This window comes from Alligator mississippiensis, chromosome 3 (genome assembly GCF_030867095.1).
Source record: "Alligator mississippiensis isolate rAllMis1 chromosome 3, rAllMis1, whole genome shotgun sequence".
NCBI lineage: Eukaryota > Metazoa > Chordata > Crocodylia > Alligatoridae > Alligator > Alligator mississippiensis.
The window spans coordinates 31217659-31361837 of NC_081826.1; the positions used below are offsets into that span (position 1 = coordinate 31217659).

The following is a 144179-nucleotide window of genomic DNA, read 5'->3' on the forward strand; positions in this document are numbered from 1 at the left end:
AAAAGTTAAAGCTGGGATGGACTAGCAGTTAGTTCCCCAGAGTGGGGAGCAGCAGAGAGCAAAGACTTGTATGTCTGCATGGAGGTGAGGTGTTTAACTGTTTCAGCGAGAGATGACGGAGAACTTTAACAAAAACAGACTTACCTGAGACAAGGTACAGGGTGGGGGTGTCCTACAGAAGCCAGATGTGATCGGGGACAGAAAAGGCATGGGCTACACTCGGAGTACCTAGAGCAAGAAGAAAATAGAGATGGAGAGGGAGTGAGTTCTGGGGATATGAGGCACACTTCCATGTTATCCCTTCCCTAAGGGATCTGAAAGTCTTTGTATTTATGGCCTAGGGATGCAAGAAGGTTAATAAGAAATCCCAGGGTCATAGGACCTATTTCCTAGGACTTAAAAGATAGTGAACCACAGACCTATAATCCATCAGGAGGGAAGACTAATGAGCTGAAGAAATGCAAGAATAACATCGACACTGAGACAACTGGAATGGTAAGGGCAAGGTACGGGGTTGGTGGAGCCCTGAGAATAAGAGACAGCCAGCTAAGTTACAGAAGTGATCATCTGGTCTTCCTCCCAAGATTACATCTTTCTTTGGTTCTTTTTTCTTTTTCCATCCAAGGCATGGCAGGTGAGTTCCAAAGGGGCCACGGGTCTGGATAGAGAGACTGCATTTTTTTACAAAAAGATCTTTGGCATGGCGCAGTCTTCCACAGTCCATTTCAGCCTAAACAAGGAGAGCTCTCTCAGTCTCCTATATACAAAGTGTTCCAGGGGGATAATAAGAAAGGGGCGGGAGACCCCTCCCACAGCATGGGTCCTGGTGGGGACAGCCCACCACAACAACAAGAAGAAAAGCCCTGAGAATAGGAAGTTTCTGCAGTTGGTGTGTGCTCTTCCTGGATGGAATGAAAGTAAAGAAGCCAGCGGCTGGTCTGGTCTGCATACAAGACAGGCAGTCAGTGAAAGTGTAGATTGAGGAGTCAATGGGTGAGAGACAGGCTGGGGAGGGGGGGGGGAAGAGAGAGAAGGGGGATGAATAGTGGAGAGATACCTGGGGAGTCAGCTGTCAGGCAGGTTATAATGTGTCATAAATTCAATGTCTATATTTAGTCCATGATTTTTAGTATCCAGGAGGTTGATGAAGTGGTGTTCATAGGCTGGTCTCTGGGAAGTGTTTTGTAAGTTTCCTTTGAGGATCAGGACTGCGAGATTGGAGAGAGAGTGGTGTTCTTGTGAGAAATGTGCCCCCACAGGTAATTGGGTGTTCCTGTCTTTGACAGATTTCCGGTGCGCGTTCATTCTGGTGCGCAGTTGTTGTTTGGTCTCTCCTACGTATTTTCCATCAGGGCATTTGGTGCATTGGATGAGGTATATTACATTTCTGGAGGTGCAGCTGTAAGATCCAGGAATGCTGATGGCTCTGTTGTGGGGATCTTACAGCTGCACCTCCAGAAATGTAATATACCTCATCCAATGCACCAAATGCCCTGATGGAAAATACGTAGGAGAGACCAAACAACAACTGCGCACCAGAATGAACGCGCACCGGAAATCTGTCAAAGACAGGAACACCCAATTACCTGTGGGGGCACATTTCTCACAAGAACACCACTCTCTCTCCAATCTCGCAGTCCTGATCCTCAAAGGAAACTTACAAAACACTTCCCAGAGACCAGCCTATGAACACCACTTCATCAACCTCCTGGATACTAAAAATCATGGACTAAATATAGACATTGAATTTATGACACATTATAACCTGCCTGACAGCTGACTCCCCAGGTATCTCTCCACTATTCATCCCCCTTCTCTCTCTTCCCCCCCCCCCCTCCCCAGCCTGTCTCTCACCCATTGACTCCTCAATCTACACTTTCACTGACTGCCTGTCTTGTATGCAGACCAGACCAGCTGCTGGCTTCTTTACTTTCATTCCATCCAGGAAGAGCACACACCAACTGCAGAAACTTCCTTAGCCTGACGAAGGGTTTTTGAACCCGAAAGCTTGCTTAATAATTGTTTTTCCAACTATTTAAGTTGGTCTAATAAAAGATATCAGATTCACCCAAAGAACCTTGTCTACCTATGTCCTTAGACCAACATGGCTACAACCTACACCCCTGAGAATAGGACAAACTTACCTCCCCCAGCTACAGCTGGGCTGGATGAGCCACAGTGGGGTGAAGCATCCACACAGTTCATCAGCCACTTTTCTCTGAGGCTGGGGCTGGTGTGGCCCAATGATGTCATCAAGGAATGACCCAGCTAAGGTAAAAGCCAGTGGTGGGGAATCAGCTAGGAGGACACAGCAGAGAGATGGCTGTGGGACCATCCCCTGAGTCAAGCAGGGGCCTCCTGACACCTACAAGGTGGGGCTGAAGAGGAACCCAGCAGAAGGGTCCAGGGCATAATTAAAAGGGACACATCACCCCAGATGGTGAGGAAGTCTGTCCGGAGGAGAATGCCAAGAGATGGCAAAGCTGTTGGACGCAGGACGCATGAGTGGGGAGTGGGTTGAAACCCCTCCCTGGAGTTTTGATTATCTATTTATCTTTTGTTTTACACTGAAGCCCCAGAGTCAGGAGAAAGGCCACAGAACAGACATTGCGGGATGAGCAGGTTGGGGCCACTTAGGGGATCCTGACACTGATAGGCCAGAACCATCATCAGAGCTGGCTCACTGCTTCAAGTACATCCATGCGGTGAGGGAGGAAAACTGTTTTGACCACTGAAGGCCAGAAAGGCAGAGAGGGAGTGGGACACGACACCTAAGCGGAGTTGATCTGCCCATTGTTCAGCTGTCCCAATAGGCTAGGGCATGGCTTTGGTGTGGGGGAGGTGGAGCCCCAGGAACATCCGCTAGTGACTATGCCTGGTGCATTCCCCGCTGCGGAAGGGAATCCCACTACTGAACATAATATCCAAGACATGGCAGGAGAGAATTGTGGCATCTTTCAGGAAAAAGGTGACCATGCATTGCGGCAACAGGAGCAGCCTCCACAACAGACTCCTAGCACCCACTCCAGGGCCGCCTGAGAGGGGCTCCACAAAACCAGGCGAGTACACACAGTTAACCATGTTAGGCATAGGATTGATTTCTGCAGTTCACATTCATTCTTTTGTTATTGGTGCATTTCAAGCCATTACAGAATAAAAGTTGTATTATATCAGGCTACCTGTGCTTCCTGCCTTAGAGGAATTGTGGCTAGTGATGGGGGTTGCTACCCTGCATCTGGGAAGAATGGAGAGGAGGACCTATGCAAGTCCACCAAGCTTCTTCTTTACCCCAGAAAACCATAGCATCAATTCTGCAAATGCCTAATCACAAACAGTGTTCAATCACCTTGAATAAAAATAGTACTTTTACATTACATGGACATTGTCTTGCTAAATGGACCTGAACAAGAAGTTATGCCAAAGGGATGCTTTAACACCCCACAGACACCTGCTTTCCTTTGGATTTTCTCTGTCCTAATAGAATTATAATATTAGAAGGGACCTCTGAAGTCACATAGCCCAATCCCTGTGGAGATACAGGATTTCTTATTCCTAAACCATCCCAGAAAAATTCCTCCCCAACCTTCTCTTGAAAACCTGCAGAACTTCCCTGGGCAATTTATGTTGCTGTCCTGCCGTTCCTAATATTTAATCAAAATCTGATTTGCTGTAGTTTTAACTGATTGCCCTTTGTCTTGTCCTTTTTGTTAAGGGATAAACAATTTTTCTTCCTCTTCTTTATGGCAGCTTCTCAAATATCCAAAAACTACCTAACATGCCCCTATTTCCTTGTCTCCAAATCAATATTCCCAGTTATTTCAAACTTTCCTCCAATGGTTTGTATTCCAACACCTTTGTCACTTTGTTGCTCACCTCTGGTTTTTTCCTTCTCTACCTCTCTCTTAAAATATGGTACCAAACACAAGACATAGTGTTCTTGCTGAAGCTCAATCAGTGCTATCACCACCTTTGTTTTCTATACAGTGCTTGTGTAATGCAACCAAACGTTGCATTTAGTGGCAATAGCATCACATTACTGGCTCACGATGAGTGAGAAGTGTAACTAAGGGTGGGCAGAAGAGACCCCTGAAGCCTCTGTGCCCTGGCAGTATCACTATGCACAGAACTCTGACATAGTTCCTGGCTGCTTTTGCTTTAAGAGCAACAGAGTCAGGGTGAGCAGAGCATGTGTGTGCTGGCAGCAACTCAGCTGAGACTGTTTAAAAGTTCCCAGCTGCCCTACTCCGCCCCTCCCCACCCCAAATCCATGAACCCACTCTTACCCAGCTCTCAGAACTGAGTGGCCTTCCCCATCCCTGTTCTCCTGCAGAGATTGTCCTGAGTGTTAGGTTGGCTTGTTATGTCACTGTGTTGAGTTTGTCATCCACATATCCAACAGATTCCTCTTGGCAGTGCTTTAGCCAATGAATTATCTCCTATTTTGTACTATGCATATTTTTTCTTACTAATTTATAATGATTTATATTTGTCTTTATGGTCTGTAAGCCTGGCCAGCTCTCCCTTTGAGGTCCCTTTGAATATATGCTCCAAATTGTTTGCAATTCCTTCCTCTTCATTCTCAGTCTGAATTTCTGACTTTCTTGTTCAAACCACCTGAGCCTTCTTTCACCATTAACCTTCCAGCCAATGGAGGAGACATCTTCCATGATAGTAATGCCACTCTTTAGCTAACCACAAGAGGATGCTAGAGAACAAGTAGTCTGTGAAATATTTGCATAGACATTTTTTTTTAATTTCAAAATGAAAACCAAGCTAAACATTAAAATGTCAGCATTTTATATAATCTCTTTGCAGTATTCTATCATGACATCAATGAGTATTATTTTCTGTTTTGTCTCATAAAAAAAACTTCCTGCAAATATGAGCCAATAACACATGTGACCCCCTTTAAGGTTGTATATTTATCAAGTTATCCTGTGCAACTCTTTGTAAACTTAACATTCTCCCATATTAATATAAGTCTACACAGCTGTTTTACCTTATAGCTTATTTGAAAAAAACTTCATATAGTAGGAGCTTGACAAAAACTGTTAAAAATTAAGTTTAAAATTTTATTTCCTTGTTTTTAACTCTTTAAAATGATCCTCTTTCTCATAGAAGTGATCAGATCAAATCATTTATTCACAAAATAAGTATAAGAGACTATGCTCTGTAGGGCAATGAAAGTCTCTGTGTTGTCACCAAAGCATCACGAAGTCCTGACCCTAATTCAGTCTCTGCAGCTACCAAAAAAAAAAAAATTACAGAGAGAACAACACTGTAGCCTTCACTCATGATGCCAGTCAGTATGTCCTAATCTTTCCAATAAAACTGATCTTTTTCTATAGTTTTTTTTTCCCCATTCTCTACTATAGCTAACAGTTTTGGTAATTTTCAACAATACAATCACCTCTTCCTAGGGGACTAAAAGATCTTCCATGCACTTCAAAGCACCCCAAAGGACACATCTACACATGCTATTAATTTGACTGAATAAACTCTGGTGCTTATCGTGCCAACTTTTATTGCTCCTGAGTGCAGCATTTAAATGTGTGCCCAGGATCACAACATGCTGAGCCAGGTTGGAGCAGTCATACCTGGCATGCGGTCTGGGGCTCTCAGGACTTACTGGCTGATACTGGCAGTGCTCTAACCCAGCTCAGTGTGCTGCAGATGGGCTGAATGAGGCATAAGGATGCTTCAGTGCTGGGCTAACCAGAAGGCAACCCCTGCACTCAAGCACGCTTGTGTCCCAGCCAGGCCCATCAGCATCTACACATGCATTGCAGCAGAATAAATAATTCCGCTACAGGGTAGTATTTGTGTTGACAAGTACTATCCTGGGGTGGAATTGATTAATTTACTGCAACCTAATAGGGCCACACATGTAGACACTGACACTTTACTCTAGAACTAATTAGACATCTCCACAGTAAATGTCTCATGAAGATGCGCCCAAAAAGTAATTAAATAGCAATTATTTTAATTTCTCACTAACCTGACCTTGTTCTATCTGTATCCTATTACCACCCCTTATTCATCTGGAGTCCCATATATGAGCAGATATACACACTTAGTCTACCTTGGGAAAGAATTACTATATAGAACTCATAGATGGTAGGTCTACACGTCATATATCTATGTCTTCTAAAATACGGTTTAAAAAAATAGTGAAATGTTTTGTTCCAAACTGGAATATTACTGAAATAATTATTCAAATCTATTAAAAAAATTAATATTATTATGTTTTAGTATTTTAATAAACATTTATATGATTCCCTCACTTCAGAAAATCATATACAACAATAAGAATAATTAAAGGTAAGTATGGGAAGAATTGTGTAGCATTATCTACAGAGTATATAGGTAGACAATAATTTGTGTAAACAATATGAAGAGGTTTTTCAAAAGGAGGAAATGGCATCATCATTCAGTACTCAGGAGCTTCTTACTCTCTTACACTTTCCATGACCCATGGCTTTTACAAGCAACATCTGTGTGTATTCTCTCTCCTGTACAGAATCTCTGAGGTGTCTAAATTCACCTCACATTACTTCATACCCTCACACCTTCACTGCTTCATCATGGAGTCTTCCAGTGAGGTCAGTATTTGGAGAAAGCAGTTTGAAGCAAGCATGAAGGCACAGGGCCTTTCCACTGAAAGTCCTATGACTTCTGTCGATTCCTTCAGATCTGCAGGTTCTAGGAACTGAACTGCTCATTCATTTTATAAGGAGAAAGCAATCCCTCTTCCTGAACCATGATGCACAGTAAATCCTACTTCCTTTTTGTGCCTTTTCCAAGGATGACTTGCTGGGGCCCTGAACTATATATTTACCCATCTTGTGCTGACCAAAGTTTTCTGAAGTCAGTGAGATTCCATGGAATGAAAATCAGCTTGGAATTTTACTGAGATCCCCAATGTGGAATCATACTGTGACCTCAGAGAAGTCCAGGGAGGTTTTTGCCATTGATTCTCATGAGTCCAGGATATGGGTATTATCAATTTACCCATGAGCATTTTTTATGTTATTTTATGCTGATGCTAACTGTAACAGACACTCAGGAAAATGCAAACTTTGCCAAGGAGACATGGAGCTGTGGCAGAAAATATTATTTTTTTATTACTATTTAGAGGCGTGGACTGAATGAGCGAGTGTTCTTGAAACAGTTCGATGAAATAACTGACACAGGCACATGGTAAGCAGTGGTCAAAAGTTGGAAAATTAGTATCTCAAAAATAATAATTCTAGGTAAATCAAAACATATGTTATGTTTTGTTATGGATTTCATAGACATTAAGGACTCGAAGGGACCTCACGAGATTGAGTCCAGCCACCTGCCATAGGCAGGAAGTCTGCTGTGGTCAAATGATCTCAGCAAGATAAGCATCCAAACGCCTTTTGAATGAGCCCAGGGTAGGTGCTTGCACCACCTTTGGGGGAAGTCTGTTCTAGGCCCTGAACACTCAGACTGTAAAGGAGTTTTTCCTTATGTCTAATCTAAATCGGCCTGTGGTGGGGGGACTGCCGTGAAAACAAACTTACTACCAATGCAGGAGTGACAAGAGAAGCAGCAGCAGTGAAATGCCATGGCAGATCAAAAACAATTTCCGGTGCCAGCGTGGACATGCTTTATTAACACATACCATTGGCAATTTGTCAGCCAGCACTCAGGAAGGTGGTTAAATTCCCCACCAGCTGACGTCCAGGGAGGACTGGAAGTGGATCCTCCCAAGAGCTCAGAGCGGCATGAAGAGATTGTGTGCCCCAGCAGGCGCGAGTGGTGGCAACCCCGAGAGTTGGCTCCAAGGAGCCAGGATACTCACCTCTCCAGCCACCATAGATCCCAGACAACACCAACAGAGGCTGGGACAGTGGCAAGCCTGTAGGGAGAAGAGAGACATAGGAGTGGTAAAAGTTGTGAGTGACCCCTGGGGGAGAGATACCTGAAGTAGGGTATACCCCAGAGTACAAGAGTAGACAAGTCAGGCCAATTTGCAACCTCAAGAAGGACAGTAAACCTTCTGAACTTGGACTGAGAATAAACAGGAGCTAATGCCCAGCCATGGTTGATGACCAAAAGGTAACCTTGGCCAAGACTTAACATCTCATTCGATTGGCATAAGGTGGGGTATAGGGGAGGCGAAACCCCGAGACCAAAGACCTGTGTGTGAGATCAGAAAGGGAATCAGGGGAAGCAGGACCTAAGAACTCCCTTCCATTAATAATCATTACAGCCAAGTCATGGCAGAAAAGAACCTCTGGGGACCTTAGAGACTCACACCGGAGAGCAAGCTGCTGACCCACAAGGGGACAGGGGTGCCTGATCGGCCAGAGAGGGCAAAATACTTGAGTGAGTGCCATGGTAAATTACACAGCCTTCCAGAAGTTTGTGGCCATTAGACCTAGTTATCCCTTGGGGAGCCCTGGTGAACAACTGTTCTCCCAGATGTTATGGAGAAGACTGAAGTATTTAATGCCTTATTACTTCAGTCTTCACAAATAGGAGCAGCTACAGATGACAAGTACAGCTGGCAACAAAAATAGGGAAGGCAACAAAGAGCCTAGATTGGTGGAAGAACGGGAATCTCTAAGGATTCCTTTGAAAAGGATGGTTTTTAAGCCATCAGCTCTGGGTGGGATGTATCCTAAGATACTGAAGGAATCAACTAAGTTAACTTCAGAGCCATTTGCTGTCATTTTTGAGGACTTGTGGAGATTGGGTAAGGTTCCAGATGACTGGCAAATATGGTGCCCGTTTTTAAGGAGAAGCAAGAGGATCTGGGTAATTATAGACCAGTCAGTCTGACCACAATACCAGGAAAATGATTCTTCTACTCTATTCAGCATAAGTGAGGCCTCACCTGGAGTACTGTGTCCAGTTTTGGGCCCCACACATCAAGAAGGATGTGGACAGTTTAGAAAGAGCCTATTGGAGAGTAACAGAAATGATTAGAAGCATGGAAAACTTGTCTTGTGAATAAAGGCTGAAAGAATTGGAGTTATTTCATCTAGAGAAGAGAAGGCTGAGGGGGGATTCTTCGTAAACTACAATAGCTTTTCAACGAATACCTGAAGGGTGATTACAGACAGGATGGAGATGCGCTTTTTCTCTGTGGCTGTAGAAAATGGACTAGTAGGAGCATTGGGTTCAAATTACAGGAGAGGAAATGTAGGCTGGAGGTTAGGAGGAACTTTCCAACTGTGAGGGTGGGCAAGCAGTCACATTCAGAAGATATATTCCAATGTTTGAAATGACTGGACATAAATGTTTGGTCAGCCAATAAACAATCTCTGCAAGAATATTACATTAAAGAGTGCAAATTTTATTAACTATTTTGTAATATGGTTAAACAATGCTTATGGGTCCCAGATGGCCAAAGAATGGGATTTGCTCAAATGTTTCAGATTAAAAAGTCTAAGTCAGCTCCCAAGACAAAAACTTTAGCAATGTGTCCTGACAAACTACAAAGATAAATTTCCTAATCTTTATCATATACGTTGTTGGTTTTTTTCCAGTCATTTCCAGGTGTAGTTGCTAAACCAGAGGAAAGGTTTTATCTCTCTGGAAGATGAGATCAGGTTACAGAAACTGAATGTTTTAAAAAGTACTTCAGTATCTCACGAGGATTTCCACAGAGGGCCTTGACCCAGAAGTGTATAATTCCAGAGCAGGTGTCAAACTCTTTTTCTCTCAGATGAGCCAACCAAAATTATTACGTTTTAGTAAGACAACATCAGAAGTCATTGTTTCAGAAGCATAGCCATACATTCTGTCTAATTAAAAACATATGTGTGTATTATATAAAATCAGGTGACAAAAAAGTTATAGATAAATTATTTCAGCGATACAGGCAACCCCCACTTAACACGGTTTCACTTAGCATTATTTCTCTATAGCACTCACTTAAAATTCATACCTGATTCCACTTAGCTCTCAGGCAGTTTTGTTACAGTGTTCAGTGGAATCAGAAAGTTTTGGTGGACAGGCGGGGGGTGGGAGGACAAGCAGCGGCAGTGGCAAGAGTGGTGAGTGGAGCCCATGCCAGTGCCCTGGGTTAGGGCTGGTGGGAGCCCAGAGTGGGGCAGCAGCAGTGTGGGGCCTGGGCTGGCACATGGTGCTGGAGCAGTCGATGGGCGGGTAGGGAGGTGGGAGAAGCAACGGTGGCGGTGAGAAGTGGTGAGTGGCAGCGAGTGGGCAGGCAAGCAGGAATGCAGGGCCTGCGCCGGTGCCCTGGGACCAGGGCCAGCAGGAGCCCAGAGCGGGGGGGACGAATTATATTGATTTACATTAATTCCTATGTTGTATTGGGTTTCACTTAATGCTTTTCTGCTTAATGCTCGGTTTTCCCAGAACCAATTAAGAGCACTAAGTGGGGGTTGCCTGTATTTCATAGATAGTTTAAAGGTTTACCAATATTGTTGTAATATAATGAGCACGAAATAAAAAGTTGATCTTTTACTTGCTTTATTTTTCATTGTAGCTTCATTGTAAATAACAGAGAGAGCATACCATAGTATTTCTAAAACTAAAACTCAAAGAAGATGCATCATTGTACAATGTGAGAGGAGTTAATTCATGTTTATGCCACTGGAACAATTAAATTTTGACATAACATTTCATGTAAAAGTTCTTCTCTGCAGATATGCCAGTAAATGTGAAAGTAGCAGTATGCAAATCTGGCATTTCAGACTAAATTTTCCTATATGATAAAATTAAACCCCCAGAAATTTCTATAGCAAACATGGCATCTGTTTAAAGTATTTACTTGAATTAATTTCCACTGATTAGTAACTAGATTAACATCAGTTTTCTTCATGTATTTAACATTCAGAACCAGCAGTGATTAAAAAATAATATACTTTCTGTGTTATTTTGTGTTAACATTGTACAGAGAAACTACTATACTTGTTCTGGCACAGCTTACGGTATTTGCTTACAGTAGGTTTCAGCAAGTTATATTTCATTTTGTCACAAGTTCTCTCTTGCATCTAAGCAACAAATATACTTTATTTAACCCTACTGATACCTATCAAATAAAACTAGTTTATATTGCATTTTTAGCATTTGGGATTTTAAAATATACAGTTTTTGGCCTGTACTAATACATTCAAGTCATAATTTAACAGAGTTTGGGCCCAATCAGTCAGTTGTGCAATAAGAACTACTTCTGAGTGAGGCCCATGTATTTAGGTTCTGTTATTATGGGCCTAATCTGCATTTTTTGAACACCCAGCTGTTGGCTTGAAAATGGGAGCTTTAAGGTGAAATAAATGCAAAATCAGGACCAGAGTGAAAAGTAATGATACTGTTGTTCAGTATATACTTGCTAACAAAAAAAAAAAAAAAATCACATTTAAAAATATCTATTTTAAATATTTGCAAGAAATTAATTAAAAATTGGGAGGGATAGTGGAATAACAAAAAGAGGACATAAATTAATTTAATTTCATTTAAGATACTTTCATGAAAGAAAATATATTAGACATTAGAAGCCCACATCAGCATTACTTTTTGAGTGGGAACTTCAAGGGTACAATACTGAGTTTCAGTTCCACATAGACATACTAAATAGTGAGAAAATTAGACATGCTATAGAAAAGATATATTAAAAATGTTTTTATTACTAACATTTGCTTTGTAATTGAAGTGTTTTTTATTGTTTTAAAATTGTTGATATTCACACGGTCAAACAATGCAGGCAGAGTTTAATGTGTACAAATACTGTATCTACCCAAATCCAAGACATCTTTGAATTTAAGACAACCCCCAAATAGCTTCTATACATGGAAAATTATAAATTTGTTATTATTTTCCATATATAGATCTAAGTAGTGGAAGGTTGCCTTAACCCCCACCCCACGAAGCCAGACCCCTATCCCTTGCTCCTCTTCTCCTTACCCCCCTCATGCCTGTCCTGTACCAACTCTCCCTCCTGCTGCCTGCCCCCCCATCATGTGCTCCCCTGCTGCCTGCCACCCATTTCTGTGTCTGCTCAGGCAACCTCATGCATCCCTTTCCCATGCCTGTACTTTACCCCTGCTGCCTCTCTCTCCCCCACCCTGGCCTGCAACCCCTCCTGCCTACCATTTACTTTGTGCTGCAGCTCTGAGGCAGTCAGCAACAGCAGCAGCCCTGGCCTGGCCCAGCCCAGCCTGGGAGAAGGAGCGGCAGCACCCAGCTTGGGGCTAGAGGGACTAGAGCTGGATCAGAAGTGGGAGGGGACAGCTGGGAGGGGTGGGAAGGCTGCATGGTGTCCTACAAGCCACACAAGTGGGTCTTCTCTGTTCCCTCCCCCTCACCCCACCATCTTCCTCTGCTTCCCTGTCTGTAAGCCCCCTACCTTGTCAAATGTATTATCCTGAGCCAAGGCAGACAAAAGCTCAGCTCCAGCTTCGACCCCAAGCCTGGGCCCAAAGCAGGAACTGAGTTGCTGCCTACCCTGGGCCAGTACTCAAACCTAAGATGAGGTGTCCCCCCATGCTGACTGGGGAAAAATACTTTGTCTTGTATTCAAGTAAACATAGTAATTCTACTTATTCAAGTGATTCTTAATAAACTACGTTAGCTTTCTGATAACTGTTCCTACAGACCTTAACCTGCAGCAATACTCAACCTGAGTTCAATAGGAAATGAATGCAAACATCTTTAAGGAAGAATCTGATATGGTGGGTTTCATGAGTGTCATACCCAAAGAAGAAGAAAATGTAGGTTTACTGTTGACTTGTAGAGAAGCAAGACGGAGAACTGACATAATTCTTTTTAATGGGGGGCAATTGTCTAAGAATTAAAAAGGACTATGGCCTCCAAAATTCCTGCTCCAGTTCACCCCACATACTAGCAGGCATTTGGTCTGATTAGCTGTCAAACTGTGAGCGTACACTGAGGACTGGATCAAGTGTCAGGCATGTGTGGCTGTAGGCACACCAGTCAATTCCTGTTGGCTCTATGCCACAGACAAGCTTTGCAACAACATTGCTGGAGCCAGGATTTGTTTAATCAGTTTTGCCTTAGTACTGGTCTACAGCATACAGACCTTGTTCTGGGATAAATACATCACAGAAACGTAGTTGAGCATAACAACAGTTGCATTAAAGCAAATACCTTCCTTTGTTACTATATTCAAAATAAATTCATGGCTCAAACTCAGTCTGTCATTTTCAACAAAATAAATCTGAATATAAATGAATAATTGTAACATAACTGCCAACCCAAGATTAGTAGAAAATATTAATATTTTTGTGCCAATATTTCCATTGGCTTACTTTTGCACTGCTTGTAGGAGAGACATAAATAAAATGAAAGACTAATAATACAAAATTAGATAAATTACAATTAGTCAACAAAGAGTATTCTTTCCTTTCATGTTTGTTTTATAAAATATGACATAAAACGAAGACTAACAATTACATTTTCTCTTTGTAGATATTCCTAAACATACATAAAATCTGTATGCACTGCACAGAAATGATGCTGCTTTGCAATCTCTTAGTCTGACATCAGTCTATAAATATGTATCTTTCACTGGATATAGTGAACTAGATTTATGTCCTTTATGGTTTTCAACAACATTCTTAAAAGTTTTTCAAAACTATGCATCAAAGCATTTTCATTGTCCTAAAACTAGCCTGTACAAAAAACTTTGTGATACACTTAATTAACAATGTAGGTGCTAATATAATTTCAGATTTTATATATCATGTATATTAAAAGAACTGCTTGAATGTCATTTTTTCTGATACTTTAATTTAGTACTAGAAGGGTTAATTAACAGCTACCAAGAACTGTTACAGTCTAATTGATTACTGTGACAGTTTACATCCAAAATAGCATTAAAAATATCCTGCTTTTATTGAAGTCTTTAGAGTTTTGTTACTTACTTCCATTGGTATTATTTTTATTTATTTATTTATAGTAGCACTCCAGAGCCATGCTGTACCAGGCACCAAACAAATAGGCAAAAAGGCCTTGTCCTAGTTTTGCCCTGAGTCTGGACCTGCACTAAGTCTGCTTACACAGAGGGTGCATCTACAAGAGTCACTTTATTGTGCAATAGCACAGTTTACTGCGCAGTAAGCGTGTGCGTCTACATGTGCCCATGCTTACTGTGGAGTAAACTACACTACTCGTGAGTAAATTTGCTACTTGCAAATGCAAATAACAAATTTACTTGCAAGTAGTTACTGTGAAGTAATGCATGTGTAGACACCAACCAGAAGCAAATTTGCTCCTGGTCAGCCCTGCCACTAGGGGACCACCCTGAGCTTAGCCCAGGGTCCCAGGGCTGGGAGCCTCTCCTGCCCCAGGGCTGGCCCAGCTCTCTGGCAGCCCCAGCCTCAGGCTCTTAAAAGCTTACAGGCATTTTGAGCCCTGGAGCACAAGACCAGGGAGCCTGAGGTAACTGCTGGCCTCTCTTCCCCCTGCACAGGCCACAAACTACCTGTGGCAGCCTATATGCACCCTGGAGCTGCTGCCTGGCACCACAGTGCCATGCGGTTCCCAGGGCCACGCTGTCCCAGCCTGACAGCACCCAGGCCCAGCTGCAGGCAGATCCTGGCCACCAGGGCCAGCTCCAGCTGCACTCAACCAAACCCCAGCAAAGCCTGCCTGGAGTCTACAGGTGCTGCAGGGCATTGCTTCTCCATGCCGCTCCTAGTCCTGCTCTGTCCCCCTGTGCTGGGCACTGCAGGCAGCTGGGGGACAGCCCAACAGCACAGAGACAGCCGTGCAGAGGCCTGGAGAGCCAGCATGGGAGCCCCAATGGTCTTGTTGTCACCACTGCACCTCCACATCACCCCAGTTGATCCATGGTGGAGACTGGTGACCTTGTGGCACTGTAGAGTGAGGTGGAGGTGTGGTGGCAGTTTGCATGAGGCAGGTGCTCTAACATGCACATCTATGAGGAGCTGTCAGACCAGATGCAGGAGCATGAGTATGACAGGTTGGCATGGCAGTGTTGCATAAACATCAAGGCCTTGCGGTCACTGTGAGATTCCATCTCTGACCACAACCATTGGTTGGGAAGTGCCCGCAAGTCTATGAGCTTTATGCAGCAGCTGACTGAGAGCCTCATGCCCCAGGAGCTAGGCCACAACCATTTTGTGTACTGCAGCATGAGCGGCCTGCTTGAGCCCCTGCTCTGGCTTGGCACCCGTAGTTTCATAGCTTCTAGGGTCAGAATGGACCAGAACAGATCATCAAGTCTGACTCACAACCCTGGCCAGGAATGAGTGCTGGGGTCATAACACCCCAGCCAGATATCTATCCAGCCTCCTCTTGAAGACCCTTAAGGTAGGGGAGAGCACCACCTCCTTTGGGAGCCCATTCCAGAGCCTGGCAGCCCTAACCATAAAGTAATGCCTCCTAATATCTAGCCTGAACCTGCTCTCAATCAATTTGTGGCCGTTATTCCTTGTTATCCCAGGTGGTACCTGGGGAAACAGAGCCGCTATATATATCCCGCTTGTCCCCCCTGGTAAGTTTATAGTTGGCCACCAGATCCCCTCTCAGTCTTCTCTTGTGGAGGCTGAATAGATTTAGGCCCTTTAGTCTATCTTCGTAGGGCCTGGCCTGCTGCCCCCGACCATGAGTGGCCCTCCTCTGGACCCTCTCAAGATTGGGCACATCCCTCTTGAAGTGTGGCATGCAGAACTGGTCACAGTACTCCAACTGTGGCCTGACCAGTGCTGCAAAGTGGGGAAGGATCACCTTCCTGGACCTGCTTGTTATGCCTGGGTAGATGCACGACAAGGTGTGGTTAGCATTACTGACTGCTCCCTCGCATTGGCAGCTCATGTCCATCCTGGTGTCAACAATGACTCCAAGATCCCTTTCAGCCACTGTGTTGTTGAGAAAGCTGTTCCCCAACCTATAGGTATGCTGCGGGTTCCTTCTCCCTAGATGCAGCACCTTGCACTTGTCTGCATTGAATTCTATTCTATTCTCATCCGCTCACCTCTGTAATCTGTCTAGATCTAGTTGGATTCTGTCCCTCCCCTCCAGTGTGCCCACTTCTCCCCACATTTTCACATCTTAGTGACATGTCACTGGGGGAGGGCCTCTCAGGCTGCCCGCAGCCCATCCCGCTGAGTTCTCTGCCCCCAGCCTCCACCAGGAGCTTGAGGAGCCCAGGCCAGAGTCTACCTCGACAGCTCCAAGACCTCAGCCCCAGCCACAAGGTACAACCAGCCATGTCATCATCAGTGACCAGCAGCACCAGCTCCTCCTAGGGTGGGTGACTCTGCCTGGATGCCTGCACACCACGCCCCTCCAACTGAGGAGTCCTCCAGGATCTGCATGCCATCACTGCCAGCCGGGACTGATGGGAGCTGCTGGGCATACCAGCCCCACTCACATGGTAACCAGGGCCAGGGCTCTCCCCACCATATTCCGCCCCGGCCCCTGGCCCCAGCCCCAGGCCCAGCTCCTGCTCCCCTCCCCACCTGGCCTGGCCATGCTCCACTGCCCCTGCCAGTTCCCACCCCCCCACAACTCACAGGGAGGAGGGAGAAAGTGAAAAACTTAATTGAGCAGCCTATGCCCTTGCAGCTAGGCAGGCATGAGCCTCTCACATGCCAAGTAATTCATCAATGCCAGCCTCAATATCCTCGTCAGCTGTAGGAGGTTGGAGGCAGGGAGCAAAGACATGTAGTGAAGCCGTGGGTAGCCCTCCAGGCAGCAACACAGGCTGTGGGGCAGCCTGGACTAGCCCTCCATACTGTTGAACCTCAAGGTGCCATGCCAGGTGCGCAGGTATGCCCAGGGCACCATGGCCAACAGTAGCAACAGGGAAGTGGGTTGGGCACCCCTTGGTTCATGTAAACAACTCCTCGCACTGCACCCAGGACACGCACATCAAGGGCACCCTCAGGGTGCAGAGCAGCCACGATGGGAGGCTTGCCCTGGGGCACCTCCCTGGAGAGGCCCCCTGTGGGAAGGGCTGAGGTGTGGATAGCTCCACATCCCAATTGTCTGGGAGCCCCACACTCCCTGAGCCTGGGTACTGTGGGCTTGGTGGCAGCACAGGAAACAAGTTGGCTTGCAGGAGGATAAAGTGGGGAGCAGGGTCTGGAGCCACAGCAGCAGGTGCTGCCAGGAGCCTGACCTGTCCCAGCTTGGGATGGGGACAGGGGAGGCAGGCTGCCCAAAATGAGCACCCAGAAGTCTGCCGTCCCTAGGGAGCAATCAGGGGTAGAGGGGTCAGCTAGTGGCTGCCTGGGTCCAGGCCTGCCCAATGAACTTACCATGGTCCCTGGGCATCCAGGCATGCCTGACCCCCAATCTGAGGCCAGGCAGCACACAGGCCTTTGATACATAGCATCTTATCTAAAAAATGTTGCAAACTCTCATAAACAGCTTCTTTCTCATGATTCTGCAGGCCCTGCAACTGCACACAGGGGAGAGGCTGCAGTTGGCAGCCAGGATGCAGCCTTAGGGTCACCACTGCCCATACCCGGGGCCCTGTGGATGAGCCAACTCCACAGGAGTAGGACACAGGACCAGACTCTCCTCCTGGACTGGATCGTGATGGCTGCAGAGGAGCATCTGGAAGACACAGAGGCATGGTGGGTGGAATACGTTGCCCACAAGGATGTGCAGGACTGAGCGAACCATAAATTTAGGGCACATATCCTGGCCCTGGAGTGGAAGCGAATAGAGGCCCTGAGGGAGCAGAGTGCACTCATGGCCAGGGGAGCAAAGGCCATGGAGGATGACTGCTGGGTGCTAGACACTGTTCTGGACCTGGCAGTTGCCTTTGTACCACCCACGGCCATGCCCCTGATCATAACCACACCTAGACCCTAGCAGCCACCCACTGCCCAGCAGATGGCCCCCTTGTGGGCCTGGGTCCAGCATCACCTCCACAAGCCAGGAGCCCCTCCCCTGGCCCCCATGCTGGGTCCCCCACCAGCCTGCCCTGGTACTCACCCCAGCTCCATGCAGGTGTGGAGCAAGAGCTGCATGCAGTGGGCCCAGGACCACACACTGAGTCTGCTGGCCCTGGATACCAGCTGCTGGAGAGGGAGACATCCACACCAGAGGACCAGTGGGTGCCATTGCCCCTGGGCAAGCGTCCCACCTGCCAGGCTTGACATGACATGTGCACCCATGGGGAAATGGCCAGAGCCCAGGGTGCTGGTCACCTGTCCCCGGGCTCTGCCTCCTAGGTGTCCCCAGCCAATGGCCACCCACCCCTGGAGGGTACCCATACAAACCACCACATTGTAAATAGTTTGCCCAGGGAAGAGAGAGTTTTATTGTTGGTTGTTGGGGAGGGAGGGGGGGAGGGGGGTCTGTTTGTTGTGATGGAAATAAAGTGCCTTTCTGAGCGGTGTCTGCAGTGAGCATGGTGTTGAGGGTTGTGGGGGGTGGGGGGAGTGAGGGGTCTGTGGGCAGCTGTCGAGACAGGCTACAGGAGGGAGTGCAGGAGGAGGTGGTCAGCCAGCACCTCTCACACCTGGTGCCCTGGCCCTTGCTGGCAGATGTGTGGCTCACCCAGGGCCCTGGCAGGTGGGGCCCACTGCTGTTGCTGTTGCTGCTGCCACAGCTCATACTCCCACTGCCAGGTGTCCTCTGCCTGCCATACCTCCTCCATCCAGGCCTTGCAAAACAGTTCCCCGCAGGCCTCACAGACGTTATGCAACATGCAGGCTGTGATGATAACCCGGGAGATGTTCACCTTGGTGAATTTGAGGTTGGTGGTGAGGGTGTGCCAGCATCCCTTGAGGCCTCCAAAGATGCACTCCACCAGAGCACAGGTCTGGCCCAGCCTCTGGTTAAAGTGGGCCTGGAAGGGTCCGGCTGTTCAGTGTAGGGCCACGTGAAGATCTGGCACCCCTGGCATGAAGCATCCATTCTGCACCAGACCTAGCAGGGTGAAGTTACAAAACACACAGGCATCATGGGCACTGCCTGCCCAACCAGCATTCACATTGGTGAAAGTACTGAAGTGGTCGATGACAGCCTGGAGCACAATGAAATGAGACCCCTCTGGCTGTAGTAGGGACAGTTGCCATGGGGCAGCCAGGTGATGGGGATGTGGGTCCCATCCAGGGCACTGATGCACTGGGGAAATCCCATGGAACAGAACCCTGCCACCACTGCCAGGGGATCATGCACCTGGAGCACCATGTGCCTCAGTACATTCTAGAGGGCACCACACACTTCCAGGGCAGCCTCCCCAGCAGTGGCCTTGCCCACAATTAAGAGACATCCCACATAGCAGAAGATGGCAGATGTGGCCAGCTTGAGCAGGGTGAGGGCCAGCCAGTTGTCTGCAGGGAGGGGCTGCTGTATGGTGGTGTCCTGCCAGTCCAGGTGCAGGCAGAGCTGCTCCAGGAGGTCCAGGGAAGTGGCCTGGGTCATTTTGAATGCTTCTAGCCACTGATTGTCATGTCACATCTGCTGGACCACATGCAGCCACTAGTGCTGGCTGGCCCAGTGGGCCCAGTGGTAGCAAGGCTGGAGGCTCAGGAAGGTGTGGACGGCCCTGGCAGTGGCATCAAACAGCATGCTGTTGGAATCCTTGCTGGGGTCTGTCCAGCAGGATGGGGTCCAGGTGGCAGCTATGTGGTGGTAGCAGCCCTGGGATGGCATGCAGCAGCTGGGCAGGTGATCACTGCACACGGGGGAGCTGGAAGGGCCCAGATGGCCATGGTCAGCACAGTGGACCAGCAGAGCCAGCACAGTGGCCAGCAGGAAGCTAGGGTACTCGGTATCACTACCAGGGGCAGAGGCTAAAGCAGCCATGATATGGGGTGGCAGAAGCAGTGATGAGACAGCTGCCATCTGCTGCCCCTGTGTGTGCATGCTGCTCCTGGACAGGGAAGTGGCTGGCCAGGGAGCAGGGCTGGCTCTTCAAGATGGTCTCTGGCCATAGGCAGCAGTGGCTGGAGCCTTGAGCTCCCCCTGGTGGTGGTAGGGGCCCATTGGCGGCCCACAGGAAGTGGGAGCAGTTTGCTGCTAGAAGCAGCAAATCTGCTCCTATGTACCGCTTGTGTAGACACCTGCCTGGGAGCATTTGTCCATGAATAGTTACTTGCAAGTAAACTGGTTCCAGATCAAATGCATGTGTAGATGCCCCCACAGGCATTAGCAGGATCAAGAATTCACTAGAAAAATGACTAGGTGGGAAGTAGAACAGAAACATGATGGTAATTAGACTATCAGCCTTTACTTGTATATATAATTACTGTGCAACTTGATGGAAGCAGGCAGCATAAAGTTATGGCCAAAATATAAACATTGTACTACATAAAGAATCTATAAAATACAGTTTGCAAATGTTCCTGCTTGGTATAACAGCTTCAAAATTCAGAAGTTTGCACATTTTAAATGAAATAACTACAGAAGCTGATTTGTGCTTGAAAATCACAAGTTCAACTTTCCTGATTTACCAGGTGCCTATTTTTACTCCTGCAAGTAATCCTAGCGTGCCTAACTAATTATAATAGAACAAAATGCTGTCCACAAGATTGAAAAGAAAATCTCTTTCTACTTTTTTCCTGTCTCACTTTATTGTCAATATTTTTGTGATAAAAAAGATGCTGTATGCTACAACACTGTATTTGTGCATAAGAAAAAAAGATTATGACACTTTGCAAAAGTGTGTGTTAATTTTTTTCTTGCATGATTGTTTGCGTAGATTCCTTATTGGTTCATATATGTGCCCCTGTAACAGGACTGGCCCCTGATGGTGGTCATGGCACCCCATACTGGCCACCATAATCCTGCTTCGACTCTACCTTAATATACTCTCTCGCTATTGCATCTGCCACTTCTTGATGAATATACATTGGGAGGCTGCCTCTGAATTCTGCAGTAATCCTGGTTTAACCTAACTGGCCAAACTGGATGCTTGGTCTTATTCATCTCTCTCTGGCCCTGCAGTCTATACCACAATCATTCTTCACCCTGCTAGCACTTGTCCTGCCCTACTGGACCTAATTATATCTTAGGGCATTATATTGCCTAAGGCAGGGGTGATATATAGGGGGTGCACACAGGTGCACATGCACCCCCTGAGCATGGCAGCGCACTCCCTACCAAAATATGACACCGCCCAACACCCCTTCTCCCCCCACCACCGCCAGCACCAGCAGTGTCTGTGGGAACTCCCCCGCTTACTGCCACCATGGTCCCACCGCTGCCACTGCACTCCCACCACAGCCATGCCCCCCACCCAGCTGCCAGGGGCACTCATCATTCATGGCCTAAGGGGCACAAATCATGGCTGCCAGCCACCCCCATAGCCAGGATCATGTCTCTCAGGTCTCACTCAGTCATCCTTCATTAGAACCTCTGCTCCTATATGAACTTCCAGTCGCTCGACCCCCTGGCCCCTCTCAGTCAGCTTTGTCCCACTTGGGCCCCTTTCCAGGGTGGTTCACTCACTGCTCCTGCACAGCTTGGCTTTGACCTACACAACCCACAGGGTCACAGATCTTTGTGCAATTTTATCCTGATATCAGCCCTAGAGAATGGGGAGTCCCTCCCAGGCACTCCACCCATGGCCTCCATTACCCCTATAGACACAACCCAAAACCTCTGGTCTTTAACAGCCTACAACAGTAAAAAAAACAACCACTCTCAATTGCTGCTGAGTGCTTCTCTCCAAGCTCTTCCCAGACTCCTATATTATTTGGATGGCCTCTCCCCAGTTCTGGCCCTTTGGGGCCTACTCACAGTTCCCAGCACCTCTCAGCTCTGTGCCAGGAACATTTTTCACTAGCACAGCCTGGGCTAGACCACCTGCTCTGACTCTGGGATTGAGCCACACATCTCCCCCCCAACCTTTCCCCCACACACACCCAGCCTCCCACACCTCCCCATTGTCCCCACACACAACCCACACCCCCCACACCCCTCCCCCATCCCGTCCAACCCCACCCAATATACAAGAGTAAAACTTTATTTTGAGCTATTATGCAATTGCCTTTATATACAGTACTCAGTAAAACATAAATCAGGACAAAAAATATTTGAAATAAAATTAAAATATGCTAAAGTAGATGTTTTTTAGTATATGATTTGTTTTTGATCTAGTTTATTAAAATAATATCTTCTAAAACATTTTGTGTGTGCGGCCCTTGACAGCTCACCAAAACTCGTTAAGCAGCCTGTAACAGGTTGGCCTCCCCAGTGACATTGTTTTTCCGGTCTATGAGGGGCACCCTTGAAGTCCCTTAATGTTTCAATTCTATCTTATCCTGCCTTTACTCTCCTGCCACGTCTTGATGCAAATATTATTGAGATGGTTTTTACAAGCGGGAGATTGCCAATTGTACTTCTATGTTGGGGTGCTCAGCCACGATGGGCCTAACCCCCCTGTCTTTCTCTAGCTAGGCCTACCAGTCTAAACCAACCAGGTAGGGTTTTACTCTGAGGCTCTAGCTCCTTACTCCTCTCTGGGCCTGTGGCCCTCCTTTGTTTTTTTTACTATGGAGACAGGCCTTCTGGCCCCTTTTCACCCTGCGCCCCCTAGACACCAAGTTATTGGGTCTTCTGCCTCCTCTGGCTTGACCCTTTCTTATATTAGCCAAGATCCCTCCACTGGGACCTGGCTTCAAAGTCCTGCCACCAGCCCTGGGCTACTGGCCCTATATGGCTGCACCCATTAGTGCATTAGGCCTTTTACAACTGCACCTCTAGGTGCTAATGAGGTCTCCTCCTCCCCTACAGCCTCAGCCAGAAACCACTGGTATATCAATCAACAAAAATATATAAACAGTAAGTCAACGGGTTATAACCACACACAAAAAATAGAAATTAAAGAAGGCAGCATGCCAACTTACATTTTTTCGTGGCTTGGTGCTTCTGCTTCCCCACTGTCTGTGACATCCTCCCTATGGCGCTGCTGCCACTTCACTGACAATCATCAAGAGTTCCCTTCTCACAGCAGCCGGACTGGCAGCCAAACCTCTCTGTGGAGCTCTCATACACAACCTCCTTTCCCTTTGGCCACTGCCTCCAACTGCTGCCAAGCCCAGGTTTTTTATAGTTCTAGCCTACCCCTTTCTGGTCACCTGACTAGCCAGGCAGGCTCAGCTTTTAACCCCTACCCTGCCAGCAGGCTGTGCCCCAGAAAGTTCTGGTCTTAAAGGGACTGGCCTGCTTTCTGGTAACAGGGCTAGGGTTCCCTGTTACATGTCCCTTCAGCTTAAATAATTGCCCACCCCAATCTATTAGCTGCCTCCTAAGTTATTATAGGCACCCTTATTATAGCCCTTCTCTGGGAAGTCTTCTGACTGCTCACTCAAATGTAGCTGGTCCTAGCTCAACTGTCCCTAGGAAGACACAGCTCTAGCCTATTGCTTTCTTCTCTTAAAGTAACAGGCCTCTGTTAGAGCCCTACACATGCCCAATCAGATTCTTGTGACTGGCACTGTCCACTGGGGCCATCTTTGTACACCAGGTGTCCTGAACCCCCTCAGCCACTTTAGAACATAAAGGCTGAAATGGACCGACTGCCCATTTTATGCTCCCACAACAGTGAGATGGAATCCCTGTAGAGCCTAACTTCTCTGTGGCTATAAAAGTTTCATATCCTCATTTCAGATCATTATTTACATCAATAACAAAAATGGTAAGCAGTAGGGTGTGCGAAACAGCAGCATTCCGCTTCGACTTCCATTTTGACATTTGATGGAACAGTGTTTGGTTTTGAGTTTCATTTTGTTTCAAAAGTACTGTTCTGCTCCGTTTCATCGAAACGGTTTAGCTGTTTCAACGCTGTTTCAACGTTTTGCCCATAGGCTATAATAGGGAAGCATGAAACAGCCTATGACTGTCATTTCTTTCCTAATTCTGATGAAACTTGCAGGGGTGGTAGCCCCTTCTGCAGTCATGAAGCCTGCCAAGTTTCAAGGAGATAGGTGTAGGGGTTTCTAGGAAACTACACCTTAAGCTGTGGACAAGCAGGAGCCAGGGAGCAAGAGCAGCGTCCCGTGATCTGACAGGCAGATTGGGGGCCCGCACCCCTGGGAGGAGTCCGACAGAGCCCCCACAGCCCTTCTGGGGGTGCAGGCAGGCCCCCAATCTGCCTGCCGGATGACAGGAGGCTGGTCCTGCCGCCTAGGACCCAGCGCTGGGGAACTGAGCCTGGCTAGGGGAAGTGCCTCCCCTAGCCGGGCTCCATTCCCAGAGTATATTATGGATTCCTGAATCCCTGACATTCCCTTTTGCATTATTAGGAAGTCCTACCCCTCTGGAATTCTGTTTTGGTAAAGAAAATTAGAGTTGGTTGGGTCCAAGGATGTCTAGTGTTCAAGCACTACCCAAATGGATATTTCTGCTCCCCAAAATTGGATTTTATGCACATGTTCACCAGGAAGGCAAGGCAGGGTGACACCTTAGAGACTAACTGAATCAGAGCAACATACATTTTCATAGGCAACATTTTACTTCATCAGATGCTATGAATGATTGTTCACCAAGAGGAAAATGCAGGTGGGAAAACAACTGAACAACTACAATTCCTGTAAGATACGAGTCTGTTCTTTTACACATGTTGTAGAAAAAATATATTAGCATGATAAACACATCAATTCTAAACATGCAGTTTTTACCTAGATAAAACTTGCATTGACTTCAATGGGAGTTTTACCTCATCAAGGATTGCAGGAGTAAGCAACCTGATGTTAAGCATATTTTTAAACATGTGAATTAAGAAATATCTTGTGTGTCCATTTATTAAAAGAGTCCTAAATAAGGGAGATATCACTGACTATTCTACACATTATTCTACACATCTCTGAAAAAATATTGTTTTAAATAAAATGTGGTTTAACTTGATCATGTGAACATTTAAGGCTGAAGGTCTTATTAATGTGGGAAAACTACTTACAAGAAAGTCTCCAAGATCAGGCTTCATATACTAAACTTCCACTAGCTTCAAGCAGATGCATTGATTGATTTCTTGCTGAGAAATGGTTAAATGGGTTCTGTTGTCCAACTTGGATAAGAAGGAGGTGGGAGTTGTTCCTTTGGAAGACAGGATCCAGATTGTTAACTGAGCAATAATGATAGAGCAGTCAGACCTGGGAAAAAGTTTAAGTTGATATTTGTTATCTTACTGCAATTTTCTTTGTTCCAGAGCCAATTAAAAAGAAGCAGGAATTTGGATTTGATTTGATGCATCAAGAATATATACATAGCAGGGTATAAAAAGTGCCTAATCTCTATTTATCAGAATTAAGAAGTGCAAAAAAAAAAATTACATTTTGAATAAGAGAATGTATATTAAAACATAGGCTTTTAATGTTCTATTATTCTTGATTTATTAGTTTATTTTGTATTAATTTGCCATTGTCTTTATTTAAAAGATCCAAATTTAATAGAGGTGTCTATAGTTTGCTCATTCTCTCAATTTTAATAATTTTTAAAACAATCTGTCCCAAAATGTTTTTCATAATAGTAAATGAATGACCTTTCATGTTGCATTTCATGTATATTTTGCATTATGCCTTATCACCAATATATAATGATCTCCAAATTTACAGGTAAATGAATAGTAAGATTACAGGAATCAATTTATTCATGGAATGCTTTCCACACAATATTTTAAGATCACTTCTGTATTTTGTTTCTTTCACAATCCATCACATTTCTATCTCCTCCCAAGTTTTGAATTTCAGCATCATTTGAATAGATCCTTTTCATTTTAAGTTTATGTCATATTTGTGGATGGAAAAAATTAAATATCGTAGGCCTCAAGCTGGAAAAAGAAACATTCTTCATAAAACTTATAGAAAAGTAACATCAGCTGACTTCATGTACTGAATTATATGATTCACTGTCAGGATTACAAGGCCAAATGTATTTCTCTGACACACATCTCCTGTGATTCAGTATAGATGCACCTCTGAGAACAAAATTTGGCTCATAGCCCTTAAGAAGCATAAAAGGGTTTTTGCATTTTGCTGATTGCTGCAAGGCACACAGCTGACAGCTCATGGAGTTCAAGGGCAAGTAAATTAGATTCTGGATAGGTAAATATGAATGTTTGAAAAATAGCATTTGCAGGTGTATAGTATCAATGTCAAATTGGGTGGAATGAGAGGACTTACTCAACTGAATTTACAGGAAGCACCATAAAGGTTTTTTTTTCTGAATAACTCAGCTGCAGAGACAAGAGTGTACTACTTTTAAACTCTGAATTGGAAAATTGTGCAAATTTCTAGCTATGAGAATTCTACTGAATCAAGATTGTTCTTTCCCATCCACTTACATAGTAGAGGAGCAGACAAAATAAAATTCTGTAGAGGCCATTGCATTGAAGGGAAAGGTGAATGTATTTTATGACCCCTCATTACATAGTGACCTTTCTCCCCAGTGCAAATGTTATCTAAAAGTGTTCCTGCATGAGACGAAGGCTGGTTATGGCATAGGAGCTACACTGTTTATTCTACCATTGTAGATTAATGAACCCATTGCAGGGAGGCATGGTTTAAAATGCCAAAAGAATTTGGCCCAGTGCCCAATCTTTCCTGGCAACTTTCAGTTCAAAGACCATGGCTGAATTTGCAGGCCACATCTTTTTGAACATCTGTTAGTTCTTAGGAGAATGCACTTTATATCAGTGGTTCTCAAAATTGTTAGACTCAAGGTACCCCTTGGAAAGATTTTTTTTTTTACTACAGGAAAATATTAGAGCAATTCTTCTGTTGCAAAGAACTCACAAAATCCACAACAGGTCAGAATTTTTTTAACACTTTGGATACCTATTTGAAATTTCTGGGTTTCCCTTATGGATTATGTGTAGGTGTTTGCACACCAAACGGTGATAATATTGTATGTCACCCTTAAAAGGATCTGACAGCACCTTAGTTAAGAATAATTACTGTATACTATGGCCATATACAGGAGATATGTTCCTACCAGGAGAATCGGACAGGCAAGGTTCTTTGAGTAGATGTGATCTCTTTTATTAGATCAACTGAGTACTTGGAAAAAAGTTTTTAGCTTTTGGGCGCAGTCACCCTTCTTTAGTCATAGGAAGTCTCTGCTGTTCCTATGCCTGAAGAAGGGTGACTGCACCCAAAAGCTTGCTAAGAACTTTTTTCCAACTACTCAGTTGGTCTAACAAAAGATATTACATCTACTCAAAGAACCTTGCCTGTAGACCAGCATGGCTACAACCAAAACCCCAGTACCAGGAAAATCACTCTCCTGGTAGAAATTATGAGTGTACAAGCATTCATTCAATTTATTGTTGAAAAACAAGTGGGGCAAAGCCTCCCGCTCATTCCACAGACTGGAGACATCCATCTGAGTTGTGGACAGGGGGTTGCCCCACTGCTCTCTCCTCTTTGTTCCTAGAGAGCAGGAATGGAGGAGCAGGCAAATCTTGCTCCCTGCCTGCTCCTTACACTGGGGTCTCTGGTTAGAAACAGGCAAGGGGCTTTGCCCTATTGCTTCCCTCCCCTTCTGGATGGGAGAGGTGGAGGGGGAATGGCTGCTGCTCCTTCCTTCCTCTTCTCCAAGCTGGGCAAAAGGGCACTTTGTTCCCTGGGTACCTGGAGTGGAGTGGAGGAGGCTGTTCCTCACCCATTCCCCAGACCTGGATCTGAGGAAGGTGTGGGGAGTTTTCTCCTCTGTTCCATTCCCCTGGGGGATTGGGAAGAGTGGAGAAGCTGCTGCTCCCCATGCCTTTCCCAGACCAAGAGCATCCCAATCTGGTGAAGGCACAGAGAGCAGGGGAGGAGGAGAGGCTAGAAGGTCAACACCTGTCTGGTACTTCTCCTGAAAAGCTGTCTAGCAGGGGAAATTTTTCACAAATATCTACTGCTGGAAATGAATGCCTGCCCATGGCCTATGAGACCTGTGCTTGTCTTTTTTGAGGTTTCAGTGACCTTTAGTGTATTTATTACACATTTTCTAGATTGAGTCACAGTCTTTGGATCTCAAAAGCACTTACCTATTCCCATATCTAAATCCCAGATGCCTCAGATTGGGAGTGCAATTCAATTTGATCAGGTTTCAATGCACAGGCTCCATATACAGTCAGTAGGGACAAATAAGGATCCTGAAAAACAATCCAGTGTAACTGAACGTAGGCAACTAGGTGCTCTATACAGGGAGTGAGGAGAGGGACATCCAAAGTCTCTAACTGGTTATGGAAAACAAAAGCCAAGATTCTCCAGATACAGTCTATGTTTTGTTTTCTTATTGCCTCCCTACCTTCCCCCCCCCCCTTTTTTTTTTTTTGCATTTCTATAATACATGAGAGGAAAGGAAAGGTCATTTCAGTACTTGACATTTTCCTTCATTCCAAATCAGAAGAAAACTTTTTTCCCCATACACAAGATAACAAGAAAGGAAATATTTTGTTTTGTTTCAGGTACGCTTTATCCAAAGTGTTCTTTGTAGCAACATCAGGTGAAATATTTTCAGAGTGAGTTTTTAAATTCATATTCTTTGGCCGAGAAAACAAACTATATTTGTTAAAATTATTAAATGAAGGAGAAAAATGTTAATTTTTTTTTAAAAAAAGATCTGGGGGATGATTATTAACTCACATGAAGTAAAAATAACTTAAGCAAGCAAAAATATGATAACTCCTTGGGTTTATTCCAGATACTGGTACATTGGGGAAAATTTGCTTGAACACTGATAATTGTTTCATCATTTTAATGTTAAGTTGGAAATCCTTAATGTTAAGGTGAAAAAAACCCACAGTAGGAGACAAAGTGTTTTGATTTGAGGTAGTTAGAAATCTTAAGGCAACATGGAGGGTTTGTTTTGAACATCTTGTTTCTTAGTACATTAAGCAACAGGATTGTGCTCCAAACCCAAAGGGATGGAGACGGGTCTGACAGTACTGAATCATCAGCTCTGCCTTAGTTGAGTTACTATGGCAATGGCAGTGCTGCTGCGCAGCTTCTGTTGTTGCTACTGATGCAACAGCTTTGCTGGTGCATAAGGGAAATCTCAAATGTGCACATGCCATGAATGTCTCACCGGAGGAACACACACAAGAAGCCCAGGCCTAGTGGGATGGAGGAGCTAGTCTGCAAATTTGTAGGTTTGGTGTGCGATTTGCAACCCCACACTTTCCTTGGGGACTCTGCAGTGTCAGTGCAGGAGGTCGGTGTCCAGGACATGTCATGCTGTTTTCTGCCTGGCTGCTTCTAATAAATAGACTTGTGTAGTATTTCACAGCACTTTTCATTTAGGAATGCTAAGCTTTTTACAAATATAACAATGACCACCTGACTTGTGTGATGTAAGGTTGAAAGGGGTCTTGGTATTGCCAGGCAAGGACTGGTACACTTTTTGAGTAGAAGAGCACAGCTTGGAGCAATAGAGATAACACTCACACACCACACACACACAGATACACTCAAACACTACACTACACCACACCACACCACACCACACCGACCCTTTCACTGATAACTTGATGTTCCTCAAGCTACATGAAGAGACCCAAAGGCTCACTGTTTCATGTTCTGCCCCATCCTACGAGGCATTCAGAATCAGAGGGTTTGAAGGACCTCAAGGCTTATCTGGAAACAAATCCCTTCTCATCGACATTATGGATCCACCCCAAAACCGTCCTTGTGGCACCTTCAAGGGGAGGAGAGGGGCTCCAGATGGGCTCAGAAATCTCCTCCCCTTCCCCAGACTGAACCTGCAAGGCCTAAGTTCTAAGCCACATGTTTCACCAGTCCCGCCAGCTGTTGGCTGTGGCTCGACCGACAGTAACTGGCACATATGAAGGGCAGGAAAAGAGAAGCAGGGTAACAGCTACATGTCCCTTTAATCAGTAGATCAGACCGGCTGAGTGCTGGCCACTGGCCTGGGAAAGGCAGCTCAGGACTAAAGAGGGACAGGTGGCCTGAGCTAACAAGAGGAAGTTCTTTTTCACCCAGCACGTAATTCAAGTGTGCAACTCATTGCCACCCCGTGTTGTGGAAGCTTAGCCAGATTCAAAAAGGGACTGGACAGGTTCGTGGAGGAAAGGGACATCAGTAGCTATTAGGGAAACAGCCTCTACATCAAGTTCCTCTACCTTAAGTGCCAGAGGCTGCCAATGAGAGAGGAAGAGTGGGAAAAACCCCTGGTCATCCCCAGTTCACACTCCCTTTCATCATCGGCTCTCTGCCGCCACGTGACGTAGGGTTTTGGTACTGAGAGTTGAACCCATGCAAGGTGCGACCCTGGCGCTTCAGGGCAGAGCCCACACCCATGGCGGTCACAGTCCTGTGCTTGGTGTGCTTGGGGTTGGCATTGTGGATCACCTTCTCCAGGAAGACCTTCAGCACCTCCTGTGGGTGATATCCTGATAGATGAGGCAGAGACGCTTCATACCATCATGGCAAGCCAGGGAGTGGGTGGATTGTCGGCTTGCCAGTGCCCTGGATGTTGTTACGCAGCACTTTGCAGTGGTGCTTCCTAGCTCCAGCGCTTCCAGGGCTGCGGGAGCAGGGTCCATAGCAATAACCAGAGTGTGGTTGGGTACATGGGTAAGTGCGAGCCCCCGGAGCATCCTGATAACTAGCTCAAAAGACCATAAAAGCTGCCATTTACTGGGCCAGACCGTAGGTCCAGCCCGCCCGGTGCGCGCACACAGCCTGCGGCAAAGGGGGCAAGGGGCCGGGGAACGGAGGGGCCAAGCACCACCGCAAAGCACTTCGTGACAACCTCCTGCCTTATCAACAAGGAGACCCTGGGCGGTGGGGGCAGGCGGTCTTGCAGGAGAAGGTGACCGGTGACACCGAGCACCACCGGGACCCCCAGGGGCGCGGGCTCCACCCCGAAGCGCAGGCTGGCCCCCGGGGGCAGAGAGAGGTGCTGCGGGGGGGCACACCGAGCTGGTGCGACATGGGGACCGCCGTCACTCGCAGCCCCCGGCCTCGAGGGTGGAGGAAGGGGCGACTCCGAGCCCGTCCCGCTGCCTCCCCGCAGCGGCGGTGCCCCGGGCCGGCCCGCCGCAGCCGCAGGCGGAGCCGCAGAGCCGGGCGGCGGCGCCCAGCTGGCAGCGGCGGCACCACGTGTCCGGGCGGGCGGGCGGAGCGGAGCGGAGCGGCGGGTCCCTGCGGCAGCCGCGGCCCCTCCTCAGCCCGCGCCCGCTCTCTCATGCCAGGTGTCTGCCGGCGGCGGCGACGGAATGGGCCCCCTGCGCCACAGCGCCCAGGTGAGAGCGGCCGGCGGCGGGCCGGGGCGCAGGTGCGGGGAGCGGGGCTGGGGGCCCGGTCGTGGCGCCCGGGATGGGAGCGGGGCGGGCCGGGGTGCCGGCGGCCAGGGCAGGGCAGGGCTGGGCTGTGGCGGGCGGGTCCCTTCCCGCAGGCCGGGGAGGGGGGGCTGGACGGGACGGGACGGGACGGGGCGGGGCGGCCTCTCACCGCCCGCCGTGTGTCCGGGAGGAGCAGAAGGTGCAGGCGGAGAAGGAGAAGAAGGAGAAGGAGAAGGAGGTCTCCCGCAGCCGCATCCCCCGCCTGGTCCTGCGGCCGCCGCTGGCCCCGCCGCCGCTGCACAAGGTGTCGCCGGCCTCCGAGTCGCCCTTCTCGGAGGAGGAGAGCAGGGACTTCAACCCGCGCAGCTCCTCGGGGGGCTCCGCCAGGACCATCAGCAGCAACAGCTTCTGCTCAGGTAGGGGCGGCGCGGGGGGAGGCCGCGGGAGATGGATGCCCCCCGCACGCCGCAGCCCGGGTGGCCCATGGCTCGGCCTGGCGGGCACCACGGGGCTGGGGTGGGACTGTCCGTGCCCGCTGAGCCTCAGGCGCGCCCATAGGGGCTTGGTGCGCAGAGAGCCTGCTGCCCGCACAGACACCCCCCTGCGTTGGTTTGTCTGCAGCAGGTGGTAAGTGACCCTGTGTGTTTCCATTTCAGGCCGGAGTGGCTTTTCTATCCTATCCCCCACTTCTATCCTATCCCCGTTTTTTTCTCTCCTGTCCCCCACTTCAAAAGTTTTCTATCCTATCCCCCAGTGGAGCTGGCACCTCCACTGGCACAGAGCAGCCTGGTAGATCAGCATTCAGAGGGGGAAAGAGGCCCTGGGGAAAGGCGGCCTTGGCAGACTGCTGGAAAGCAGAGGATCCACACAGGGAAGCAGGCGGGCTAGGGGGCCCTGGGGATGGCAGGCTGAGGTCATGGGCTGGGAAATGTTTTTTATTTTTTTATACAAAACTCAACATTGATCCATCTGGGGAATGCTCCATGGAATCAATAGCCATATAGCAGCATGAGTGGAGAAGTGGTGGCTGCAGTCTTCGGTATCCAGAGGAAATGAACTTGGTTGGAAAAAAGCCTCGTTTCCAAAGATAATAGGTCAAGAGGCTGCTCTTACTTCTGGAGAGTGTTTAGCAAAACGTAGGGTGTACATAGGAGATGCTGGACCCACAGAAAGTGCAGGAGCTAAATGACTTACCAGAAATAAACCAGATGTGTTTGTCATTTCCTACCGCTGCCTCTTGAGGTTGTTTGAAATATCTTAATATAGCCCTTTCTAACATGGAAAATTTGAAACCAGGTCTCTGACTTATTGTTCGAGCCGTAGAATCGAGCGGACCTCAGAGTCCAGAACCGACAAGTCTGTGAATGTTCCTGTCAGTGCAGTGGGAGACGTACCTTGGGTCTAAAAAGGTTGAGAATCCTTGCAATATCCACATCTGTTTCAGCATGATGTATTTCAGACCTCAGACTCAGTGGAGTGACCCATTAGCTTACTTTTAATTTTTAAAAGTGTGGAAGTACATGGAAATCTTTTCCCCATTACTTTTGGATTGTCCTGTTGTATGCTCATATGATTTTCTGTTTACGTATGTCCTCATGAGACACTGTAAACGGAATATAGGGGTGGCTTCAGAGAATTTCCTACTGCAGTGCTTCATTTTGAATTGTTTTCTTGGAAGTACATTTGTATTATGCTATCTACAGAATTGTCCCTTGGGGTTAGAACTTTTGTTCATGCCCTAGTGCGCTCCCACCTGGATTTCATTTTTCGAGTCTATTCAACACGCTAGAGGAGGATCCTCCTCTTCTCCTTCTTGAGGCCAATTGGTAGATTTTATTGCCTTCAATATATGTCTATATATCTATATCTATAGATGTAGACACACACACACACACACACACACACACAGAGCGATCTCATATTTTGGCATTGCTAAGCCAACTCTCATAGTGATATTCAAAACTATAATTTTCAAACTCCTTGATTTCCTGTTAAGATTCTGCACATCTTTTGATGACCATACCTTATCTCTAGTAAGCTCTTGTTTCCTCTATACAGTCTATACTGGTTCATTTCAATGCTTTTTGTTGTTTCCCGCTGGCATCTCTACAGCTGTTTCATGCCATACCCCTAGAGCCCCTTCCTCTCCTCCTTACCATCAGACCTTGCTCTCCCTGAGTGGATGGAAATGAGGAGCAAATTGGAAATAACTGACTTTGAAAGACACGTAGCAGTAGCAACTTGCATATAATACCCATAGACTTAGCTCATCCAAAGTTGATGTATTTTTCCTGTTTTGAAATGGCTGTAAGTTTTAGCACAGGTACACCATAAACATATTTTAAGGAGCATGTTCACAACTACTTATACAGAATACAAACTATGCATAATATTAGTCCAAATATTGTGACTTACCACATACTTCATTGGACTGGGCCTCACCAGAGTCAACAGCATTTCCAGACATGGTGACCCCACAGCTCACCACTACTCAATATATGTGTTTTCTGGATACCCCCCACGAAGGATCCATGTGCTAATTAGCACCCACCCCCCTCATGACTGGAACTGAGATTTTCTTGTAATGGGATTTTCCAATAATTTATATGCAGACAAAGTATAGGGCAACCTGGTCTTGCTTCACTTCATGGAAGGTGGGACCACACTAATTATGTGACAGGCTGACAGAGGAGGCAGAAGAGGGATTCTGGGTGACCTGCTAGTCTTTCTTGGTAGTGTTTCCCAGATATTTAAGGCTGGTGAAGAAGCAGGAATCACTGGAAAAGAGCAAGAAAAGTGCAGTTCAGCTGTGGAAGTTGACATGTATGCAATGCAGTGGTTCACAATAACTTTAAAAAGAGTTGGTGCTGAACGTGATTGTGCTCAATAGGCGCTATCATATGTCTTATTCAAATGGGCTGTACTAATCTATCCTTGTGGTAGGTTCTCAGCCTTCATGGGCTAAGAACAAGTGTAATCATCACTGCAGTGGTGTGGCACCCAAGCCAAGCTGGATTTCAGTGACTTTGTGTAGTGGAGGGCGCACCCCTGTCCAAATGCTCTGTGAGTCTTGTAATTAGCTTCCCACTGGCCAGTTTCCAGCGGGAGGATCTCGGCTACACACCTACTTTATGAAAATGTGGGACTCCTTCCTAGCTTGCTCCTGAGGCCATTGGCTGAGGGCAAGTGAGACTCAGTGGCATCCGAACCCGAAGCCTCCAGACTTGGGTCTGCACATAGAATGCCTGCCAATGGGTTTGGAAGCATCTGACACTGCAAGCTGAAAAGTCTGGGGTGGAGGATACTTGCTGCTTCCAGCCCCACATACGGTGTTTGAATGATTGAGCTTTGCTTAATCAAAAGGATTCAGACATGATCTGGCTAATTTGACCCAGAACATAAAACAATCCCCCCTCCCCTCTCCCCCCCCCTACCCCCCCCCAAAAAAAGTGGTAGGTTCCCACCAGCATCTTGGCTTTTTGGCTAAGATCAAGCATTTTTGGCACCAAGGGAAGGGTGTTAGGACTGGCTCTGATCCTCCTGGTACTGACCTGATATTTCCTGGTGACTCCAGGCCTGATGCCAGTTCCCTGTGGAGTGAACGCCCACCTGTTTGTTTTTTTTTAAGCCAAAAACATGGTTCCTATCAGCATGTTTCTGCTTCATAGTTGGTTCCCATGACTGAGCACATGCTGTTTTTGGCAACAGTTTAATGATAGCCAGTGTATTTAATGAGGGTTCCTTGTATGCAAATGTAAGATGAGGAGCCTTTTTCTCCATGCTATTTAAAGGTTAAAGATATATTGAAACATACTTTCCTTTTCGCCAAATGCTTTTTGGACAATAAAAATAGATAAGGAAACGTACATGTCTTTATCAATAAGTACACATCTTGTGACGCTTATCTACCTCATCCTCCTTGTCTTTTGTTCATGGTATGACTCATTTGGATTGTCAGGAACTTTGGGTAGGGATCTGAAACATTCAAACTGTCAAGTGACCTGCACAGCCATGATGATAAAATGCAACATGATAACATCCAAAGAGGTGGGACAGATCATCAGGAAGATGACCTTATGGTGGCAAAAAAAACTTGTGAGCATTGAAGTAAAGATCAAGAACCCTCCCCTCTGTAATGCATACAAAAAAAAGAAAATTACCTAACTGTGTAAGCATAGCTGAGCATAAATCAACAGCTGGAATAATTCCTTTCCCCTCAGCCTTTACCTTGAAAAGTGTCTATCTACCTTAACTTTTCCCTTATTGACATGGGATTCATATATAGACTCCTCCTCTTTTCTTCCCCTAATAGAATTAATTGTTTTCCCCAGCCCACTCTGAATCTCAGATTTCCTGTGTTCTTCCCCAGAGCTTCTGAGTCTGTTAAAATTCCTTGTCTGTTTACATCAGCCCCGATGCATACCAGAAGGCTTCAAGGTCTTCCCTCCCTAATTGACAGCCGCGGTGCCTTTTGGGGCACGCTAATGTTGTTTCAGGCTGGCAGTGGACAGAAAATAAAAGGGATCAGAACCTTTGGGAACACTAATGGTGCTGCAAGCTTGAAGCAGGTGACAGGGAAAGAAATATCACTCAACAGGAGGATAAAAGCACTTAATTTTGTTTCTTACACTGTGCACTGAGAGAGAAGCATTTGTTCTGCTTGAACTCAGTTATAACGTGGGTGATGTTACCCCTCAGTTTTAATATAGACTAGAAAAGATGTTATCAAGGAACTTAATACATGTTCTTCAATTTACTGGAAATGTAATATAATTAGCATAAGTTACTGGTTGTATTGGTTTCTGTTTTGTTTTTGTGAGTACAAAGGTATGGTGTGACAGTACTCACTAATCTTATCAACTCGGTTTCAGGTTAAAGATGTATTAAAACATACTTTCCTTTTTGCCAAATGCTTTTTGGATACTAATAATAGATTAGAAAATGCACATGTCTTTATCAATATTTACAGTGCATACTCCCTATAGAAAAGTTTTATGGGCTTCAGTCAGTGCTGGTTGCCATTTGACATCAAAGTATTTCTTTTCCCTTAACCCTGCCCTCCTTGGTTTGGATGTCAGCCATAGGACTCAGATGTCAAGCTGTGAAAAACATTCTCCCAGCAACATCATCTGGCTAAGTTGCTACTGAGTATTTCCCCATGTCATGCATGTTTTCCTTATAAGTTGCACTGAGTTTGATTTTGAAACTGCTCCCCAGACTCACCTTGTCAAGCAGGAGGGAAATACACGTTTTAAACTTCACCAGCCATCCAATTTATAGTCCTGTTTCTGCAGCTTCCTCAAAAAAAGAGACTCATTTAAATTCTTCTTTGGCAATTCCAGTTACAGTATTTGTCTAATAGACGATAACATACTTAGGGTGGAATGCTCTCCTTTATTCTTGTGTGCAACACCTTCTGATATCAAGGGGATTTCTTTACAGATTGAAGGCACTGTTTTGCTGAGAGTAGCTAAATTTAGTAGTGTATGTAGACTTCCATTTGGCTAGCGGGTCAGTTTGGGACTTTAACTCCTCTTTAACTTACACTTTAACTCCTTGAAAACTTTATGAAAGCCTTTTTTAATTTTACATGTGTGGTGGTGCTAAATTTTTCTTCATCTTTGTATCTATTGTGGTATGCAATCACATTTATTAGGTAACTAGAAACAGTGCTGAAACAGCTAGCTAGCTGTGCTGAGGTGCTGTAGCCATAAAAGAATCACTTCTGTATTTAATAATCAGTTGTAGTAATGGACTGTGAGAGCCAGAGAAGCTGTTTTGTTTTGATAGTGAAGTATTCTTCTGGCTGTTAGTCTCACCTGCAGTTTCCTCTTCTAAATTAGGACAAATAGTATTCCTAGTCCTAAAGTCATATGACAAGCAGAGGTTATAATATGTGAATATTTGTTACTTAGAAAATTTTAGCCAAAAATTTAAAAAATTGGAGTTTGGAGCCTATCTTTAGGCTTCTCTTTTTGAAAATGTTGCTTCTGTTTTCAATATTTTCTTCTCCCTCACTTCATTCATGAACATAAAGCAAGCTTACTTTTCTTTCTCTTTCTTGTTTTGCATTCATAGGTCAAGAAATGTATTCAGAATGTGCATTTGCATTGTAAATTCACTCTCTTTGCAGCAGGAAGTTCTGTTACCATATATACCATGAATAACTTGAGCTTCACTTGAGTTTGGAGACTATTTTACTAATTGAGCTAGTTGTTGATAAAGGCTGGGGACAGACATTCAAAAAGCCTGAGCCTGAATTGCTTCAATCTTTGCAGGTTAGTCTAACCTGGCTAGGCTGAATCAGTTTGTAACTGCACAGACATCCCAGAAATTCAGGCACATGCCTGCAATGGCTCAGGTTAGAAGTTGGGGGGTGCTAGAACAGCCCTCCTTTCCCATCCACGGTGTTGAGCTGGGGGGGGCATGGCCAAGATGCTCTGATTAGGAAGGGGTCCTGTTCCCCCACCATCCAGCTCAGCCTAGAATTGAGAACACAGTGTTTATCCCTTCATTAAGAAAACAACAGAGAGACATTACTGGCTACTTGTTGATTCTGCCTTTGTCCTGTCTGTCACAACATGGACCGTAGCCAGCATATGGTCTGCTAGCTAGTGCTGAAAGGTGTCTGTGTAAGGCAGAAGGGACCAGGAAATCCCTGCTTAGTAGGGAATGGGGAGGGGAGAGGGAGAAGCTAGGCAGATGCCTTCAGTCTGTGCAGAGCTCCAGAGGGAGCAGAGAGGAGGGACCAGCCCTGCTGTGGAGCAGAGAGCCGTGCCCAGCCCAGAGAGCATGTCAGGATGCTCGGGGAGTCTGGTTTAACTTAAATAAGCAATGGGTCTGGGACAGACATTGCATAAACCAGTTTTACCCAAATCGGTTAAGTCTGATACTACATTCAATCAGGTTTATCTCCAACTGGTTTCAGCCATTTTCAAGCTGGTTTATGTGCACTGAACATCTGTTCGGTTACAGGTTTAAATGCGTTTCTGATCATTTAAACCAGTTTATGCATAATCTTTGTCCCTAGCCAGAGAGGTTAAGTTAAGGGAGTATTAAGTTGTGAGAAAACCAAACATGCTATGTATCTGTATTTATTAAAATCAATTTGAATATGCCTTGTTTATTGCTAGTTGCAGATCACTAAGTCTGGGGATCTGTCCATGTGCACAAAAGATATATCTTCAATAATCTGAAGCAGTTACTGTGCTGTACTTTCTATCATGGTTCAGTACATAATTTCGTGCTGGAAAAGGGAGGTAAATTTTATAATTAAGAAAGCTACCCAGAAAGGCCAATTGGTTATTATGCATGCTTTAAATACATGTTTCTGAGGTGGAAGAAGGCTAGAAAGAGAAAATTGCACTCACTGTATCAGTGAGTTTGTAATGCAGAGATTAAATGTAAGTGTCCTTAATTAGTTTGTTGTTGGGCAAATGGTAAGGTACCCTACTTCTAATATCACATTTTAAAAGAAGAACTGTTTTGTTAGAATGGTTTCTTATTGCTGGTTCATTCATATATTCTTTTATTGCCATTTATTGCATCAGAGAAACATGCTTGAAATTGCTGTCAAAGGCAAATTTCCCATTTTAATAATCATTCTTTATACCATTTGTTTGATCTCTAACATCTAAAGTAGAGTCCTTCTCAAGCTGTGCATATTTATTCCTGAAATATATTGCACTCTATGCCCCCATGCAATGTAGTGAATATCATAACCTTCATTTTTTCTGTATCTAGAACCAAATTTTGTTTTTATCTGTGCTTGTGGCTTTTATGCCAAGGCAGCACTTAGCCCCACATTTCTGTTTTTCAGTGCTGTTTGCTTGGAGATTTCCCTGCTAGGGCATTTTTGTATGCAGTTACTTGTAAACAACTGTCCTACTTTTTCTGTATTGTTTAATGAAGTGGTGTTTAAATGTGATGGTTAGAAAACTCCCTAAATATTAAGTGCAGTCTGCTGTTTACCTCTCATTTTTGGTGATTTCTTTTTAATTCCACGGTTCCATCATACTAAGTGAATGTCCTTGTACCCTGTACCATACTACAGCTTGGAAGCCAAGACATTTGACCTTTTTCATGTCTGTGTCACCTGTTATATTTATCACTCAGCACTGTGAGCCTTGAGAGCTTGATCCAGAGTTTACCAAAGTCAGTGGAAAGACTCCCATTGATGTTACTGGGCTTTGGATCATATCCTAAGAGAGGAGCAGCTGGCACCTTATCCATGGGAGAGCGCTGTTTGTCACCTCTAAATACATATGATGATAACAATAATGACTTAAACATTCAAATCTAAGTGCTATATTTGTATCTTTCCATAAAAATACCAAATCTAAGACATTTGGTTTTTGAAATCTTTAATTTGATTTTCTTATGGAGCTGAACCTTGGCAGGCCTCAGGACAAACATGGCAAGACTTAACAGAATGAGAAAAACCTCTTCCCTAATTAGAAGATCTCTGTGCTGCTGAATGAAGAGTGATGAAGAGAAGCATGGCAATACTGTGATATTTTAAAAGCAAATTCTGCTCTCAAGCCGAGTATCATGTCTTGATACTGATAAATTGACATCCGATGGAATTTCACACTCCTGGTGGCACAGCTGTGTTGTCCCATGTCTTAAAGTACAACTTTGTCTTTACTATCCACTTTCATAAGATGTTTCTGGGAGTGGAAGTATGCAGTGATTGGTAGTCTTGCATAGGGATGTTTAATGGGCCCCAAAGCGAGTATACAAATAGGCATAAAAACAATTTTGAAGCAGTATCATAGAAAAATAGGCCCAGAAGGCATCTCATGAGATCATCTATCCCAGTGGTTTTCAAATATTGTCACTGAGATTCTGCAAAGAGATTAAGGGTAATGGTGGAGCAGGCCAGGAGGTGGTGGGCTGCCATTGCCAGTCCAGGCTGCCTGGTTCCATGTCGGCTCACATGGCCCGCAGAGCCATGGGTAGGGCCTCTACAGCAACAGAAGTGATATGAAAGGGTTCCATGTCTAGCCAACTCCATGCTCAAGAAAGGATCAACCCTATCTGGACCAAAAGACTAGATGGGAAAGTACTAGATGGGGCACTACAGCCTTTTTGGGAGCTTTGTGCTCCACGTTAGGGGTGTGCGACGCGGGCCCTATTCGATTTGGATTTGGATTCAGCCCAAATCAAAGACAGTGATTCAATTTGTTGATTCAGATCACTGTCCCTGATTCGATTCGGGTCAATCCGAATCTGAAGATTCAATGCTGGTTCGGAGAATCAGTGATTTGGACATAGACACAGCTTTAACTGTTTTTTCTACATACCTCGAGGTACCAGTGCAGCCTGTGAATGCTGCGATGCTGGGGCAGATGGAGCTTCCCACAGGAGCATGGGGTGGAGGAGGGGGGGGACCCATGTGCTTGGTGGTGAACCTGGAAGTGGACCGGATGTACTTCTGGTCCACTAGGGAGCACACTGGGGGGCTCCCCTGCACCGTCCCAGCTCGGTGATCAACTACAGGGAGAACCCGGGTGTCCCCCGCAGACCCAGGGGGCACCAGTTGGTGAGCCAGGGGGGCACAAGGGAGCCCCCCAGCATGCTCTCCGGCAGACCCAGAAGTGGATTGGAAGTGCTTCTGGTCCACTTCTGGGTCTGCTGCTGAGTGTGCTGGGGAGCCCCCCGCGCTTCTGTGGGACACTCCATGTGCCCCAACATCGCAGCACTCACAAGCTGCCTGGTACCTTGAGGTATGTAGAAAAAACATTTAAAGCTGTGTCTATGTCCGAATTTTTCTGAATCTTTCCAAATCGATTCTTAGGGTTCCGATTCGATTCGGATTTGGAGATTTGGCCACTAAATCAGGGACTGAAGCTTCACGCAGCCCTAGTCCACATGGGTTCCTGAGCACTCTCCAGGTTTCAGTGTAGTCATGCTGCCAGGGAATCCACAAATGGCTGCCTCTTTGAAATCCTGCTTATGGGAACTTCCCCAGACAACCTTTTGTTGTATTTCTTGCAAGATTTGGAAGTAGAGAAGGTGTAGTGCAACCTTCTCATTCCAAGCCTTCAAGACACATCCATGTGCAGGCTGGATTGACTCAGTTTGGGTGGGGAGGTAGGCTCTAGGACCTAGCTGTTGTTGCCACTACTTTTCCTAGCAGTGGCACAGGAAAAATGCCCACTACCAATATTTTTCCCTGCAGCAGCAGGGGAAAGCAACTGCTGCTGAAGCCCTCCACTGCTGAATGCCACAAAAGCCCTATGTCCACAGGCCAGATTAAATGGTTTCATGGACCAGATGTGGCCCAGGTGCTGTAGGTTGTCAACTCCTGCCTTAGAGTAGTGGTTCTTAAGTACCTCTTGTGCTTCAAGATACATCTCAGATAATGCCAGCTCCTAACTTTCACTCATTTCTTGGCCATGGAAAAATAACAGAGCAATTGTCTGCTGCAAAGAATTCAGAAATACCACAGCAGATCAGAATTGTTGTGATACTACCAACTCCTTTTTTTAAATCTTGTGAACTGTGTGTAGGCATTTGCACACCTAATGGTGCTGCTGTTGTATAGCACCCTTAAAAGGATCTAAAGGCAGCTCAGGACATTAGTTTCATGTTCTTTTCCCCTTTTTGCAGATCATTGGAATTGTATATAATGTTTATAATTATATATATTTATAATTATATATAATGTTTCACCAGGATGTAAATATATGTGTATATATTTCATAACATTATATTGATACCTCTGGGATGTATGTTATTTCATATGCACCATTTCCTTATAGTATCACATTAGTATTTTTCATTGATATTTTTACTACTACTGCCTGGATCCTTTTCATGTTGCAATATTAATACTGTTACTTATGTTTTAAGTATAATGACAGAGCCGGTAGACCACAATTATACAGTCTTTATCCATATGGTTTCCCAGAACTACTTTAACCGTGCTTGCAGGGCAAACATTCAGATAGGATAAAGGAAGACTTCCTGCCAAACAGCATTAAATACTGCTACTTGAATAGAACTAAGTGGTAGCTAGGCTTTTATAATACAAATATCGGGAGCTGAGGTCCTACAGATATCATGCTGCATACTCCTTTTGATTTATTTTGGTGCAGCACCATGAATTACACATGCCCCCGGAGGCTGGTGGGGCACTGTGATCACCCGCAGGTGGCATCAGTGAGGCCAGCAGCCGGGGCATGGTGGTGGCAATCAGGGACCTCCCATAGGTGGCCGTGGTGGTGTCAGTGGCAAGGGGTGGGGTTGGCAAGTGGCGACTGCCCACAGGCACTGCTGGCAGTGTCAGCGGCACTTCTGTCAGGGGGTGCACCACCAACTTCAGGGGGTGCACGTGCACCTGCGTAGATCCCCGACATGTCGCCAGTGTGCAACACTTTCTATTATCATTTGTGTTTCTGAACTAGTTATGCTGAATGTTACCGGATACTATTAATGCATCTCAATCTTAATATAATTTTTTGTTGGAGAATGCTATTTTCAGTTAGCAGATGAACTGTTCACAGTCAATCAGTAATTTGTGCTGTGTTGTGGAGTGTGGGAATAGGTGTGGCTGGCTGCATTGCTTTGGAATTTTGGAGTTTTGTATAGGGGTTTTGAACCTTTTTGGGTCAGTGTACCCTCGGTGGCCAGACGAGTCTGCCAGCGGCCAGGCAACTGGGGCAAGGGGGAGATCCCCCCACAGTGGCTGATTGGCAACTGGGGGTGGGGGTCCCCAAGCAGCCAGCTGAGGAATGGGGGGTGGGAGACTGGTGGAAGTGCCTGCGGTGTGGCAGTGGTGGAAGTGCTGGCAGAGGCGCACACACTGCTGAGTCCCCCCTGAGGCCATCTCAAGGCCCAGGATAACATACTCATTTAATAAAAAAAATAAAAAAATATATAGTGTAAAGTAGCCATCAGCTGTTAGCCACTCTGTTGCCCTTCTTTCTTATGGAAATTACTATAATTGTATTGATAGCATCTTTGTCACTATCTTATGTCTTAGAAGTAATAGTCATATATATATATTGACTACAACCAGCACCTGATGCTTTAGAAGGCAGCTGTCCCCTTCCTTTCCTAATAAGCCTAATCTTAGTGTACAGTTAGGTTTGCAGTGCTGTAGACAGTGCATGTGTGTGGGAGAAAATTCCTTCCTGTACTCCACTGATCATTTTATAGTCTGAAGCAAGAAGGCTCTTTGTTAAAAAGAAGATGGGAAAGCTGTGATGGAATATTTAAAAAATCCATATAAAGGGAATGGAAAAAAGTAGAAGTTAATGGCAATGATTTTAAGTTACAAATTTAAAGATTTAGACAACTGAGTAGGGAGGCTAAATCAATCAATAAAATGCCAACAACAAAAAATGGTTAAAGACCGTAAAAAACCTTTAAAAATATTAGCAACAAAAAAGTCAGGCACAAGTCCATTGCTAAATGCAGATGGTAAAATTATAGCAGTACTGAAAAGGAAATAATGTTCAATGGATACATCTGTTCTGTTTTGCTTTGTTTTTTTAGATGAATGAATGAATGAAGCATGAGGGTATATAGATATAAAATGCTTCCACGTGATGTTGTGGCTCTCATCTGTTCCATAGGAGGATGTAAGGTAGCATCTGCGAAATCTAAACATTTTCAAAGCAACAGGTCTGGATAACTTGGGAGTTAGCTGAAGAGGTTTTTGAACCTTTGATACTGACTTTTAACAAATATTGGAAAACTGGGGAAGTCCAAAGGACTGGAAGACTGCCAGTGGAATTCCAAGATTTAAAACATGCTGAGGGGAAGAACTGGAAGCTATAGACCTGTTATTCTGATGTCAGTCTTAGGCAAAATAGTTAAATGGTCAGTTTGAGCTACACATATAATTCAGGCAGTGAAAATGATATTATGGAAAGCAAGTCTTGTCAAACTGGCCTGTCACCTCTTTGTGACAGCATTACAAATCTGGTTTATAATGGCTGTATTAATATTCTATTAATCATTTGTGGATGTTTGCAAGGTACTTGACACAGGCATCTCACTTCTTGATTAGAAGACTTAGATTATATATGTAATTAAGAGAGCACACATTTGACAGATCTCACTAAGAGAAAAACTAACTCACTGAGCGGTCTCGAACTGTTGTTATAATGGTGAAACATCAGTGAGTGGGACTGTTAACTGGGAGAATCCCTGAGGTCTTTGTCCAAAAGCTATAAAATAATTTTAATAAAGCTGTAGGTGGTGGCATAAAATATTTCCTGGTTAAGTTTGTAGATAACTGAAAAACTGATAGGATTGTAAATAGTAAGGAAGATAGGTTACTGTTACAGTATAGCCTGAATCATGTGGTTAAATGGTCAGGTTAAAAAATAATATTTTCATACAGCTAAATATGACTGGAAGGGGCCCTGGTTCAATTAATCCTGTCCCCTGCAGTTGCATCTTGCAGTCTTTCATAAATTTGCCAAACTCCATCTTGTAACCAACTGGATTTCTTGCCTTCACTGTTCATATTGGAAAGCTGTTCTGAGAACTCCTCTGATAGAAATTTTTTTCTAGTTGCCAGTCTAAATTTATTCATGCCCAGTTTATGCCCATTTGTTCTCTTACCAACATTATCTGTTAGCTTAAAGAGCTCTTCTCCCTCCCTGTTTCCCTTTTTATTTATGAAGAGCAAACATGCTCCTTTAGCTAGCTAAACAAACCAAGCTCCTGTAGTCTCATCTTGTAAGGTAGACTCTTCATTCCTTCAGTTATCCTAGCAAGAGGTCCCTTCCAACCCTAATGTCTATGAATCTATGAAACTGAACATAGTATTACAGTCGAGGTCTCACCAGTTCATTGTGCATTAGCATTAATGGAAATACCTTGCCTGATCTGTGGTATGATTGTATTTGGCTCTTTATGCCTGCATCACACTGGTGGATCACAGACCTCTTGTGACCAGCTGGCACCCAAATATTTGTTATCTTGATTCTCAACAGAAAAGCTTTCATATTACAGCAGAAATGTCTGTTATTAGTTTAAGTTGCATGACCTTGGACTTTATACTATTAAATTTCATCCTATTTCTTTTACCATATTTACTCAAACCGATGACAACCATGAATTTAAGATGACCCTCCAAAAATTAGATTCTGTACATGGAAAATTATAAGCAGAGTTCAGTTCTGGCCACTCATGTTCAAGAAACGTTAAAGGGGGGGACCTCATCTTAGAATTGCGTAAATATGGGCCTTCAGTTCTTCAGGTCATCCAATTCATCCAATATATTCTGATCTTCCTTAGTGTGAGACTTCCTCTCAAATTTGCATCATTAGCAAATTTCATTAGCATACACCTTTTTATGGCAGTGAAAATAAATGCAAACAATACACCAGTGAAAATGAGTGTAAAGCAGTAAATGTGACAACAGAAAATACATGCTATACATACATGAAGGGAGATTGTGCATTGGTAAACTCAGAAAAGGACTTGAGTATAATCATAGATAACTAGTTCAACATCTACTGTCAATATATTTATGTGGCTAAAAGGACTAATGTGATTTTTGGAAGTACAGATAGGAGAATATGATGTAGAAAAATAGGAATGTGATCTTGCCTGGAATTGATGAGGATTGATAAGAGCTATTGTAGAATACCATGTCCAAATCTAGTAGTCACATTTCCAGAAGGATGTGAAAATACTGGAGTTCAGAGTGTAAAGGAGATGTACAAAAATTAATCTAGGTTTGGAAAATACATCTGATAGTGTGATGCTTAAGGAGCTCAAACTATTTAGCTTATTGAAACACTGTGTATGGATACCTCCACCTGATAAAACATCTGATAGATGAAGTCTTTTTGAACTTTTAATGGTATAACAAGATCATATGGCTGGATGCTGAAGCTGGACAAATTCAACCTTGAAATAGGGCACAGTTTAGAAGCTGTGAGGGAATTTAAGCTTTGAAGTAGCTTTCTAATGTAGGAGTGTTGCAAAATGAGAATCACTTGAACTTTAAGACAAAATCAGATATCCAAGACTTGCTTTGATTCAGCTTCTGAGAGAATTCTTCACCTGTGGATATGGGATAGCCCCTTCTGGCCCTACAATCTGCGGTGTCTTTATACTCCCTTCAACCTATCTTCTCCTGCCTAGAAACAAAGCGATGAGGATGCTGTTGGGGTGCCCTAGACCATGCCTTTTGAGCACACAGGCCTGGGGTATGGTGCTAGGGGCATCACTAGGGTATCCTCAGGCCTCATTTCTGGGGTTAATGTGCAAAGCAGGCACAGGTGGATAGGGCTTATAGCCAGGGCAGAGAGCCCATTCTCTGCCCAAGGTGGGGGATACCTTGCAAATCTATTACCCATGACTTTTATCAGTTACTCTTTCCTCAACAGTCATATGATTATTCAAACTAAGTCTGTGCTTATACATAGATTTTTTTCAATATTTGAACTTGAGCCAAAACATTCTGAATAATTTTCTTGCCTCTCTCCCTTGTCATTGTATTGGATGTGACACTATCCCTGTAGGTGGCTTTGGAACGTGGAACTGGCAGGTGCCCCCGGTCAGAGGGGCAGTGGCTGGAGACAGGATTCCAGCAGAATGCAGCTGATGTTCAAAGTAAAGATTTATTTACAAAACATTCTTAGAAGAGGACTTTGAAAGCTGAGAATATAAGTCCAGCTAAGAAAGCCAGGAAAGCGATACATTATATTTATGATCTGTCTGTGCCTATGCAAAGTAAACATTAGCGCAAGGTCAGCAGTGGTGCGTTCCAAAGTGGGATTTTCAGGCTTTGTCTTTGCTGGAGCACATGCCTGAACAAGATTTGTGTATGGAATATGTCCTATGGTTCAAAACCTTTTATTTTTCCTTCTGCAGGCAAAATTCTCCCTGAGTTATAAGACCAGTTCTTATCTGACTAGATAACACACACACATTTTCTCTCCAGTAATTGAAGATAAATCCTCTCTTGGATGTATATACATCAGTTACCTGATTAAAACTCCCTAGAATGGGCCTCCTGTCCTCTCCTGTTTCTGGGTAGTTCAGATATTTCACTTCTCCTTGCCAATGAATGGCCAGGAAGGTTAAGAGAAACCTGTATACAAAGAAATACCCTGTCATGGTCAGATTTACCTTTAAAAAAAAAAAAGAAATGTTCTAAAGAAACACTGCATTGGCAGTGAGTACTTCCAAACCTTTTGAACAGCCTGGTCAGCTGAGCATATGTATGAGATGAAAGTTGGCTCTACCAGTGTGATGTGCAGCCAAGTTTCAGTCTTTCTAGTGCACCAAACATTCCGCTGAGGTTTCCTAGTGCTGTTTTGCAGGGAATTCAGCTTCATTTTAAAATGAAGACTTCAATTATACATGTGGAGGAGGCATGATTGCCTCCACAGGTGGTGGGTAGGTGATTTGGGAAGTGCAGTTGAGCAACACTTTTTCCAGTGTGTGTTGCTTTGCCTTTCATTCTTTTGATGGGATGATCAGCTGCAAGCCAATTGGCAGAAAGATACCGTAACACAGCTGAGGTTATCTAGCCCCTGATGATGGACAGTGTTGTTGCATGTACAGCTGCTCCTTTCGGTGATAGTGTACATTTTGATCCTTCAAAAGACAGCAGCCAAAGGTACATTTGATACTTGCATGCATGGAAAAGGATCTCTGGCAGCATGGAGTAGGTTCAGAAAATGCATAGAGGTAAATGTTTCCACACTAATGGGTAGACTGTAAATTAGCACACAAGTTTTAGGTGTATACCTAGTTAAATAGAACAAACAGTTGCAAGAAGAAAAAGTACAATAAAACCATTCACTTCCTGCAGCTGAGCTAAAACTCTGACTTGATTATTATTGGTATATCTAAAGTTCACAAATGATGAAACTAGAGAAGACTTATTGTTCTTACTGCCAAGTTCACTTTGTTCTCTTGATAAATGTCATGTCACAATGCAAACTGTAGTGCTTAAACAAATTAATTTAATAGGGATATGGATGTAAGAGTGATATCAGAGGCCTTTTTAGCTGTCTTTTTCTCCAGATTTTCCTATATTAATCTCTATTCTTATGTCTTAGGTTTGTTGTTGGTGTTACACATATAAGGGGTTTTTTTTAATGTTTTAATTCTTAAAGTTAAAATGTGTGTGTTTGAAACTAAAATCTTCACAAGTTTTCATCTTGAGATATTTAACAGTAGGTTTTCTTTATTCAAATATTTTTTGCATACACTTTGTTCTAAAAAATGGCAGGTTAAGGTTTACAGAACCTGTATAGTGAGTGAAATTTGGCACTGGGGGGGTGGGGGGCAGTAAATAGCATCTACCTTCTTAACACACCCAGAGGGAGAGAACATTTCTGGAAAGAGCTAAAGGAATTGCTGAAATAAGGATTATTTCTGCAGAACAGAGTCAGGGTCTGGTAGATAACTTCTGTATGGTCATTGGGTTTACACTTGGAAAAGAACACTGGTGAGACCTGCGGACTAATTAACAGATGAAACCGGTATTGATCTTGGAGGAAATTGCCTTCATTCACCTTGTATTAAATTATGAAGTTTATATGCATAAGGATAAAAAGCAAGAAAATGTACTGTAGGGCAGAATCTTGAATTCGCAGAGGGTTGACCTATAAGGCTGAATTAGGTCTTTTCCCTGTTTCTTTATCTTAGAATGAACTAACTCGAGGTGGGAAATGCAAGATTGTCAAAGGGAGACGCACATCCAAAATAAAACTTGTTCTCTGTAGCAGTCCAATATATTAGACTGGAATAGGCCATATGCAAACACTGTAGCCCTTGAAGCTAAATCCCAAGGTAGATTTGGCTCTGTTTCTGGCTCACTGCTGTTGCTAGAAGCTGGCAAAAGCCCCACAGAACTAAGCTGAGCTGTTGACTGTTACTTACAGGCTAGAATTAAGGTTCTTATTCAGCTGTCCAAGGAGTACTGCATTTTCCTAGTTTTAGATGTCGTCTTAGTTTCCTAAGTAAGGTGTCTTAGTCTCCTGTTCAACCAAGTAAGGCTGCTGAGGCTAGTTCTGCCTACAGTGGGGAGGGAATGGTGACTCTTGCAATACCCACTTATTTATGAGGTTGAGTAAAGACGCATTAGAGGATGTATCCACCAGCCAGGATAACTGGCTGGGTTTATAAGGAAAAGAAGTAGCTTTGCAAAAAAAGATAAAAATACCTTTCCTTTTAGGGAAGAAATTGTGACCAAAATTCTCTGATCTGCCTCTGGGGTGATACCTGTCACCCTTTGCTCAAGTAGATTGACCGTGCCCTTACTATCCCTTTTTATTTTCTTTCTGCCTTTCTTTTCTGGCCCATCCTTGCTACAGGATCAGACTAGACTGTAGAAAGAACAATAAATTGGATGCAGGTGGACAGCGGTTACATAAATTTAATTGTGCAGTTACTCAGTTGGGTACAAGCACATCTTTGTGTGCCATGTTATAGCAGGTGATAAGGAGTTTTATTCTAGAAGATAATGAAAAGGGAGCTCCTAGTGCAAATGAATGCTGAGCTTTTATTCACCCATGGGAAAGAACAAACAAATGACTCAGTTCTCTGGGACAGGTGGCTATTTCAGTGAGATAGTGGTTCAGGTCTTTTTATGTAATATAGTCTTCAAAAGTCACTTCTTATGGATATCACAGTATATGAGAGTATTCAAGATGGATTTAAATTACAATATATGAAGTTTGTCTTAGCTGTATCCCATTTTATTTTGCATTCTTTTGTTAGGAGGTTTATAGTGTTTGTATGGCTTGGAATATAATAAGATGTCTGAATCTCTGAGATTAATGTTAATGATAAATGACAAGAGTGAGCTAATGCAAGCTAATGTCCCCAGGCTGATGTGGTTTAAACACAAATACTGTTCAAATGAGGCAGAAGTTTTAGAGCCAGGTGCTACACAGCCACATGCTGGAAGTGAGTGACCACCTGTACAATATTGATCGCTTTAAAAGAACAATCATTTGTCTTGAAGCATCTTTATTAGCTTTCAGTAAAGAGGAAAAAAAAGCTGAATTTCATGCATAAGGGAGTGTGTGTAGTTTCAAAGAACCTAGTGAATCAATATTCTAGATCAGTTCTTGTCTCATGTTGCAGATATTTATAGAAAGAGAACAGACTGGAGGTACTCAGCAAAATAACAGGGAAAAATATAACACAGAGGATTTCAATCTTACCCTTCTCCATCACAGAGTCAAAAACACCCTGCCAAAATCCTTTGGCAACTATAGATCCAATATATAATGTAACAAATAGTTACATTTAACAATATTTGTAGTATTATTAAAAATGAATAATGTTTGTCTACATTGATGCTCTATTATTTAGATAAATGTAAGTACAACTCTCCAAATGACTCATTCTAACTATCTGGCATGTTCACTGAATTGCACAATTTCAAAGTGTACTCAGGCCATCCTCTAATAAAGAGAGTAAGTATTAGTTTGGAGAAAAAATGATGGCTGAAACAGGGACATATCAATCAAACATTCTCCTTCTGGTCAGCTGTGGCCAAAGAGTTCATGCTCTTTGTCTTGAAGGCTCATCCATCATTTTGGTATGGATAAGTTGCAATAACAGGATAGGGACCTGCCTACTAATTCCTACACTTAATCAGGATTATATTTATACAGACAGTAAATGAACAGACATAGTTTGTATAGATTGTGACTATCTATCTGTATATGATTATAGAATCATAGAATCAAATGGGTGTTTTTACATATGCTCCAGGGTGGAGGCAGAGCACTTTAATTCAAGCAGCTCACAGAGCTCTAATTAAAGTGCATGCAGTGCCTGCAGCATCATATGTATTCAGCATCCCACACTTCAAAATGGCAACAGAGGTGCTTTAGATAAAGCTTGTTTGACGTTTAAGTCTGCTCTGACACGTGCTAATTATTATGCATCAGAGCAGCTGTCTAGCACATATATAGATGCCCCAAAAATGAGGGTTGGAAGGGACCTCAGGAGGTCATATAGTCCAACCCCCTGCTCAAAGCAGAACCAGCCCCAGCTAGATCATTCCAGCCAGGTCTTTGTCAAGCTGGGCCTTAAAAATCTCCAAGGATGGAGATTCTACCACCTCTCTAGGTAACCCATTCCAGGGCTTCACCACCCTCCTAGCAAGAGGGTTTTTCCTAATATCCAATCTAAACTTCCCTTGCTGGAATGAACTTGAGACCGTTGCTCCTTGTTCTGTCATCTGCCACCACTGAGAACAGATAATAAGTTTGTAAGTTTATGATTATATAGATAAGTCTCTTCTTATTTTAATATAATTCACATTTTTTGTTACAATATTCCTTCACATTCCAAATAAAAGGGTTTTCAGCAGTTGTCTATAAACTACCAAAGAACTACAGAAACAGCTATCTGCAATGGCATTTTATAGCCCTAGGGTATCCAGTTACCTGTTTGTATCCACAAAATGGTGCTCTTGTTGGGTGTATGGGAGACCCTGTAGAGAACAAGAGCCTTGTCAAGTGTCAGTGGAAAGTCTGCATATTTCTGACAACACTGTTGATTGGGTTTAGTGGAATCCAAAGGCTGGGGTTTTCTGCTGTGTTCATTTTCCTTATTATCTAGCGAGTCTTGTGTTTCATTTTTTGTCTTGTTTTCAGATGACACTGGATGTCCTAGCAGCCAATCAGTATCCCCAGTTAAGACTCCTTCTGATGCTGGAAACAGTCCAGTTGGTTTTTGTACTGGCAGTGATGGAGACTATAACAGAAAGAAATTTAATGCTGGGACTATGAGTGAAGGAAACCCACAATTAGCTCGATATAAGAAAGAAACAAAGGCAAGCCTTGTAAAACCAGGTAAGTACATTTTCAACTATTTAATGTTGTTAACCTCTGTACTTAGTGTATAAAAGATCAAGAAAATTGTGTTTACCTGGGGTCACAGCTCAGTTAGTGAACAAGAATAACCTCACCCTTTCCATGTGATCATCTGTGGGATTTAAAGACTAGTGGCTTCCTGGTGCAGATACAATAATCTGAGATCTTTATATAAATTTTTAGCCTAAGTGTGATGTAAAGTATGAACTGAAGTGGATTTTTCCCTTGTTGTGGAAATCTCAACTAGTTTGTCATTTTTCCCTGTTACATATTCAATAAATGAGGGGTACATGCTGTTTTTGATAGATGAAGTCATTTGGAGTAGACTTTCTATGGCATTTATGTGCCTGTCTAGATTCCTGTTTTCATAACTCAGCCTTTTACTGTGTGGACCTGAGTGCATGGAACATTAGTGAGAACTTCAGGCATAAATCCAACAGGATAATTTGGCTATTTTTTTGTTTTTAGACACTAATGTAATAAAACCCAAAATGTGAGTTTCATTAAATGTGAACTGTTTGGACTACATGGTCCTTGGTGCAAAGATTACGTAAGGTACGTAAGTGAAATTGGGGTTGGGAAGTGTTCCAGCCTCCTTTCTTAATTGATTTTATGCAGTTGCTTTTTTAAAAGTTGTTTTTAATCTTCTCCAATTGTTCTAATCAGTATTGTATGAAATAGGCAGAGTTCAGTATAATTGCTGGTATGATCAACTGAAATGTTTTCTCAGTAATGTTACACAGTAATGAGTAGTACTGCTGAGTCAGTAGAGCGGGACTGTGCTTTCTGAATGACTAGCATAGTTTTAGAGATCACTGTGTTAACTAAGGGTATGTCACTCATATGAGGAGTAAAACTGAGGTCTCTGATCATTTGGTCATTAAATTTTTTTTCAAAGTTCCTGACCCTGTATGCTCAGAGCCAATTAGAGCTTTGACATTAATTTCTATAAGCATAGGATCAAGCCCTAGCATTGAGGTGTTTGCTGAACATACTACTCAAATGCCAGTTTAAATTCTACCCCCAAATTCCAATTCGAGTAGTCCAGGGGAAGTTTTCCTTCTTAAGCCATTGCACTGATGTGCTGTTAAATAGATAAAATGCTACAATCTGAAAGTGGATTTTAGTAGTAGTAGCGTGGGTTGAGTTTAATCACAGTTGTAATAATAGAGGCCACCACCCCAAAATATGTACCTGTAGAATTTGCCATGTAGATTGAATGGTTCCTGGGGGACTGACATCAAATAGAAGGGATAGCACAGGGGTGGTGAACATGTGTGTGTACGTGGTTTTGAGGGGAACAGAAGTAAACATCAGAACGCTGGACAGGAAAGCTAGGGACACAAGAGCTGGGACCTTGGCCCTCAGAAAAGCAAGTGTGTACTGGAAAAAGGACATGGCACTGTGAGCAGTGCTGTTGTCTTTTGTTGCCTCATTTTTGTTATGGTTATAGAAATAGCATTTTGAACTTTCTTTGCAAATGAAGAAAGATGTATCAAAATCTGTGATCAGATCCTGTAACAACCTGTAAGTTCCTAATTTTTTTACTAGGTGTTTCAGTTAAAAAGGGTAATAATATAATCAATATATGGCATAAGTGATTTGGAATAGTCATCTCAAACATAGGTCATTGAAGCCTAGTTAGGTCTTTTATTTTGTTTATGCACAATTATTAACATAAAATATTGTGGGAACGATTTCAATGAGTTGAAAGAAAAAGCTGTTTTGGGTGTTTTTTGTGTGTCAACCAGTGACCTTCAGATCTTGAGTTAAATAGTATATGCCTATGAAAGAGAGGAAATTTATACCTCTAAAACTGCTTTCCTGTGTTTTTAAGGTCCTCTGCCTTGTAATCTACTAGAGCTGGAGACAACTGCATATTCCTATTTTAAAAGGGAATGTCTGAGTTTGTAATGCTTTAAGGTTTCTGTTTTTAGGTCTTGGCTCAGGAAATATTGAACCTTAAACTATACATTTTTCCAAGACTAAACACCATCTGTACTGTATCTTCATGGACCAATGTACCTTTTGGAAAAGAATTTAAATACAAAACATATATTTGTTTGAGGCAGAGGCATAACAACACAACCAAGCACGTCGGGCAGCTACAACGCACAGGGGCAACAGCAACCTCCAACGCTGCCAGGTCATTAGCCCAAGTCATCCTGTCTTAGTTACATTATTGGTTTGAGAGGTGTTTCTATTTAAAGTGACTAAGTAGGATGGCTGAAGGAGTGAAGTCTAGTGAGTACAGCACAGAAGTCAATCAGAGCTGACTGATAAATGTGCTGTATAGCATGGATATCACCACCTATTTATATGCGGGTAGGGATGGACTGTGCAGTATTTGTAAAGCACTCTGGAATTCTTTTTTTGATAAAGAATCCTATGTACATGAAAGAGATTATTATCATTTTTGTCATGTTAACAGATGTCATTGTTTTAAATTATTCCATTTAAATTATTCTATGACAAGAAGATAGTAACCTCATATTAATGATTAGAAAGGGACTTCTTTTAGATTGCTGGTATTATGTCAAGTCTATGTGGATTGGTTTTCTTTGGATTTTTAAAAGAACCACACTTTCTTTTTAATAGAAGTATTATTTTGGATAACCGAAGCACAAGTTCTGTCGACATTCACATACTCACCCATTCATTCTAGGAAACACAATGATGCCATTGTTTATAAATGCCTCTTAACATTTCCTGTTCTGATTGCCAATATCAGCCATAGATCAGTCAGCAACAGATATTCTTTCATTAAAGTCAGTAAACTTTTTCTATTAAGCTCAGGCACATCAGCTGTTGTGATGTGTGAGAAGTACTTATGGACACATTTGATTCTTACCAAAAGTGCGTCAAAGATCCCCCTGCCAACCATCACACCCTTCCTGGTGGAATAATAAAAATCAGTTCCTGGTTGGCCAGGAAGGATAGTCTTGAAATGGAAAGAGCGATGGGGAATAGCTGGGTGTTATCCTCTTCCTTCTGGTAGTATGGTCTTACAGGATGCCTTTTTTAAAATTCATCTCTCCTGGTGAGATCCACTTATTTTTTTAAGACCTGTATGGGCAAGTGTTTCTGCTAACTCTCACACTCTAGATCCCTGTACAAAGATCTTTCAGCCTGATTTAACAAAACATATGTTAAAAAACAGTGGGAGGGAAGTGGGAGTAAGTACAGGAGTAACAGCTCTAAATCTATTCCAGTATTTAAGATATTTTATAAGTACAGTTTATACAACTTAACCTGTCATTTATTTTTATTTATTTATATAAAGCAATTAATGTGCCCCAATCCTAATAAAAACTACTGGTTTTATGTAGGATTTAATAGGATTTCTACAGAGGTAGCCTAAAACTGACTGCTTACCAGGGGCTACAAATAAAGAGCTAAAACTATCCTGCACACTGCCTCAGTTTACAGATCAAGCATGCAGTGCTTCTCTGTAATTATATATCAATGTATCCCTTCTGAATGCTACTTTATTGGCAATTTGTCCCTTTCAGCATTGTTTGCTTGGAACATGCTGTATCCCAGAAGCAACACTCACACAAATATTTAGATAATTTTGGAAATGTCAGTGTAGGATAGCTTTAGACTAAGCCTTTGGGACTTTGTCAGCTTGTTCCCAGGCTACTGTCCAATACTTTTTTGTTATGCTGCTATCTGTTCATCTCATCTGTATTTTCTCCCTTTTAAAGAATTAGCATTCCCTCCCCCTTACAGCATAAGATGTGAGCATGTTGTATTAAGCCATCTCTGGCTTTTGAAGTAATAAAAAATGCAAGCCGTAAGAGTCATTCATAATGTATGTTGTCTGCCTAGTGAACCACACTTAATTTTGCAGGACATTATTGCTGTCTCTTGATAAACCCATGACTGGAAGTTTTATAAACTTAGAAATGTTACTCGTTCATCATATTTTAATGTATTGATCATGCATTAAATTTGAAACACAGTTGTGTTTTTACAAATGTCTTTCAAAGCCAGTTTAAAAAGAGGCCATCAACAGCAGCTCATACACAAAAGAAATCAGACAATATGCAGGTAGCAACATGCAGCCCAGGGATGGACCTGGCATGCAACATTAGACTCGGCCTCCGGGAACTGCCCACAGGCCCCACGTGGCAGTGGGGCTGACAGCAGGCTTAGCTCCCTAGATGCTGCTACTTGGCTTCTGCAATTAATATTTTTTTCTTCATTCTGTCTCTTAAAAGCAAGGTGGATACTATATATGGGAGTGTGGTGTGTGTGACAGAACTTGCTAATTGTTCTTAGTAGTAAAAACAATAGAAAATGTGTTGCCGGGCAATGTTCTGGCAGAAGAATGGTGTACAAGGCACGTGATAACAGTGGTGTAACTAGTGTGGGGTGAAGGGGGCAGCAGCCCTGGACGCTGACTGGAGGCAGTGGGGCAGGGAAAAATAGCAACTGCTACCGCATCTGCACAATCATGCCAGCAGCATGGTGTCATTGCTGCCCCCGAGCATCCTGCTACCCCAGCTAACTTGTTACACCTCTTCCTAATAAGTTTCATCTCTGATTCCCTGAGTCCCATTTAGAAAAGTGGCACCTAGTCTGCTTCCTTTCAAGAATTGTTTCTTTGAGGTGCCTTCTGTGAGTTCTGTGGGAAGGGCCCTGTGAATAAGAATTTACCAGTCTGATGTTTACAGTTCAGCCAAAGTTTGAAATGTATAAGCAAATTTCTAGAGACATGAGATTGGGGGAAGAATCATGGGGATTTGTTATGCAGCTGAATTGCAGATGCCTTTTAAAGGACATCTAATATTTGCCCAATAAAGTTGCCCAAGCCTGTATTCACTTTTCATTGACTACATGCAACTATGGACTGCCTTCCTGTGCTGAGGACCCATCTACATGTTCTTGCTTTTACATTGTCATGGCCATCTTGCCCTGTGGGTGAGCTGAGGCTCTGGTTGGAATAGCTGTATTGGGGTACGTGAAAAATTTTAAAGAGTTTGTGTTGAGCAACATGAGGCATAGCTCCACATTTTCTCCCAATTGGCTTCTTCACTTCCTCCTCAGTAGTGCTCAGTAGTTACCTCATCAGCCAGGTGAGGGCTACAGTGGGAAATTCGTTCTATTCATTGGCTGTAGTTGAATCTGATTAAACTGGAGACATTTTGAGCACTGCCACTGTAACAGATTTAATTCCAGTAATAACAATCAGTTAGAATCAAGCTGTTAAAATGGTTTATTCCATTTTACTGGATACTATTGGAAATATTTGCAAAGCACTTTTACTGCATAAACCATCCAGCTTTGTAAGAGACAGGGAGGCCGGATGGGATTCTTTAAATAAGCATGGCTAGCATCACACTAGACCAACTGGTCTGTAGTTGCAGCTTGTGTTTGTCCTGCTCCTGTCCTGCTTCCAGTATCTAGGTTCTGTCATTTTAGTCCTGAGGCGTATGAGTGGATAAAAAAGTTTAATGGTTGCTAACCATTTTAAAATACAGTTCAATTTGTAATTGCACTAAATAATGTTACACTTGCTGTACAGTGTTATAATCATCCATTCTGGTTGTATTGGTATGAATATTTGTCAAGTAACAACTGGAATTAATAAGAAAGATATAAGCCTTCCAGGATGTGACTGATAAAGTCCATGGTGGCAGATTTGTGAAATCAAAGGGATATTAATTTTCTTTTTTTAGGCCAATTTTTAATGTGGTAAATTTCTCATGAGTTACTACTGTCCTGGTGTCCACTGGTCTGGGCACTCAGAAGCTGTGGGCATCTCTTTGCAGCTAGCACTGAAAGGAGCTAAGCGGCTGAGAAAGCTGCACAGTGTTTCCTGAGCTAGAGAACCAGACAGACAGTTTCCCTAGGGCATCTTCTTCTCCAGTTCCTGTTGTAACAGTCAAAAGGAGGCCAGACAGGAGACCAGGAAATGTAAGCCAGGTTATTAGTATTTAATTGCCCTGCCAATTTTGTCTGGTATCTCATCGTTGGGAGACCAGGACTGTGTTCCTGGATTTATGCTATTCAAAGCAAAGTTAGTAGTGGTAATAAGTTAATGAGAGTCCAAGATAAAATCATGGGTAAGCCCTCTGATTTAGCTTATACTATTGTGACACGGCTGGATAGCTCGACTGATCCTGTGTCAGCTCAGCTCCCTGTGCTCAGTATGATAAGGCAGAAATATGAACTCTGGCTCCAGATAGTGGGTGCTCCATTCCAAAACTAGGTGAGTGTACCTGTGAATTTTAGGAGTAGATTATGCTAGGAACAAGTGTGTTTTCCCACTCACCCTACAGAACTCACCCATTCAGAACTGAATGTTGCCCGCAGTTGCCGAGGGATAAAATGACAGGTTTGGGGCGGGGGGGAGGGGAAGGGGGGGCATGTTTTATTAAAGTCTTTATACAACGTTTGTCTCTTACATTTGGGTGGCTTTGGCTTGTGTTTTGTTTGTTCCGAATTGCTGCAGACAATAGAAAAAGTAATATAACTGTTTGATGTTCAGACAAAGATACTGAATGTACTAACTTCAATAGTTGCTATGTCATGGGAAGGGCTTCATTGTTCTTAAATAACAACAAGTTGTACTTTCACCTATCATGCTGAAATTCATTGTAAAATGGTGGTAGTGTAATTTTTATGTAACTGTATTCTAAAAGCAGAGTCATCTTGTTCTATTGTAAAAGAGCTGTACTTGGTTGTGGTCTGACAGTCCCTCCTGATACAGTCCCTAAAATAAATTATGATGCTTGATCTTTTTAATTTACAGGTACCTGAAGAGGAGGTGGGACTGAGGGGAGAGACTATGTTACTGTAATATAATTAGATATATCCCTTTCTGTTGTCCTTTTTTAGTGTTTCAGTTACCCAAGAGTCATGTCACCCAAAGGAGGTACAACTGGGAACAGTGGGATTGCAAAGAACATAGTATCTGGTCATAAATGTGGGCTTTAATAAGGGAATTGTGTCTTCCACCAGTGCTGCAATCCTTTCTGTATGCGCTTAAGTTTACTTGTAGAAAAGGCATAAGGATTAATGTTTAATTCTCGGAAGCATTCAAAGAAGTCGGATAACTGGATGGTGTTGAATAGGTATGTTCATTTCATGCTGATTTTGTTCACTGGAATTTCAGAACAGTGCATTAAAGCTAACTCCCAAGCTTACTTAAATATTGATGTTATAACATAAAAATATACATGAATAGTGAACTGAATGTCAGAAGAGATTGTTTATAGATTTTTGGAACCTCCTGCCTGCGCTCGCTGGTTTTATGTATTTCTCAACTATTTTAATTGATTAATATTTACTAGTTTATTGGTGTATTTGTTTGTACTGACAGTCAATTTTGAGAAGAGAATAATGTGCATGTGGTTCCCAGACTTTCTGGGCTGCAGACCGGATGATTGGTGTTGGATTGGTCCGTGGGTCAGTTCTGGTGCATGGGATTGGTCCGTGAGCCCGACCCAGCATGAGATAAACACAGTCACCATCCAGCACCTTGCTGCAGCCCCATGCACCAGATTGGGCCCTGGGCCCACTGCTCCAGCCCTGTGTGCAAACCTGGTCTGGCACACAAGGCCATATCATCTGGCCCGTAGAGCTTGGAAGTTTGGTGGTAGGGAAATGGTGCTAGTGTTAACTGCCACTGTTTCCTGCTGCCAATTTTCAGACCTTTGGGAAGCCCCATGGGCCAGATGACATAGTTCAGCTGGCTGGATCTGGCCTGCTGACCAGGGGTTAAACATCACTGCATTAGACAATAGGTCATGGTTTTCAAGGGCTTCCTTCCTACTTTTTAGAATGTCCCTTTTGCATAAAAAGAGAGGGCACGGCTGCATGTGCCACACTTGTTCAACATGAGCATGTGCTGTGCTTGTTAAATATACCAACTAATGCTGGGTGCAAACAGGACATAGGAAATGGCCCTTCATTCAAATGCAGTGGTACCCACAGTGTGCACCCTACAGACTGTCCTCTTGTTGATCTTCTTTTTGATTCATATGTGGATTTCAAAACCAGATCTGGTAAGCTGATGTTTGTCAGATCCTTTCTTATATAGTATCTAGCAAATTCCAGTTATTTTTGACAATACTTTTAATCTTGTTTGCTTTGCTTTACTATGTTTTTCCCTTTCCTATTGACCTTCTTCGAGTGGATGGTGCCTACAGATAAAGCCAATCAGTGTTTTCAGATAGCGTGCAGCCTGTGCAGAGTTCTGCTGCATATTTTACTGATAGGCTGCATTTTACTTCTACGTCTGTTGCTATGGAGCTGTGTAGATTTGCTTACTTGACCCACTAACACAAGGAGTTATTAAAGGCTCTGTCTCCATGGATACACTGGTATGAAAGTATACTTCACAGAGATTAAAATACACATAAAAGAAAAAGATGCACCATGTTGATATAAGTCTGCACTCATGACTGTTCCCAAAGCTTGCTTCCTAGAGATGATCATGGGTAATATCACAATTGAAGGGATTTGGGATACATAACTTTTTATACTGGAGTCACTGCTATAGTTATATCAAGATAAGTAGGGACCTGAACCCCAACACATCTGAAATGCTCTTGCCACCAGGGTATTAGGAATTGCAGGTTGGGCTCTCACCATTGCTCCTGCTCCATTTTGTGTAAATACTTAAATAAGTATCAAAGGAAGGACTGCCGTCTACGACTCACTTAGCTGAGGTGAGTACCCTAACCATAGTGCTGTAGAGTCAGCTCTGTCTCTTACCCTGCCCCCACTGAATATTTAATTATTTATACAAAGTGGGACAGATACAGCAAGGCAGGCTGAGAGAGCCTTTCCCAGCATACCCAGTTCCTGGTGATTAGAGCATACCCAAAAGGAATGGGAGATATGGATTCAAGTCAGGCAGAGCAGGGATGAAACCAGATCTCCTACCTGCCAGGCTCTCATTCTGCTTTTTAGAAGAGAGGAAAACCTGGCTTAGGCACCTGGCTTCAGGAGGGGTTCATGGCTGAGGGCCATATGGCTGAGTGAGATAGCTGCCTCTCCAGAGGCAGGTGCCTACATCTATTTAGGTCAGCTGTTGAGGTGCCTAAATTGCATACCTTCATCTGTATTTCATTCCTGTTTGGTTTAGGTAGCACCTTCTTAGGTGGTTTCTGAGGATCCTTTCCTTAGGTGTCTAACTGTCCCATACATTGTCTGGGGAGCCTGGGCATCTAACTTAGGGTTGGGAATAAATGCTTCAAACCGAGAACTATTATAAAATTGGGCAGGTCAGAAAATGATTAGATTTATCACAGTCCTTATTGTGTGTATATATATGCACACACACATACACAATACATATATACTTCATTCAACTTTGATTGTAGTTTATACATCAACACTAGGCAGTTTGTAGCAGCAAACTCACGTTGCTAGCTTATTGTTATCATAGAGAAGCATTCTCTTCAATCATGCAATTTGAAGTAATTCTAAAGATCATTACATGTTGAAGTTCTATATTTCTGGACCAAAGCCTGCAGATCTCTATTTCACTAGTTAAAGCAGAGAGAAACAAAAGTTTAATTCTGTACAACAGTTAGAAAACACTATATAGTACATTGTAAAGCAGATGAGAATATAATTATCCTGGATCAGAATAGAACTCATAACATGATTCATCTGCCATTGAGACAGTGATGTTCGAGTCATAGGTTTTAGCCTCTATCGCCTTCCAAAAAACGAGGATTTTATATATGGCTCTGTGTACAGTAGCAGAATGGGCTATAATCACAAAGGAACTTACTTAGTGTTCCAGTCCACAACACCTAAGCCATGTCCACGTGAGCACGGATGTTTGGTTCCCTGGGGACAATTAGCAGGAGGACACCTTGTGCCACCCCACCATAAGAAGCAGCCCTGCAGAGGCAGGCTGGGAAACCTTGTGCTGCCACTAGTTGCCCAACAGGGAACACCAGTCCCATGCAGCAGGTTACTCCAGGTGGAGTAGGGGAGGTTGGGGCCAGCACTGGACTGGCCCCAGCAACCTTACCTGGGTCCTGGGGGGCCTCCTGGGGGTGCAGGAGCAGCAATCCTGGATCCTGGCCAGCAGCCAGAACATGGCTTCAGCTGGCCAGGTGCTGGTTTTGAGCAATGCACACTGCCACCCAAAGAGCCACCTCTCCCCCACCTTTTTTTTATGCATGGGTTTTTTTGATCCTTGGATATCTAGGGGTCAAAAAAACCCATGCTGCTTCCTTGCAGTGCAGAGAACAGCTGAATGCAGTAAGTGGCACCACAGACATATCTACGATGCCACATAGCGCACAGCCGTGCTCATCTAGATATGGCCCTAGTGTCTGCATGTCTTGCTGTCCAGTGTAGTCCTTAGCTCCCTGTTAAGCTGCCAGTACTATGCATGGAGAGAATTAAGCATCAAACGAGAAGATTCTCAAAAGCCAGCAAGTAAGAAAGCAGGAAAAGCATAAGAGGGGGGAAAGGACTGAGTTCCATCACTAAAAGATAGCTAGGGCACCACACTCTGGGTTGGAGATGAGCAAATATCTGTGCTCAAGATTACACCCATGAACCCCCTCTTCAAATTATGCAGAGGCAGGGCAGAATGGCACGTTAGGGATTAACTGGTTCGGAGGCATATGCTTTCATTGGCGATGTTTGATGAAGTAGGCTGTTTCCTACAAAAGCTTATGCCTTTCCAGGTAGTCTCTAAGTTGCTACCCTGCCCTGCCTTCTGCTTAACTGCAGCCTAACACTGCTAACTACCTCTCTCTCTCTTCAAGTTAGCTACCTAAGCCAGGTCAGCCCTTTCTTTAAAAAAAAAACAAAAAAGAGAGAGGACCTGAACAGACAACACATTTATCCCAGTGTGATCAGCTTGATTGGGGTAAAATTACCCTTGCAAGAATCAGTGGTTGAGCCCATTCATAGAAGTGGCCCCAGTTGAGCACTTTTTTGCCTACACCAGTGGTTCTCGACTAACATGCTGCAGCAGCCCAGGCATCATGAGAGCCTGCAGGGGTGTTGGCGTCCAGGTGCTATCACCACTGCAGCCCATGTGCCTCATGCTGAGGAAGATCGGGAAGGAGCTGCAAAAGCTGTGGGTGCTCCTGCCTTCATTAGGTTTATCGCATCATCCTTATGCAAGTAGGGGCACCCATTTCTGCTGCAGCCCTTCTGGGTCTGACTCCAAACACTTCTCCTGGAAATCAAGGCACATGGGACAGTTCCACCGAGTGGTGACAGTGGTGCAGTATCCCAGGGAAACACTCAGGCTGCCACACCACCATTGGCACGAGGTGGAACTTTCTCCTGCCTATCTGTATCTGCATCAGATCCACTTCATGCAAGCAGGAGCACTGGTTCCTGTAACATCCTGATCTGGTGCTGCACAAGGCACATGAGGCAGTTCACCGAGCAGTAGTGGCAGCCCCGGTTGAAGATCACTAAGGTAAGCTGAGGCAATGCAACAGTGGTTCTCAATCAGGGTGCTGCTAAATTCAGACAATTTATGGGGGGTATCTTGAATCTAAACACACTGAGAGCCACTGGCTTATATACATCCTTTACCTACTATTGAGGTAGCCATTTACTCAATGCTAATAGTCCTTTACCTACTCCTTTTCTCTTACTTGTGAGGCACAGTAACAACAGTGACTGAATGTGGCTACCCTGGTTTAGTTACATATCTCTCTGTTTCTATTCCCAGATTAATTCACACATGTATACACAATCAGTGTAAACAACACCAGGCAGTATTATCCCAGAGGCCAGGGGTGCAGGGTGTGGGAGACGTTTCTTCAGTTCCCTGTCCTGCCTGATCAAGGGACTTTAGCCTAGTTCTCCTACATCTTAGAACGTCCCTATCACCAAGCTATTAGATAGTCTAGACTGGGGCTCTCTAGCTGTCTCCGAGACATTTCACATGAAGGTTTGTATCAGGGATTTAAAGCAGGTTCTGTGTAATCTAATTACCCCTTTTTTCTCTTTGACCCAAGGAATATTGATATAGTTATATGAAGTGGGACAGGGTTAAGAAGAACAGGCCAACCCTGGAATGTTTGGTAGTTTGGTGGTGAGGGTTCAATTTCCTATTTAAAATCTAGTCACGTGAAGACTCAGATCTGGGTGTTCTGTGGATGCATCTACACGTGTCCAGCTGCACAGTTGTTACTAGCAAGTATTAAATGACTGCGCAGTAACTGCCATTACAGTCCTGGTGGCACACATCATTTCCAACCCTATTGTGCAGTCGCAGTGAGCTCATTGCTCCAGCAGAGTAGCATCGGCACCACAGTTCATGCCTGCTGATGATATGTCACCATAGCAATGAGCTACGGCGACTTAGCATCTCATGTAGACACACTCTGTCTCAGGAAAGTACCCTGACCACACAGGACTTCTGAATATGAGACAGGCCCTTAGGCTGGCCAGCCCTGAAAGCTTGCATCTTTAACCATTATTGGTTGGGGGCCTGATCCAATAGTCATTGTCAAAATATGTCTACTGGATAAAATCACAGAGGTGAAATAAAGGGCAGAAAGTCGAATGTGAGAATCTCATCAGAACTTAATTATGAATGGGGGGAGGGGAGGCATGTGCCCCCCCAGATTTGTGCATGGGGTGGGGGTAGATATAGGCTGGCTGTTGCAGGCTCAGGGCTGCCTTCCCTGCTGCCTTTCCCACAGGAGCCTCCACAGCCCAGCAGGTGAGACCTGACAGAGCAAGACAGGAAGGCTTGGTGCCACCACTGGAAGCCCTGTGCTGCCATGGTGAGGTACTCCCTGCTTGCCTGGCAGCAGCAGGGTGGTGACATGGAGTTGTGCCCCCTGCTGCTGCCGGTTAGGAAGGGAGCACCTTGTCATGGTGAAGAGCTCCTGGCAGCAGCACCAAACCTTCCCATCCTTCTCTGTCCTGCTGTGCTAGGTCCCACCTACTGGGCTGTGGAGACCCCTGGGGGAAGGGCTGCAAGGCAGGGAGCCCCAAGCCCACAGCTGCCAGCCCACATCTGTCCCCCCCTCCCATGGGCTCCACTCCAGCTGTGCCAACCATAGGGGAGAGGGAGCTGGGCTCCACAGTCCATTTGGGCTACAGCAGTTGCTTCCTCCCATGGGTGGCAGTCAGGGCTTGGATGCTGCTGGAGGGGGCAAGGGGCTGCAGACCAGGTCTCTGACTCTGTAGTCCTGGCAGTTGAGGGCCCCCTCCAGCAGGGCTGGGGGAGGAGAGGGCTGCAAGTCGCAAGTGAGGGGCACTGGCAGGGGGCTGCAGGTTGGAAATATGGGGTACCAGTAAGGCTGGGGAGATGGGGAGGGGGGAGTGGGTGGGGAGTAAAGGGCACCAGCAGGGCCATGGGGTGTAGGTGGGGAGTAAGGGGCACTGGCAGGGCCAGGGGTCAGGCATGAAGGGCAATAACAGGGACCAAAGGGCTGTAGGCCTGGAGTTAGGGGTACTACCAGCAGGGCCAAGAGTGAGGGGCACCAGCAAGGATGGGGGTGCTGTGGCTTGGGAGTGAGGGGCAATGGCGTGGGCAGGGCACCAGCATATCATGCTTACTCAGTGCCAACCCAAAATCAAATGTCAAAATTTATAGGTATTTAGAATTTATTTTATTATAGTTATTGAGGCAGAGTTAGGCTTCCAAATTGCTTTGAAATTATAAATATATCAATATAACATTGTCTTCAACTGATGCCTATTTATTAGGGGTGCACCAATAGACATTTTGGGGGCCAATACTGATAGCTGATTTTTAAGGAAGCATATCAGCCAATACCATTTTGATTTCTGATACAAAAGCATCCAGCTGGTAAGTCTGTTGTGACAAAAGGGGAGGGGGGAGGGAAAGATTAAGGGCCCCCCCACCCGGTGAGGGAGGGAGTGGGGCTGGGGCAGGGGTAGGAACTGCCCAGCCGGGGCAGGACAGGTGGGACAGAGCCACGGCTCGTTGGAGAGGGTGCAGGAGGGGGAGCAGTTCCTACCACTGTGCACATCCCAGGAGGTCACAGGGGGTGTGTGCCCCTGGATCTGCGCAGGGTGGGCTGCAGCTGTGGGCTGGGGCTGGGGGCTGTGCTGGGCTCTTCCCAGAAGGGGAAGGGGTGGGGAAGGAGGCGGGGCTGTGCTGTGCTTGGTGCAGGTGGTGACAGTGCTGGAAGAGGGCTACTGGGGGGGTGGGGTGCAGCCACCCCAAATTTCACTGTAGCCTCTCCGTTAGCCCCCCTCCCAGTGCGATCACCACCCGCCCTGAGCACAGTGTGGCCTAGGCCTCCCGCCCATGCTGGGCAGAGCTCACAGCTGCAGCCTGCCACACCATACCCCGCCATGCTCTGCACAGATCTGGGGGCACACGCCTCCCCACTCCCCCATGCCCTTCCGGGGTGCACGCAGGAGCAAGAGCTGTTCCCCCTCCCCGTGCCCCCCAGACAAGCCGTGGCTCCCTCCTGTGCTATGCCTCACCCCAGCTGGGCAGTGCCTACTGTAGCCCCAGCCACACTCCCTCCCTCACTGTGAGGTTCATTGATCTACCCTCCCCACCCTCCCCTTGCACCACAACATACTTACCAGCTGCACGCAGCTCTCCAAGCTGCCAGGCTGTGCTCCTTGCTGCCTGCATGCTGAGCTGCAGCTGCATGCATGCAGGGGCATTTATTGGCCAAATTATCGGCCACGTCAGACTGATTTGTGCTATAGTCAATTTTCTTTGTCAGTGCTAATCTAGTATCGGACCGATGTATCGGTGGACCTCTACTGTATATTGGTGGTGTTTCATATTAATTGTGGAATTACACAGATTTAGGGGTTTTTAATCAGACAATTTACATTTTTATCAGAGAAGTTGTGATTTTTAAACAGAGAAAACCAGGAGCAAAGCCTGGAGTAGCTGGGAGGCACTGAATAGCCTTGAGGCATCCATGGTTTAGGCAGGTTTGTACATGCCCAACAGCAGGAACTGGTGAACTTCAGGCACCTTCAGGGTTAGGGTGCAGCTGAGCAGTAATTTGGAGGCGCCCAAATTTTGGGCTTAGACACCTAAAATGGCAGTTAGGCATTCATGTCCTCTTGTGGATTTAGTTTAATATATACTGCTGAGCTTTGGAAAGATAACCATTGCATAATACAAGCTTTGAAAAACTGGGGCAGGCGGAGGATGGGTAAAAGCTGTAATTTTTTGGCCAGATATACTGCTTTAATATACAGCAAAATCTTTTTTTTTTAATCCCCTGCACTAATCCAATATGATACCTAAGCCCAAGAAAATAAAACACTGATGCCATCCTCACTGCACACAGCCTCCATTAATTTTAAAATATGCAAAAGTTCAACCTGGAATGTGCTTTGCAGTTTGTGTATTTATTATATTGAATCTTTTTGTGATCAACTTCTGCTGGCAGTTTTCTGTGCTCTTAAGTTTACTTAGCCTTCACAGAAGAAATATTATGCATACGGAAGAGGCCATAATGAATCATCCCTTCAGGGGAATTTCTTTTTTCTTTTCTTTTTTTTTTTTTTTGCTAAATGTGCCATGCTTTTCAGGTACAATCTCAGTTTTTGATGTCAGTGTTTAAAGTAGCTTGCTGAATCCCTAATTATATTGAAAGCATTCTGGACCTGATCTAGCAAGTTTTTACCATTTGCAGTTCCTACTGACCTCAATTTTCCTTCTTTTGTCATTACTTGTGCAATAACATCTATAACATCTTGACTCCCTCACTAATTTTCTGTTTCTTTTCTGTGTTATCCCCACCACTAATGTTTCTTTTTATCTTAGAATGAACAAATTACATATCTGTAATCTCGCTTCATAAACTAATGAACTAATGCCCTCTAATCCTGTTGCAGTAATTGTTGACCTTTGGATGTTTTCCAGGTTACCAATGCCTTTTTAATGAACAGTGTGGGATTTGCACTGTATTCTGGGCAAAGCTTAAGCAACAGTTGATTTATGACTCCCCTTTGTGTTTACATGCAATACTAATTATTTATATTGCCTATTACTTAGCACCTGCACATCTTAGCTTTTTGCTCCTGATAATTCGGTTGCAAGCATGTGAAAGTCTCATTCTTCTCAGAGTTAGAAGGTAAAGCCAGCAGCATGGTGATCTTCCTTGGAAAAAATACTTGGATCCAAAGCATTTATATCTGTGATCCATCTGAAAGTATGTGTACCATCATCTACTTCAGTAGAAACAAATTTTCATATTTTACTAAATAACTAATTTATTTACTTTATTTACTTTTAAAAACTTTAAAAAAAACTAAAAAAAAGGTAAGGAGTAGAAAAAGTGAGGAAATGTGTCTCATGCTATAAAATGTTTAGTGCAAAAGTAGGTGAAAAAGGGCCAGATTCTGAATCAAATATTGAAGAACAGAGTGAAGTATAAAGGACATTGATTTTTCCTTGTTTACTTTTCAGAGGTTAAATATTATTTATGAATATAGTGAGCAGGCTTTCTTTCCTTTCAAGATTAAAATTTATATTTTAAAAATGTTCCTTCAGCTACTTTTCATTAAAAGTTGTATTTCACTTTTTAGTGCTTTGATTTGAGTGTGTGTAGAGTATGATATTAATCAGTAGTTAGTAAATCTGAGCATTAGTTCAATAAATGCCATTTTTTTAAACATAAGAGCTGGATTATTTTAATCATGCCTAGTATCTATAAAGGATTTTATCTCCTCTCGACAGTTTTTTGTTTTCTAAAATTTCCTACATAGACCTGATTGATCCACATGTCACAGTGTAGCTGGAATGTATGGAAACACATACATTTTCCTAAGTAGGCCCATGCTGGACAAAATATTTTTTAAACAAGCCAGAAAGCCAGTGGTCAAAACTTAATTACAGTCAGGATGGTTTAAACTAATTCTTAGATGCTCAATGGTTGAAGTTATCCAATCCTACTTATGTTGGCCACTTCCACACTTGGTAGCTGCGGCGTTTCAGAATCACACGTTTGGAATTAGGTGACTAAAGTTGGGTTAGGCAGGAATTAGGTGTTTAAATGCTTCTCTAGATCTAGCCCCTTGCCCTTAACTGATGTGCCATACTTTTTCAGATGCATGTTGTATAGTTACATGCGTCTCTTCTGTGATGTATCATAAAATCATGGGAGCTGTTTTTTAAATGCATCTTACAGTGTTGCAATAATTTTTATTGGGTTTTATTTTAAAAATATCAAAACTCTGAAGACTGGGAGCATGTCTACATGTTTTAGGAGAGCACCACTGAGACGCATAGCTCACCCAGCTGGTCTGTCTCAGTACACCAAACCCAGAGACAGGACAATGAAGCCACTTTGAATACATGCCTTGCTGCCACTTTCAAGCATGCCGGGGTGGACATCTTGAAAGCTGCAGCAGGAGCAGCCTCGGGGCACTTCATCACCTCATTTCTGGGTTTGATGCTGAGGGGCATGCTTCGCTGTTACTCTCTGGTAGGAAGTTAGATGCAGTATATAACTATGACCTTGTTTCATATTTTATGAAAATTTGAACTCTCATTCTTAGGAGTGAGTCATTTCTTTATAGTTCTTATTGGCCTTGCTTTTGGAACTCGGTCAATAAAAAGCTATTAACTCCCTGAATCTAGAAGAGAAATTGGCTTTCTGGAACTGACAAAAAGATATAATGTGACTATAAACCTTCAAGGATTAATAGGCTGAAAAGCATAGTCTCAGTGTCTTTGTAATTAGTGCTCATTAGTGCTATGCTACTGAGCAAAATTAAGAAGCAATAGCAGGAGCAGCCTACATTCTATTGGCCTTTACCTAGAAATTGCCTTGATTTCATTAGATTGAAAATAAAATGTAGTTAACTGATCACAGCTTTTTGTTTTTTTCCTTTCTGTAAATGACATTTGAATGAAGAACTAAATTAGCTTCCTTAATGGTTTCAGTATGTGCACTGATAGTCAGGAAATACTTGATTATGAAAAATGTTGTTTTTTTGTCCTTGGACCTTTTGATTTGTTTAGTTTAGTTGCTTTCTAAATATCTTTCTCATTCCAGTGTTTTCTGCTCATTGGAGAAAACTATGGCAAACTGATTTAACATGTTTTTTATATATTGTAATTAAAAACACATTACTCATATTAAAGGTGATTGTTTGAACACTTTTAACATAGCAAAGTTTGCATGTGTTTTTATATATTGTGTGTGTACTGGACAGTTGTCCTCTGTGCTTAATTGACATAAATTGGACCTTAGCCTCTCTGGTCTTTTCTTATCGGAAGTAGATGGAGGGATGTGACAGAAGAGCTCCTGGAAACACTCCACTAAAATTCTGCCCCCAAACTGAACAGAAAGTTGGGATGTTTTCCTAGTCTCTGAAAAAGAGTTAATTTCTCTTCTGTGTGTTGCTAAATCATCTGTGCCAGAGATAATACTGCTGAGATCCTAAAAATATTTCTGACAAGCCTATCAATTTCCTTTGAAATACTTTATAGTCACTAAATAACAGGTATATTCCCAAATGTTCTTAGGTTACACACCAACTTAGAAACGATCTAGGCATGTGTGTGCACATGCATGCTTTTACTCTCACATGTACTCTCTAAACTACAGCTTGAGTATTCGTTACATTATTATCAACACTGCCAATATATTTTCCAAACTGAGTCTCAGTATTTCTTCTGGAGAGCAGTTAAAATACTTGTTCGCCAAGTGACACTGCTTCCTATCTCCTTTATGCTGATGAGAACATTTTTGTTTAAATGAGACAACAAACAGATTTTTTAGATTCCGTCTTTCTGCTCTGTGAACATATTTCCCTAGGACAAGGAAGGGGTTATTACAGCGTGAGACAAAATTTCATGGGAGCCTCTTGTTAAACTATTGTGAGCACAGTTCAAGTTATATGTGGTAGTGCAAAATATTTAGGTCATGTAGACTTCTACAAAGGGAACCTGTTTAACCTGTATTAGAAAGAAGAGAAAAAATGATTGACTTTAAATCTTCTTTGTCTGGTCTTACATTGCTTGTAGGTTCTCGGGATTGGCCCAGTTAAAACTATGCTTGAAAAAAATCACAAACTCATACTATAACTCATTGTACAGAATATATCATACAGTGAAAATACCCAAATTAGGTTCTAGCAACCAATGATTGCAGGAAAGACTATGATTGGTTAATATTGCAGACCTTAATCATGTATACAGGTAGTATTTTGTATTCGGTCTGAGATCCTCAGGGTAGCAGATCATCCAGTGCTTCCATAAAGTGCACTCGTGTATTTCAGAGTATAATCACAGTATCAAAAAAAAGATGACAGCAAGATGGTCGTGTATAAGTCTGCTTAATGAAAGGGATTTTGGTTGCATTATAAGGAGATGACATACCTACTTTTTCCAAAACAAGGAAAGGAGATAAGCAGAATGAACAAAGATCAAAGCAAAACAAGGTTGAGCTTAGATCACACATCCCATAGTCAGGATTGAGGGGATCCTGTAAAATAGATGTTGATAAATTATGTAAGATAAATGAAGGATCTCAATGGGAAAAGCTGTTCTGTGGCATACTCCCAGAGCTCTGCTGCCTATTCCCAACACAGCCTTGTACTCCATGTCTTAGCTAAATTAGTGTTAGAACTTAAGTGGTGGCACTGAAGTCATGAAAATGGCCTCGATAAGAACAAACCAGTCTCTGAAGACAGTGGTTATATAAAGCAGCAACATGAAACTTTGTCTAAGTTAAGACGCAACAGAAACTTTGCATAAGTCCTATGTAGTCCCTAGGACAGTGTCTCCCTGCAGCCAGGCATTCAAAAGTTTTTCTGGGGTCTGCAGTTCTTCTTGGTAGGTGAGGGTTTGGAGACAGAGGTCCACAGTTCTCATTGTTGCTTGCTCTTTTATGGGTGGTCTGCACCCTTTCTCCCCACTTTGGTTGCCTCATCAATGGCAAGTCTTTTGCTCCTCTCGGGATGTTCATCTGTTGGTTCTATAGTGTCCCTGGTTTTCATAGTTTTTATCATGTTTATGGTATGGGTGGCACTGTTAGAAGAGTGCCTACTGTCCACTTTGAAGTCTAATCTGTATTTTTCTGCTTCCTTAGATCATATAGGTTATCTACTGCCCATCTAAACAGTCTGGTTCCCCTGCTTTCTCAGGTCACAGAGGTTATCTACTCAACATGTTTTCCATTGGCTACAGAATTAGTGAAGGGCCAGAAACTGTAGCAAGTATGCCATGCATTTGCCAACTCCCTCAGGTTTGAGAGCCACTCACCCCATAGTACTCAACAGCTTGGTGACTAGAGCACTCTGAGGAGACCTGTGTTTGAGTCCCTGCTCCAAATCAGGTGGAGTGGATGTTTGGAACACGTCTCCATCTCCCAGGAAAGTGCTGTGAAGACAGGACTATCAGCAGTACTTATCCTTCTTCCTCTGTGACAAAGGGCTGGCCTAGGTGCTTAACTGTAGAGGACAGACAAGGTTCTTTTGGTAAATCCAATATCTTTTATTATTAACTGTACAGGAGAGTTTCTGATTGAAAATCCTGGACAGAGGTGGCACTTGGGGCCAGATCCATTAAAGAACTGAGGCAGTGTTTAGGACCCCAAATCCAAAACTGCAATCCAAAAACCCTCCATTCAATACCCAGCTAGTCCTACAAGTACGTGCAGTTCTGCTTCTGGATATGCCCAGTGGTACCCTAATCTGAGCAGGAATGGGACCCATGCTGACAAGGGATCTGTGCTGAGCCTCACCGCACCTGACTCCTAGTTGCCTGGCTCTAGGATTGGATTTCATAAAACTGAAATGCACAGCCTAGAACCTCCTGGATTTTGACACCTACACCATCATATTGGATACAGGCATCTGACTCAGATTTGTCATTTAAACACAGCTGGCGGCAGTGAGGCCAATGCTGCCATCCTCCGTGTACATAATGGCATTGTGACTAGAGTGCTTGTCCAGGAAGGAGGACAGCAACATCAATGTCCTCCTTAGCCTAAGGAAATTCAAACCCACATTTCTTACATTCTGAAAAGGCGCCTTGACTACCAGGCTAGATGTTGGGGCAGAGTCTGCACTGCTCATCTTCAACTGGGCCTTTTTGCAGCTAAGAATTCAGGATTCATGGGGCCAGAAAGAGCAAGCTGATGGAGGAGAAGGCTTGTTGCCTAGCAGGCAGGGCACTGACCAGGAGGAGATAACCTTGGGTTCTTGTCCCTCTTTGTTTCATTTGTTTTATCCAGTGACTTTTATATTAAATGCAAAAGCAGTCTTGACAGCAGGGTGTGGAACCTCAGATGCCTCTCTCCTATTGGCAAGAGAATCCATTGGGGGGCATTATCTTACAAGCCAATATTTTGGGGCAGGCTATCTAAGATTGGGGGTGGGGTTCACCCAGCTGTTGTTCATCGCCTGTGTTAATGATGTAGCTCCTTCCTTTGTGAACTGCTTGATTTCTAAATAAATTCTGCAGCATTTTTAAAAAATTCTTTGACAGTAATTATACTCTCTCCACTGCTCCAGCTGCTTCTAATGGCTTCACTGGACCTTCATATATAATCAGGTCCTATCTCTTCCCTTGGGGGCTTTAAATAAAGCTATCTACAGAGACAGAGTTTCATTTAATTACTTTTTATTTGCTGTATGGGACTGGCTGAGAACCTGTGTACATTTGGAGTAATTTTATTGATACTGGAGCTGGGCAGTTTTTCAAGCCAGGTAAGCTCAAAGAATTTAAGTACATTCAGTCTTAAAGCTAACGTGCCTCTTGTATCAGTGCTGTTATTTATAGCACTTCACATATACACACACACCCCCACTGGATATAAAATATATAAAATGGACATAGGCCAAACCTAATATCAAAGGTGCTCTTTAGAATGGATTCACCACATAAGCAAGATCTCTGGCTTATGCAGTCACAGCTGCATGTCAGTTTTGAAAGAGCCCTAAGAATAACATACAAAAGATGGTTACATAATAATAGGGTCACAGGATAACACTGAGTCAGAGCAATTGTATCCCATAGCTCATCTGTCTGTGTTATTGAAAAACATTTTGGTTTTATTGTTTTCCTGTTAGAATCATAGAAACTAAGGGTTGGAAGGGATAGCAGGAGGTTGGTCATCTAGTCCAACCCCCTGCTCAAAGCAGGACCATCCCCAACTAGATTATCCCATCCAAGACTTTGTCTAGCCCGGTCTTAAAAACCTCCAAGGATCAAGATTCCACAACCTCTCTGTTCCAGTGTTTTACTACCCTCCTAGTGAGAAACCTTTTCCTAATATCTAACTTAAACTTCCTTTCCTGCAACTTGAGACCATTGCTCCATAAGATTCTTAATACTGGCATATAGATAAGGAAATAAAACATAAAACACCTCATGGAGCTTCAGGCTTTCCATCTAGATTTACAAAAGCAAAAAGATTAAAAGCTAAAGCTTCAATTACAGTTTTAACAACATGAATATGCTTAAGGTAATGAATACATATAAAATCATAGGGTGGGTGGATACCTAGGCTGAATAAATTTCTGTACCTTCTGTGTATGCATGTATATTTTTTTCTACATAATACCTACACATTATTTTTATTACTACAGGTATTATTTGCAATACATGTCTGTAATAATACACTGTATGGTAATACAGTGTTTATATATTTCTGTGGTTGGATGTGATAGTGATGAATCCTATAGGGAAACCTGTTACCACTGTAAGAAAGTTCCAAATACTACTTGCATGTTCTGTTGATAGCATGATGTGAGCTGGATTGGGCTCTCAGGATGGCACAGAACTCAATCCTGGCATGCATGGCCAGAGAGGGGGCTAGCCGAGGCTGAACGGGCCCTGTTCAGGCAAGTGGGGATGAGCAGAGGCACATGGGGCCCAATCCTGGTGTGTGGGACTAGATGTGGTCCATGGGGTCAAAAACTTGAGCACCACTGGTGTAGCTGACCTCACATGTTCTCATATGAGCATCTCATATATTCATTCAAAACATGAAGGTAGTATTGTTTCTTTGATTGGTTTAAAAGCAAGCTGGAAAAGTCAGAGTAACCTGTTGGCCATCACTAAGCAGAACCACTGCAGCATTCTACCTGTCCTGAGTCCTGTGCTGTTCCTGTGCACAGCTCTGTGCTTTTCCACATGCTGTGTGTCTGCACAGCTACGTGGGGGCCTGTTGCTAGGCAATCAGAATCCGGAGCAGTGCTCCTTCCAACATCAAATGATGTGCATGTGGCTCAAGCCTTTATATAGCAGCATGCTCAGCGTTGGGAGCCAGTATGCCTGCAGGTCATCAGATTCCCAAGTGTCTGATGCATGCAAAAAAGTGTGCAAATGCATTTCAGAGAAACATACAATGCTCACGTTTGCAGGCTTGAGTTTGTTTTATACTGTAGAACACGTGGTGTGATCCTGCCAGTTGAAATAAAGAAACCTCTATCAGGATGATTTGGTGCAAAAGGTGTATTGGAGTGATTTAGGGCAGCTTTTTAGGCTTTCTGTCATTTAGACTTGTGAGCATTTGGATTCAGGCTTTTGTGGCTGCTTCAACATATTGTAGGATCTCTTTGATGCATCTACGCTACTGGAGTCTGGAGAGCAGTCACTGACTGAATCAGGAACCCCCGGGTTTGAATGGTTGCTGTGTGCCAAGGAGCAAGCTGCTTCATCTTTCTGTTACCAAGTCTGTCAGACAGAGATAACGCTTGCCTACGGGAGCGAGTTAATGTCTGTACTGGAACATGTAATTGCCTTGTTGCCTTAGTCGGAGCTATCTTACATATGGAGGGGAGGGCTTTTTTAAAGTCTCATCATAACATTATACTGAAGCTTGCTTTACAGGCAGCACTAGCCTGCATGCTGAGCCTGCCTTTCTTAGTTATTTGGTGCCTTTGACACGTATGAAGCTCTTAAAGATAAAGGTGCACATGCTTAATATTAAGCATGAATCATCGTATGTGCTCAAAGTTAAGCGTGTGCATGCATTTGTGGAATTGGGCCCAGAAAGATTAACCCTTGCTCAGTGGAAACAGCTGCCAGCTCCAGAAGTACAAGTCTTTCAGAAATCTCAGAATTGGAGATGGTTGTATTTTCAAGCCCTTCTAAATCTAATCTGCAGCACCTACTTTGGCAGCCCTTCAAGGCCCTTCACTCCAAGTGAAATGGGTTAGGCAGGGGGTATTATTAAGACATGCTTCCTTGAAACACTCTCAATAACAAGTTCTGATTTTGATGTGGTCCACTTAATCAGAGACTACACTTGTCTAAAACTCTCACCATGAGTAGAAGCCAAGATTTTGCTCTTGAAAGCCTCTGACGTCTTGTGAGCACAGCAGTGGTTTGGGGGTGTGAGAGGTAGGCAATGTTCCTGATGTGTTTTCCTGCCCTATCCTGTTGGTAAAATAATTATATCCCTAATTATTTGCACACATAAGGGGTATCCTCTACAGTTACAAAATACCCATGTTGAGGACATTAGGAAATAGGAATGTGGAGGGTGTTTCATCACTAAGGGAGCTCTGTTGTGGCTTTCAGCATTCTGTCCTATTTCCATTTCTGTCCCATTTCCCGTTTCTGCTAGGATGGGATCAGTAACTCCTGCCTTTGTGTCCAGTGCAACAAACAGTTTTGTTTCCTCTCCCTTCTACCCTACCTTTGTTTCTGGCTGGCTGGGCATGTAGCCAAGTGGATTGCCAGGAGCCTCATTTGCTTGTTTGCAGAGGTGGCAGTCAGAGAGAATCCACTAACATGCAGACTGCATGTGTTTACTATGAAGTCAGTTGGAGACAATAAAACTGGAGCCTGCAATTCCATTTGCAGGAGTTGCTTTTCAAGAATTAGGCTGTACACTTCTCTTCCTTGAACTCAGCCAAGTGCTTTCACAGCACCGTTAAACGTGGAGGGGAAGGTTCTGTGCTATGCCTAATCAGAAGCCCAGCCCAGAGGGATGGGACCTGTAATAATTTTAAGTTTCCTTTGCCTCTTCCAAATCCTGGGCTGGGTGTGGGCAAGACACCTGATGGACATTTCTAAGCAGAAGCACTCTGGGGTGTGGTGTTGCCTATTTTGGCATCTCCTCCTCTTAGTCAGGCTATGGCACACGCTGCAGCAAGACTTGCAGAGAACAGCCTCTGCCTCCACACTTATAATATAGGATGTCTTCCCCAGGCTAGAACTGGGGCTTTCAGATCCCTTTTATGTCCCTCTGGCCTTTTTAGTTGGTAAGTTGGTACAGAAGAGCTGTACAGGGTGGAGGCACTCATGCTGACTGGTGGTTAGAGAAATGGCATCTGTCCATTATTTCCCTGGATTCAAGTTATTAGCTATTAGCAAGGGGCTAGTGGGAAAACAGAAAGGAGGCCAAGCACTAAAAGCCCATAAACAATCCCTCCCTCAATTCCCATAAAATGGGCCCCTCCCTGAATTGTCATCTTCACAAGCAGCAATGAAAACTGCTGGGGCTTGTGTATAAGGTTTTTGCTTTTCTGTGAATTCCTTTGTGTGGCAAACTGACCCCTGCCACAGTGTATAGATCTGTAACTTTAGAAAAAAAGGAAACAAAACACCACCCCTTTCTGCTGAACCCAGCAGTGTTAGAGCTTCCCAGGACAGGAAGTGAATAAGCCTGGTCAGTGTTCTTTGTGCCAACTGTCCTTTCATCTGGAGGATGGAGGGAAATCCTATCCAACTCTAGGAGCCTTGTGTACACTGGAAAATTACACCATGTCAGAGCATGCATGAAAGTTCATTTTAACCATACCCAGCTGAAATGCTATGAAACACAGCAGTCCTTGGCTAGCCAAGTGCTGCTTCATGTTTAATGTCACATCAGTTAACACATGTTCTAACAATGTAATTGTCCAGGATGGAGCACTTGGGAGCATAGGAAAATATCATGAAGATTTAACAAACTGAGAAACTCTGAAGTCTTTCTACACAATACTGACAATGCCCCTGCCCCAGGACCTCCCTCTCCCCTTGTGTGGAGATGCAGCCTGTAGCAGTAAGAGTTCTTCTGGTGGTATAAAGTAAGCCTGCGAGCTGATAAGGACATTTTGGTGGTATAATCATATCCACATTATGGATGTTACTGTGTCTGTCGGGGGTGTGATTTTTTTTCCCTCCTGCTCCTAACCTGTACATAATATCTAGCAAATCTTTTGCATGTCTATGAACCCTTGGACTTGGGGGGAGGCAAAGAAGTACCTTAAGTACCTTGAGAATGGACGCTTCAGCAAGCAGCGCAGTGTGCCCGTGACCCTCACACTGGGAGATGGGGCAGCAACCAACAGAGCTGGATGCTGCAATTAGAGCAGGGACCAGGGAGTAAACAATTCAGTGGGCTTTACCATTATGTTTCCTATGGTGTTTAGGCCTCAATGTAAAGCCCCACTTTCTACTGGGTGAACGTTGTGGAACAGTGCAAGGCACCTACCTGTTTTATCCTCCCCAGAGAGGTGAATTCCTCTACCAACAAAGAACTGGCATAGGCAGGTCTAAATTCATCCTTTCTACCTCTGCCAGTGCCTTGCTCCATGACACTAAATAAATCACCACTCCCAGCTCCAGTCTATCAGCATATAATTTGGGTGTTCCAGGGGTTAGGGAATAGCTATGAAGTGCTTTAGGATCTGTAGAAGAAAGATGCTCCACCTGTAGGAGTAGTTCCTCTGGATCATAAGCCATTATTAAAGCAAATTGGAAAATTATTTCCACCGCCTTCCATAGAACTAGAATGCTGATGACATCTTTTTTCAGCAAATGGCTTTCCTCAGTACTCTACATGGCTATGTCACTTGAGCGACATAGTCTCAAAACAATTTTTTTCAATATTTTCCCCCCAAATTTTAAAGCAACTTTCTACAATCAGTTTTCCTTTTGCTGAGCTAAGCAAAATGAGTACGGTTTTCTTTTAGAGAACAGGGGCTGGAAAATAAAAGCTATAAGCCATGGAAAGTCAGTAATCAGATACCATGGCTTAACACCAAAACAGTAAGCTAGAGACAAGCATCATTATTGGATTTCTTTAGAAGCAATTAGAATTGTTTTACTAGTCCTCTCTGCCAGATTAAGCCCTACACCCACACATGGTTTTATAGTTTACATATATCTCAAAATCCAGGAATAGAAGAGCTGATTTGTGTTTCTTCTTCTCACCATAAATGTATTTTTTATTGTGTCAAGTGAGAAAAGGAAAAAAAAACCCCAAAACACCCAGCTGTTTGAGTGACTTCACTTGAAAGTATGGTGACCCATTCAGATGTCCCTGTTCACAGGCAGATATGTTTCTATACTAAATAGTTGCAGCCTTGTTCTCAAACATCCTTTGCAGAATGGAAGTTGTGTCCCGTATCTTGCCATCATTGAGGAAATGTTGAAATTCTTGAATATGTCACAATTTCTCTTTGTGGGTGTATGAAAAACCAGGCTAACTCCAGGCTAACTTAACAACTTCACATGGGACCTGCAAAGGAAGGATGACTATGATTCACTGTGACTTTGAAAAACAGCACAACAATCTTTGAGTTATAATTTCCATCATGATTTTACTCTTTCCTTTTCATTTTCAGGGAGCGAAGCTGATTTTAGCTCTTCAAGCAGCACAGGCAGCATTTCAGCTCCTGAAGTCCATATGTCTGCTGCTGGGAGCAAAAGATCCTCATTCACTCGCAAGTAAGCAAGGCAGTTTATCCTATACATTGAGCGTTGCTTAGGATAGAGAGAGGCTTTACTTTTCTTTGTTTATTTTTTTAAAAAACTTGCCCTTTCTTTCCTGTATCTTTAAGAACAATTTGTAACAGAGGCCAGATTTTGGCAGCAGTGACACTGACTGTAACTTGTGATCGAGAGAACAAAAGAGAACAAAAATACTGTATTTAGAGAATATAGTAGGATCATCTGACCGACAGAAACATTTATTCATACCATCCCTTTTTGATCGTGACAAATGGATAAAAATGCTTAGATGGGAAAGACAGGGAAACAGCTGGATATTTGCTTAGTTAACTGAAGCCATTCTAGCCAATTAATCTTAACTTTCTGGTCGTATCACTCGTTTTCCTGCTGTGACACACTGTCAGCTCCATACACACCTTGAATAATCACAACATTATTTGTTGAAAGATAAAAGTTGATACTTGTGTCTTTAGGACTCATTTCTAACCATCTAGTTCCAGCTCTTTGCATAAATATTTATAAAACTGGAGATTGCATTAAAGGTGTATAATGAAACCTGCCTTTCAGGAACTACTGCTGGACGTTACCTCCGCATCATGTGTAAGATGCAAACCCCAACAGCTTGTGGGTGCTGAGTTCTTTTGAATAGCCGTGTGCACATTCTGTTCTGCCCACGCAGCGCCTGCTGGTTTCAGGCTTTGTAAGTGGGCAGGGAGGCCTGCACTTGACAGGGCTAGTTTCCTGCTTGTTATGGAATCACAAGGCTGGAGCTGACAAGCAGAGCAGAGGGACAGCACGATATCCATATGCTCAGGGCATGGGCGATCATCTGTGATTGGGGTGTATTCAGCGTACAGGAATTGGGAAAAAGAGAGGTTCTAATCTGTCTGAGGTTACAAATAAACAGCATCTTAGGTTTGTTCATACTTTATCTAAGGAGCAATTGAAACAGAAGAGTTTTACTATAAATCTAACACTGTAGTCCCAAAACTACTTTATTTCTTATTATTAGTATATCATTTTAAATATTGTTAGGAAAACAACTAGTCAAGTAATGGGAGTCAAGTAACTCCAGCGAGGTGACTATCCAGTTTCCTTTGGAAGATTTCCAGGGTAGGTGACTGCACCACAACTGGAGGGAGTTTATTCCAGTCTAGACACCCTGACTGGGAAGGAGTTTTTCCTGGAATTGAGCCTCAAGTGGCTTTCCAGGAGTTTGTATCCATTGCTCCTGGTCTTCCCCAGGGGTGCCCTGGTGAACAGCTGTTCACCGAGTTCTTGATGTACTCCCCTGACGTGTTTAACAGTAAGCCGCTACTAGGTCCCCTCCCAGCCTTCTCTTCTGTAGACTGAAGAGGCCCCAGTCCCCCAGCATCTCCTCGTATGGCTTGTCTTGCAAGTCCCCGATCATATAGGTGGCTCTTCTTTGGACCCTCTCAGGTTTTTCCACATTCTTGTTGAAGTGCGGTGCCCAGAACTGGATGCAGTACTCCAGCTGCAGTCTCACCAGTGCCAGCATTTTGTTTGCCCTGCTGGCCACAGCATTGCACTGCCAGTTCATGTTCATAGGATGGTTGATCACTACCCGTAGGTCCCTTTCAGCCATGGTGCAAGTTAAATTGTCACCACCAAGCCTGTAGGTACATTGGAGATTGTTTGCCCCCAGATGGAGCACCTTACACTTCTGAGTGTTGAGCTTCATCTGGGTCCGGTCCACCCAGCTCTCCAACTTGTCCAGGTCTGCCTGTATCTGCAACCTGCATGACCACACTCCCCCATAACTTGGTGTGGTCCACAAACTTGGCCAGCAAGCTTTTCACCCCCACATCCAAATCATTGATAAAGATGTTGAAAAGCACCGGTCCAAGCACAGACCCCCAAGGGACACCACTGGCCACTTCTCACCAGGACGACATAGGTCCCTTCATGAGAACTCTCTGGCTCCTACCATGCAGCTGTTTTCCACCCACTGAACTGTTGAGCAGTTAAGCCCACAATCTTCCAATTTTTCCACAGCTATATCATGGCATACTATATAAAAAGGTGACCAGAAGTCTTGTACAGTGTTCATACAGATGCATCTTTATTTAAAATGTTAGCATTTATTCTGTTTAATAATTTTTAAAAAGCCATTGGATGCAATTATGTCACTTTTAATTCTGTAACACTGCAGTGATATCATAACGCTCAATCAGGCACTTCAGTGTAAGCTCTGTATAAAGCCACCCAAACCACAGCACTGGGATGCTGGCTTGCAGTGCAGCAATTCAACCATCTGTTCCTTATAAAGTGTTCCATTTTCAGCAGAGGGAGGAAACCAGTTCAGACAATTTTCAGAAGAGATGTTGGCATTAGAATTTCTGTGATGTTTTCATTTATACATTACATATTACTCTACTGCTGCCTGATTTTGTTCTTTTTCCTTTAAAGAATAAAGTGATTTCACTTCTGATTACAGTTTAGAAGAACAACTTCCAGGAGCAAGAATGGGAATGTTGAGGATTTGTGAAAGTGAACAGAAAAGTATACAAATCAAAGAGCAACTTTAAAAGGTGTTTTTGGAGTGCCACATTTCCTTGAAAGTGAAGAGCAGTGACCAGAATTGTGCATGTGTTTTTTCTCTCTCTCTCTCATGCACACAGGCAGAAAAAATGAATTTGTAGGTTTGAAAGGGTCTGGGAGAAAGCAGCAGCACTGTCTTGAAGCTCTCCAAGTACTAAGCTCTTTTAAAATAAACAAAAAGTAATATAAATGCAGCATTCCTCAGGCACATTCAGACAACTTCTAAGTACGTGACAACTGGCAGTGGGTGCATCTACATGAGACATTTACTGTGCAGTTGACTAACTAGCTCCACAGTAAGTGTCTCAGCATCTACATGAGCAGGCCTATTAGGCTGCAGGAAACTAATAAACTCCACAGCAGGATAGTACTTATAAATACAAGTAACCTGTTGTAGAATGTTTTCATGCACAGCAATGCATGTGTAGATGCTGACCTGGCTGGCTGGGGCATGAGGGTGTTTCACTGCAGAAGTTGCCTGCCAGCTAGCCCCCTCACTGAAGCACCCTCGTGCCCCAGCCAGACCCTCTGCAGCACGTAGAGCCAGGCTGGAGTGGCAGGGTGACTCCCCCAGATCCACTGCCAGCTGCAGTCCCGGGCACATATGTAAATGCAGCACCTGGCAGCAAACTCCAGTGTGGTATGTGCCAGAGTTTATTGCAATACATTCATATGCATGTGTAGATGTGCCCATTGACAGCCAAACCATTCAGTTTGGCAGGAGACAAAGTAATTCAAGCAAAATCTCTCTTCACTGTGCGTTATGGTCTCTCATGACACCTGCTAAAAGCCATGACAAATCCTGTTACACACCTTCATCGCCTGGCCTTCAAGGACAGGCATCCTGCTACAAACCTGACTGGAGAAACTCAAATCTGAGTCTTTTAGACCTGGTAAATACCAAAATAGACTGCAGCTTCTAATCACCTAGATTGAATATATACTGGGTAACTGAAAAGTGTAGTTCACTAACATAGGAGTGCATTGGGATTGTGACAGCAGGGTAGAAGCAACAGACACAATAAGCAAAAAAGAATGAGAATGCTGTAGTTGTCCGTCTCAGTAGCATAAGGATACAACTGGGCACCCAGGGCACAGAGGCAGCAGCAATTTCAGTCTGTCAGACTGCCAGCAGCAGCCACTTTATGTCCCCACCACAACCAATTGGTGCCTCTTTTGCCTAGCCCTAGTTAAGCCATTGCTGCCTCACATGATTCTAGCGTCTTCAAGGGCAATGAAAGAGGTATGGTACCTGGAAACACTCGAGACTTCTTTCTCCCAACTGCTCTTGCATATTTAGTTTGGTAGAACATGGGATGACCTTATAACAAGAAATGCTTTGAGTTGTGCAAAGCAATGTAATCCAACAAATCTCATTCATTTCTGTTCCCCTTCAGTCGTGGCCCTTATGGACGGAACAATGGAACTTCATCCTACAAGACCGGAGGCAGCCTGCCCACTTCTCGTGAGAAGGACCTTTTGTCAATGCTGGGCAGAAATCAGTTGAGTCCTGTTAACATCCATCAGAACTGTGGGGCTTCTTCAGCCAGTAGCAGTAATTCAGGTTCCTACAAAGGAAGTGACAGCAGTCCTGTTATGAGGCAAGTGCTCATTCTGTCAATGCAGCTGTAGTTCTGTTAATTTATCCTCTCTATCCTGTACTGCATGACTGTTACCCAGATTACAGAACAAACCATTTTGTGCCTGTCTTGGGTGTAGACTGTGATATTGGCCAAAGGGCAATTGAAACCAATGTGCTCCATCCTATTTTTATGTTACCATGAAGCTTTGTCACTTCAGCACCACAAAAAAATACGGTTCTAGGAGCCTAGTGTCTATTTTAGTCAGACTTCATTTCCAAGCCAACAACTTTCAGGTGGCAGAATTGTAGTTCATCACAGTTTGTCATTGTTTTGATTGTATAGTGATGTCACATGCAGACCATTAACTGAAGGAGAAGGTGTGTGTAATTTTTAAACTCAGCATGCATGTATGCATGCACGTGCATCCACACAACCCTGTGGGACCCAAATAGGTTCCTCAATCACTCATAGGCTGTAGCCATCATATGCACCTCGGTCAGTGGCCATATGATATCCTTCTAGAAAACTCTACCCTATGAGATAGTGTCTATATATTTAGAAATTAGATATGTAATCTCTTATTATTGCACCAAAATCAAGTAAAGAACAAAATTATTAATGTACCCACAAACTGGCAGATACTCAATTTACCAGATTACATGACTAATGCCTACCATGAGCAACCCCCCAAACTGAGTCAAGTGTAAACTCAATTTTGTCTTAGTCAGCATTTGGGCAGAATGCTCCTTTTATTAGGAAGGAAGAGTTGCAAAATAACTTTTTTTTCTTCTTTTTTCAGACGATCACCAAGATACACATCTTGTGGTGAGAATCATGGTGTGAAGGCACCAAATCCTGAACAGTATTTGACTCCCCTGCAACAGAAAGAAGTTACAGTGCGACACCTAAAAACAAAACTGAAGGAATCAGAAAGCAAGCTTCAAGAAAGGTACATCTCCTTTCAGGAAAACACAGTATATATATATAAATAAAATCAGTACCTGCTAGATCAGGGGTGGGCAAAATGCAGCCTGCCAGGCCATTATATCTGGCCCACAGGGCCCCTAAAAAATTTAGAAAATTAATATTAATCTGTCCTGGGCTGCCTGTCACGCGACCCTCGATGGCTTGCCGAAACTCAGTAAGCAGCCCTCTGCCCAAAATAATGGCCCACCCCTGTGCTAGATGCTAGCCTTGAATAGAGCCTGACCCCCAGGGTCCCTTCTGGCCCTAAAAATCTATGAAATCTATGAATTTAATGAAGTAGGTTGCAACCTATGAGAGCTCATGCCCCTCTGAACCAGTTAGTCTCCAAGGTGCCACCATGCCCTATCTTCTGCCTAACATTAGACTAACACTGCTAACCACCTATGTGTTCTCAATTTCAGCATTTTTTTTAGTCAGGAACTCAGAGCTTGGTACAAGCTGATGTAAGTTGTTTACTACTGCTGCAGGCTCCATAAGCTATTCATTCAATGAACATACGCTATCCAGTTAAATTATGGAAAGGAGCCAGTGGTCTGCTTTCTGGAGTTAGTTTCTTAAAAAAAAAAAAAATCACAAAAAAAAAATAATCAAAAGGACAAATGTATGAGTCATTGTGATATTGTTCCAATGTCTCTTACACATGAAACTGTTTGTGCTAATGAATATGTGGCGTACTTACAGAGGTTGGCAGCTTTGTGAGCGTCTCAGGCTAGCCTTTCTGCACTCATGTCCCAAGGAGAAGACTTCTAGTAGCACAAGAAGTTGCAGCAAAACGGCCAATTCTAAATTAGCTTTTAAACAAGCAAACAAAATTTCATATTTTCCCATTGAACGAAAGTTCTTTTATGACACAGTGGGCCTGCCTGAATTTGTGTTTTGTGTGGATGTTCTCACAATAGTCCTTTGTCTCAATATTATGCAGAAGAGTGACATCCTACATCACACAACAATGCTTGCTGTTTCTTTAATTAAAAGGAGGCTTAAGATTTAGTACCAAAGCAGGTCCCTATAGATAACATGTACAGAAGCAAAGGGAAGGATACCTCACCCCCAGGGAAAGGGTGAGGCACAGATTATTGTACAGACCCGCAAGACTTCTTTGTAGTCCCCAGGCACATGGAGCAACATCAGTGAATGCACCTGCCACTGCTATCCTCCCAAAGCTACACCTGAGTGGTGTACAGGGGCCACTGCCCAGAGGGATAATAAGTTCGTTCAGTGTCTGGGGTGAAGGCACGTGCACAGTATAGCCGCACCAATTTGAGTGGCAGCAGCCCCCTGGTGCAGGCTCCACAGGAGCTGCTCCAGTGACACGTTGGCTCCCTACCTCCCCATATATGCTCTTGGACACAGGGCTGTGCCTGTTGTAGCAAAGACTCCCCAGTGGTTGTGGGTGAAGCACTATTCTGCTTGTCCCCAGATACACTTAGTGCAGGACTGCATCTGCCCAGCTCCCATGGCTAGGCGTGCAAGGCTGCCCCTGTAGTGGCAAAGACTTCTGGGGTGGAGGGGGTAGCCTTCTGGCATTCCCTCAGTAGTCAGTGCCCAGGGCTGGTACCCCACTTCCTTTCGCCTAGTTATGCTACTGTTTCTGCCCCAACCTCTTTCCTGCCTGCTACCATCTCTGTGCAATAGACTCCCCCTCTAAATGCTTCCATTGATCAAATAAAAACATGGAAAATTAGGGTTGGAAGGAAGGGACCTCAGGAGGTCATCAAGTCCAAACCCCTGCTCAAAGCAGGACCATCCCCAACTAGATTGTTCCAGCCAGGGCTTTGTCGAGCCAGGCCTTAAAAATCTCCAAGGTTGATTCCACCACTGCTCTAGGTAACCCGTTCCAGTGCTTTACCACCCTCCTAGTGTGAGAGTTTTTCCTAACATCCAACCTAAACCTCCTTTGCTGCAACTTGAGACCATTGCTCCTTGTTCTATCATCTGCCATCACCGAGAACAGTCTAGCTCCAGAATAGCAGAAGCATTACAGATACTGCCAATTTGATTATTTCCCTTTTATTTTTAATGAAGTATTTACACTGCTGCTATCTTGGAATTGGCTGAGATGTAATCATTCATTTTTTGGAACCTGAAAGACTAAATGAGCAGCAATGCTGCTATTTAAAGCCTTTCAGAAAATCTTCTTAAACAATTTCTAATCCTAAATTAGGATAGGCTCTGTGGTTTTAATGAAATCAAATGAGCAGTAAATCGTAAGAAGCAGTTCAGGACTTCGCAATGAACAGCTCATCAGGCAGTTCCAGGAGTGCTAAGAGTAGAAACCTATAGAGCCTCAGGACATACTTCAAGGATATCAGAGGATGCACTTCTATCCTTGTTACTTAAACCGTCACATAGATTCATAGGTGCTAGGGTCGGAAGGGACCTCAACAGATCATTGAGTCCGGCCCCCTGCCTAGGCAGGAAAGAGTGCTGGGGTCAGATGACCCCAGCCAGATGCCTATCACAAAGTTTGTGTCAAATATATTAAAAAGAGAAAAGAAATGGAAAAAACTAAAACACACTCCTTGTCCCTGGAGTTGAAAAAACTTTATGCTGAAGACACTTCAGCTGTAGTTTTGAGATTTATTATTCGTCAAGGACAACCCTAATTCTAAACTTTTCAGCATCTCAAAATCCTAATTCTTTTGCTTATACAATTCCAAGCCTAGCTTAGCTGTCATTTAAACTAACTCTTGAGCTCCACTAAAAGCTAGAAATCATTTAATTCTTCTTAAAACTTTCTTGGGCAACAAAATGATTTTGCTTTTGCTTCAGGGAAACAGAAATAGAGGAGCTTAAGTCTCAGCTGGCACGCATGCGGGAAGACTGGATTGAAGAAGAGTGCCATCGTGTGGAAGCACAGTTGGCTTTGAAGGAGGCAAGAAAAGAGATCAAACAACTCAAGCAGGTTATTGAGACTATGAAAAATAGCTTAGCTGAGAAGGACAAAGGGATTCAGAAATATTTCATAGATATAAATATCCAAAACAAGAAACTAGAATCCTTGCTTCATAGCATGGAGATGGCTCAGAATGGTTCTTTGAGGGATGAGCAGGGTCTAGAGTACGTGTGCGGGTCACCCAGTAAGTTTTTAACAGCATATTCCAAAATGGCAGACAGCCTAGTAATGGAGGACCAAGCCACAGAGGAGATGGCAGACAGTGGAGTGTTGCTCAATGATGACATGTCCACTGGGACTGATTTATTTGAAGAGATTATGACCACGACTGCACATGAATCTGGTGATCAGGACCTCTACAGCTACACTGCCAGACCTTCTACCATAAGCCAAAATGCATTTGAAAGTGTTCCTGATGAAGAAGTAGCTTTCTTCCAGGAAGAGGAAAGGGAGGAAAGTGATGACACTGTGGTGATGGAACAGGCCATTCAGACTGATGTGGTGCCATACAGCCCAGATGTGGAGCAGCTCATTCAAAACATACTCAGATCACAAGACATCAGTCCTGTGAGCCCATCTTCTGCTCTGAAGGACTGGGATGGATTTCCTGCTGCATGTTTCAGTGACTCCAGTCTGGTAGTGGACTTAACTCCAAGTGATCCAAATTCTGCCATCCTTTTGTCTCCCACAGAGTCTTTGTTCTGTAAAGTGGATTATGGAGTTAATGAAAATAATTTCATGAAGGAACTTGATTTTAGAGCTTCTCACGATGAGGCATTCAGATATGTCAGTACTGTCCCTCAGGCAGGCATTATGAAGAGGTACTGGAGCACCAGTTTCCTCATAGATCTTTTGGCTGTAGCAGCCCCTGTTGTACCAACTGTAATGTGGGTGTTCAGTACTCAGAGAGGAGGAACAGATCCCATGTACAATATTGGAGCTTTGCTTCGTGGCTGTTGCCTGATGGCACTACACACCCTTCGTCGTACGCCCTTCATTATCAAAACATAAACTTCACTGTCCATTATTGGGTGTCAATTAGTTGGATTGGTGGATGGAAGAGAATCGTAATATACCAGAAGAGATATTGTATGTAAAAGGCAAAGTCTGTCATTTTGCTCTTGCCTCCTTGATTTGCACTATAATTAGTTAAAAACATGTTCATAAAGGTTGTTTGAAAGTGAAGGATGACTAGATGGCATTGAGACTTGTTTCCACTAAGTGTATCACACACATATTTTACAAAGCATGCTAACGCTTTCCATATAGTCTGAAGCATCAATTCTTATAAAGAAAAACACAACCATACTTCCAAGGCAGCTTCTGGCATGTATTGTATTGCTTGTCTTGCACAGTGCTCTCTTAAAATACGTAACTGCCCAAGCATTCCACTGGTCTTGTGTACAAGGGACTGTAACCGAAAATGTGTTGTGTAAGTTGAGAGTCTCGGATCTTGTTACGTTTGATAAACATGGGTGTGGATACACTTTATGAATATTGTTGTTTTAAAGTCTTAAGCAAATCCTTCTTGAAACGTGCTAGTCATCAAGCCATGTGAAATACTGTTTATAATGTATTGTGTATTAACTTATTTTTTTGTTTATTTGTTTTATTGGAAATAACATTTATAATCACAATTACAGTAAAGCATGTTGAAAATATGAATCAGTGTTTTCTTTTAGCAATAGATATTTAAACAAAACTAAACTCAAGGATGAACTTTCACAAGGTAACTCTGGACTCTTATTGCTTAGAAAGCAGTGAACACTTAGATACACCTCCCACAGCAACCACTATCCCAGAGGTGACAGGCTCTGTAGTTGATGTATTACATGAGCAGGGACCTGCTTAAATTGCATTAAGACAAAGGGATTTTGCAGCTTGCAGAGCTTATTTAACAGGCATTTTGCAGCAGTCCCACCCGTTAGATTAACAGATGTTAGGGTCAGAAGGGACCTCAATAGATCATCGAGTCCGACCCCCTGCATTGGCAGGAAAGAGTGCTGGGTCTAGATGACCCCAGCTAGATGCCTATCCAACCTTCTCTTGAAGACCCCCAGGGTACGGGAGTGCACCACCTCCCTTGGGATCCCATTCCAGACCTTGGCCACTCTAACTGTGAAGAAGTTCTTCCTAATGTCCAGTCTAAATCTGCTCTCTGCTACCTTGTGGCCATTATTTCTTGTAACCCCTGGGGGCACCTTGGTGAATAAAACCTCACCAATTCCCTTCTGTGCCCCCGTGATGAACTTATAGGCAGCCACAAGGTTGCCTCTCAACCTTCTCTTGTGGAGGCTGAAAACGTCCAGGTTCTCTAGTCTCTCCTCATAGGGCTTGGTCTGCAAGCTCTTAACCATATGAGATAGGCCCTAGGGGGAGAGGGGTGAAGGGGGATGGGGATGGTTGCACATGTTCCTGCAGTGAGACCACAAGTCATTTAACATCATTGTTTTCCAGCTTTCCCCCCCTCCCAATGTAGAATGGGTAGAAAATATTTCCAAATTCCACTTGCTTCAAAGTGTTGTGAAGTCAGACTAATCACTGATCATAAACTGCTTAAGTATTAAATAACTGTGGGAAGAGGAATAATTGGTCAACACATAGGGAATATCCAAGGGTGTCAAATGACTGATCTAGACCAAGAGATGCTTGCATAGAAGTGTTATTGGACTATGATACCTGTCTGCAGAAACACCACTGTGGACATGCACTATGCTCCACTAGTTGGTTTGCATCTTTAATTAAACTCTTCGATAGTTCCCAAGTCATTAATTCTTATTGAGGACTGCAGGCCACATTCACTGATGATTTATGTAAATCTAAAGGAGGCAAGCTGTTTATTTAGTCAAAGTCCTGTCATACAGAAACTAAAGTCCATTTCTTCTCTTATTACAAATCCAGATGCTTTCTCTGGCACACCATTCCTGTAGCCCCTCCCTGTCCCTTAAGTAGAGTGCCTTACTCTAAGGGTGGCCAACCCGCAGCATGTCACAAGATGCACGGGCAGCTTTGGTGTGTGATAGCAGACTGGAGAAGGGAACACAGTCACAGATAGAGTTGAAGGAACTGAAAAGCAAAGCAATAGCTCAGGCAGGGGCCACAGGGCAAGGAGCTGAAAGCAGAGCAAGAGATTGGGCAGGGTAAAGGGATCAGAGTGGCACCTAGGAAAGCCACCTGCCAGAGTTTGGCCCTCACTGTCTTACTCCCACCAACTGTCCTGGTATTTGCCTTTACTTTAGATTTAGAGCCCAGGTTGGTTTTTAGAAACACAGTCTGAGATATGTAGGAACTGGGGCAAAAGTAGACCTCACACCCACACAAAAAAATGTAGGCTTCATGTTCAGCAAATCTCAGATAACGAGGAGATTCTTAACAAACCAAAACATTTCACCTCAAGGTTGAGAAGCAGCATGGGGAACTCACGGATGATCTCTTTAAAGCGGCTGGAAGTACCTCTTCAGGAGCCAAGTCAAAGATATTTTTTATCCTTCTTTTACCATTGCTAGTGCAATCTGCATGCCCTCTGGGCAGTGGTAAAGTAGAAAGCACCTTAAGAACAATATATTTCCCAGCAGAGCAGTCCAACATGTAAATTTGAGATGGGTGCAATGCAAAGCTGAGAGGAAAGCAACAATACCGACTCCAAGCACAGTTACAATTTAGGTAAGTTAATGCATTAAGCACAGCTTTGATTGGTATTTGCATTAGGTTCCATTTTGTGACATGAATACACCTGCCCAGGATACACAAGTAACAGACAGACACAGAACTAGACCTTTAACTGAATGCCTACCATATAACTCATAATGCAGGAGTTTCCCTTACTGCACACACTACCCATAACAGCTTCCTTCAGAGATTTCTAACTCTTCCCCCACCTATGAGATAGACCAAGGTCCCCTTATTACTACAATTTAAAACAACAGTCCTCTTCTTCCAGACACCAAGATCCCAGCTTGTTTACCTCTGGGACCAGTCTCTTCCAGCTTTCATCTGCACTGGGCAACAATTCCACCTGCCATTTGCTTCTAATAATAACTTCTGAATCCTGCTTTTACTTATTCAAATCATGTCTCCACGCTGCTGATGGGAAAGCAAAAAAACCTCACTGTCAGTTTGACTCAATAAGAAGAGTTCCTGTCAGTTCTTCAGAATAAAGAAATGGGTCAGAACCCATTTACAGAACACAGTTCCATGACTCGGGGATGGAAGCCAGGGGTACAAAATAGTGAGAAGGAAGATTCATATCATCAGAAAGTCAGGGGAGCCAGTTACCACTCTCTTGCCACCTCCTCCCCCCGCAGCTGGCCAATGGGACACAGCAAACCCAAAGGAAAGACCATCCTCTTGCAGTCTTAAACCCCTACCCATCATCTTTGCTAGATACAACATCTCTCCCCTTATTTTTGGCAGTCTACAATCAGATCTGCCTCACTGCTACTCCCCAGCCTTTGCTGTTTGATCCTTACTTAGAACAGAAGGGCCAAATGATGAGCTAACTGGATTGGGAAGTATTTTGATTTTTTACATACATAGGGAAATGGTTCATGGCAGAAGGAATCAGATGAAGTTTGGCAGCCTCAGCCTGTTTGACTAAAAAATAATACTGAGGAGGGCCAATACTGGGGGGTAGGGGAAGGAAGGAAGGAGGGCCTGTGCCTAAAAAATTTAAGCAATGTGAGACCAACCCCCAGCCAATGTTTAAAATGTTACTAAATAATGATCCACTAGAAGGAAGTAGAGCTCAGACTTGCCCCGCAGGATGGACTAGTACATGGCCTTGGTTGTCTTAAGTGACACACACAAATCCTTCATGGCATGCAAGAGCCAATTATCATCTCAAAAGGAAGAAAAACATGCATTATATTTGAAGTCTCAGTTCCATGCCACGTCCTGGGTTACAAAAGGTGACTCATGGGCAATGATGCACGTATGGAGTGATACCTTAATTTACTAAAAAGTTTCACATTAATAAGCAGTTCTAGGAACATTAAACATAAGGAAGGACAAATACAGTGTTCTCTCTCTCTAATCCCACTCTCAAAGCCAGTCAATTAATCCCTCATTGTTCTGTCAATTAGACGATGAACGTTTGCTCTCAACTGCTTTACTGTCTATAGAGTAGGTTCAGGTGTTGCACAGGTTCCAGACATTTCTCCAGTGGGATAATAAGGAGATTATCCAATGGGATAATCAGTCTGTTCAACACAAGCTTGGGTTAGGGTAGCTAGTTACAAACTGCCTGTTCTTGAGGCACATCTACCGTGCCTCTAGAAGCAGGCAAGAGTCACCCTCATCCTGATCTGTTGGCAGATGACAATAAGCCCCAAGGGGGAGCCCTCATCTATCTTGATATTTGAGACCTGTCAATCTACTGTTCAAGGCACCTGTCAAGTGTTGGTCCCAGATATAAAATAGATGAGCAAGCACAAAGGGGAGAATTACTCAATTTTTAGGCCAAAAGAAAACTCAATGAGTTTCTTAGCCTCTGAGGAGCAGCAGCAGAGGCTGGGTTAACAAATTAGAAGTGGAAGCTGTTTTTGTTTTCTTTTTCTTTTTAAAGATCCTCCCTGCCATCAGTACAGCATATTTTTGATCAGTGGGGGTTTGGGCTTTTCAGGAAATTGGAAAGGTTGCAGCCAGCCAAAAAGACCATCAACAGATTGTGCAGGACAGACAAAGATTTGGCAACTGTACATATGCCATCTTACATGCATCTTTTATAGAGCTCCTTTTCAGAAGAATGTCAGGGTACAATATAGAATGTAAAGTTTCTCCTCTTCCTGCTTGTGAAATTTGGCCACTGCAGGCAGGAAGCCAGCAACTTTCTGTAAAGATGAATTACTAACCCGCCCCCCCCGCCCTCCAAGAGACTTACTGGGGAAATCTTGGCATGCCCTGTTAATATCCCAGTATACTTAACAGTGAATCTGAAACACACCAAAGAAAAACGTAACTAAATTAAAACAATTAATTAAAAACAAATATATTACGTAACTAAGCCCATATACTCCTGTAATGGTGGACAACATCTACAACGAAAAGAGTTATTAGAAGTGTACAAGTTGGACTGATACAATTTTGACATCATTCTCAAGACCAGAAACATCACTGCCTACCATGGTTACATGGCATTTCAATCCCGGAATGCAAGTAAGGCAAACTTTCATTCCCTTAATTTCCAGCCTTCACTTGACCCCAACCACAGAAACCCCATTTGCAATTATTCTAAAACTGGATGTGTGGTAATGAATTCATCAGAAGCATCAATTTTTTCTCCTGTGAGAGGACAGTGACCTGCAGAAAAGACCATATATTTAATTTTTAAAGCAATAATAAAGAGAAGTGCTGGCATGAATTTTGTGAAACAAAGCACAGGGGGAAAAACAGATTCTTTAAAACTGTTTAATTACACGTGTTTCAGGTAAGCATAATAGACGATACAGACTTCCCACCACTGAATTATATACACCCTTTTCTCTTTAAGCTTGAGCTGAACTGTTTGTTAAAAGAGTTTGTATCTCCACCATCATACTGTTACTGCAGCAATCAGTGTTCTTGCATAAGGAGGGTGATGGATAGGGCTATTGCAGGAAACATTGTTCCATCAAAGTATGATTTGTTGGGTCGGTACTTTATTTTAGTTTTAAAGATCCATATACTAACATAGTTCAAGATAATTTATGGGAGAATTCTGGCTTCCAAGATGGCCCAAAGAATGCATTAAAATGAAGCAGTGTGTTGGAGTTCTAGAAATACTTAATATGAATGATGCATGTGTTGTAGGACTGGAATCCCCCTTCTCCTGCTGACACTGTCATCCACTGAACAGCTTGTGTTAGGATAGTTTGACACCAATTTTGTTCTGTTCTTTCTTCATAAGCCTTTGTGCTTCTTTCTCCATTTTCTTCCTTTGTTGTTCTGCTGCCCTCTTTTCCCTTTCTGCAATCTTCTGCTGTCTGCAATTGGAGAAGAGCACATGGGATTCCCACCATTAGAAAACAGTACAAGATTCTGAGAAAGAATAAAGCCTTTTGCATTAGCCAACCCAGATTCCATGTTTATTTTAATGTTTTACAGATAGTAGCAGCCTCTTAAATGAATGAAGTTTGGAACTTACTGAAATAACAGGTTTCTGCAACTATGAAAATGGTCTGAAATGCTGACTCTGTAAAGCAGCAGTCATTCTTGTGCTCCTAAAATGGCAGAACTTGCCTCCTGTTTGTGTGCGCATAACTGAAGCTTCAACAGGAAGGGCAGATTTCACATCTGTGCTAAGTGCGTTGCTAAGGTCAAACTCATTTGTGTTCAGTATTTTTGGCTGTGTCCTATGAATGTTTTTCACCCAGTGAAATCAAGTCAACTAATGGCAAGGTAAAATCCTCAGGAAAATGAAACTGTGGTTTTTGCACAAGGTAAGAGGCAGGTTATGAAACAGGCTTCCTACTGCTTGTAGCTCACCCTGCTAATGTGTGTGAAACCTGCCAGCTGTTTCATCTCCCCTAGGATTTTGCTGTGAATTTGCAAACATGACTTAAAAATATCCTCCCTCTTCCCAAGTGAGGACAAAGGGTATAGATCTTATCTGTTGGTATCACCATATAAGAATCTAGCAACTGCTGTGCTTTATATGTTAGCTGCATAATACTTTAACTTCTTAAACCTTTTAAAAAACAGTGCAATTTCTGCCAAGAAATACTAGTCATAGCCTCAACCCAAAAGGACTACTGCAGTCAGTAGTAAGGCTCTCACTGATTTTGCTGGTCTTCTAGCCCAATATGAATGTGTTTGTTTAATAAAATTATAGATTTCCATGACAGGTAGGAAGAATGATCCAGGAGAAGGTTAGAGGTATTTAAGAGTGCAGTGCAGCAGGCCAAATTATTTTTTAAATATAATTTTGTGTCATTTAAAGATAAAACACATGTATATATTTCTACCATAAGCAGAGCCAAGATTTGGAATGGGGTGAGGGAAGCAGCACATGCCACTAGCACTATCCTTCAAAACCATTTTGGGGGGTTGGGTGTTAAAGCACAGCCGAATCACCTGGTCCAGTGGGGGACACGAGGCAGAGCAGGAAGCAGGGTCTCGACCATGACCACTGCGCTGTTGCTGTCCCCAGTTGAGCTCAGCACTCACTCAGATATTTCCTGCAAGCCCAGGTCAGCAGGGTATAGCAGCAGGTAGGTTCCTCCTTCCTCCATCTGGTCCCTGGGGAGCTCTTGGTGTCCTGTGCTGGCCCAGGGGTAGGAAGTAGCTGCATGGGGTGCTGGCTCAACAGGTAACAGCAGCAACAGCAGAAGGCAGGTTCTTCTTTCTGCCCCTGCCAGCCCTCCTCCACATCTCCACCCAACAGCTGAGAGGAGGGGCAGAAAGAGGAAACCTGTCTGCTGTTGCCACTGATCCAGCTGAACTCAGCAACCTGCCCAGCTGCTGCCCATAGCTCCTGACTGGAGAGTTGCAGAAGCAGCCGTGGGGCTCCCCCCACTCCAGGTCAGCTTGCTACAGTAGCAGCAGCAAGTCAGTTCACCCTTCCTGTGCTTGTTCCCACCATTCATGCAGGTTCCTATCCTGTGTACAGGACCTCCACCTGACGCAGGAGATACACGATCCCACTAGGGGGAATGCCTTACTGGATCTGGTATTGGCAACAGGGGATGATATGGTAGGGGACCTACAGATCGGTGGTCACCTGGGGGACAGTGATCACCTATTAAAAGAATTCTTCATAAGACGTCGAGTGGTTAAGGTAACTAGTAGGGTGAAAGTGCTAGACTTTAGGAAAGCTGATTTCAATTAACTCAGGCGATTAGTCAAGGACACACTGCAGAGTAGGAGTTTTGAAGAGATGGGAGCCCAGGAAGGGTGGCTGTGCCTTAAGGAAATGATCCTTCGGGCACAGAGGGAGACGATCCCGATGCGAGGAAAAAGAGGGAAGAGGGGCCAGGAGGCTTCCTTGGCTGACCAGAGAAATCCACGGCAGCCTATGGGCCAAAAGGGGGGCACATAAAAAGTGGAAACAGGGAGAGATTACCAAAGAGGAGTATACCTCCTCTGTCTGCGCTTGTAGGGAGGCAGTTAGACGGACCAAAGCTACCATGGAGCTGAGGATGGCATCCCAAGTAAAGGATAACAAAAAATTGTTTTTTAGAAATATAGGGAGTAAAAGGAAGGCCCAGGGAGGAATAGGACCCCTGCTAAATGGGCAGAAACAATTGGTGACAGATAGAGGGGACAAGGCTGAACTCCTCAACGAGTTCTTTGCCTCAGTGTTCCTAAGAGAGGGGCAAGACAAGTCTCTCACTGGGGTTGTAGAGAGGCAGCAGCAAGGCGCCAGACTGCCATGCGTAGACCCTGAGATGGTGCAGATTCACTTGGAGGATCTGGATGCCTTTAAGTCGGCAGGCCCGGATGAGCTCCATCCGAGGGTGCTGAAGGCACTGGATGTCATAGCACAGCCACTGGTGGGAATATTTGAATGCTCGTGGCGCATGGGCCAAGTCCCGGAGGACTGGAAAAGGGCCAATGTGGTCCCCATTTTCAAGAAGGGGAGGAAGGAGGACCCGGGCAACTATAGGCCAGTCAGTCTCACCTCCGTCCTTGGCAAAGTCTTTGAAAAAATTATCAAGGCTCACATTTGCGAGAGCCCGGCAGGCTTAATTACGCTGAGGGGAAACCAGCATGGGTTCGTAGTAGGCAGATCATGCCTGACTAATCTAGTCTCTTTTTATGACCAGGTTACGAAACGCCTGGATGCAGGAGTAGGGGTTGATGTCGTATACTTAGACTTCAGGAAGGCCTTCGATATAGTATCTCACCCCATACTGGTGAACAAGTTAAGAGGCTGTAACTTGGATGACTACACAGTCCAGTGGGTGGCGAATTGGCTAGAGGGTCGCACCCAGCGAGTCATGGTGGATGGGTCGGTTTCGACCTGGAAGGGTGTGGACAGTGGGGTCCCGCAGGGCTCGGTCCTAGGACCAATACTCTTCACTGTCTTCATCAGCGATTTGGACGAGGGAGTGAAGTGTACTCTGTCCGAGTTTGCAGATGACACAAAACTGTGGGGAGAAGTGGACACGCGGGAGGGCAGGGAACAGCTGCAAGCAGACCTGGATAGATTGGACAAGCGGGCAGAAAACAACAGAATGCAATTCAACAAGGAGAAATGCAAAGTGCTGCACCTAGGGAGGAAAAATGTCCAGCATACCTACTGCCTAGGAAATGACCTGCTTGGTGGCACGGAAGCGGAAAGGGATCTTGGAGTCCTAGTGGACTCCACGATGAACATGAGCCAGCAGTGTGACGAAGCCATCAGAAAAGCTCATGGCACTTTATCGTGCATCAGCAGATGCATGACGAATAGATCCAAAGAGGTGATACTTTCCCTCTATCGGGAGCTGGTCAGACCGCAGTTGGAGTCCTGCGTGCAATTCTGGGCACTGCACTTCAAGAGGGATGCGGATAACCTGGAGAGGGTCCAGAGAAGGGCAACTCGTATGGTTAAGGGCTTGCAGGCCAAGCCCTACGAGGAGAGACTAGAGAACCTGGACCTTTTCAGCCTCCGCAAGAGAAGGTTGAGAGGCGACCTTGTGGCTGCCTATAAGTTAATCACGGGGGCACAGAAGGGAATTGGTGAGGTTTTATTCACCAAGGTGCCCCCAGGGGTTACAAGAAATAATGGCCACAAGGTAGCAGAGAGCAGATTTAGACTGGACTTTAGGAAGAACTTCTTCACAGTTAGAGTGGCCAAGGTCTGGAACGGGCTCCCAAGGGAGGTGGTACTCTCCCCTACCCTGGGGGTCTTCAAGAGGAGGTTGGATAGGCATCTAGCTGGGGTCATCTAGACCCAGCACTCTTTCCTGCCTATGCAGGGGGTCGGACTCGATGATCTATTGAGGTCCCTTCTGACCCTAACGTCTATGAATCTATGTTCCCTGCATGTCCCCCCTGCTCAGGGGCTCCCAGCAGTATCTTGATGGTCTGACCTCAGTAGCTGTATTGCTTGAGCTCCCTGCACTCAAGCTGCTATTGCTGTTGTGTGGGGGTGGGCTCCAGCTGCTGTGGCTGGGGCATAGGATTCTTGTACCCTGCTTGCAGAACCCTTCTACCCCCAGTCCATACAGGAGCTCTGGGCCTCTCAGGCTGGTGCCCCCTCCAAAATGGTTTCCCCAAGTTCATGCCCCATTCACCACCCCCGTTTCTACCCCCAATAAACTAGCATTCCCCAACAGGAACCCCTGCCTATGTCCAAGCCCTGGTAACTGGCATGCAGGGGGCCCAAGATGTGTTAGAGGTAATGCTGCAACCACAGCTCTCATGTGGTCTGAGCAATATTCCACCACAACCGTCATCCCAACCCTGTTATATCCAGAGAGCAGAAGTAGCTCTTTGCAAGCCTGTGCTGAGGCAGAGAGAGACGGGGGAATTGTTCTAGTTCCCTTACAGCCACCACCTTCACTGTGCCATAAGGAGCTGAAACCCTCCTTCCTACATCAGCAGGAGGAAGCAAATGGGGGTGTGACTGCACCATTGCATCCCCTGCGGATCTACCCCTGATATCTACTGAAATCTCCTACGGTAATGTCTCTTGAATGCATTTTTATGCTATAGCCATCACTATCTCAAGATTTCAGGACACCCATTATCCACGGATGGAATTACAGTTAATTAAAACAGTTATAAGAAAAGTGAAGCTACATAAAAATTTGTCAGAAACAGATCCCCCCAAAACCACCAGAGAGTTAGAGACCAAAGAATTCATCCTGCTGAAGTTCCCTTTCTCTTTTTCGCTCCAGCAAGTCTTGTTGCCTTTCCTACTCCTCACTGCAAAAGCTGGAGAGACTTTTCTTCTGATACCCACCCCAAGCAAACTGATTCTTCTGTGCCTCCCTCCCCTGCCCTTTCACTAATCAGTTAAGCTCTTGCACACTGCCTAAAATACTTTCAAACTCCAGCTGGTGATGCAACAACTAGTGTTGGAATCGGTCCTGCCTCCCCAAACCAGGAACTTTGATTCCCTTCCTCCCACTCCCTCAAATGTGTATATTAACCATCTTAATAATCTAAGGACTAATCTAATCTATCTTTTGAAATTCTATCTATTTCCTTAAATCTGAAAGGAAAAATAAGACAATACCTAATTGTTATTGATAAATGGGGTTGTGATTTGAACTCTACAAGGCTACTTCACATATGGCTCTAGCTTGACAAAAATATAAAATTGACAGAAATATTTATGGAACATCCATGGTTGTATAAAACTTTGCCATTTCAAATCTGTATGCATTAGTCTACAATTTGTTATTAAAAAAGAAACTAGATAGAAAGTATTTATACAGGCCAGTTTGATTCTCTACCTTTTCTTAGTTCTATTACACAGAATTTTAGTTAGCCATTTGTGTATACAACAAAAGTGTAGCTCAATAGTCCAGATTTCTAGGACATTTGGGGCCTGATTCTGCTAAGTGCTAAGCAGGTAGCTTCTTAGTGACGTCAGCGGTCAAACCATTACTCATTTAAAACAAGGTTTAAACACTAGAAACTGATCTAAAACAATATACAAGTACTGAGAACTCAAATTTTGGTTACTTTGTACGAGAACATCACTGCTCAGTCCATCTCTAATCTCAACAGTACAGAAGTACAGCATTTGGGGGCAAAAACTAAAGAAAAAGAAAAGGCACAGATTCCTCAATGTAGCCTTTTCCTGCTGATACTCTCAACATCCAGGCTGTCATTACTTAAGACATTCCAAGGACTTGCTCAGAGTCACCTCTCTGGTTGCCATGAGAACACAAATACATGTAGTTCATGAGAAAAAGACAAGATAGAATTTGTTCATTTTATTTTTCCCCAAGAGTGAAAGCTGAGTGGCACAAGGGCAACAACTGCATCCATGCACCAAGGAGGAACACATCAAAGCCATCTTCTGTAATTCTGCATTTGATAAGCAGTAAAACGCAGTAAAGCAAAGAGGTGACTGCAATCCTAGATCAAAGTATGCTAAACACTTGAGGCAGGAATTTTTAGGGCATTATTTTTATTGCACCAACTAGGTAGCTTCAAAAAGACATTAGAACACAGAGACCCAAGGAAGAATTAATGTCTTGTGCTTGAAAGCTGATCTAACCCTATGTAGTCCAATAAAATATATTGCCAGAAGAAATTTTCGCCTCTCACAGTTTTTGGATCATCACAGCTACAACCAGGGTGGATAAAAATCAACAATAAAAATCAGACTTGTATTTAAATTTGATGTTTTCATTTAATCGCATTTATTTATTTATTTATTTTTTGTTAAGATGCTTTTTTTAAAACAAGAAACCTAAAGATAGTTTTAATTTACGGTATGTTAAAAAACTCAACAATATCATCATGGAATAGGGTTTATAACGTTAAAGCATCTCTGTGATGCTTAGATTCAGTTATCAAACTGAGAATGCATCTCCAGAGGTCAATTAGGCTCTGTCACTGTTTCATATAACCATAACCCTGGAAAAATCTTTTTTTTCCCTCTTTATTCTGCCTTCCCAAAAAACAGGATGCATGTCTTACTTGGGGTTCTGTGGTATAATAAAATAAGGTTTCAGAGCATAACTAAGAGGATAAGGATAGAAATTCTTCTTCAGAGTGCCCTAACTCTTGCAAGATTGTCTAAGTCTCTACCAACCATGTTGGTCCAATAAAAGATATCACCCCCAAAAATCCTTGCCTCTCACATACTTCCTCTCCCATCACAGCTACAACATCACTCCAGTGTAACCAATAGGATAAAATGTCAAGGAAAACCAGAGATATTTATCAAACTTTTGCACTAGGACCCTGGGCACAAATGCCCAAACCTTTTGTGGGTCTCCGCCCACCCAACCAAGCCAGCTACCCTCAGCCCACATAAGAAAGGTTTTGTTTTGCAACCTGCATTTCCACCAACTTCACAAGCTAAAAGGCAGACATACTACTATGCACTTCACAGTAGCAGCCTAACAGTGGTTGCCAGTGATTTGGGTAGGGGAAATGGAAAGAACTGAGAGAGAAAATAGCACATTTATAAACAGCTTAAATACACAAAAAAATGGGGTTTCAAAAACACAGAGAGAAATACACAGCATTACCAGAAAGTAACAGCAGCCCTGAAATTGAGGAGTTAGAACCATCAGCATCAGATCATATACATACATATATATTTTAAAACTGAAAACTATGCAGAAAATTCTCATTTGCAGTAAAACTTCTAAGAAGCTTACTGCACCCTCTGCTGGCTATCCAAGAAATTTTTATTGTAGATAAACAATCTAAAAAGCAGGCATGTCTGATAAAAAGGAGATTTCAAAGGCAGTCACAAATAACATCTGTGATGTGAGAAATGCATCAACAGCAGGCCCAATGGCCAATGTTCATAGCAAACGGTCTTGATAAAAGTGTATCACTTCTTGCTGCCAGTTTGAACATTAATGGTCACTACCCAGACTTCTGAATATAGACAATGATATGGTGGGGAAAAAAATCAAGGTAATACAAAAATTGGAGAAGTTTAGCTTATGAAAGAACCAGTATTTTTTTTTATTTTTATTTTTTTACAGGCTAAAAGTGTTCCTTTTTCTCATTTGATACCAATCCTATAATGTGTTACTGCTATGTTTACTTGCCAATGGCTATGTGCCTAAACCAAAAGTCTGGCAACTAAAAAGAAGCCAGGATAGACTGATTTTAAAATTACCTATTTTAAACAATTGGTTAAACACTGTTTAATTATAGATTTCAGTTACTTTACTAGACAAATATTTATTTTCAGTGGTATGTAATCATTGGCAGCCACTACAATATTGCTTGCAACTAAGAAGAAATTCTATACTTAATTTGGTACTTTTTTTGCTAAGCATAAAGACGCATCATAACTATACTCAATGGTGCAATTATATAGCTCAACACACATTTATACACATTTTTATATTTCTATTAAATTAGAAATGATGAATAATTCATTATTTGTTTACTGCATAGTATTTTTCTTTTATTATTTTCATTAAGATGAATTTGAATGAAAGTTGGAATTCAATTAAAATGTGTGAAGATAACATTTTAAAATTATTATTAAATGAAAACTAACTTGAATGTATATGCAGCTACACGACTCTGAAGAAAACTATGAGGCATTAGATGTCTAATTTCCACTGGCTTCAATGGAAACTAGAGTCACCTAGATACAATCTACGTCAGTGCTTTTGAAAAATTTCAACTAGTCACCTGTCTGCATCTTTGTGTATCTAAACCAGCTGGCAAATCGGCCCAATGTTTGAGTTCTTAGAAGTAGTAGATCTCTCCCTTGTCACCTTTAACTAGAAAGCAAAACATAATTAAAGAAAAAGCTTTTCTGCACATCACAAATTTGAGATAGTTCATTTAGAAATCTGTCAATGTCAGCACTTACTCCATTGTAAAGGCTAGCTATATCGATACTAAGGCAGCACAGGATATTTAACTTCTCAGGTGAACTTGAGCTTCTTCAAGCCATACACAGAATCAGGGTGGAAACAAGTAAGAGACACAAATTCAAAATGAGTTAAGTTAAAGGGTACTGAGGACTTCCTAAACCACCATTTTTTATATAAATAATTAAAAGTATATTTGAAATTAGGATAATCTAAGGCCTGTATTACTATAAGCAGATTTTTTATTTTTCTTTCAATTAAAAAGAAAAGTAAAATTTGTAATCCTTAAAAAATAAAAGACAAAAACTGACTTCATCTGTACTGATAGATCGGAGATGCACAAAGAACAGCAGAGAACAGTCATCTTTTTAAAAGCCAAATTCGAAGCTGGGTGGCCAAAAGGCACCTACATTTGAACAATCAGATTGAGGTTTTCTTCAGACAAGGTTTCTGCACAGGAGGGGACTTCTTACCACAAAAAGAGAATGCAGAAACGAGGAAGGACAAAAGCGTAATGCAACAAAACTAGAAAGACTGACCACGCACTTCAGGCACGGCATGCTTGTAAAAGCTACCAGTTTTGAAGAAGGATCTTTTCTCCCCCTGCTACCCTGCCTCATTCCAAATTACCATATCTAAAGAGGAGGATTTGGGTGTGCAGGCTTATTGGAAAGAGCACATTTCCAGAAGGGACTTGAAGGAGGAGTAGGTAGCACATCAGCAGACGACCCCACAGGAAAAAATACAGAGAATGGGAAGACATGAAAGATTTGTGTGAGTTGAAAGAAACAAGGGAGGGAAATAAGATTCTGAAACAAACTCTAAAAAGCAATTGCACTGCTGAATGGTGACTTGTATTTGCAAATTCTGTATATAAACCTTATGGAGAAACTTTTTGGCTTCTAGTGCATTTTAGCTGTTCAAATAAACTAGGAGGGAACTAGATGTCCTTTCCTAGCTCCTACATCACACTTTGCAATCCTTGACACATGGACAGAAATGTTTAGAATGTGACTGGACTGCAATCCACTCTGGCCCTCTCTGGTTGACAGACTCCTGTCAGGTCACTGTACTGAACTGGGATACACAAAATTCAAGATACTATCAGTGCCTTTTGTAAACCCCCTCTCAAATGAATTCAGGGAAAGAGAAGTACAGGGAACCTGCATCCCCATCCCTATTTGCTTTGAATATCCTAGAAGATGTATAGCATTCAGAAGGAGTTATTTACAAGTAGTGTTCATTAGATTTTGCTTCCTTTTCCAGCCATGTCAGGGTGTAATTTGTAGAGGCTCATACTACCCAAATTTTCATTTCATGAAGCTGGATTATGCAGCAAGATTACACTGCTAACAGAGAGTTACACTGCTGTCTTGCAAGTGACCAGGTTGGGACAGAGGGTAAAACACCCACAATGAAGGATGGTAAAAATAACTTTAGGCCACTTGATCCTCTTCTTTCTCTACTCACATCCTTAATATCACTATAAGCAGGGTAATCATAAATCCTGGGAAAACTGGGACAGTCCTGGCTTCTCTAGTTTGGTCCCCACTGGCTGACACTACTGCTGCTATGTGGGAGGGAGGCGGGTGGACTGGAGCAGATCACCTTTTCCTTGAAAAAATTTCTAGTGCCACATGCTTTGAAACAACAGACAAATTTGAAATTTAGGCACAGGATCTGCTTTGCAATCCCCTTGAAAATGCACCTAGATTTGGCCTGTGAAAACCTCTGCAAAACAAAAGAAAACAAAACCCCACACAACTGCTGTCCAGACACACCCACACAATACAGACTTCAGCTTTAGTGATTAAAAACCCAGACTCGTCACTGCCAAGCATGAATTTGAGTACTTGACATCGCAACCTTAATCATGCTTTTAACATGGTTCCTCTGTGCGAGATGCCTGTATCTAGAGTGAGGGATCCTTCTGCAACTGTTACATCCCATAGAGAAATATGTTAAATCTGCAAAAGATGCGGGTAGTTGCAGCTTAATATTTTTTTAGTGAAAAGATATAAGAGAATGCATCATCTTCCCCCCTCAGTTTCCCTTTCTACCCTCAAATGGGCAATACATTATCTGCTATGTCATGCATCAGTCACGGATATTCTCTTACGGGCACACTGATTTTCCTAAAAGGGGTCACAGACACTTTAAGAACATAGGCGAACATGTATACTATGCTGACAAAACTTGGAGTTTAAGCCATATGGCTCATAGATATTTCAGGAGAGAAGATACATTAACAAGATACCTCAGAGAAAGGCAGGGCCTGAGAAATGACTAGTTCAATACTGAAGTCAAGAAGTCAAGAATGATATAATTTTAAGTTATTTTAATTGCATTTGAGTGGAACCTCGAAATAAAAAATGACCAAAAAAAAATCTTGTTTTTATATGCTTGGCTTTTAGAAGTGTGCCAGCGTTTCCAAACTTGGCCTCAAGCTAAATTAAGTTCCAAAACAGGCGAATAAAACAGGTTCAACTATTTGAGTTGCCACAGAGTAAGAATATAAATAAGCGTCTTTATCTTGACTCAATTAGGAACAAATTAAATATTTTTCACACAGGGTTACAGCAAAATGAAGCTGAGTTCACAGTAGCATTTTTTTTCAGTAAGCTTAAAACATTTTCAAAAAAAAGATTAATTTTCTAAAGATTTTCATATTAGAAATAAAAGCACTTTACTAAAAGCTCTATTTTTCCTGTAGTGTCAAAATATGGTGCCTCTTTGCTTGGCTTCTGCAGAAAGTTGGGACACAGAGACTACTGCTGGAAGTTTGTGTGAGTAGTATATTCAAGGTTTCACTGGTATAAACTGAAAGACAACTTTTCTATATTGTATTTAAAAAAACCCCAACCTAATTCTAGTATCTCTCACTGAACAGATCCTACAAATACTGTCATATGAAAGAGTCTTTTTCTTATGAGAGTTGTTGTTAAAATATAAACAGATGTGATGCTCCTTTTAAAGAAAGCAATCTTCTGCCAGTGAAGAAGCAAAAGGTGAGAATGCTCCTCTTATTCAACACAAGACAACACTGAAAACCTAATTATTACCTTCTTCCTCTGTTGCTCTCTCTTTCCTTAAAGCAAACGTATGAAACAGCAAAAGCAACCTTAACATACTGGCAAGATTCCTCAGTTTATAATTGTGGATAATCAGAAAATCTAAGAAACTGCCTGTTAACATAAAATGTTCTAATTGTGATAACAACTTTGATAAACTGCATATGCTTAACATTTCATAGGTTTCATAGATTTCTAGAGTTGGTAGATCATCGGGTCTGACCCCCCTGCTCCAGGCAGGAAAGAGTGCTGGGGTCAGGTAACCCCAGCCAGATGCCTGTTTAATCTCCTCTTGAACACCTCCAGGATAGGGGAAAGCACCACCTCCCTTGGAAGCCCATTCCATATTTTGGCAACCCTCACTGTAAAGAATTTCTTCTTTATGTCCAATCTAAATCTGTTCTCCTTTAGTTTGTGGCCATTATTCCTGGTAACCCAAGGGGCACCCTGGTAAACAGTGTTCCCTATTCCCTGCTGCTCCCCACGATGAGTTTGTAGGCAGCCACAAGGTTGTCTCTCAGCCTTCTTTTGCGGAGGCTGAAGAGATTCAGATCCCTCAGTCTGTCTTCACAGGATCTTACCTGCAGGCCCTCAACCATACGAGCAGTCCTCCTCTGAACCCTCTCAAGGTTATGCACATCCCTCTCGAAGTGCAGCGCCCAAAACTGGACACACTACTCCATCCACGGCCTCACCAATGCCGCATAGAGGGGAATTATCACTTCCCTAGACCTACTTGTGATACTCCTGCTGATGCAAGAAAGAGTGCAGTTAGCCTTACTTATTACCTAGTCACACTGGCGACTCACATTCATTTTTGCATCAATCAGGACTCCGTGATCTCTTTCCATTGTTGTGGTGCTCAGAATGGTACCCCCCAGTCTATAGGTGTGTTGGAGATTCTCTCTCCCCAGGTACAACACCTTGCATTTATCCTTGTTGAACTGCATCCTATTCTGATCTGTCCACTTCCCTAGTCTGTCCAAATCTGCCTGAATTCACTCCCTGCCCTCCAGTGTATTTACTATGCCCCATAGTTTAGTGTCATCTGCGAATGCGGACAAGGTGCTTTTAACACCTTTGTCCAAATCACCGATGAAGATATTAAACAGTACTGGTCCAAGGACAGAGCCTTGGGGCACTGCCACTGTCCTTTCTGACAAAGTGTTACTCAGCATTTCGCATTATAAAAAACACCATAAAAAACAAACAAATTGGTCTAAGTTACAGATGAGAGACTGTTACTTTTCCCCAGCTTTGACTAACTGCACAGCCATAATAATGCATTAAGCCAGGGGTTGTCAACCAGGGGTACACGTACTCCCAGGGGTACTTGAGAAGGCCCTAGGGGTATACAGAGGTGGGCGGAGATGGAGCACCGTCTGGCCGCTGGGGGTACACTAATCCGAAAAGGTTGAAAACCCCTACATTAAGTTGTATTTTTACATTTCATGTCTTACGGTACAGCATCTTAATTGCTATGCTAAGCCAGTATTGTGGAAAATACTTACATACTGAATTATGGGAGGGGAAAAAAAATTCCAAATTCAACACTAGTATTGTACAAAAAAAAAAAAGTCTGCTTAACCCTTTGTGCACTTGCTTAAACAAAAAGATTACAGAACAGATGGTATGCTTACCTCCACAGTATAAAAATCTAAACAGAATAGCTTTTCTGCAGTACTATACACTGACACCCTTTCAAGAAGTTTCCATTAGTTTAGGATATTTATATTATTCTGTAAAATTCTGACATCGGTAAAGAATAAATCTTAGGAGTAAAGTGCCTCAGCAACAGACAAACTGACAGTGTTTTAGATTGCAATTGTTATTTCTAGACTCTAGCTGTTTTCATAATTTCCCCACTTACGTACACAACTTAAATTTAGTTGTCATACCATCCTATGCATACTTCATTTTCATTTGATCCAAGATGTAAAGCAATACATGTTAATGCTCGAAATTCTTGGCACACACGACTAGTCTCTTAATAGCAAGAACTCATTGCATATAATACTATATTCAAGGAGCTATTAACCTGAATTATTTACAAGACAATTTACACAAAGTATACAGTTGTACAAATGGAAGAGGAAGGGGGGAATGAAAGTCCTATTTAACCATATATTGCAAATCATTTTACATTGTACACTTGGCTAAAATGATGTCGTCCCTAAAACATTGCTCAGTTACCTCCTGAGCCGGGTCAGGTATGAAATATTTCAAGTTACCTAAGAACTTCTTCTGCTTGCCAGGCAGCATCTTCCCCTTCTTCCCAGGCATTAGAGTTTTCCTGCCAGGTCTCCAAATCTCCCAATTCAGGCTGAAACAAACCATGGAAAAAATACTGTATTTACTACAACCTTAATAATAAGACAATCCCCCAGTAATCAGATTCTATAGATGGAAAATGTATAAAGTCCTTATAATTTTCCAGGTATAGAAGCTAATTATTGGAGGTTTGCCTTGAATTTAACTCCTTTCCCACTGCTACAGGTAGGGAAAACAAATCTGGGGGTTTCAGGCGGCCCTTTTCTTTCTGCTTCCCCCCAACTTTTTCCCCCTGACAGTCCTTTCCCCCTCCCCTTACTGTCAGACCTGAAGCGAGGAGCAAATTTGAAAACAATAAGCTTGAAATTAAACATGGCTTTAGCAATTTTCATATAGTACTTATAGACTTAGTTCATCCAGAAGCGATGTATTTTACCTTTTTTTTTTAAAATTGCTGCAAGTTTTTAGCACAGGTGTTTTATAAACACAATTTTGAGCCTCTTTTTGGCAATCCGGTATAAACTATATTTTTAATACATTTTGTTTCAAAGGCCAAATCAGTGTCAGATTCAATTGGACAAAGCCCAATAGTCAAGTTCCAAAATTCAACTGAGGAGAGCTCAGGTGTCAAGTTGTGTAGCTTTACCATCAGACAATCATCCTCCCTCCCAGACCCATCCGTCTGGGGCTTCAGATATTCCCCAAATCCAGGCAGGTATCCTATGTGCTAGCCCCAGGCTCGGACACCTTGGGGTTCAGATGCCCCCAGTCTTGTTTGATCTTAGCCAAAAGTTTGAGATCACATATCTCATATTTACTCAATTCTAAGATGAGTTCCCTCCCCCATATTGAACATGGGGAAAACCAAGCCTCAACTTAGAACTGAGTATCATACTGCTTCGTCTGGCTCAGCTGGGACAGCAGTAACAGCGCACAAATTCCTCCTTCCCTGGAAGCAGATGCTGGAAGGAGGAATCTGTATGCTGCTGATGCTACCCCCACCACCTGCTGCCTCCCCACTGCCTGCCCCCAATACTTAGATTCTAAACTTAGAAAATTATAACAAATTTATAATTTTCCATGTCTAGAATTTAATGGGGTAGATGGGGGAGGGGGAGATGGGAGGGAATGGCATCATATTAAATTCAAAGTAATCTTGGATACGGATAGATACAGTAATTAAGACACCTCTATCAACAAGTTTGCAAGAGAACTGAACACATGCAGAACTTGGATACTCATGTTATATACCCCTTGAGAGAACTTTAGTAGTTGAGACTGGGATGGTACTCCTGCCTTCAGCATTGTACAGTACAGGTGATGTTGTAATTGTTTAAAATAAACTTTTACCTGGCAAGAATCTATAGACTATAGTAGTTTTTAAATTTAATTACCAGGATAAAAAGCAGCAGAAGTTATAAAGATTTAAAATTAGAATATTTATAAGACCTCAAAGTACAGACGACTTAAAGTGCAACTAGTAGCTTTAGAGTGTTTGCAAAATCCAATTAACCCTAACTAAACATTGCAAATTAGACAAGCATCATCATATGTTATATGTATAGCCCACAAGGTCTTGTACTGCACACATTTCCTCTGTAGTCAAGGAAAACATTTCCCTTCATGTGTGCTGAATCATATATTTGGATGTACGTGCAGCTTCATGGACTGGTCACTACAAATACAGGTCATTCCTCTATTCCTTCACTGGCTTAACATGTAATATCCAGAAAAGTTACAGCCAATTGGTTTGGGAAATGGGTGAAGACCCAGGGTGTCTCTCATCCTTGCTGACTTGCAGTGCATTCCCTTCTAATTTCTTCTTTTCATTAGCTAAAAAGTTAGTGATTCACCTAAGTCCTCAATTTAAATTCAGCAACACTTGCTCAAACAGCTCTAATGCTTCTTCAGCAATTCCATTCTAGACAGAATTTGCCTTTTACCAATAAGCAGCACGTACCTGACAAATAAAGGATCACCATACACAGCATACTTACAGACTGATTAATAAAAGGAATATCTTGGGTAGCTGCTAATCTACTAGAGAATCCTGTACTTCCATCTGGGACCCCAAAATTTAAGGGTTCTCGTTTTTTAATAACTATCTGAAAAACAGCAAAAAACAGGAAGGGAAAAGTCAGACATTTGTATACCATTGAGAGATAAGCACAAGATTAGGACATTTACTTCAGTACTTCAATACTCTACATCTCTAAGATATAGCAACATGACAATGAAGTGCTGTATAAAGGAGGTCATGGAACTAGCTCAGGCACTATTAGCTTCACTGAGAAGCTGAATATATTTGCCTGGCCAGAGTCAGGCAATGCTGATTCTGCTCCCTGATTCGGCTTAGATACCTCTGCACAGCACTACCTCTTGCCAAGCTTTAATAGACAAAAATGTCAAAATGTTTTTTTGTTTTTTTTTACCAGCTAGTAATACCACTACATAGTCTGTTTCTACCTGTAGGGTAGATATAGTAGCTGCAATGTACCATGGTGACTAAGTTCACTATGTATCCCTTTAGCAATTTGGCCACACAGAACTTAAAAGTATAAAATCTCAAGCAGGGATCAACAGGCCAGTTTTGCAATAACCACCTGTGTTTGGCAGCTGGGATTGAATCCAGGGTGGGGAAATAAGCACCAGACAACAAGTCCCCATAATAGCAAGCAATTATTTTAGCATAAATGCTGGAGGTTTATGCTTTTGCCATGAAATTCCTAGGTTCAACCTATTTTGTTTTACTTTGAGTTTTATTGGGGTGGGGGGAAGGGAGGGGAAGAAGAGTTATTCTTAGTTAATAACTCCTTAGGGAGAAGAGTTAATTCATTTAGTTATTCCACAAAATGAAAATCTCCAATTTTACCCTGACAGTTTTCTCTCTGTCAGGGATGGGCAATTATTTAGGCTGGGAGTACACTTGGGGAGTTTTGGAGAGCTGTGTGGGCTGGGTCAGCATTCCCCTCCCCTCCCCAGGACCACAACAGCTCACCAATACTTCTTAAGCAGTAGATTACTAGATCAGTCTGGGGGCACTGGATGGAGTGAGCAGGAGGTGGTCTCCATGGAGACTGGCCCAGGACTCCTATGGGTAGGGAGTGCTCAGCCAGGTGGAGGGGATGGGGACAAGGATGGGTGTAAAGCAGAGTCCATGAGCAGGACAGACAAGCAGGGCTAGGACTGCAGGGCAGTGACAGTGTGGTGCTGGGGCCCAAGGCTGAGCTGCAATCTGCTTCTAGCACAGCTCTCTGCTTTCACCCCAATTTGATCCCACCCCACCCAGATACCGCTCCTCGCCCACTTGTGGCCCCATCCCATACACTCAGCCAGCCCACAGGAGTCCTGGATTGATCTCCATAGATATCCTTGCCTGATCTGTCTAGTGCCCCCAGCAGCGGGGGTGGGGCGGACAGGCCAGGGTACCAGGGCCAGGTCCAGCAGTGGTGGTGACAGTGTCAGCAGCAGCCAGAAGGAGCTGCTGCCATTGGGGCTGCCAGGAAGAGGAGTCCAGCTGCCACACACACCACAGCCTGGGCTGCACCCAGCACCTGGGATGAGCGGGGCCAAAAAATGCCACAGGCCAGAAAAAATCCTTTGGTTGGTTAGATCCAGCTGGCAGGCCATATTTTGTCTGCCTCTGCTATGTCCTTGCTGTTTCTTTATCCTGAAACTAAGCATAGTATTTAACAACTATGCTCACTTGGGCCACTCCATATTTGTTATTACCTCAACCACAAACTAGTTTGAGGACCCAAAGATAAAGAAGAGAGATTTCTCATTAGTAATTATTTCTGAATCCCTAGTTGCAAATGGGATCCAGAGACCTATGAGAGGAGAAGAGATAGCCAGGCTAGTTCAGATCCAAAGATATTGATTCCATCACCAAATAAAGTATCTGACAACGGAGGCTGCTGCATACAAAGCCTCATGCCTCTGAACCAGTCATTCTCCAAGGGTATCACAAATGTACATTTAGAGTAGTTTCAAAAGAGGAACTGCTGACAGGGAGCATGAAGCAGGTGTTACATTCCAGCAAATATGTGGACAAGCTAGGAACAATATAGATGACGCAGTGTCAACACTTGTATCACTCCCAGCTTGTCCACCTATAACTGTTAGAGCGTAACACCTGCTGCACAGTTTGGAGCAAGAGCTCCCCCATCCCCTTTTGGACAAATGTTCATTTGGAACTATTTCATCCTGCCCTACTTTTTGCCTGACTTTGGTTTAACATGGCCTACCATCCTCTGATTACCAAATAAAGAGAACTAAGAGCAAAAAAAGAGTGCTTTCAATGGTTCTTTGAGAAGCTGAAACAGAGGAAAGCTTACCAAGGTATGGTAAACTCCCCATATACCACTGAAAGCAAACTGAAACAGAAGTACTTTGAGAGCCAGTGTGAACATTAAGTGCAGCTCTGTGCAGTTAATCCATTGAAACACCTTCCTTAGCCAAAGAGACTGAAGAGGAATTAGTCATACAGGCTATTATGGTAACAAAGATAGGCCATACCAGCTGTTTCTATCCTCCAAATAAATTTAAATGCTTTTCACCCTGAAGGAGGTTTAATAAAGGTTTTAATTTAACTCAAGCAAACTAGTTTCAAGAGCACAGCTCCTCCTTTTCTGCTCTGTAATTACACTGGAGTGCTGGAAAAAGGCTCTCTCCCTATTGCAGCTAGTTTTGCAAAAGGAATCAAAATTTCTACAGCTCCCTATAATTTTCATTCACACTTTACTAGCTTCCCCTGTTATGCAGGAAGAACCACCTCCTTCTGCTTTGTCTCCTTCCTGCTTTCTCTCAGAGTGGTTTAGTTTGAAACACAGCAAGGAGCTGGATGGAGTCCGCCTGCTCTTCCTTGAAATACCAAGACTAGGGTCTTCCTGCCAGTCACTGAGATGCAGGGAAGCTAGGTTTTTCCCCCTACCAAGTGAATCAAAACAGTATACACTGGTCTCCCTTGCACCAGAGCTTGTTTCTCCAGACAGGGGGAAGATGCATATGAAGTTTACTTCACCCCTTGCCTTGCTCAGCCTCCCAAACTGGCCACCGATTAGCAGCAAATATGGGAGTTAATTCCTTTTTATCTTCAAAAAATTGTCCCTACCTTCTCTGTTTAAACTATGGTTTAAAAAGAGCTACTCAGGAAACCGGCCTTTCTTTGGAAACACATTCTTGAAAAATGACTATTTAGGAAAGATAGTAACTATAATAAAACATAATTTGATTCCTGAAGGGGAACTGTTAGAATGAGTTTTTAATAACAAAAGTTTATTTTGTTTCATTTCCTTTTAATTAAAAATATTATTTGCAGAGGTTATATTATGACTTTTTTTTAAAGGAAAAGCAGACATGCATTTATAAATAAAGCTGAAACAAAGATTGACCATCTCTCTCTGTACAAAGCGGTATGTGACGAAGAAAGAGATGCTATATCTCATATACCATCAAGCTAATATTTTATATTTAAAAAGGCCTCTGAAGATTTATGTGCCAGTGTTTAAATATGTAAACTAATTTATTATTCTGCAATCCTTTTCACCAGAATATATGCATTTTTTCTTTAAAAACAAAAAAGTTCCTGTGAGCTTTGTTAAAATCAAAGTAGGGCTGAAAGGCACCTTAGAAGGACATTTACTCTGACCCTCTCTGGCTACAGGCAGGATCACTCCTAGACAAGTGTTGTCCAACCTGTTCTTAAAAATCTGAGAAACAACTCTCATACACAATTACAAGACATAATTCCCCAAAACAGCAAACATTTTTTTAATCAGGGTGTTGAAAAAGTTCAATAAAGCAAGATTCCCTGGATTTCTGGTGCAAGTGTAAGCAAAATGGACTGCATACAAAGGTTGGCTTTTTACAGAATTATCAGTACGCATCCATAGCCACTTAAGATATTCTAATCAGCCTTTTTTAAACTTTATTCTGAAGAAACTTATACCTGGCTTTCCCTACTGTTTTCTCACCAAGCAATACCTTATCTTCCACGCACCTATGTTTTTATGGAACATACCCTGCCCATGCTCTCTTCCCGTGTCCACCAACACCCCAAAATAAGTCAATAAGGCTGCCTTAAAGTAGCCCCAAGAGTGCCCCAAGCACTGCTCTTAAGCACTGTGTTTTAGACATGCTTACTGGCACATGTTCAGGGATGCTATAGAGTGACTACATTGCCTTAAATGTCAGCAGGTGGCACATGCAGAGGAGCAGGGCATACTTCACAGCAGCATTCCTGGCAACTAATTTAGAAAACAGGGGGCCAATGTAGACATGCCGCTAGGGGTTACTGTGCTAGAAGCAGTCATTCTGGTATCAAAATAGCAGTTTAAACAAAAGAAGGTTATTAAGAACCTAAACTGAGCAAACCTTCGACTTTGCCTGAAAAGGACCGAGGGAATGACTTCACATAGAAAAAATGTGATGCGTTTTTCCTAGCTGGCTTTTAGCCTATGCTACCAGGTGGCAGCATATGAGCAAGTGAAGCAATCTGATTCTCATGGAAAGACCATGTTTTGCTTCCTTTAGATCACACCAACTGATGCAAAGTCTCTTGCATAATGAAGGTCTGCATTGTTTTACTAGAACTAGTAAACTTGTTTCTCTCCACCTTGAATAGTGGAGAAAAGCCTCTTTTACCCCTGCTATTTGTTTTGTAAGAACTTAGAAAAGCTCCACTGAAGCATCCAAAGCAACACCAGCTCATCCTCCTCCTTTCTCTTGTGGCTCAAGGAGATGTGATACAATCCAAATGACCAGAACTAGATTTTCTCCTTGGTGGTGTCTTGACAGACAAGATACCAAGGGATAGCTGCTCATTTGTCCTGTGCTGGTGGCACCCAGAACACGGAAAGCTTTGTCCTTAATACAATAAGTTGATTTATTCTGTGGCAGTCTTCCCAGAATACCCTCCTCTCAATCAGCTTTTATTCTAGTTAAAAAACAAACAACTATACACACAGAATTTGTATAGTCCTATATTCTAAGTAATATACTCCTATTGCAGCAATGTTTGCATATTTGCATACAAAAGAGTATTTATGAAATAGACTAAAGTAGATAGTGATAGTAGAGCCCTTTTCTCCTTTATATGATACACAATTCATTTCTGATACTGAGAAACAGTACTCCCCCCCCATCCCCTCCTACACGTCTCAGACAGAATACAGAAATAAATAAGAATGTTAAAGTCATTGCTTTAACTTAGAAAAAAGGGGAAGGTACACACCTGGATTTTTTGACAAGAACAAGATTAGCACATTTTCCTAATTGTCCTCAGTGCCACATGCAGAAAGAGAACAAAACAGATAAGGGGAGGCACAACAGAAACACATTAGTTGGCCAACAAAATCAGACATCAGAAGCAGGGCTGCTGATTTTTTGCCTGAAAACCCCTTACTTACTTTTTAAATCACTGTTACGGCTGATTAATATATAAGGCAAATTTCATACATACATTTGTATGCCTGAAACCTACTTTCTGCGCTTTCCTTATAGTGGGCATCATGTCTTTAAAATAGTCAGGCTCCATTTGTTCCAAAGCATTCTGTTGCATGGCTACGTTCCCATTGCCACCTTCAATCTTCACACTAGTAGGTGCATCTTCATCCCATGAAGTCCAGTCTTCTACTTCTGACTAAATACAATTGAATAGGAGTTTATCATTAGATTTGCAAGTGGAAGATCATCACATTTCTCTCTATTTTATTGTTAATGGGATTGGCAGAATGTATTTACTCAAAGTCACCCAACCCTTTAAAGCTATTACCTTAGGAACAGATGAATAATCCACTGTAGTTGGCAAAGTTATTTGGTCTCCACTTAACTTTCGTCCCCTTCCAGACCTGAAAGAAAAATGCAGGATTCCTCCAAGCTCTGAAAACATGAACACTACATTAAAAAGAAAGCTGAGGGCCAATCAAGATACTGAAAAGAAAGAAAGTGATGAGAATTATTGCCAAATCACTAATGAATTCTAATAAACAACCCCAATATTTACTTATTTATCAAATGACAGAGAACTAGAAAGGGGACTCAGGAAACACATACTGTGCATTAAAAACTACTCTGTTTTGTTTACAAGAATTAAAGGTTGTTAGAAAGTTTTAAAGTCTTGATATGTTTTTCATCATTTCTTTTCTTTGCACATTTTGCCTTTTGTTTGGACAATGATAATTAGCTTCAGTTTTGTTTATTGTCAATTTCATTTTGAAATTCTTACTGCTTTAATATTTAAGTTGCAAACACCGTAGTGTTGCGTTTGTTTTATCAGGTACTTCTTTAAAGTTCACTGAAAACTAGGGGTATAATGATAAAGATTTTCTTGGCTGATACTGATAGCCAATTATGAACCAAGCATATCAGCTGATAACAATCTGACAAATTATTTACAGGAATGCAGTCGGGCAGTGTGGAGAGTAGCTCCCTGCAAGTAAGTCTGTGGAGGGGAAGGAGATCAAGGCCCCCATGGTGAAGGAGGGAGGAGGGCAGGGGGTGCTGCCCAGCCAGGGCGGTAAATGGAATCTGAGGCTGGGGTGGGGAGCAGGACAGAGCCACAGGTGCCTCATCCAGGGGATCAGTGGCCCAGCGCTTAAAAATGGCAGTGAGGGTGCTTGAATTAAAACCTCATTTGTCGAGCTTTATTTCAAGCGGCCCTACTGCCATTTTTAAGTACGGGGACACTTAATTGGAGCAGAGACAAGCTGCTCACTGCAGGCTCAGGGCTCTCCGCCCTGCTGCCTTTGCCCCAGGGACTCCGTGCTGGCTGAGCATTCCCTACCTGCTTGGCAGCAGGAAACAACTCGCTGTCCCAACAGCTGCCAGGTAGGCATAGGATACGTCCCTCCCCCACACCCTTTCCCCTCCACAGACTTGCCTGCAAGGTGCTGTTCTCCATGCAGCCTGGCTGCATTCCTGGTGCACATGCACGTGGCATCCAGGGGCCCTCACCAGAAGGCATATTATATTTATCAGTTAACGTTATTGGTTACGCTGGCCAAAAAAGGCCAATTGCCAATAATGTTAATTTTCCTTTTATTGGTGCCGATCTGACATGGCACTGATATATTGGTATAACTCTACAGAAAACATTTCTATTACTTTTAGCTTGAAAAAAAGCAAACCTTATTATAATAAGTTAGATCAAAACATACACTTGTACTGAGATTCCCCATAATGATCCTTAATGATTACTTGAATTTTTTAGGACTGAGGTTTGCACAATATTCACAGCTTTTCTTCACTGTAGGCCACTATTTTCTTAGTAAGCATTAACATTTCCTTGTATGTACAGATAAAATTTTGAGACAAGAGGAGCTAGTAGTTTACAGGAACATAGTAGGAAACTAAACATATTTCAATTCCAATTCTGGATTCCAGAGTACATCACCAAGTATTGAGTAATGAGACCAATCAACATTAGGCTTCCTACAATATGATGCAACCACTGCTGCAATTCTATCAATGGAAGATGTGGTTTAGACAAAACCCTAGAAGTTTTATTGCCATTTAATATATCTAACTCAGTGGTAAAAAGCATTCATCATAGTGTATATTAAAGACTGTGGGGTAACAAGTAGAAAATTAAAGGATTACTAAAAACTTGATTTAGTTATTTATTCAGCCATTTATCCAGTAAAAATATTCAAGCTGGCAGTATCCCTTTAAGTATAACCATTAATAGAGCACGGAAGAAGTCTGAACTCTCAAACATTATAGCTAAAGTGAAAAGGCAAAATTTATGAAACATGCAAGGATCTATATGATTTAAAAATAAAGCATCTCTTTCAAAGCTTTTCCCTCTTTTAGAAAAACAGCATTATGGCTTTGCTCACCGATTCCCAGTTTAGTACACACCAAGTATCACTACAATCTAATTTAAACGCATGTAAGTCTGTGCAAGTGCATCTGCTGCAGTCCTGCCCACGTGCACTAGATTCCTGCAACTCTTTCTACAAGCCCATTTCCTGGGGTATTTCAGACTGAACTCCCAAACTTAGACTACACTACACTTGAACAGGCACTAAATTTTGTAGGGGTGAAACATTTTGAGAAACTTCCACTGCTAGAAGTCTTTCCTGGAAAGAAAGCAGTACAGGTGTTCAGTCTAAAGCAGCTCCTCCTCCCCTGTTCTCTGTGTCTTTCCAGACCAAGGCAACGCCAATCTATTGAAAGTATGTGGAGTAGTGACTGCTCTAGTCCCTGCCCAGACTGGGGGTTTACCTTGCTGCTCCAGTTCCCTGCATACTCCCTAGACTAGGGGCACCCAGTTACCTTGAGGAGCAGGAGGGGCTACAAGGAGCCTTCTCTGCTCCCAAGACTGGGAGAAGGCACACAGCAATTATTCCACATGCCCTCTCCAGACTAGGGTGACCCCACAGTCTGGGGAAGGCACCGGAAGCATTATCCCACTGCTCAACTCCCTGCAATCCTCTGGAGTTGAGTGGGGAAGGGTATAGTCATTCTTCACTGTGGGAGGAACTCTCCTACAGGAGGGATCTTCCATACTGAAAGAGGAAGATGTTTCTCCCACACTTTTTCTTTATTCTTTTGCAGGTATTTTTCCTGCAAGAGAACCTTAATGAACTCCTGTGCACTGTGGTTTAATCAGGAGAGCAGTAACTGTCCTAGTAGACAGCCTCTCTCTGCTGAGCAGATAACAGGGAACAAGAGCACTTCAAACGTATGCTTTTACCAACTTCTAAACTGACAAACTCTAAACTTCAGACACATGCATTCGATTTAAATTGTGTTAACATTTCTGTAGAAATTAATAGTTTAAGGATGTGGAGATTTTCTTAATACACACACTGGTCATCTCTGAAACTGTCTATTTATGGGATGACAATATTTTGGGGAAATGGTACAAGTGGCTAATCAGACACTTCATATAATTATACTTTGCTAGTACACACGTGTGCGCACACAAGAAAGTGCAGTATTTATGAAAAAAGTCCCTTAATCTCAACAATGCTATTTTAGGACCCATTCCTGTAAGGTAAAAGAAGAGGGCTCTGCAGAGATGCAGGGGTCTACCCAGGTTTCTCTTTGCAGAATCAAGGCCTTTCAGTTTAAACCATTTTCACTGGAACTTGTACAAGTAGTTGCTCCCTACCATTCACAGCAGATGGGTGCCTATGACATGGGAAAATCCAGTAGCTTTCACATTCTTTGGGAAAAGAACCCAACCCAATGGTGAAGATCAGTGTGCATGAACTGACAGAGAAAGCAACAGACGTTTCACCTGTGATAGAGATTTCAAAAAAGCCTAATACAGTTAAGGCTGTAAACAGACATCTCTCAATAGCAAACAGTAGAAAAGCTACTTTTTGTTAAATTAAGGTTTGGAACATTAAGAAATTGGGACAAAGGCTGGGATAAGAGTAAATAATTTCCATACGTTCTGATATTTAGGTGGTTTGAATCAGCAGTACCACCTTTAGTTCCACTATTTTTTAAAATAATTGATGGGCATCCTATGGTTTTAAAGTAGCCAGATATCTATTTACAGTCTTCAACAACTTATATATAGACATCACAGACTTCGGACTCCCACCTACAAAACACATACATATATGTGACTTTCAGTTCTGGGGGGGAAAAAAAATCACTGAAATGAAAAAGGAAAATATTGGTAAATAATAAAGTATGTTGTTTCAGCATCAGGGTGTTGAAAACAAAGCTTTTGTCTGGAAGTGGAGTACCCTACTGCTGTTACAATTAACATTCAATATTATAAACAGAAATAAATTAAAGATGATATTTTCCTTTACTTTTTCCAATGCAGTATTTGACAATTTATTTCAATAATTTCATTATATTTCACTTATAGAAGTCCTGGCTGTGGGATACTTTCAAAGCAACACATAGAACTACTTACCTCCTTTTTAAAAACTGACTAGATTTTAAGTTGAATGAAAGCTTTATGCTGGAAATTTCCTTACTTCAAATTGCATATATATTTATTTTCTTCTAAATCTTTTTAAAATTAAAGTTTATTTTCCTATACAAAATTAAGCCACATGTAATCTGGATACAAAAAGTGTGACTCAATGCAACTGACCTTGACTTAAAAACCAGAAGGAAGGAATTTTTTTTATTAAAACAATCAAATTTTATTTTGATTTGCATTCATGCTAACAGTGATTTTCCATAAAATCTTGGTTTTCATCAGTTGATAATCATTAAAACTACTAAAAAACAAAAAGTATCAAGTTAAACAGAAAGGCTACTAGGAAGTAACACTACACTCTCCACACATTTACTGAAGCAGTTGTATATAGTGCAAGATGCATTTATTCAGATTGATTTTTACTTTGTGTTAAAATAGGAACAACGCTTGCTTTTTAACTTGTGGTTTGGAATAAGTTTAACGGAAATGCAATTAAAAGGCATAACACAGAAACATCGATTTTACATATAATAAAGACAAAGCTGCCTTAATTTGGTGGATGAGTAATGAAATAAACATTTTAACTAAAATTGTCTGCATATGAAACTAACCAGTTTAATAAATCAAAATATTATCAATAGCCAATTAACTGAACTCACTGTTTTTGGTCCCCAGGTCCTTCAGAATTTTAGAACTCATCCTCACAACTTGTGATTAATCATGGATTGGAGGAGAAAAAATAATGGGAAAGCTAGTTTAACTCCCAAATCAATTTCTCTCTCTCTTTAAATCTATCCTGGATATCGTAACCATCCTTTTATTGAATGCTACTCAATCCTGCACTCAATGAAAAGACAAAGAAATGCTAGCTGTGTATGGTGTGAAAGCATTTCCCATATCAGTTTTAAATTTGCACCTAAACAATTCATTGGAATGCTTCCCTGTTTTTGTATGATTGGGGGGGGGGGGGCAGGGAGGGAGATAAAATATTTCCAATTTATCTTCTCTACACCATTTCTTGTTTTCACATCTTTATCTTGTCCTCTGATAGCAGTCATTGGGATAGCTATTCCAGTGGAACAGAAGAATAGGAAGCATCACAGAAGACTGGCCTGCCTAGAAAACAATCTCTTTGCTGAGTTGCAACTCAAAAATAAATACACAAGTGGAAACTTGGTCTGGTCAAAATACTGAGGAAGAATGCAAGAATGTCATAAAGGGCATGTGGGAAGAAAATCAGAAAAGCTAAGTCACAATTTGAGATGAAACAGCCAAGGTACCTAAAATGCAATAAAAGGGATTCTACAAGTATCCCATAAGAGAAAGACAAAGGAAAGTATGGGTCCTTTACTAAATGCACAGGGCAACCAAGTTACAAATGATACAGAAATAGCTATAGTTTCAAGAAGACTGAACTAAAAAGGCATTTAAGTTAGCCAGCAGGTGACATGTACAGCTGGCAACAACAAAAGGGAAGAAGACAAACTGCTTAGATTAGAACAGGTTAGGAATTGGTTAGAGAAGCTAGATGTTTTCAAGTTAGCAGGGCTGGGTGGGATACGCCATAGAGTACAGGTTTCCCTTGCCAACCGCAGTTTTGAGTATCCACGGTTTTGCTCTCCCAGCCCTGCCGGAGGAGGCCCCCAGCTGCCAGGGCAATGGGCCCAGGTCTGCAGCCCCCTGCCCCCGCTCCCCCCTGCGGGCTTGGGCAGGGCAGCTCCCTGCCACCACAAACACTCTTAGGGGGCAGGGGGGACCTACACCCCCCAGATCTGTATGCGGGGCAGGCGCAGGTTGTGGGTGCAGGCTCTCCTCTGCCACCTGGCAGGCACGACCCAGTGTAGCTAGGGACAGTGGGGTCGCACAGGGATCTCGCTGCTGCTTGCCCCCTGCTGCCCTGGAGATGTGCCCCCTGCACCTGCTGCTGCTTTGAGGGGTGCAGCCCTGTGCTGCTGCCCTCACTGCAGCCCCACGCGCAGGAGGTATGTTGCCAAGACAGTGCAGGGCAAGCAGTGGTGGACGAGGAGATCCCTGCGCAGCTCCTCTGCTCCCTGACGCGCCGGGGCAGGAAGCAAGGTGGATGGGAACAGTGGAGAGAAGCTTCTTTATTTACCCTATTAAAGGTAAATAAAAATTATTTTTATACACTGTATATTACTTTATTATTCATATTGAAGTCCCTAACCCCATTTTTCCCATAAGCCTTTTGTCTTACCAACCATAGTTTTGCCAACCATGGGAACTTTCAGAAACCTAACCCCCATGGTTGGTGAGGGAAACCTGTAATGAAAGAACTTGCAAATATAAATCTCAGTCGCTGGCTATCCTCTGAGGAATCATGGAAGTCAAGTGAGGTCCCAACTCATTGGAACAGGGCAAATATAGAAGATCCAGGGAATCACTAACCTAGAATACAAGGTGCAGGTCCTTGGGGAATTTATTGTGAAGCAAGGAGGAGAAGAGTACAAGGCGAAAGGAACTGCCAGCATGGATTCACCAAGAACAAGTAATGCCCGACCAACCTGATTTCCCTCCCTTCTTTGGCAAGGTAGACATGGTCATAAGTTCTATGGATAGGGCAGAGGAAGAGAAGGAGAGTAAAACAATGTATGTGATATATCTTTATCAAAGTTTTTGACTCTGGTCTGCTATGTAATTCTTGTTAGTAAGCTATGGAAGTGAAGATGAAATGAAAGTACTGTAAGCTGGATACATAACTAGTTGGATCATCATGCCCAACAAGAGTTATCAATGGCTCAATGACTAGTGGGAAGGAGCTATCCAGTGGGGCTCTCCAAATATCCATCCTATATCCAGTACTATTTTGTTATAACTCCACAAGTTACGTGGAGTTGCATACATTGTGAAGTGCAGGGCTAGGATTCAGAATGACCTGGATAGACTGAAAAATGTCCCCCCCCCCAAACAAAAAAATCAGCTAAGATTCAATAAGGACAAGTACAAAGTCATACAGCTGGAAAGCAATAATTGCAGGTACAAATATGGACTGGGTCATGACTGGCTAGCCTGCAGTACTGCAGAGAAGGACATGAGGCACTGGTTCTCAACCTTTTTACACCTAAGGCACCCCACTGAAAATGCCAGGTTCAATTTTTCACTGATTTTTTTACTACAGAAAAACAACAGAGTAACTCTTCTGTTCCAAAGAACTCAGAAAGAATACAACAGGTCAGAATGCTTTTAATACTATGGATTCCTATTTGAAATCTCGGGAGTTATTTTGTGAATCAAGTTTGCACACCTAACAGCGCTGACATTGTATGGCACCTTAAAGTACTTTGAAAGGATCTCTATATACCATAGGCTGCCCTGGCATCCTGGTTGAGAACCACCAACCTGAGGGTCACAGTGGATTGTAAACTGAATGGCCCAACAGTGTAGCCTTGTTGCAAAAGGAAAAGCAAAAAAAAGACAGCATTTTAAGTTTTATTAACAAAATAAAATTCTCTTGCAACTCTAGAGAAACGATTCCTCTGCTCTATTCAAACATAAGTGAGATCTCATCTGGAATACTGTGTCTAGTTTTTGGCCCATACTTCAAAAAGGATATGGACAGATGGGAAAAACTCCAGCAGAGAGCAACAAAAATGCTTACTAAAGGGCTGGGAAGCAAAACTTATGATGAAAGGTTGAGGAACAAGGATTATATAGTCTGGAGAAGAGAAGACGGAGGGGGAATTTGATAACAATCTTCAGACACCTCAAGAGTTGTTATAAAGAGGATGGAGATGAGTTTCTCTCTGTGGCTGTAGGCAGAGCCAACTCTAGGGCTGTGGGCGACGGGCAGATCAGCCTGTGTGCGGGGGGGGTGGCAGCAAGCAGCCATGTGGTGTGGTACCCTCAGCATGTGCCAATGGCGCCGTGCGCAGGGCCTGTACGGCACTGTCTGCGGGGCACCCCCAAAGTGTGGGGCCCAAGCCAGTTGCCCCGATTCACGCCCCCCAAGGAACAGCTTTGGCTGTAGGGGACAGGACTACAAGTAATGGCCCCAAGATGCAGCAGAGGAATTTTAGGCTGGAAATTAGGAAGACCTTTCTGATCATGATGGTGGTCATGTATTAGAATTAGCTTTCTAGGTAAATTGTGGAACCTCCATCTTTGGAAATTTTCTAGAGCAAGTTAAACTCTTGGCTGGGATGGTTTAGTCAGGAATGATCCTACCTTGAATAGGGGGCTGGACTTCATGAGCTTCGTTCCAGCCTTACTTTCCTATGATCCTCAGATTCATTTCTTATTTTAACAGGTTGAGTGTTCTCTCTCCAATTCAAATGAATTTTTTCCATGCTTCTAGTAATTTTTTTAGTCTCTGAACCCACTTTTTTTCCCCTTTTCAATGAGGTTAGTTAGATATTCCTAATGAAGGTTTACTTACTATTTTCAGTTTTATTTTTCATCCCACTGTTTAAGTAGTTCCAAAACTTCTTATGCTTAGAAAGTTGTTTTATTCTAAGCAGATGTCCTTCACTAAGCTGTTTGCAATAATGCACACACAAGCCTACATGGCACAAAATCACCAATATACACCAATATTTAAATTTCTACATGAAGATTTTTGTAATTACAGTGCACAAAGAAAAAAGCCTATAAAGAATCTTAATTTCTAATTAAAAATGTAGAGTCATCTTCTATGAGTTGCACATTCATCCCCATGATTTCAAGTCTTTCAGAAGTAGAAAGCCCCTTCAAGGTTAAGGCCAAATTGTGCCGTTTTGGCAAATAATAGGAGGAGGGGCACAATTAGGTCACATAATAGAAAGCTGGGGACTGACAAATGTGGAGTTGCTACTGTAATTTAAAAAACCAAGATCTGATAAGAGAAACACTTTACTTCTAGGTTTTTAGTTAAAGACCGACTTCTCAGGAGATAAATATGAGACTAGACTTTCACATGTTTTTCAGGGGCTTCCTTGACAAAAGAAGTTAAAGATAGCTATAAGAGCTGCTACTCTTTTGTAATATAAACTATACTGTGTACCACTGCAGAACCCATGAATTGTTTAACTTACACTGCTATATCATTTTGAATACCAAATGAATACTAAGATTAAAGATGAGCTTAGTAACTAAGATCTGCATAGGCTTTGGTCCATAATTAAATAAAGTCAAAACGTTGCAAGAAGCAGGAAAGATAAAGATAAAAGCAACCTGAGTTAAAAAAGAAGAAGAGAATACAGTCATAATAAACTAAATATGTTATTTACCTGCATATTAGCCTCTTAATGAAGGAAAGCACTGTCGCTAGGCAAGTACAAATTTTAAAGAGACGAAACTGCGTGATGGCCATGGTGAGAAACTCTTCCTGAGGGGAAAAAAAACAGTTTTAAAGACAGCTCAAACATATAGAACATCTTTACATACATTTCAGATTCAGTTACCTTTTCACCTACATGTAAAGTAAGTGAAAAACAGACAATAAAGGTACAATAGTATAAAAAGTGGGAAAGGAGACCCAACATAATGACATACACATAATATACATTACTGATCATCTGTAACTGACACAAGTCTACATAAATAGTAGAAGACAAACAAAAACAAAAGAATGCTATCAAGTAAGAGAGAATATGTGATGGCAACAGGACTTAATATAGCTCATTTATTTCTGATATTCTTATCAGTAATGAAGTAACAGTGATGAAGCTGCAAATAGAGTTCTAAACAGTAAAGACTATAAATTTGTTTAGATGTGCAGAAATTTGCTCAAAAAGGACTTGACTCATATTGAACAATTACCAGACAGGTAAAATAAACCACTGGTTGTTCTAAATGCCCATGGAAGTTAACAGGAATTGTTCAATTCAGATGACAATGTTACTTTAATGTATTGAAAGGATGGCCCCGTTAGCTCCATTTAACATTCACCCTCAACCACGATTGCTGAGATTTCTATTGTGCACACGACCAACTCATGTGTTAACTAAAGCTGTGGACAAACATTACATCTGTAATGCTTCAAATACCTCTGTAGCACTACTAAAGTTCTCTCAAGGGGTATATAACAGATGTGCATGTCCCTGTAGCACTGCAGAAACATTCCTGTTTGAAATGGGAACTTGTCTATGGTGCTATATTTTGAGGCACCACGTTAAGTTGCATGTAGTGCTACCTTGCTCTAGTTTCCCCCAGTCCCTCTAAGGGGAGGAGGGCGGGAATGTCGCTGGCGCCATGACAGTCTGCCAGAGACCAGAGCTTCAACCCAAGCTAGGACTAGGGGCTGCAGCTCTGCTCAGTGGTGAGCTGTCTGGGGTGGACAATTATTTCGGGCGGAGGGCCACTTATTGAGTTTTGGCAAGCCATTGAGGTCTGCCTGACAGGTAGCCAGGGGTAGATAAATATTAATTTTCTAAACTTTTGGGGGGCCCTGCCAGCTGGACAATATGATCTGGCACATGCAGCCCATGGGAAGCATTTTGCCCACCCCTGTGTTAGACAGTGTGCAGCTAGGCTGGTCTTGGGAGACCAGCAGGTCTTCTTGCTAGGGTAGTGGTGCTGTCATGGTAGTGGTAACAGCAGATACTGGTGCCTGCCAATCACTATCAGCGATTCCAGTGAATTGCTGATCATTGATAGGCTCTCATGGGGAGAGGGAGGGAAAAGCAAAGGAGCAACCTCTGGCTGGAGAGCATGCCTTTGTCCCAACTTTGTAGCTCTCCAGCCAAGGGGCTGTGAATGTACGTATGCTCTTCATAAAGCTGTATTTTGTAGTGTTACAAATGAACATCTGTCCAAAACAAAATTACACGGTAAGTGGGCCAAATACCAAATAAATACCAAACACGTTTTGAGACAGAAACATACTTGCTCTAAATGTATTCCTCAAACAGAAAATAGTGCACACATTTCTCTACAATAAAAAAAGTTTGCAATTCTGTGCAACAGTAACTGAGCCCCTGATCTACTAACCACTTAGGCCAAAACTTTCTAAAAGCAGGGAGCTCACTGAATATTTACTACATAGTAGAGATGTAAATATTGTTTTAAAAATGTTTAATTTAACCTCTAATTATATTGGTTAAATCAGGCTTGTCCAACATGCGGCCCGCCAAACCATTTTATCTGGCCCGCGGCGGCGGCAGTGGAGCAGAGCCGTGGCTGCAGCGGAGCGCAGGGCTGCAGCTGTGGAGCCGCCGTGGCGGTGGCAGGGCCACTGTGGAGGCAGAGTGCAGAGCCACAGTGGCGGCGGGGCCACCGCGGAGCACAGAACCACAGCGGAGCGCAGGGCCGTGGCAGCAGTGCGCGGAATCGTGGCTGCAGCACCGGTGGAGTGGCCGCGGCAGAGCGTGGAGCTGCGGCTGCAGCACCACAGCAGTGGAGCATGGAGCCAAGGCCGCGGCAAGACTGGCAGCGGCGGAGCGCGGAGCCGGGGCCGTGGCAAGGCAGCCAGCTAGAGGAGGGGAGCTGCTTACCCCTGCGGGGCCCTGGCTCATCAGTGAGCCGGGTCCTGCCACAGCTGCTCCAAGGGCTGTGGGGAGCGGGGCTGCCCCAGCCGCGCCTAATTGGACGAGCTGGGGATGGGCTCTGCCTCTTGCTCCCAGCGTGTGGCCGGGGGAGCTGCAGCATGACCCATGCCCTGCCCACGAGGTAAGTTCCCGCATGGAGCTGGGCGTGCCTCGGGGCTGGGCCGGGGCAGATGGAGGCATGGGGTAAGTTCCCGTGCGGAGCTGGGGGCGCCTTGGGGCCAGGCTGGACGGAGGCACGGGGTGAGTTCCTGTGCGGAGCTGGGGGCACCTCGGGGCTGGGCCAGAGCGGACGGAGGCATGGGGTAAGTTCCCATGCGGAGCTGGGGACACCTCGGGGCTGGGTTGAGGCTGTGTGTGTGCGCGCGTGCATGCATGCACGTGCGTGTGCGCTTCTCAGCACATCCCAATAGCTGCTTTGGCTCTGTCTGCTGCAACACACGTGCACATTTCCAGACCCATTTCATTGTCACTTCCTGCAACTTCATTGGTGTCAAAGGTCACATGACATCACTTCCTGGTGTGATGTCACTTCCTGTGAGGTCTTTGAATATGGCTCGCTGGCCTACTGGGTGATAAAAAGTTCGTGATATACCCCACATTCAAAAAGGTTGGACACCCCTGGGTCAAATAGTTAACCAATGATACAGCAGATCAGACACAGCTGTTGCTGGCAGCTGCTCCCTGGCCCTTTGACTGGAGTGGGAGGGGGCGGTAGCAAATCCAGCACTTGAAGCCCTGTGCTGGGAGAGAGCAAGCACCTTTGAACCAGCAAGTAATCACTTAACTGACAAGTTGTTAGGTTGTCTGCTGTTTTCCTTTTTAACCTCATACACTATGGGTACCAGTCCCCCTTGCCCCTTAGCCCCCCTTTCCCCTCCCCTCGCTCCTCCCTCCCTCCCTCCTGCTCCTTCTGCCTGCCTGCTGTCTTCTGATTCCTGCTAGGGCACTGAAGGGCTTCCCTTCCCCACACCTTCCCTGCCAGACTGTGCCTGCAGAGCTAAACGATAACCAGTAAACTAAATTGGGTATCACTGGGCTTATTGGCTAAATGAATAATTGTTTAGCCTTTGGCATCCCTACTCTGCAGTCAAGGAGCAGTAGAAAAGCCCCACTGCACCACTCATGGATCAGTCCCTGGCCATACAGACTATCTTTAATCTCTAACTGATGTTCCCTATAACACTTCCACTTTATTATTATATTCATCTTACTCTGCTATATTTAAAATCTCTGTACAGTCTTGGAGCTGGAGGGGTGGCTTTTGGGAGCCCAGGTCAACCCCGGTGATGCCTGTGGGAGGGAGAGGCCGGCAAGGAGCTCCCTGCATAAGAGCCTCGCCACCCGCCAGCCCCTCCGTGTGGCTGAGTCGCCTGCCGGAGGCCAGGTCAACCCGGGCGCAGGGGAGAGGTCTCTATTCTGCAGCAGTCCTAATGGTTCAAATCTAAATCAGTCTGGAATTTTGAAGGTGATTTTGCATGGGGGGAGAAAAGGCAACTGTTTTTGTTATGTTGAGTTCTTCCTTCCCCCTGCAAAATCTGTAACTGATCTCTCATTTCCTAGCTGTCAAAGACAGTTTGCTCCCAAATGAATGAATTTAATGAAGGCTAAAGTCAAGGCCACATTTAAATAAATGATTGTGGTGTCAAGAATGTCTTATTTCCAGAATTTAATCCAATATTCCACTCATCTATTTCAACAAAGTTCTACAAAAAAAGGAGCATTCAACCTTCAAATCCAAATAAATTAGTTTTCTGCAGTTTAAGATGAGCATAAATGCATGACATCACTGCCCTGCAATCCTTGGCAAAGTTTTAGTATGTTAAATTAGAAAAAGCTTTTTAAATATTAGTCTATCCGACTGTTTATTGCCTACTGCTCCTATCAATTTTAAGCATGGAGAATATAAAAGTTAGATGTGCATCATGAACATGCTTTAAATCTACACCTCAAGGGATAGAAGATACAATATATCACACTCATATCTTGGAAAGCTGCAAAAAAGGGAAGCTTTTGTTAGACAAAAGGATGGTTCTTCTCTGCAGCACTTCTAGTTATTCTACTGATCTGTACCTATACAGAATAGCCCTCTGCTAGGGATATTCACAGTAAAAGCAATCAGGACTACTTAAAGCAGTGTCATAGCTTAGGCACTAATACGCATTGGAATTTTCTTTTTGAAATCAGTGAAGTATGCCACTGACAATGACTGCAATACATTTTGCGTGAAAATAAACAAAAATGGGCATAAAATGTACTATGTGGCTTCTATAGTTAGATAAAGAAATGTTTTTGGTATATTCTTAAACTAGTCAGCCTCCTCTTACTGCTGGTGGACAACGGGAATCTACAGAAGCTAGAGTCATAAATTAAATTAATGAAATAGGCATATTGCTGAGGGGATGATCTGGAAAGTATAAATTGCTAAAACACAGGCATTGCAGCACGCACAAATACACAAACAAGTGCTTCCAAAATAATACAGTTTTGAGACAGAAGGAGCTGTGAAGGAAAGAGGTTCTTTAATAGTGGCCTACAAAACTTAGATTGCTGTGTGTCAACTAAATAGTTGAAAGCATCACCAACAATAGTTGTGTTCTACAAGCTCTCAAACATTTACAAATAATCCTTTGGGAAGTTTATTTTCTAAACAAACCAAAAGGAAAAAAGACAAAGAGAAAAAAGTGCAAAACCTCTGTCTCTCCACTTCAGTGATTCAAGATATTCATTTTGACTTTAAACTTATATATAGTCTCTGTTTCAAAACACACAAGTATAGTTATACCTCCAACAGGTTTTGCTGTAAATTAAATTACCCTACTTCTTGGTAAGAAAAAAAAATCTCCGATGGTTTAAAGAGAGTGAAGAACAGTTTAAATTCAATTATTTGTTGCAATAAGCAAGACATTTTTGCATTAGTCCAAAGAGAAAAGAATCTAAACCGAAAGTGAAAGTAAGATGTTTTATAAAATGGGAATCAAGAACTATGTATTTTGAGACTCTATGGACTTAGCACTTGTCCTTATTGAAGCTCATCTGACTGATTGTAGACTAGTCTATCTGGTTCATTTTGGATCCTAGCCCTACCCTCCACAATATCTGCAACTCCACCCAACTTGATGTCATCTTTGTGCGAATTAGCTAAATGTGCACTCAATCCCGTAGTCCAATTCATTAATGAAGATGCTAAACAATACCAAGACCAGACAGACCCCTGGGGAACTGCACTTGATACCTCCTTCCAATTAGACATGGAACCATTAATGACTACTCATTAAGTATGATCAGCAGCCAGTTAAGTATCCATCTGACAATACTTTCCTGTAGTCTGTATTCCCTTAGCTTTTTAATGAGAATGTCATGGGAAACAGTATCACAAGCTTGGGAAAGTCAAGGTTTACCACATTTATTTTTCCACTCCCATCTACAGAGCCTGTCATCTTATCATGGAAAGGAAGGAAAACAGGCTGGTCAGGCACGACTTGCTCTTGCTGTTCCTGATCACCTTGTTCTCCCCAAGGTGCTTCACTACAGATTCCTTGAGGACCTCTCCATAATCTTTCCAGGTATGGAAGTCAGGTTGCCTGGTCTATAGTTCCCCTAATTCTCCTCCTTCCCTTTCATAAAGACAGGCACTATATTTGCTTTTTTCCAGTCATCCAGGACCTCATCCAACTCTATGAGTTCTTTGTTTGTGGACAGTTACCTCCTCCTAACTTCTTCCATTTCAAAAACTCATTGTCCGTGTGTAGAGGCTAAAATTGGCTTTTATTTTATGTATTATATTTGTATGTCATCCTTCCCAAAAAAGGCTTGGGACAGCTTAAAATATAGAGAAAAAAAATGTAAAATAGAATAAAATATTACAATAAGACAGAATAAGAAAAAAACCCTAAACTCGTACTACTTGGCCCTGCTCCTCCCCGCCTCTATCTTACAGAGCACATCCCTCTATGCCCAACCCAACCACTCTTCCCAACTCATATTCATTACCTCCATACAAGACAAATCTCCCCCCAGCCCTATCCATTGTCACTTCTCTGCCTCATGTCAAGAGGGTACACCCCCATCTCTTACTATGCCTACCTTGCATAGAACATCCACAGCCCCCTCAAAAACCCACTCATCCTTCTCTTTCCTCCAAGGACATACTAGTCAATTAGAAGAATTGTAACAACAAAACTCCCCTTTCCCAGTATCTGTCCCCTCAGAAGGGCATCTCCAAAAGCATTCTAGCATTTCACCTTTTGGCAACCCCTGCCCCAGGTCAGCCACAAACTTTACAAAGCAGGGGCGGGCAATTACGTTGGCTGGAGGGCTGCTTACCAAGTTTTGGCAAGCCATTGAGGGTTGCATGGGTAGCCCCGCTCCTTAACAGGTGCCCCACCCCCTGGTTGCCATCTTGTGACTGAAAGTCCCGCCCCCTAACCCCTGATCTTTGCCACTAGAAGTCCCTTGGAAGTACTCCTTTCAGCAAGGGATTTTGCCATCTTGGAACCAGAAAAATACCAAATTATATTCTAAAAAGCGAACATCTACAACATTTGTTAATTTAATTTTTTTTAAAAGTTTGCCCTGATTTACATGCATTTGTTTAGTGTACACAGAGGTGATTGCACAATAGCTTAAAATGAAGTCTTACTTTTCTATACTGTGGGGGGGGAGGGAGGCTATGGGTGTGTGGGTATGGCAGAGGGTGTGAGTATATATGTCGGGGGGAATAGGTGTGGGGGATGTGGGTGTGTGGGGTGGGTGGCTGGGTTGTGTGAGCAGATGTGCATGTATGAGAGTGTGAGGCAGAGTGTGGGTGTATGTGTATGATAGGGTATGCATGTGGGACTCACCCAAGTCAGTCCCTCCCTCCCTCTGCTCTCCCCCAACACCCCGCTCTGGCCCCGGAGTATTGGCATGGGTCCCATGCTCCAGTGCTACCTGGTGCTGGAGCAGTGCACAGATAGAAAAGCACAGAAATGGCTGGGGATGAGGCAACAGCTGGGTTGCTGGGTCCTGCTGATGGCTCCCGCTGTGTCCTAGTGCATCTGGCGTCTGTTGTCTTCGACAGGCAGCCAGGAGCAGATAAATATTAATTTTCTAATTTTTTTTTTAGGGGCCCCGCAGGCTGGATAGAACAGCCTGGTGGGCTGGATCCGGCCTGCAGGTCGTATTTTGCCCACCTCTGTTATAAAGCCTGCAGGCTGGTTTAGTCCCATCTCCCTTCCAGTTCAAGTGGCCACGCAGTGCTAAGCAGTGTCCCAACCTCCTCCAGGCAGCACCTGGAATCTTGAATAGCTGCCCAATCCTGAAGCTATACAGCAGGGGCGATGTGTAGGGGGTTCACCCCCTACAAATAGGTGCTACCAACACTGCTGGCAGTGCCTGCGGGTGGTCGCCGCTCGCCACCAGCAGCATCTGCAGGCAATCCACAATCCCTGCTGGCTGCTGCCGCTGGCAGCACCTGCAGGTGGTCGCCAACCCCTGGTCAGCACTTGCCACCTGTCTCCCCCCCTCCCCCGATGGCGCTGGCGCTGGCGGTGTCTGCAGGAGCTCTGCGCTTACCACCACCAGCGCAGCCGTGTCCCCCCCCAGCTGCCAGGGGCACGTGTCATTCACGCTATACAGAACACTTTGACAATGGAAACAACTGTCATCTAATTCTGTCCTGCAAAATGATTGTTAACTTGTTAAAAATAAAAATGTAATTTAGAGAGCAATATGTGATCTTTAAACTATCAATCAGATCACTTGTAATCACCAGGAACTGACTTTAGAAATATACATTGTAAAGCTTTAAATAGGGCACCTTGACTTGTATTGGTTTACTAAAGGCTAGTGCATGAGTAAGGCAACCTACTCAGCTAGTTAGTCTGCAAGAGCATATATTACTGAAATGTTTGCTTTGTTATTCTTAGCAGGAAAATTGCATGCCAGTAAGGTTGTGTGGATGGTAAACTCTTCCATTTTAAAGCTAAGGGTTGCTTACAGCAACTCTTTTTACAGTTAATTATTTGATACATTTTCTTGCAATATAACAATGGAAATCCTCCCCCTTTGAAAGTGCTCCACGGATTTAAATGGACAAGTAACTTTAAGGTTGCGTGACTTTAGTGAAAACTGAATAGTATTCATCAGGTGCACTGGGGGAGAGAAATCGCATGTCCTTTTAACAGCTAGGGTACAGAGCCCAAGTAAATAGAGCACTTTATTTAAACAGGAGTTTTTGAAAAGCTAAAACAGGATAAAGGAGAAAGCATCCTAACGTACTGTAGGAACTATGGAGAAAAGTTATACATCCATCCCTCCTCAGTACTTGCATACTTAAGGACGTTGGTATCTGCTATAAAACAAGAAAAATAAACCGATTAGCCAAGAGGCTTCTAAACTGTGGACTGATTTTATGGCTAAAAATTAAAGAAATGTGGATCCAGTTTCCATTTGCCAGGTTTCTTGTCTGACTGTTGTGGCTAAATCACTCATCTTTTCTGTGCCTCAACCTGTATCTGTATAAAATGGTATAGTTTCCTTTTTTCCATACTTTGTCTTGTCTGCTTAGATTACAAGTTTTCTGGGAGAGGGGCTGTCTCTTGCTATATGCATATATGCCAACTAGCACAATAAAGCCCAATCTGTTGCAATGCCAATAATAGATCTCATCTGGACAATGGCTCTTACATATTTCATAATGGCTAACAGCTAGTGCAGGGATTCAAATACATTTTGAGAGGGTGGTTTAGATCTCCAACAAATATCAGCAATAACACATGCTGTTCTCTACATAAAGTAATATTTCCAGTATTTTAGGTTTTTCTAGAAATGAGAGACAGCACCATGGAACCAGCCATACCTTTAAGTACCATAGTTAAAAGCCACTCGGCTAGTAGGTTTAAAGTCTTCAGGTTTCATAGTAGATACCAGGGTGCACAAATGTGCAAGCGCTGAGAAAGGACTGATGCACTAAGCTAGAAAAGAACAGTAAGACTGAAAGAGATTACAGAGGAAAAGAAATAATAAAGAAAATGTTACATAGAAATGTTAATATATTACTCCAGCCCAGCCCCCTGCCTCCCGCCATTCTTGATGGGCAATTGGTTAGTATATTACATAAGAGTAGAGGGCAAGAGTAGCAGGAGAGAAAGAAACAAAAAGGAAATATACGGGAAAATATGTTACCATATATGATAAAGTTACATACATGAGGTAGAGATCATTCAGAGAGGCCCATTACACTAATTCAGACATAATTTTATCAGTTTGCTTTTTAAAAATAGTATGGAGACTTGGAATATTCCAGGTCTGATCTGGAGGTTTGTAAATGCTAGACAAATTCGGGTGGGTAATTGTTACATAGTTAGAATATGGAGACACTAGGAACTTCATGTCAGAAATCCCCGACTTCAGTACAGTATAAGGTGGCTCTACTTTGTTTTTAACCGAGATAACAGCAAGAGCTGTAGCCTTCAGTTGTCAATTTGCTAACCAAAGGAAATTTACTGAGTGTTTTCAAGGTACATAATGCTATCTTTGGGAAAGTTTGAAATATGCTGTCAATGAACATTTTGAATACGACAAACCCTCAACATCAAGTTAAAAAATAGCGAATAGAGCTAATTGAGAATGCTGCCATACCACTGTGGCTGGGACCATAAGCATAATTTGGCTTGCTCACTGCTGATGTGGCTCCCTAGAAGGATATTTTTGAGATGCAAACCATAAACATAGTTGAGTCTCTCAACCTCCCACACTGCTCACTGCAAGGACAGTTACAGACCCAACCTATGCTACATCAAGTCACAGGGAGAAAACCCTCTATCAGCTTTCTATATAGTTTGGCTATGTGGAAAATTTGTCAAAACCATGCAATCCTACTTCACATCATATTAAAGATCCTACCATCATCTAAAAAAATCAAGCTAGAACTACAGGAAAGCTAATTGCGAGAGTCACTGAAAAATATATATAGAAAGCATATTATACTATCCCCACAGATAAAGTCTCCGGGAGATTTTTCTAAAGCAGTGCTCAGAACTGGTACTATTATCTAGTGATTCGTATCTGTATAGAACATATAGTTGCTACAATAAATCGAAAAAAAACCTTTTAAAACAATTCTGCTAATTTAACAGCCAGTCTCCTTTAAATTAAGTTTAATATTCAATGGAGAGAACGGTGAGAGGAAGTCTTGTCAAATATGGCTATGGCAAAAACCAGATGGGTACCAATTGGGAAGTCTGGTGCTGCAAAGTGCATAGCACACATGCCCATCCTAAAAGAACATCGGTTAACCTAATATAGCAGATACAAACAGGTACAAGCCTTCTGATAAATCAACAAAGTGGTACCTCCATCAATTGTCACCTGCCTCAAAGCCAGCTAGACATTTTTAGGCCATTTTCTACAAAGAAATTAAGAAGAGTTTGGGTACATGAAAACTCAAAAGGCTTGTGAGATAAACAGATTCTCACTGGATTTGCTGATACATTTATGAATGGACCCCCCCCCCAATAAAAGAGGCCTCATATTTTATGTTCCATATTGTCCAAGAAAATCAGATACTAAAGATCTGACAGAAAGGAAAAAAAGAGATTGGAAGACCACTCTCAACCAGAAAGTTATTGCTCTAAAGCAGTGGTGCTGAACATTCTGGTGCCATAGGCAAGTGAACAGGCTGGACTGGGGTCCTGCTCCACCTTCATAGACATTAGGGCTGGAAGGGACCTCGGAAGATCATCGAGTCCAGCCCCCTGCCCAAAGGGCAGGAAGTCAGCTGGGGTCATAGGATCCCAGCAAGATAAGCATCCAGTTTGCTCTTGAAGGTGTTCAATGTAGGCACTTGAACCACCTCCGGTGGCAGGCTGTTCCAGACCTTGGGGGCTCGGACAGTAAAGAAATTCTTCCTTATGTCCAGCCTGAAATGGTCTTGTCGTAGTTTATGACCATTCGACCTAGTCGTCATCCCTTGGGGCGCTCTGGTGAACAAACGTTCCCCCAAATACTGGTGGTCACCCCTGATAAACTTATAGGTGGCCACCAGATCACCCCTGAGCCTGCGCTTTTCCAGGCTAAAGAGCCCCAGGGCTCTCAGCCAGTCATCATAGGGTCTGCTTCCCTGACCTCTGATCATGCGCGTGGCTCTTCTCTGGACTCTCTCAAGCTTCTCCACATCCTTTTTGAATTGTGGAGCCCAAAACTGGACGCAGTACTCCAGCTGCGGCCTCACCAAGGCTGAGTACAAGGGGAGAATGACGTCCTGGGATTTGCTAGAGAAGCATCTATGGATGCAAGCCAGCGTTTTGGTCGCTTTACTAGCCACAGCATCGCACTGCAGGCTCATGTTCATCTTGTTGTCAATGATGACCCCCAAGTCTCTTTCCTCCTTAGTGCTAGCCAACACAGCACTGCCGAGCCTATAAGGATGCTGCGGGTTTTTCTTCCCAAGGTGGAGAACCTTGCATTTATCGGCGTTGAATACCATTAGATTCTCGTCCGCCCACTTGCTGAGCCTGTCCAGGTCAGCCTGGATCATCCGCCTGTCTTCTGGTGTGGATGCTTTGCCCCAAAGTTTGGTGTCATTGGCAAACTTGGCCAGTCCGCTTCTGACTCCAGTGTCCACATCATTAATGAAGATGTTGAACAGTATGGGTCCAAGGACAGAGCCTTGGGGGACCCCACTGGTCACAGGACACCATGATCAGTGACTTCCATCAATTACTACCCTCTGGGTCTGACCACGGAGCCAATTTTCCAGCCAGTGGATTGTGGAGGACCCAAGGCGACAATTGGCCAGTTTCTCCAAGAGGTGATCATGGGAAACCAGATCGAAGGCTTTTTTGAAGTCAAGATATAATAAACTTTTCTAAGATCTTCCCCGGGACAGAAGTCAGGCTAATGGGCCTATAGTTAGCCGGATCCACTTTCCTCCCTTTCTTGAAGATAGGCACCACACTGGCCTTCTTCCAGGCTTCAGGCACTACACCAGAGCACCAAGAGTTTTCAAAGATCCGTGCTAGAGGCTGGGCTATGATGCTCGCCAGCTCCTTGAGTACCCTGGGGTGAAGATTGTCAGGGCCGGCTGACTTGAAGGTATCCAGCTTCTCAAGATGTTCCTTCACGAAGTCAGCATCAATGGAGGGCAGGGGATCAACCTCACCCGGACTTCCCTGTCCCGTAGCGGGCATGGGTGTCCCATGGGACTGATGAAAGACTGACTCAAAGTACCTATTTAATAGGTTGGCTTTTTCCTGGGCGTCAGTTGTCCCATCTGGTTCAGCAGGGGTCCAATGTTGCCCCTGCTTTTCCTCCGGCTCCCCACATATCTGAAAAAGGACTTTTTATTGTCCTTGATGCTCAAAGCTAGTTGGAGTTCATTTGCAGCCTTGGCTTTCCTGGTATGATCCCTACAGGACCGGACCAGTGCAGAATAATCCTCCTTGGAGGTGACTCCCATCCTCCATCCTTTGTAGGCCTTTCTTTTTAGCCTCAGGAGGTCTGCTAGGTCCCTGGAGAGCCAGGGGGGCTGCTGTGCCCTCTTGCTGCCTTTCCTCCGAGATGGAATAGACTTAGTTTGTGCATTGAGGATCGCTCCCTTGAGGAGCAACCACTCTTCTTGAACTCCCCTCTCCCCGTGGTCATGGTCCCTTAGGGCCTCACGGACGAGCCTCCTGAGCTTGTCAAAGTCAGCTTTCCTGAAGTCAAGGACTTCCGTGTTGCTGACTGACTTGCCAGCTTTTCGGCGGATGGTGAAGGTGATCAGCTTGTGGCCGCTGTCACCCAGCTTCCCATTGATCACTAGGTCGCCGACTAGGTCATCCCCAGTAGCCAGTACCAGGTCGAGCAGTGCTTTGCCTCTCATTGGCCCATAGACTTCTTGAGTCAGGTAGAGGTCATCCACGCACGAGAGGAAGCTCTGTGACTGCTCAGATTTAGCTGAGCGATCCTCCCACAAGATGTCTGGGTAATTGAAGTCACCTATGACAACCATGGTCCTAGAGCATGCTGCCTCAGCCAGTTCCCAGGCAAACTCCCGGTCAAGCTCAGGACTTTGGGTGGGAGGTCTGTAGTAGACTCCCACCATTGTGTCCCCTGTGCCGTGTTCCCCACGGATTTTAACCCAGAGGGTCTCCAGTCATCCACCCTGGTCGCCAATATTGGCTTGCAGGAACATGTAGCTTTCCTTAACAGAGAGCTACACCCCCACCCCTTTTATCTACACGATCCCTCCTGTACAGGGTATAGCTATCTATACCCGTGGTCCAGTCATGGGTGGAGTCCCACCAGGTCTCCATTATCCCTATGACATCATAATTATTTGCATTGAGCAAAAGGATGAGCTCCTCCTGCTTATTCCCCAAGCTCCTGGTATTTGTGTAGAGGCAGGCAAGTGTCCCCTGGGGGGCTCCTTCCTTAAGTGCCTTGAACTGCTGGCTTTGCAAGGATTGCTCAGCAGGCCAGCAGTGGCGGTAGTCCCCCCCCATCCCCCAGCGGGCTTAGTTTAAAGCCCGGTGGAGTAGGTCAGCCAGTCTGGCTGAAAAGAGCCTCCTCCCTAGGGGAGAGAGTTGGAGGCCATCTCTTCCCAGCAGCTCGCTGTCTCTCTCACCAAAGAGCGGGCTGTGGTCATGAAAGCCAAAGCCTTCCCGACGACACCAGCGCCGCAGTCTTTGGTTGACCACGTGGATCCTCCTCTCTCTCCTCAGCCCATAGCCTGAGACTGGGAGGATCGACGAGAACACCACCTGTGCCCCCAGACCCTTTAGCCCCGCTCCCAAATCCCTGCAGCACCTCATGACCTGGCTGGGAGCGCTCCAAGCCGTGTCATTGGTGCCCACGTGAATAAGGAGCATGGGATAGTGGTCTGTGGGTTGGAGGAGCTTTGGGATCCTCTCCGCAATGTCCCGTATGCAGGACCCCGGGAAGCAGCAGACTTCCTGGGCTAAGGGGTCAGGGTGGCAGATTGCCTCCTCAGTCCCTCTCAAGAGGGAGTCTCCCACAACAAACACCTTACGTTCTGTCTTGGGGAGAGCAGGGGCGGTAGCTGCAGTTGGGCCCAAGTTGCCTGTGGGAGCCGGCAACTCAGCAGGCTCCGCTGGAGCGGCAAGAGGTGCGTACCTGTTGCTCAGCTCTGGCGGGGCAGGGGCCTTGGTGCAGCGGGCCTTAGCGCCCTTGACCACCGTGGTCCATGCCCCTGGCTGGACAGAGCGGGAGGTCCCGGAGTCCTCCTTTGGCCTGGAGGGAGACTGTGGTCTACCCTCCGCCTCCCGGGGGAGAAGGGCCTGGCAGTAGGAGTCTATCTCCTGCTCGCAGTCCCTGATGGCACGCAGTCTCTGGACTGTGGCCTGGAGCTCCTCCAGCTGGCGCACCAGAGACCCCAAAAGGGAGCAGACCCCACAAGGGGAGGTCACCATGCTCCCAGACCCCAGAGCCTGAAAAAGGGACAGGCAGCCCCCGCAGCCGAGAGCCAGGGGCTCCGTCTGCGTGGAGCCCGGAACCAAGGGCTCCGTCTGGGTGGCTGTCTCCAAGGTGCCAGAGGGGGGGCCGCGGAGCCCGAGGGGACCCTCGGGGTGTGGCGCATGCCCATCTGTGTCATACCTTTGGTAGGCTGGCTACGGCTGGGACTGTCTACCCTGGGGGGGTGCGCAGGCAGGGTCCTGGGCCCTCCCGTGCGAACTCCGCACTAACTCACGCGCTGGCAGAGAAGCGCGCCTGTTTGCGCAGCCTGTTCGCATGGCTCCCTGGGGGGCTGGGCGAAGTAGGGGCCTGGGCAGAGCTTGACCCGGCCCGGCTCTGCTCAGCCACTGCCTCCCACTCACTAAGGGGTTAGCCCCCTCTCTCCACGGGCGCCGCTTACCTCGGCTTTCACCTGCGCGTCTCTCGCTGCTCCCGAGCCTAACTGGGGCTTTTCCCTGTTGGCGGGCCCTTTTAAACTGCGCACATGCTGGGCCTGCTGTCGAGGAAGCTGCTCTTTGGGCAAAAAGGGGGCCCTGCCCGGGATTTGGGGGACCCTACCCTACTGGAGGGGGACAGGTGAGTACCCCCCCATCTCTCTCTCTCCCTGGGGGGCTGGGCCAAGTAGGGGCCTGGGCGGGGCTTGACCCGGCCCGGCTCCACTCAGCCGCCGCCTCCCACTCACTAAGGGGTTAGCCCCCTCTCTCCACGGGTCCCACTTACCTCCGGCTGTGCTGAGGGTCGGCGGGGGGCTCCGCGGCTGCTGCAGGGTTTCTGGGGGGCTTCGGGGGAGCGGGGGCACAGCAGACTTTCACCTGCGCGTCTTTGGCACTCCCGAGCCTACCTTCACTCAGCCCCACACTGCCATGCCCAGATCAGGCCCCAGACCACCTCCATGTGCCACTCTAGCATGCCATCTGGCCCCTGAGGCTCCTCACAAATCTGGAAATTTGTCAGCAGTGGAGCAGAAATTGCTGCCACTGCTCTCCTGCTGCCAAATTTTTGGATCTGCGGGGACCAGATTTCCCCATGGGCCAGGAGTTAACCACCCCAGATCTAGTCTCCTATCCTAAAGTTACAAAGTTCCTTGAATATCACATCCCTCAGAGAACTGCATTCAGAGAGGACCAGCTGGAACCCGCGCACATAGCCCTGACCCCAGTCTCCTGCACACCTACTCCAGACTCGCTTTCCCAAGCTGAGCAGCAGCAGTGGCTGGGGAGAAGCTGCTGCCTGGCAAATGGGAAAAGCAGCCCTTCCCCCTCACTGCTGCCAAGTCCTTCTTGCTGCAGCCACCCATACCCAGGCTGTCCTGTGGCTCCTCTCCGCCACTGCTGTCTCTGGGAAGCTCAGTGGGACAGTGGTGGCAGTGCAGGTGAGCTGCTGGGCAGCCAGGTGCCTGCAGCAAGAAGGGCCCAGCAGCAGTGAAGGGGAGGGGCTGCTTTTCCCCTGCACCAAGCAGCAGCTGCCACTGCATGGGAAAGCGAACCTGGAGTAGTTATGGGGGAGGCTGGGGTTGGGACTGTGTGCGTGGGTTCAGAGATGCTCCCCTCCACTGGGCCATGTCCACAGCAGGGGCAGGGGGGCTGGAGTCAGGACTGTGCACGCATTCCGGCTAGTCTGGAGCTTGTCCGCTCCACTGAGCCAAGTCCGGAGCAGGTGGGTTGGGGTTGTATGTACGGGTCCCCACTAGTACCACGGGGCTGAGGCCAATGGAGGCGGCAACTGGAAGGTGCCACCACCATGTGGGCTGCCTAGAAAGGCAGTCCAGCTGTGGAGCCACCCAGCTGTGCCCAAGGGGCAGGCTGTGTCACAGGCTGGGATGCACCTGAGCCAGGTGGGACCAAGGGACCTGCTGCAGGCTGGACAAGTCCCTCTGCAGGCTGGACCGACTTGTGGACCGTATTTTGCCCACCCCTGTAACAGATTCATCTGTAATCAAGTGGCATCATCCATAATGGTTTAGAAAACAGTGAGAAAAATCAGGTCTGTATTTACCAAATTCACAGTAAGTTCTCGAACTATGCAGATAGTACCTGCTTAGTGACAAATCATAAAACTTTTAAACAGACCAAAGGGACTCTTTATGGCCACACACCAATATTGTAAAAACTGAATACTTAGGATGAACATGATTTAAAACAGTGAATCTGTGTTTCCAAATGAATCACGCTAAAGCCTTAAAGGGAATAACTTACTCTTTGCTTAAATAGAAGGAGACTAATGTTTAGGCTAAAGCAAGTCTACCACGGCAACACTGGATCAGATCCTCACCTACAAAGACTGCATCATGAAGACTGTTCAACTTCAAAAGAAGGAATAGCTGGGTAAGTAAACTTGCTAAAACCACTTGTGGTGCAGATGCCATCACACTACCAACTTCAACATAAGCCCTACTGTTCTGTTGACCATACCAGAGTGGTCAAAATCCTGCCACACTACATTAACTGATGTTCAGTTACATCAAATGATGAGATCCATATGAAGTTGTGTGCAGCTGCCAAATATTAACTGGCTACTAGTCTCATATAACACAATCTACTGTAGAGGAAAACCTGGAGAATATACTAAAACTGGGGCGGGCAATTATTTCAGGCAAAGGGCCGCTTACTGAGTTTTGGCAAGCCATTGAGGGCCGCATGACAGGCAGCCAGGGGCAGCTAAATATTAATTTTCTAAATTTTTTAGGGGCCCCGCAGGCCAGCTAGAATGGCCTGGTGGGCCGTATCCAGCCTGCAGGCCGCATTTTGCCCACCCTTGTACTAAAACATCCAAATAGTCCTGTTCAGTGACATCTAGACTGATCCCTACAACTGTCTGACCAAAGAGAGGCCCATTCAAACCATGCTAACCACCACACCTCATACAGATGATGTGAATATCATAAATAAGTCCCCAATCAGAGTTAAATGCTCCTGCCACAATGGGCCGAGCGAGCTGTTTTACACCCCCCCTTTTTTTGGGGGGCCACCCGATATGGGCGTACCCTGTGTCTCATTTCCGAGTACTTTGGTGGAAGGTTCTGGAAGTTAGCACCTAATGCTAGGTCTTTATAATAGTAAGGAAAAGTTCCGCCTTGTTATGTAAATATGTGCAACATTATTGGCCGGATGTAAATTATTTTGTAAAGATGGTTAGCTATTGGCCCGCTAGCCATATATAAGGTTACCCAGTTTCCGCCCAAGGCGGAGACCTCTGCGACAACCTCCGAGCTCGCTGCCCGGAGATCTGAGAGATCACCTTTAGAGGTTCGTTGAGAGACTGATCATCTTTCAGCGTCTCCCCGTCACCGAAAACATCTGATGTACCCTATACCGATTGCTAGCTCGTTGCGTTGCGAACTTGTCCATTCCTTGTTCGATTGTCGTTCCTGCTACCTCTTGAGTTATTTGTATTCTACGTTCGCCTCGTTTTCTGTAACAAGCAAGCTTCCTTCACCTATGCCAGAACCATCTAAGGGCGTAAGTAAAATCTCTTTGAAACCATTAAGCTGTCCTGCCTCTCCATCCACACGCCTGCCCAACCGATCCCATTTTGCTTAACAAACCCCGATTTCTGGCCCGGCTGGTCCGGCTCCCAGGACAGTAAAGTCATGGACAGGAGATTCGTAAAGCCTGCTTTTGCAGTAAAGAATTCATTCATAGATTGTAAAGCTGGAAGGGACCTTGGAAGATCATCGGGTCCAGCCCCCTGCACCAGGCAGGAAAGACAGGTGGCATCAGGTGACCCCAGCAAGATGACTATCCAGTCTCCTCTTGAAGATTTCCAGGGTAGGCAATCGCACCACCTCTGGAGGGAGCTTATTCCACAGTCTGGACACCCTAACTGTGAAGAAGTTTATCCTAATTCCTCATCTCAATGCATGATGAGGGACACCCTGCTTCTCATCTTGCAAACCTACTATGGGCCAAGTTGAATTGTTTTATATGTAATATGAGGAAATACAAATTAAACAACACAAGCACTCCTGGGAAC

The 144179-nt window shown here is 43.8% G+C and overlaps 2 protein-coding genes across 3 annotated transcripts in view; one reads left to right on the forward strand and one right to left on the reverse strand.

Moving 5' to 3' along the window:
- The first annotated feature begins 31011 nt into the window (after positions 1 to 31011).
- On the forward strand, positions 31012 to 89284 carry SYBU (syntabulin). 2 transcript variants are annotated; one of them, XM_014611612.3, is made up of 7 exons: positions 31012 to 31141; positions 31377 to 31596; positions 51784 to 51981; positions 79486 to 79588; positions 83551 to 83754; positions 84536 to 84685; positions 87496 to 89284. In XM_014611612.3, exons 1-7 carry the CDS (start codon positions 31115 to 31117, stop codon positions 88628 to 88630), a joined length of 2037 nt encoding a protein of 678 aa, XP_014467098.1. In that variant the 5' UTR covers positions 31012 to 31114; the 3' UTR covers positions 88631 to 89284. The 2 variants fall into 2 exon arrangements, with proteins under 2 accessions (XP_014467098.1, XP_059579788.1); XM_059723805.1 differs by lacking the exons at positions 31012 to 31141; positions 31377 to 31596; positions 51784 to 51981 and adding an exon at positions 58130 to 58219.
- A 4726-nt stretch (positions 89285 to 94010) lies between these two features.
- The window catches only part of EBAG9 (estrogen receptor binding site associated antigen 9), a 64010-nt gene continuing 13841 nt past the window's right edge, over positions 94011 to 144179 (reverse strand). Inside the window, exons 2-7 of the mRNA XM_006278627.4 lie at positions 125514 to 125611; positions 116170 to 116245; positions 115879 to 116037; positions 110393 to 110500; positions 108356 to 108447; positions 94011 to 94578 (exon numbers count right to left, since the gene is read on the reverse strand). Coding sequence (XP_006278689.1) covers positions 94458 to 94578; positions 108356 to 108447; positions 110393 to 110500; positions 115879 to 116037; positions 116170 to 116245; positions 125514 to 125596 — 639 coding nt within the window. The 5' untranslated portion in view covers positions 125597 to 125611 and the 3' untranslated portion in view covers positions 94011 to 94457. The remainder of the gene's footprint in view (positions 94579 to 108355; positions 108448 to 110392; positions 110501 to 115878; positions 116038 to 116169; positions 116246 to 125513; positions 125612 to 144179) is intronic.

Coding starts and splice junctions, on each gene's coding strand:
- SYBU (XM_014611612.3), top strand. CDS start 31,115: ATGGGCCCCCTGCGCCACAGCGCCCAG. Junction 31,597..51,783: donor CAGCAACAGCTTCTGCTCAG/GTAGGGGCGGCG, acceptor TCTTGTTTTCAG/ATGACACTGGATGTCCTAGC. Junction 51,982..79,485: donor GGCAAGCCTTGTAAAACCAG/GTAAGTACATTT, acceptor TTTCATTTTCAG/GGAGCGAAGCTGATTTTAGC.